The sequence below is a fragment of the Phyllobates terribilis genome, unplaced genomic scaffold, assembly GCF_046119375.1.
Source record: "Phyllobates terribilis strain yellow unplaced genomic scaffold, ASM4611937v1 Scaffold_4__5_contigs__length_816908805, whole genome shotgun sequence".
In the NCBI taxonomy this organism is placed as follows: Eukaryota; Metazoa; Chordata; class Amphibia; order Anura; family Dendrobatidae; genus Phyllobates; species Phyllobates terribilis.
Genome location: NW_027362764.1, coordinates 773180983 through 773325161, shown reverse-complemented (window position 1 = coordinate 773325161; position 144179 = coordinate 773180983).

Genomic DNA, 144179 nt, shown 5'->3' with positions numbered 1-144179 from the left:
AGGTGCTAACTACATGGCTCCCTCTAATGTTCCCGTACTTATCTCTCTTTATCACATTTTTTTTGTTTTTTTTACATAACATTGATGGATTGTTTTCATGTTGCCTTGCACAGTGGAGATGAGAACATTATTTTTTCCGAGATATTTTTCCGAACATTATGTATCTTCTAGTCAACTATTTGAGATATCAAACTAAACATATCGCTCTACGATGTCAAATGATAGGACTATTGATTTTTTTTTTCAATGACTATACCAAGAAAGGTGCACCATATTTAGAGATTAGTTCATGACCATTTATATTACTGGGAGGTTTACAAAAATCCCAAAGTCTTATTGGGAATCCCACCTACCCCAAGAACGGGAGTGCCAAGGAATACACTTGGTTTGTCACTCTCCACAAAACGGGTTCTTCTTTTTGGATGATCCCTACCTAGAAGGATCCATTAACAATAAGATGATTGCAGGGATCAGTTGTAATCTCTAAGGAAACCAGAAGGTGTTCAATTTTACTGCAGCAAATCAACAGAAGAAATGAAGCATTACACAACCTCCATTTATATTGTTGGGATGTTGGCGTAATGCAGAACAGGACAGGTTCTCCAGAGCATGAGATACTCCGCCAGAGTGGAGAGAGACTGCTTTGTGATAATCCCTTTTCTCCATTCCAAAAATCTGGTTTCTGGTTATGGCTGCAACTCTTCGACTCTTGGCTCCCAGCTGTGTCAGGCGTAAATGTGCGAATTTCCTGAAATTTGTTTTGAGTATATTTTATTTGGGTTGGATAAATTTGGTCTTAATCATTTTTATACTTTGTCTCCAGACCCTAAAAACTAATAAATGGAGGGGAGACGTGGAAAAAATAATACATGTCCTAGGCAGACATCTGTCCTAGACCACCATAGCTGATGCAGCTACCCAATCCTAGGAGCAGGTCTTTGGTTCTTCTGCTTCCTCCCTGGAGCTGAGGTCAGTGATGGGCCTCACGTGGTCAATGGGAGACTGACACAAATCATGATGTGCCTCGCACCCCCAACTTGACCATGTGAGGTCAAGCACTTACCCCTCAATGCCAGAAGAACCGAAAACTGGCGAGGAGGAGCAGGGAGTTGTGCTGGCGGAAGTGACAATTCAGAATTGAAACAAGCAAAATGTTGGCCAGCTGTCTGCCATTTTGCTGGGTTTGTTACCATTGTATCACAAAATATTTTTGGAAAATTATAAAAAAAAATTTATGGATTGATTGACTCATTTGTAACGTTAGGTTGTCATGGCACTCAGATTCTCCTAAATAATGTCTATCTGGCAAATTATTAAAAGGTGATTCCTTCCTCGTCATTACCCATCCTGTGTATGAAGAAATATCCTTTCCTTGGCTTCTGGTTCTGACCCTTGGCCCTCTCTATGACTTTCATATACAGATTGCTTTGCTGGTCATGTCCATATACTTCAGTTTTCTGCAGTGCTCCTGCTGTTTATGAGAGACTACACCAACCTGAAAATTCAGCCATACCTTATTGAGTAGGTTTATGGTGAAGAAGAGGCAGACTCCTTGACCTCCGCTAGGCAGCACCAATCTTATAACTGTTTAGAGAATGTCCTCTACACAGTAACACTTTGGAGAACTATGTTTAAGACACAGCTTTACTTTAATTATATTAGTTGTAATTATTAATTTTTCTTGGAGGGGTGCTGCAGGAAAACTGTACACTTACTTCCAAATTCCCCCTACAAGTTACTGATCTCTGAAGCTGTTGTAGGCACTCAATTTGTAACATCCCTGGCGGCGTGCTTGCATAGTGCACCACCTCCCACCATGCAAGACCGCAATCTTACCCATCAGTCCAGCCTGCAAACCTTGCTCCAGTCCATGTTGTGTGCATGTCTCTTGTCTAACTGCTTAGGGTGGCGGCCCGGTTACTTCCTGATTCTCATAGCTGCTGTGGGCGCACCCCTAATGCGTCTCCAGCCTATTGCTGTGAGTCACTGGATATTTAAACCCCCTCCACCCAGAAGGAGGTGCCTGAGCAACAATATCAGTGTGCTCCTTGCCTCTGAGTTGCCAGGTCTTGTCCTGTATCTTGTCTGTTTCTGCCACCCTGGGGGCTGCATACCCAGGCCTGTTATCTCTTACTTCTAGTCTGTTTCTGCCACCCTGGGGGCTGCATACCCAGGCCTGTTATCTCTGACTTCTAGTCTGTTTCTGCCACCCTGGGGGCTGTATACCCAGGCCCATTCCTGTATCTCGTTGCAGTATCAGTTCCTGTCCGAACTGTCTCCTAGTCTGTTACCTGTTTGTCTCTATGTCCGTACCCTCCATTTTCCTGCAGTGTCTGAACCTGCACCTAACTCCAGCTCGTTGTCTCTGTACTTCTGTTTGTGAGTTTTGTGTCCACTCGCTACTTCATTGTAAGTACCTTGTGTGTATCTGGTTCTGCTTGTCCCTTTTCCCTTCCTCCGCATCTGCCTCCTGTGTTCTAGCCATCTTCCTGTATTTTCCTATCTGTTCCATGTGAACAGAGCCCTGTCCTCTCTGCCTGCACTGTCAGCCCTGTTCCGCTCTGCTCTGCCTTGTCCACCGCTCCGGCGGTTCCTCTCTGCCCTGCCTTGTCCACCTCTCCGGCGGTTCCTCTCTGCTCTGCCTTGTCCACCGCACCTGCGGTTTCGCTCTGCTCTGCCTTGTCCAACCGCACCTGAGGTTCCGCTCTGCTCTGCCTTGTCCTCCACTCCAGCGGTTTCGCTTTACTCTGCTTGTCTACCGCATCTGCGGCTCTGTTCCTGTCTCTCAGTCTGTACTGGACCCTATCCAGCCTGTGCTCCAACCTGCTAGTACCTACCTGTTTACACTCCAGCCGTGCTTGCCAGTATCTCCCTGTCTACACTCCAGCCGTGCTTGCCAGTATCTCCCTGTCTGCACTCCAGCCGTGCTTGTCAGTACCCACCTGTCTGCATACCAGCCGTGCTTGCCAGTACCCACCTGTCTGCATACCAGCCGTACTTACCAGTACCCATCTGTCTGCATACCCGCCGTGCCTGCCAATACCCACCTGTCTGTTTGCCAGTCTAACCTGCCTGTTTCTGCATTCCCCGATGTGGGTCAACAGCTGTGACCGGGGTCTGACCTGGAGTAGCACCTGGTCCCTCTGCTCGGTTCCTCCCTGGTTCACGGAGTCGACTAAGCCGCCGTGCGACCTTGGTCAGACCGGGTTGATACTTAGTTACGCCCCTCCAGGCACTCCTCGGTTCATGGTCCAGTGGGATCACCAATCATGCTCACGCCAGTCAGTCCTGGCGTGTGCGTAACAGTTTGCTCAGGCCATGGTTCCCGTTGAGCCCCACTGCCCTTCGCTCTCAGAGACATATGAATCCTTGTCTGGCGAATAGGTGCACCACGAAAATTATTTTTAGCAAGCCAAGGCCCCGGCGATTTACGCACTGTAGCGTCGGCGTCCCTGCCTCCTGCTAGGCAGGGACGCTGTTCCCCTCACCTATCTGCTCCGTGCCCGGCGGCTTCCTCCCGCTCTACTTGCAGCGCCCGCTCTCTCCCGGTCACTGTGCTTAGGGTGCGCGCGCGCGCGCTCCCCCTCTCTTAAAGGGGCCGCGCGCGTCGCCCTAAGGAGTCCCCGGCCAATGGCCGGAGGATCCCTCCATATATAAGGCACCTCCTCCAAAATGGAGGTGCCCGAGCAATGTTGTTGCACTGTTCACTACTCTGCTTCAGCCCTCAGGTTCCGTTGCCTGTTACCTGCCTGTTACCTGCCAGTTACCTGCCAGTCTCCTGCCAGTTTGCTGCCTGATTCCTGCCTGTCATCCACTTTCCTGCTTACTAGCCTGAGGTCCGACGGTCTGCCTTCCGACACCTGTCAGTCTGTCTATGGACCAGCTTGCCCGCTCACCTGGGAGCGCTCACCTGCTACCTGTCTGTTAGCCTACCTGGAGGCTCCGCCGTCATGTGCTGTGACCACCTGCCAGTTACAGTTTGCTCGGGCCATGGAACCCGGTGGCACCCAAGCTCCCTCACTCTCGGACCTTTGTCATGAACTGTCCCGACAGAGGTCCCAACAGGAGTCCATCCTGGGTCACCTGCGGAATGTCAATACTCGCCTGAACACTTTGACTGCCCCACCAGCAACCACCGCTAGTGTCATGACTCGCAGCCCGGTTGCTCCGCTGCCCACCAATACCATAGTATCCTGCTCTGGAATCCGGCTTTCTGCAGCTCCTCGCTTCGGAGGCGACTCCGCTCAAGCTCGGGGCTTCATTAACCAGTGCACCCTGCACTTTGAACACCAGTCCCACCAGTTTAATTCCGACCGGGCCAAAGTAGCCTTCATCATGTCCCATCTCACGGGAGAGGCACTGGCTTGGCTAAATCCTCTATGGGAGAGAGGAGACCCTCTGGTGTCCGACCTGCCAGCCTTTCTCACGGCTTTCCGGAAGGTCTTCGACGAACCCGGACGGAAGACCTCATCCGCCTCATCTCTGCTACGCCTCCGTCAAGGGAGTCTCACCGTGGGCCAATATGCCATATGGTTCCGTACCCTTGCTTCGGAGCTGGCCTGGGATAACGACGCCCTGGTGTCCGTCTTCTGGGAGGGTCTGTCCGGCCGTATTAAAGATGAACTCGCCGGTCGGGACATTCCTACCACTATCGACGACTTGATTACACTTGCCACCCGGATTGACATCCGGTTCCAGGAGCGCGCTAGGGAGGTCACCCGTGAGAGGAGGATTCCACATCTAGTCCCTACCTTCCAGAGACCCGTCACTCCCTCTGTTACTCCCGAGGCACACTCACCGGAGCCTATGCAGGTCGACCAGACCAAGATGGTCAAGACCCGTCAAGACTTACGTCGTGCCGAGGGGAGCTGTTTCTACTGTGGCAGTAAGGAGCACCGGATCCGTTCCTGTCCTGAGAGGTCGGGAAACGCCTGTGTCTAGGATCGCTCAGAGAGGTCGCCTTAGACAAAAGTAAACCCTCTCCATCCCTGATGCTGTCTGTTTCTATCTCCTGCGGAGAGAACCACTGTTTTGAACTGGCTCAACTTGACTCTGGAGCTGCTGGAAATCTCATCTCTCAATCCCTGGTAGAAAAATACCACATTCCCACCAAACCTCTGGCCGTGCCTTTGTCTGTCGCCGCCGTGGATGGGGGTCTCTTACCACATCCCATCCAACTCATCACCGAATCTCTAACTCTACAGGTGGGAATGCTGCATTCTGAGAGCATCTCCTTTCATGTTCTGCCTGGACTCTCTCACGCACTATTGCTTGGCCTGCCTTGGCTCCAGAGACATGCACCCGTGCTTGACTGGCAGACCGGAGAGGTCCTTCGCTGGGGACAGGACTGCCATAAGACTTGTCTAGTTCCCGTTCGTCCTGCCCGTCCTTCTCCTACCCCAGCCAATCTGCCTGGTCTTCCGGTTCCCTATTGGTCTTATGCGGATGTCTTCAATAAAAAAGAGGCAGAGACTTTACCTCCTCAAAGACCATACGACTGCCCAATCGACCTGATGCCCGGCTCTACTCCTCCCCGTGGGCGAATCTACCCTTTGTCCGCTGCTGAAACCCGGTCCATGTCTGAATATATTGAGGAGAACCTGGCCCGGGGATTTATCCGGAAATCTACCTCCCCGGCGGGAGCAGGCTTCTTCTTTGTCAAAAAGAAGGACGGCTCACTCCGTCCATGTATAGACTATAGAGGCCTAAACCAGATTACTGTGAAGAATAAATACCCCCTTCCGCTTATTCCTGAATTATTTGACCGTCTGAGGGGGGCTAGAATCTTCACCAAACTGGATCTCCGTGGGGCGTATAACCTGGTCCGTATCTGTCAGGGGGATGAGTGGAAGATGGCATTCAATACCCGGGACGGCCACTATGAGTACCTTGTGATGCCCTTCGGTCTCTGTAACGCTCCTGCCGTCTTTCAAGAGTTGGTCAATGACATCTTCCGTGATCTTCTCTACTCCTGCGTGGTGGTGTACCTGGACGATATCTTGGTCTTCTCTCCTGATCTTCCTACTCACCGGAGGGACGTTCGTGAGATCCTGCTCAGGCTCAGGCAGAACCACCTCTACGCTAAATATGAGAAGTGCATCTTTGAGCAGACCTCTCTTCCATTTCTGGGCTACAGAATCTCTCAGACAGGTCTACAAATGGATCCTGAGAAACTGTCTGCCATCCAGAGAGGTTGAAGGCTATTCAGCGGTTCCTGGGCTTCGCCAACTATTACCGCCTGTTCATTCCGCACTTCTCTTCCCGGACCGCCCCTATCTCTGCTCTCACCCGTAAAGGTACGAACCCCAGAGAATGGCCGCCCGAAGCAGAGGAGGCATTTCTTTCCTTAAAACAGGCCTTCCTCTCCGCCTCGGTGCTGCATCGTCCGGACGGCAACAAACAATTCTTCCTAGAAGTTGACGCCTCCTCCTCCGGAGCTGGGGCGGTACTTACCCAAAAATCTTCTTCCGGAAGAAAGGTAACCTGCGGCTTTTTCTCCAAACTTTTCTCCTCTTCTGAGCGCAATTATTCTATAGGAGACCGAGAATTGTTGGCCATTAAGATGGCACTGGAGGAGTGGCGTTACCTGCTCGAGGGGGCTCTCCACCCGGTAATAATTTACACTGACCACAACAACTTGGCATATCTCCAGAGCGCCCAGAGACTTAACCCGCGCCAAGCCTGGTGGTCTTTGTTTTTTGCCCGCTTTGATTTCATTCTTCATTTTCGTCCGGCTGACAAAAACATCAAAGCTGACGCCCTGTCCCGATCCTTTCTGGTGTCTGATCTTGAGGAGGAGCCTAAACACATCATCGATCCCGCCAGAGTAATGCAGGTAGCCCCCGTGGGCTTAAATCGTCTCCCTCCCGGTAAGACGTTCGTAACGGAGTCCGATCGGGAGGAGATTCTACACTGGGGTCACTCGTCTAAGCTAGCTGGGCACGCCGGTCAGAAAAAGACCCTCCAGCTTATTACCCGGCACTACTGGTGGCCTACCCTCCACAAGGATGTAATTGACTTTGTTTCTGCCTGTGTGTCCTGCGCCCGCAACAAAGTTCCGAGACACCTGCCTGCCGGCCGCCTTCTTCCTCTGCCTGTGCCTGCTGCCCCGTGGCAACATATAGCTATGGACTTCATAACAGATCTCCCCGTCTCTGCCGGTTGTACGATCATTTGGGTGGTCGCTGACCGCTTTTCCAAAATGGCTCATTTTATTCCCCTGCCAGGCCTCCCGTCTGCTCCCAAGCTAGCTAAAGACTTTATCCGCCACATCTTCCGTCTCCATGGTCTGCCTCTCCACATCGTGTCGGATCGTGGGGTTCAGTTCACCTCACGCTTCTGGAGAGCCACATGTAAACTGCTCGACGTCACCCTGGACTTCTCCTCCGCTTACCACCCACAGTCCAATGGTCAAGTGGAGCGGATCAATCAGAATTTGACCAGTTACCTCCGGCACTTCGTTAATGCCCACCATTCAGACTGGGTGGATCTCCTACCATGGGCCGAGTTCTCTTACAACAATCACGAGAGCAAATCTTCCTCTAAATCCCCGTTTTTTGTAGTCTTCGGTCAGCATCCTCGGATCCCATTTCCTGTCTCCACCTCTGTGGACAACCCGGCCGCGGAATCTCTCGTTAGCAAATTTTCCTCCATTTGGGAGAGTACCCGATCCGCACTCCTTCAGTCGTCCGAGCGGATGAAGAGACATGCCGACAAAAAACGCCTGGATTCCCCACAATTTCGTCCCGGAGATAAAGTCTGGCTCTCATCCAAATATGTCCGGCTCAAGATTCCTTCCTATAAGTTAGGGCCTCGGTTCATCGGCCCACTGGAGGTTATCAAACAGATCAACCCGGTGGCCTATAAATTGAAACTCCCGGCCAACTTACGGATCCCTAACTCCTTCCATGTATCTCTTCTCAAACCCGTGGTACTTAACTCCTTTTCCAAGTCTACAGGTACGCCTCCTGCTCCGGTTTCTGCTGAAGACGAGTTTGAGGTAGAGAACATTCTGGCCACCAAAAGGGTAAGAGGAAAGACCTTTTTTCTAGTGGATTGGAAGGGGTTTGGTCCTGAGGAGAGAACATGGGAGCCCCGGGAGAACATCCATGCCCCTCTCATCCTTGCTAAATTTCTGTCTGGCCTAAAAAAGGGGGGGCCTAAAGGGGGGGGTACTGTAGCGTCGGCGTCCCTGCCTCCTCCTAGGCAGGGACGCTGTTCCCCTCACCTCTCTGCTCCGTGCCCGGCGGCTTCCTCCCGCTCTGCTTGCAGCGCCCGCTCTCCCCCGGTCACTGTGCTTAGGGCGCGCGCGCGCTCCCCCTCTCTTAAAGGGGCCGCGCGCGTCGCCCTAAGGAGTCCCCGGCCAATGGCCGGAGGATCCCTCCATATATAAAGCACCTCCTCCAAAATGGAGGTGCCCGAGCAATGTTGTTGCACTGTTCACTACTCTGCTTCAGCCCTCAGGTCCCGTTGCCTGTTACCTGCCAGTTACCTGCCAGTTACCTGCCAGTCTCCTGCCAGTTTGCTGCCTGATTCCTGCCTGTCATCCGCTTTCCTGCTTGCTAGCCAGAGGTCCGACGGTCTGCCTTCCGACACCTGTCAGTCTGTCTATGGACCAGCTTGCCCGCTCACCTGGGAGCGCTCACCTGCTACCTGTCTGTTAGCCTACCTGGAGGCTCCGCCGTCACGTGCTGTGACCACCTGCCAGTCCAGAGACTCTTGCCCGCTCACCTGGGAGCGCTCATCTGCTACCTGCCTGTTAGCCTACCTGGAGGCTCCGCCGTCACGTGCTGTGACCACCTGCCAGTCCAGAGACTCTTGCCCGCTCATCTGGGAGTGCTCATCTGCTACCCGCCTGTTAGCCTACCTGGAGGCTCCGCCGTCACATGCTGTGACCACCTGTTTACCCAGAGACTGTCCCGGTCACTTGCCGTGACCTCCTGCCCGTTTACCGAGAGACTGTTCCGGTCACTTGCCGTGACCTCCTGCCCGTTTACCCAGAGACTGTCCCGGTCACTTGCTGTGACCTCCTGCCCGTTTACCCAGAGACTGTCCCGGTCACTTGCCGTGACCTCCTGCCCGTTTACCCAGAGACTGTCCCGGTCACCTGCTGTGACTGCCTGCCTGTCTTCCCTGGTCGCCACCCGCTTCCTTACAAGGACCGCCCCCTTGTATAAGTTGCTCAGAGGTTCCGCCTCCCAGACCCGTTACATGCACCAGCCCAAATGGAGATATCAGCACTCGTTCCTGCGGAATCGCCACGGTACTATGGGGATCCAAAACGAAGCCGTGCGTTTGTGGAGCAATGCATGCTGCATTTCAAGTTCTATGCTCACTATTTTCCCACCGATCGGGTTAAAGTGGCATTTATGATGTCCTACCTAGCGGGTGATGCCTTGAAATGGATCACCCCCCTTTGGGAAGCATGGGATCCTATCGTCTTTGACCTGCAGGCCTTCCTGGTGGCCTTTCTAATGGTCTTCGATGACCCTAATCCTGAAGCCTCTGCTAAAGCTTCCCTTCCCAATATCCCGGAGCAGCCCCGATGGGTAATGTGTGTAGGTAGCCTACCAGTTCTCCAGCCTGAAGAGACTGCTGCCCACCCAGAATCCACACAGGATGACAATGCTCCACAGAATACTTCTCTTCCCAACCTCAAGAGGCAGTCCAGAAGTGCAAGGCGTAGAGGTAAACCATCACGCCAGGTTCTGTCCTCCCAAAGACCTCCTGTTCCCCAGCCTGTAAAGGCAGTTATCCGCACTGAATCCATGAAGGATGACTATGTTCGTCAGGCAAAGCAGAGGTCAAAACTCAGTCACAAAATCGGATTACGGTCCCGCTGCGGTTGTTTGGGACCCCCTGACGGTCTTTGTCCAGCGAAGGTTGGAGAATCCCAAGACATTAGGCCTGTAGGAGAGGCTGCCCTTGGCGTTAGTGTTTCCTCTCCACAGATGACCATGACTGTCTCCGTGGCAAGTGAAGGCCTCGGATTAACCGGAAGTTTCGGGCTTAAAGCCTTGAAGAGTCAGTGTTTGATTCCCGTCCATAAACTCCAGAAGCCGGTTTGGGCATTGTCAGCGGAAGGACGAGCCCTACTCAGAAACAGTCAAAATATGTCTTTACAAATTAAGCTCCAGATTGGAGCATTACACATGAAGAAGTTCACATTCCAGGTGCTGACTGGCTTAGCCACAGGTCGTCCAGAGCCAAGAGATCTAGTGCCCGCTCCAGTCTGGAGATCCTGCATGGTGTATCCTGGGGGTCTGCTAAGGTACAAGGGGTGTCCAGTCCCCATATCTTCAGGACAGTCAGCAGTTTCTTCTTCTTCACCAGATCTGCTAGTTGTTGACTCGCTATGCGCTGAAGTCTCCGAAGGAAGAGAAGCGGAGGCGATGTCCCCACACAGTCTCGACGATTGTACCAATGATCTGGCTTCAGGTACCGTCCCGCCTCACAGACATGTCATCTCTGAAACCAGATTGAAGATGGTCCCAAAGCAAGGACCCTCCGTCTCTAATAAATCTGGCCTTACGTCCATCAAGGCGGTGTTTACCCCCGAGTCTCTGCACCCCTCCAACCAGGCGGAGGACCTCCAGTGGTCTCCTGAATCCTCCGGGGTGCTACCTGATAACAAATGGAGAGAGACTTTCCTACACCCTGTACCTGGTACTTCACCCACTTCATCCAGTAAGCCTGGCAAAGTGTACTTTGAAGCAGTGATTACCCCCAAGTCTCTGCACCCCTCCAACCAGGAGGAGGACCTCCAGTTGTCTCCTGAATCCACCAAGGTGCTACCTGATAACAAATGGAGAGAGACTTTCCTGTGTGCTGTTCCTGGTACTTCACCCACTTCATCTGTTGCTGAGGATGGCTTGATAGGAGGAAGCATCCTAGTCACCAAGATGATGAGACCAGTTTCATTTCCTCCAGTGGACAGAAGAGGTAATCCTCTTGAAGAGAAGAATTGGCCTCTAAATTCTCTGCAGAAGACCCTTGCAGGCCTGAAGAAGAGGGGGCGTAAAGGGGGGGTACTGTAACATCCCTTGCGGCGTGCTTGCATAGTGCACCACCTCCTATCATGCAAGACCGCAATCTTACCCATCAGTCCAGCCAGCAAACCTTGCTCCAGTTCATCCTGTGTGCATGTCTCTTGTCTGACGGTTTAGGGTGGCTGCCCGGTTACTTCCTGATTCTTATAGCAGCTGTGGGCACACCCCTAATGCGTCTCCAGCCTATTGCTGTGAGTCACTGGATATTTAAACCCCCTCCACCCAGAAGGAGGTGCCTGAGAAACACTATCTATCAGTGTGCTCCTTGCCTCTGAGTTGCCAGGTCTTGTCCTATATCTTGTCTGATTCTGCCACCCTGGGGGCTGCATACCCAGGCCTGTTATCTCTTACTTCTAGTCTGTTTCTGCCACCCTGGGGGCTGCATACCCAGGCCTGTTATCTCTGGCTTCTAGTCTGCTTCTGCCACTCTGGGGGCTGTATACCCAGGCCTGTTATCTGTGACTTCTAGTCCATTTCTGCCACCCTGGGGCTGTATACCCAGGCTCGTTCCTGTATCTCGTTGCAGTATCAGTTCCTGTCTGAACTGTCTCCTAGCCTGTTACCTGTTTGTCTCTATGTCCATACCCTCCCTTTTCCTGCAGTGTCTGAACCTGCACCTAACTCCAACTCGTTGTCTCTGTACTTCTGTTTGTGAGTTTTGTGTCCACTGGCTACTTCATTGTAAGTACCTTGTGTGTATCTGGTTCTTCTTGTCCATTTTCCCTTCCTCCGTATCTACCTCTTGTGTTCTAGCCATCTTCCTGTATTTTCCTATCTATTCCATGTGAACAGAGCCCTGTCCTCTCTGGCTGCACTGTCAGCGCTGTTCCGCTCTGCTCTGCCTTGTCCACCGCTCCGGCGGTTCCTCTCTGCCCTGCCTTTTCCACCACTCCGGCGGTTTCACTCTGCTCTGCCTTGTCCCCCACACCTGCGGTTTTGTTCTGCTCTGCTTGCTCACCGCTCCAGCGGTTTCTCTCTGCTCTGCCTTGCCCACCACTCCGGCGGTTCCTCTCTGCTCTGCCTTGTCCACCGCACCTGTGGTTTCGCTCTGCTCTGCCTTTTCCACCGCTCCGGCAGTTCCTCTCTGCTCTGCCTTGCCCACCGCTCCGGCGGTTTCGCTCTGCTCTGCCTTGCCCACCGCACCTGCGGTTTCGGTCTGCTCTGCCTTGTCCACCGCTCCGGCGGTTCCTCTCTGCTCTGCCTTGTCCACCACTCCGGCGGTTTCGCTCTGCTCTGCCTTGTCCACCGCACCTGCGTTTTCGCTCCGCTCTGCTTGCTCACCGCACCTGCGGTTTCGCTCTGCTCTGCCTTGTCCACCGCACCTGCGGTTCCGCTCTGCTCTGCCTTGTCCTCCGCTCCAGCGGTTTCGCTTTACTCTGCTTGTCTACCGCATCTGCGGCTCTGTTCCTGTCTCCCAGTCTATACTGGACCCTATCCAGCCTGCACTCCAACCTGCTAGTACCTACCTGTTTGCACTCCAGCCGTGCTTGCCAGTATCTCCCTGTCTACACTCCAGCCGTGCTTGCCAGTATCTCCCTGTCTGCACTCCAGCCGTGCTTGCCAATACCCACCTGTCTGCCTACCAGCCGTGCTTGTCAGTACCCACCTGTCAGCATACCAGCCGTGCTTGCCAGTACCCACCTGTCTGCATACCAGCCGTGCTTACCAGTACCTACCTGTCTGCATACCCGCTGTACCTGCCAATACCCACCTGTCTGTATGCCATTCTAACCTGCCTGTTCCTGCATTCCCCGGTGTGGGTTAACAGCTGTGACCGGGGTCTGACCTGGAGTAGCACCTGGTCCCTTTGCTCGGTTCCTCCTTGGTTCACAGAGTCGACTGAGCCGCCGTGCGACCTTGGTTGGATCGGGTTGATACTTAGTTATGCCCCTCCAGGCACTCCTCGGTTCATGGTACAGTGGGATCACTAATCACGCTCACGCCAGTCAGTCCGGGCGTGAGCGTAACACAATTTTCTCCACCTTCTAAGGAGCAGTCTGTCCTCATTGGTCAGACCTCATCTGAAATACTGTGTCCAGTTCTGGGCACCACATTTTAAAAAAAGACATTGAAAAACTGGATCAAGTTTGGAGAAGAGCTACCAGGATGGTGAGCATACTACAAACTATGTCCTACGAGGAACGGTTAAAGCATCTGGGAATATTTAGCTTGGAAAAAAGAAGACTAAGACTTAGTAGCGGTGTACAAATATCTGACGGGATGTCACAGTGTAGAGGGATCATGCTTACTCTCATTTGCACATGGAAACACGAGAAGCAATGGAATAAAGCTGAAAGGCAAAAGATACAGATTGAAAATAATTAAATTGAATGTAATTATATTGGATGAAATTTTGAGGAAAATTTTTATGTCTTTTTGATACTTCAAAAAGTTTCACTGGGGATCCTGGAAGCAGCAACTATTTCCAGCACATTGTCAATATGGCCGAGTCAATTGGTGCCTTCATGTTGCTAGGTTGCATTGCGTCTATTGGCAGCAAAACCAAGAGTTGACATCCTCCCCTTTCTAAAGATGCTTAAAATCAGTGGAAATTTCCATCCATATGAGAGACTGAAGAAGCCAAGATGGTATTTATGTCGTTTTCAAAGGATCTACATGGTAATTAAGTATAATGGTGCAGCTGGTCAGGAAGTCACTTAACACTGTGAAGTCACTGGACCATTATTACAGTCTTTAACACTTACGAAGCCAACGTAGGGTTGACTCGTCTTACAGGATTACTGAACTGGGGAATCATCGTTCACGTAAATAGTTAATGGATACTGTATGTGTTAATAGTGCAAGTCACGCTGCGTGAAGACGGATTTAATCCTGACCCATTGCCAGAACTAAAAAAGGCAACAGGGCATTAAATATAGAGACGATTGACTTTGGTTCCTGTAAGATGTTGGGTTTGTAAAATATGGAAGTAAATGTAGGGAAGCAGCTTTATTGCTGATTCATAGCTCTAAGGTTTGTGCATGGAGACCATTCATAGTTTGGTGATACCCAATGGGTTCCACCATATAGTGCCTGCACACATCCACCAAAAAAATCCTTTATATGTCTCAATAGAAAATGGAGTCCAATAGACTTATATAGGCAGAAAGGCTTGACTCTGCACAACTTGGAGCTTGTATGGTGTCGTCACACTGTATGGACATTTGGAAACATGTATGAGAAGCCCAATCGACTCCATACTATGACTGTCATATAGTTGTAGTCTACTCAACTTCACACTACAGATCTGAAGCCTCCAGGAGACCCAAAAGACTCTGAGAATCTCTCCATAGGAAACATGAGGCATTTAAGGTATAGATACAAAATGGCCCAATAGACTTCTTTAGCTGCAGTGGATTGGCATTGTCCAACTTGGACCTTTGAACATGGCAATGAGAAGTCCATACAACTGTATACTACAGAACTGTAGATGTGCCTCAAGGAACTCGAAAAGATAAAACGCCCGTAAAAACGCTGAAAGCATGCAAGCCCCTATATACTTCACTGGGCACTGGCGTTATAAGTCTCAAAGCTTGAAATCGAGGAGCTTGTATGGCACAAGGAATCTCTTTGGCTAGTGGCAGTTGGAAATCCATGTGGTGTTGTCTGATGCATCTATGAATCTGGCAAAAAAAAAAAAAACCTCCGTAAGTAGTAAGAGTCCCATGATTTGATGCAAGATATCAAAGGTTTTCACAAAATAATGGTGCAAAGTAGACAAGCCTTGGGAAAGAGAAAAGTGCATAACTCATAGGAGGATGTGCCAAATGTAATCATGGGATTAGCCAAGTGTCTCCTCTAAATATTAGAACGGTCTCTTCAGAGAGGAAGAGGACTAGAACTCTAGTGCCACCTATTGGAAGAAACAATCCTAAAAGTCAATATCGACTCTCTAACGAGCCTTGTCACATGTCTTAGGATAAAAGCCAAACCAGGAATCTCAATTTGCAGACACTGTGTTTCAGGATACTGCCCCTCATCAATGCAATGTGTGAGATCTGGTTTGACTGGGTGAGAGGCATCTGACCGGGATCCAAGGGGTAACGTTTCTCCTTGTGGAGAGTGACATGTCAAGCCTAACATGCCAAGGTGAGGATACTTTTAAGCCATGCAATGCTCCTCTGGGAAATATGCAAGGCTCCTCTGGGAAATATGTAAATTGTTTCTTCAGAGAGGAAGAGGATTAGAACTCTAGTGCCACGTTGGCATGCCAGGCTTGACATGTCACTCTCTGCAAGGAGAAACATTACCCCTTGGATCCCGATCAGACGCCTCTCACCCAGCCAAACCAGAACTCACACTTTGCACTGACGAGGGGCAGTACCCCAAAACACAGTGTCTGCAAATTGAGATACCTGGTTTGGATATTATCCTAAGTCAGGTGATATAGGCTCGTTAGAGGGTCTAAATTGTTACTTTCAATAGGTGGCACTAGAGTTCTAGTCCTCTTCCTCTCTGAAGAGACAATTTGCATATTTCCCAGAGGAGCATTGCACGACATGTCACTCTCCACAAGGAGAAACATTACCCCTCTAAATATTAGAAACTTCAATAACCTACAATCTAAGGTCTATCCTAGTGCTCCAAATTTAGCAAATACTAATCATTTATAAGGTTGTGTTCACATGCAGCAGAGATGTCGCGGCTTTTAACACTAGCAGCCCTGTGCCGCTGGGGTCTGTGGGCTGTTTTCGTGCACAATCACTTGAAGGGAAACAGCTGAGTTTTGTTTCTACGGTATTCATTATGCTGTAAAAATGATCTTCTACCACGATCGTTCACGTCAGTACGATTGCAGCGATACCAAACTTGCGTAGTCTTTTATATTTTGATGGTTAAAAAAAAACTCACAACTTTGTAAAAAAAATTGATTTGTGGCCCCATTTTCTGAGATTTCTGAAATTCATAAATGATTTATTTTTTGGTTTATCGACCTACATAAGGCCTTGTTTCTGTGGAAAAAATGTAATTCTGGCATTTTGATCTTAACTGTTTATGGCATTTATGTTTATTTTATAGCTCTAACTTTTACTAACACAACAATACTTTATATGGTTATTTAATTTTTTTTTATTTGTTTAGCATTTAAAAGGATGATTCAAAAATTTTTTAACCTTTTTTAACTTTATTTTTTAGCCCCCTTAAAAGACTAGAACCTGCTTGTTCTACATACTTCAGTACCACAGTACCTCAATACATACTGCAAACGATGGTCTCCGATGAAGCCCAGCCCGTGGATGGGCTTCACAGAGTACCAAGATGGCACCCAGTGAAAGTGCTGCAGAGGATAAGATGGTGCAACCGATTGTATGCACCTTAAATTCCACTGTCAGAGATTGACAGCAGCATCTAAAGGGTTAACAGCAGTAATCGGAGCAAGCAGTTATTCGAGTCCCCCACCATGTGTGGAGCTCTATATGTCAGCGTCTGACTTGTGATGGACATGATAAGGGGTTAAAGAGGTTAACCAGGATTAGAAAACATGGCTGATTTCATGCAGAAATAGCGCCACACCAGTCTATAGGTTGCACCTGGTATTGCAGTTCTTTTTCATTTAGGTGAAAGGTAATGATCTGCAATGTCACACATAACCTGCGGACAGTGGAAGAGCTCTTTTGGAATCCAGGACAGCCTCTTAAAGTCCTTAAGTTAAAGGGATGGTAGATACAATCAGGGAATCGAGTATAGAGAAACCCATAGAAATTCTAACTAATGAATTTCCACAAAGTAAGCTTTCCAAGTGATTTAAATCAGGCCATTAAACTCTGGTTCTTGAGTTATGGCAGTAATAACCATAATTTGTTCTTTAATAGTACCTTACATCCTATCATCTCTATGCACTTCCAAGGCAAGCGGAATGCTATTATTACCTAATTGGTGCTCATTTAGCTCTCGTTTTATGCTAGTTCAGAAGTCGGAGGAGTGATTGATTGGGACAGAACACTACCCCTTGTGTCAGGTCTGTATGAACCGGGGTGATGGCGCTAAATATTCACTTTAATCTATAGGTCCTAACGCTATGAAATAATGAAATGATTTGTAGACGATCGCGGCTTCTACGTTGTGTCAAAGCTCATTTAATTATCATGCTCAGAAATTACATATTCAGGACTTAGATGCATGCTGTTTCCTACTCCTTCCATATACTAATTAGAAATGTGTGGATATTAATTGTAGAATTTTTTTCTCTGCAGATATTGGATTAACCATTTCTTGGCGTTTACGCACGTAGCGCTTTGTTCTGTTGGAGAACAGCTTGAGGAAAAACATGACATCTAGTTTGGTAATTGTTCCATTTTGCCTCCATTAAAGGGCCAACGACAAGGCTTTGACCCCCTGTGTCAGCCACAGTTGCCACCAGTCATCAAAAAGAAGAGATGAATGAATCTTTTAAAATTTGAATTTGACAGCTTTGCCAAACTTTTCCACAAACTTAGATTTGCAGTAAGGCACAGGTTCTCCAAATGTCCCGAAAACACATTTGTAGCACTCCAAAATCTCCTAGGACTGAATATAACCTCTTTCAAGCTCTAAACGCAAACACAGGCTTAGTAATGTCTAAGTCACCTTCACATACAGTGGGGAAAGTAAGTATTTGATACACTGCTGAATTAGCAAGTTTTCCCACCTACAAAGAATGGAGAGTTCTGTAATTTTTATCGTAGGTCACTTCACCCGTGAGAGACAGAATCTAAAAAAATCCAGAAAATCACATTGTATGATGTTTACATAATTAATTTACATTTTATTGCATGAAATAAGTATTTGATACAATAGAAAAACGGAACTTAATGTTTGGTTCAGAAACCTTTGTTTACGGAGGTCAGACGTTTCCTGCAGTTCTTGACCAGGAGGGAAGGAGGTTGTTGGCCAAAATCTCACGATATATGACCCCATCAATCACTTCAATACGGTGCAGTCGTCCTGTCCCTTTTGCTGAAAAGCACCCCAAAGTATGATGTTTCCCCCACCATGCTCCATGGTTGGGACAGCATTCTTGGGGTTGTACTCATCCTTCTTCTTCCTTCAAAGGATGAGTGGAGTTAATACCAAAAAGTTCTATTTGGCCTCATTTGACCACATGACCTTCTCTCATGCCTCTTCTGTATCATTCAGATGGTCATTGGTGAACTTCAAACGGGCCTGGACATGTGCTGGCGTGAGCAGGGGGACCTTACGTTCCCTGCAGGATTTTAATCCAAGACAGCGTATTGTGTTACTAATGGAAATGTTTGAGACTGTGGTCCCAGCTCTTTTCAGGTCATTGATCAGGTCCTCCCGTGTAGTTCTTGGCTGATTCCTGACCTTTCTCAGAATTATCCTTACCTCGCGAGGCAAGATCTTGCATGGAGCCCCAGATAGAGGAAGATTGACAGCCATCTGTGTGTTTCTTCTATTTTCTAATAATTGCCCCAACAGTTTTGCCTATTGTCCTGTAGCCCATCCCAGCCTTGTGCCGGTTTACAATTTTGTCCCCGGTGTCCTTAGACAGCTCTTTTGTCTTGACAATTGTGGAGAAGCTGGAGTGTGATTGATTGAGTGTGTGGACAGGTGTCTTTTATAGAGGTAACAAGTTCAAACAGGAGCAATTAATGCAGGTAATGAGTACAGAGTAGGAGGGCTTCTTAAAGAAAAACTAACAGGTCTGTGAGAGCCAGAATTCTTGCTGGTTGGTGGGTGATCAAATACTTATTTCATGCAATAAAATGCAATTTAATTATGTAAAAATCATACAATGTTATTTTTTTTTCTGGATACTTTTTAGATTCTGTCTCTCACAGGTGAAGTGTACCTACAATAAAAATTATAGACCTCTCCATTCTTTGTAGGTGGGAAAACTTGCAAAATTGGCAGTGTATCAAATACTTATTTTCCCCACTGTTTCTGTCTATAGGTTAATGGATAGTAACTATCCTTTACTGTTGTGCAGTCACACACTACCTATACAGTTTCTTCAGTGTTGTATGACTCACTATCTAGTTACCCAAAAAGGCTGCTGCATTCTCTGCTTTTGCTTTTATACTGGCTATGATAGTCTCTTCTAATTGGCTGTGCTATATTATGTAATGTGATATACAAAGCATTAAATTGAAGCCCGGATGGTCGCACCCAAGGTCATGTGAATCTTCTCTGGCTGATGAAATCCTCTACATTATGTAAAATAGTGTCTGACATTTGATATCAAATTGTTCAAATTTACTCGGTCCAACAAATTTCTAAAAACTCGACTAACTAGATTTGCAACATATTGATTCTCTCATTTCTAAAGATCTCCTATGCTGAGGTGCACGTCAAAATATCTTTCGAGATGAAGCAACCTATAATAGTGGATGTACTCTGATGGGTCATATAATGTGAGAACGGGACTATTCTAACAAATCAGGGGCGGTGAAGATTGTTGCCCATCAAAAATCATGGAATATCTCATCCGTAGGACCTACCTTTGAGATTGTTGTAGTCAAGATCAGATCCAGCCACAAACGTGCCAGAGGATTCTTCAGTGAGTCCAAGTTCTGGCAAAATAAATGTCATAAAATGTTTTGATAGTTGGCAACATCTCAACGTGACTTTGGGGTCAATTACTTTCTACTAGCTGTGGTGTACAGTTAAAGTCTCAATTGGGTCCCTCCATAGGCTCCTGGCTGCAACGACAACAACCCATTGTATACCTCTAACAGTATCCCGGGGGTCCAAAGGTGGAGAAAGAAGCACCCCTCTCTGTCTAACCAATTAAATACCATGGTCTCTGTCCACCACAGTGTCTACTTTGTTCTAATCAGAAAACCAAGCAATGTGAACTGAGGTCTAAGATGGTAGACATGCAAGAAATAGGAGCATGTTCACACCAGCGACAAGGTGACCCTAAATTAGGACGGTACCTATACTGTCTATATTAAAAACCTTACTGTATATCAAAGTTCAAGTAATGCATATAAAAGGGTAGACAAATAGGACCGGGTCCCAACTCCAGACCACCTAGGCCCGTGGTAAGCTACATATATACCAATCAGCTCAACAAAGGGCATGCCACACCCTTAAATTGCACAGAATGCAAACAAGTCAAAAAACCAGACAATGTGAACTGAGGTCTAAGATGGCAGACATACAAGAAACAGAGGCATGTTCACACTAGCAAAAAAGAAGCAAGACAAAAATATATCTCATATCCTACCATAATTATATATAAATGTAAAGCAAAGTTGCATAATAAATATAGGGTACTTAGTGAACTATTTTTGATCAAAAAAAGTATACAAGCCGTCCCACCAGCGGCAAGGTGACCCTAAATTGGGACGGTACCTATACTGCCTATATTAAAAACCTTACTGTATATCAAAGTTGAAGTAATGCATATAAAAGGGTAGACAAATAGGACCGGGTCCCAACTCCAGACCACCTAGGCCCGTGGTAAGCTACATATATACCAATCAGCTCAACAAAGGGGATGCCACACCCTTAAATTGCACAGAATGCAAACAAGACAAAAAACCAAGCAATGTGAACTGAGGTCTAAGATGGTAGACATGGTAGACTGGTGGGACGGCTTGTATACTTTTTTTGATCAAAAATAGTTCACTAAGTACCCTATATTTATTATGCAACTTTGCTTTACATTTATATATAATGATGGTAGGGTATGAGATATATTTTTTTGTCTTTTGTAGGTTTTGCTTCTTTTTGCTAGTGTGAACATGCTCCTATTTCTTGCATGTCTACCATCTTAGACCTCAGTTCACATTGCTTGGTTTTTTGTCTTGTTTGCATTCTGTGCAATTTAAGGGTGTGGCATCCCCTTTGTTGAGCTGATTAGTATATATGTAGCTTACCACGGGCCTAGGTGGTCTGGAGTTGGGACCCGGTCCTATTTGTCTACCCTTTTATATGCATTACTTCAACTTTGATATACAGTAAGGTTTTTAATATAGACAGTATAGGTACCGTCCCAATTTAGGGTCACCTTGCCGCTGGTGGGACGGCTTGTATACTTTTTTTGATCAAAAATAGTTCACTAAGTACCCTATATTTAATATGCAACTTTGCTTTACATTTATATATAATGATGGTAGGGTATGAGATATATTTTTTTGTCTTTTGTAGGTTTTGTTCTAATCAGGAATATCTCCAATCACAGTAGAACATGGCTGGCGCCCACCGAGTATGGAGCCTCTCTGAGCGTATGAGCTTGCTCCGTAAAACTGCTCCCGACTTCTGCTATACATATCATATATGGATGATGCTAGGAGAAGTGGGCAGACGCAAGGCAAGAAATGGGGCGTTTCTGCACTTGGTCACCCCAACTCTGGGGCCTCATAGTGGATTCCTAGTGAGCCAACAATGGTGATACACTGCTGGCTGCTATGGACTATTTTATGAGGAGATTGTTAAGCGGGCATCAGGTTCTAGGTGATGGCAGATTGAAAGAAGCCACTTTGCCTTGTTTAGAGTACAGAGGTCAGACAGAAACTGAACCTTTGTTCTGGGTGAAGGAAAACACAGTTATGACCCTTCTATTTGTTAACTGATGTATGTGTTGCAAGCGCCAGTAATCAACTACCACTTGACTTAACCTTGAGTAATAGGCTCAAAAATTGAGAGCAGCCATCAAGAATTGTCATCTTCCATTTGAGCAACAACTTGTAAAGAAATTTCAGGCCAACCAGAGCTCTTGGTCCTAAACTATACGCAATGATTAAGAGCTGTTCATACTTTGAAACACTTCAGTTTCCTTTTCTTATCGATGATCGTGGTGCTGGACAACTTCTAGGAATCAAAAACAACCAATACAATTATATACACACTAGATGGTGGCCCGATTCGAATGCATCGGGTATTCTAGAATAGGTATGCGGCCGACGGGGCGCAATTAGCAGAGCGGCGTTTAAATTTGGCGCCCAAATCGCTGATTGGTCGCGTTAGGCAACCGCGACCAATCAGGAAAGCGGTGTTTAAATTTGGCGGCAATATCGGTGATTGGTCGCGGGGCGAGCAGTGTTAGTGAGGACTGGAGAGCGTGTTTAAATTTGGCACCAAAATCGCTGATTAGTCGCGACCAATCAGCAGAGCGGTGTTTAAATTTGGCGCCAATACTGCTGATTGGTCGCGGCCGCAGACCGCGACCAATCAGCAGAGCAATACAGAGCGGGGTTTAAATTTGGCACCAAAATCGCTGATTGGTCGCCGGCCGCGACCAATCAGCAGAGCGGTGTTTAAATTTGGCGCCAAAATCGCTGATTGGTCGAGGCCGCCAGCCGCGACCAATCAGCGATTTTGGCGCAAAATTTAAACAACGCTCTGCTGATTGGTCGCGGCCGTCAGACGCGACTAATCAGCGACTTTGGGGCCAAATTTAAACCCCTCTCTGCATCGCTCTGCTGATTGGTCGCGGTCGCCGGCCTCGACCAATCAGCAGAGCGTTGTTTAAATTTGGCGCCAATCTCGCTGATTGGTCGCCGGCCGCGACCAATCAGCAGAGCGGTGTTTAAATTTGGCGGCAAAATCGCTGATTGGTCGCCGGCCGCGACCAATCAGCAGAGCGGTGTTTAAATTTGGCGCCAAAATCGCTGATTAGTCGCGGCTGACGGCCGCGACCAATCAGCAGAGCAGTGTTTAAATTTTGCGCCAATACTGCTGATTGATCTCGGCCAGAGACCGCGATCAATCAGCAGAGCGTTGTTTAAATTTGGCGCCAAGCTCGCTGATTGGTCGTGGCTGGCGTCCGCAACCAATTAGCACAGCAGTGTTTAAATGTAGCGGCAAGATCGGTGATTGGTCGCGGCCGCTATTTAAATGTGGCGCCCAAATCGGAGATTGGTCGTGGGCAGCGGCCGCGACCAATCAGCAGAGCGGTGTTTAACTTTAGCGCCAAGATCACTGATTGGTCGCGTGCGGAGAGCGCGACCAATCAGCGAATCGTATTGGTGAGGAGCGGGGAGCGGAATCGTATTAGTGAGGACCGGGGAGCGCCGCTGCCTGTGCGGCTACTTCCGCTGCGAGAACCCGGGAAATGAGCGACTGCTCGCAGTAGAAGTATCCCGACCCGCAGCGCCGCTCCCCGGTCTTCCCTTCGCACCCTAGCCGCTGATGTCCCCACAGTATCCGCATGGTGTTACAAAGGTCCGGACATTTGTGTTAAAAATCGCTGATTGGTCGCTGGCGCTGCCCGCGACCAATCACCGATTTGGGCGCCAAATTTAAATATCAGCCGCGACCAATCAGCACAGCGGTGTTTAAATCTGGAGCCAAGATCGGTGATTGGTCGTGTCCGATATTTAAATTTGGCGCCCAAATTTGGCGCACGAACTTTCATAAACTTAACAAACAATCCCCTTTTAAAAGCTGACTCCAGGGTACGGGCTCGGGAGCCGACCACCGCGACATCCCCTAGGCCAGGCAAAGGCCCGGGTACCGAGTCGTCCCCATCCCCCTGGGCTTGTCATCTTTCCTGGCGTCACGAGCAGGATCGCGTGCCCGCTGCAACGACGGAGTGTTATGCCCGTTGCCACCTGGTACTGTGCGCCTTTAATTAAAAACTGTGTATGTTAAACTGTGGTGAAGATTGCCGCCATTGTTGGGCCGCCGAGCGAGAAGAAGGGCGTAACCGCGCGAAACTGAGGGGCGTAACTGGAAAAGCGCGCGAAGCCCCGGACACGCCCCACGCCTCGACGTCAAACAAGGAAGCGCCAGGTCCTGGAAGGAGCGTCGCTGAACGCTCTGACGTAGGACGCAAGCGACGCCAGGTCCTGAAGACGACCGTCACCTGCGGAGCTGTGGCCTACCGGAAGAAAAGAAAATAAGGTAGGCCACGGTTCGCTAGGGGGGCGCCAGAATGTCCGAGGAACAGCATGACGCCGGAATACCGGTTAACGACCCTGATGTTCAACCTGCGCCCGACGCCGGGCAGGCCGAGGCGGCCGCTCCACCAGCAGTGCCTGTAACTCCTGTCATTCCCATAACTCTACCGTACATTCCTGGAGCAAAGTGGCTCCCCCAGTACAACGGCAAACCAGATACCCTGTCTGGATTCAAACGGAAGATATGTGGTATCTTAGACAAGTACTCTATGACAGGCAAGCAGAGGGCCTCTGTTGTATTAGGACAACTGACTGGTGCTGCAGAACGGGAAGTAGAAACATGGTCGGCCGCAGACCAGGAGTCAGTGTCCGCAATCTTTAAAAAGCTACAGACTGTCTTTGAGGATCATACTGAGGCCGACCTCCGGATGAGGTTCTACAACTGTTCTCAACAGCCGGAGGACAATGTTCAGGACTATGCCTGGCGTCTACAAGGGGCCCTGCGGGCTCTGAAACAGGTTAGTCTGACCAGCATAGAAAATGAAAACAAAATGCTGAAGGAACAGTTTGTCCGGGGACTGAGGTCTCCAGAGGAGAGCAGGACTGTGCGTTGGTGGTCCTTAGATCATCCAGATGCTACCTTTGACAATCTTAAGGACATGGCTATAAAAGGACTGCAGCCCCTGGAAACACATGCCATCCAATGTTACCAGGGTGGGGCTACCCCAGTGCCTGCTACACCCACCTTTTCCCCAGTGGCTGCTGAAGCCAAGGTTCCAGCAACGTCCCCTAGACAGCTGGACAGTCTGCGCTCTGAGGTGCGCCAGTTGAGCAAATCCCTGACCACTGTGCTGAGTGCTCTGCAGCTGCGGACGGAGCCCTGAGGAAGGAGGGAAAATCCTGTTAGCCGATAGCCCTGAGGATGTCCCCTGGATGCGAAGGAGGAGGAGGACAACACCACCCCCCTCTACGAGGATCAGTGACCAGCGCCATCCACAGAAGGACCCGACCTGCTGCCGCAAGACCGGACACACCGCCCAGAATTGTCCTTTACACGAGAAAACCCTGGGTCCGAGGGCCGACACCCAGGAGTAAACTCCCCAGGCCCATCAGACTGGTACAACAGGTTCGTCGGAGGAAGACCTTTCCTGTCCATTGTGCTGGACGGCATCCCGACGCACGCTCTGCTGGACACAGGATCTCAGGTAACCATAATGCCTGATGTCCTCTACAAGAGGTTTAGGTCCATGGATGACCTAGGTCCGCCAGCTCCAAATCTTTCTGTTTATGCCTCAAATGGACTCCCCCTTAACCTAATCGGGGTTAAGAACGTGACTGTAAAGGTGGGGAGAGTGGAGCTGAAGGACCAGGGACTAATTGTAGTAGAGACTAATCCTGATGATACCAATCCGTATATGGTACTAGGCACTAAAATTGTTGGTAACTGTTTGGGAGAAGTTGTGTTCTTGCTCCAACAGATAGCTGACACTGCCAGACCAGGACAGAGGAGGGCGCTGCAGAAGGAGATCCGAGTCCTGATGTACCAACAGCAAGTAAGGTTAACAGACGGTGAAATCGGTAATGTGCGGGTGATGGACCCAATACCCATTGTAATCCCTCCAATGAGTGAAATGCTTATCTGGTGTAGAGCTGCTATAGGTCTTAGAGGACAGAGCTACCAAGCAGTAGTAGAACCCCTTTGCTCCAAGCACAGACCCACGCTCTTAACCGCCAGAGGAGTGGTAGATGTACGCAATGGGAGGGTGCCCGTCCGACTTCTCAACTGTGGGGAAGATGAGGTCAGATTGCCACGTTATGCCACTGTTGCCAAATTACATAGTAACATAGTTACATAGTTTATAAGGCCGAAAAAAGTCAAGCGTCCATCCAGTTCAGCCTATTTCTTGTGCACTGCAGCTATTCCGCAGCGTTGATCCAGAGGAAGGCAAAAAAAAACCCATGCGGTATAGGCCAATTTACATCATTGAGGAAAAATTCACTTCCCGACTCCAATCTGGCAGTCAGATTAAATCCCTGGATTAATTAACTATCACTAAGCATAAGATGCAATTTTATTGTTCTCAAGAAAGGCATCCAGGCCTCTCTTGAACTCATTAAGTGAGTTGGACATCACCACTTCCTCTCCCAGAGAGTTCCAGAGTCTCACGGCTCTGACCGTAAAGATTCCCCTTCTATACTGGTGCAGGAACCTCCTATCCTCCTGACGCATAGTGTGCCTCCTCATCTTTGTCACCATCCTTGGTATAAACAGGTCATGGGAGAGATCTCTGTACTGCCCCCTGATGTATTTATACATGTTTATGAGGTCTCCCCTAAGCCTTCTCTTTTCCAACGTAAATAGGCCTAATTTTGACAACCTCTGTGGGTATTCTAGTCCCTCCATTCCCTTTATTACCTTAGTCGCCCTCCTTTGTACCCTCTCTAGCTCCAATATGTCTTTCCTGAGCACCGGAGCCCAGAACTGTGCACAATATTCTAAGTGCGGCCTTACCAGCGCTTTATATAGAGGAAGAACAATGTTCTCATCATATGCCCCTATTCCTCTTCTGATGCATGCCATGACTCTATTTGCCTTCGCAGCTGCTGCCTGACACTGGGCACTCCAATTTAATTTGCTGTTAACCAAGACGCCCAGGTCCTTCTCCATGTCAGATGTCCCCAACAGTTTCCCATTTAATATGTATGGGTGACTGCTGTTTTTCTTTCCCATGTACATGAGCTTACATTTATCGGCATTGAACCCCATTTGCCATTTTTTGGCCCAACTCCCCAAATTACATGCTGTAAATAACAACTGCATTCACAAGGCGGAGTCATTAACCTCACCAGACGAAGTGGAGGATGATGACCCTGCCACCCAGGTGGAAGATTGGTGTCAACAGCTCCATGTTGGGACAGACACTGCTTCTGCCCATCAGAAACAGGGTGTACACCAGGTGGTTCAAGAATACACGCAGGTGTTCAGTAAACTTCCACTTGACTTCGGGAGGATTAAGGGGGTTCAACACCATATCCCCACAGGTGACCATCCACCCATCAAAGAATGTTACAGGCCTATACCACCAGCACACTACCAGAAGGCTAACGAAATATTGCACGACATGAGAAAGGCGGGGGTAACAAGGGATAGTTGTAGTCCCTGGGCAGCTCCCCTAGTGCTAGTTAGGAAAAAGGACGGGAGCATGAGAATGTGTGTAGATTACCGACAAGTAAATCACATTACACATAAAGAGGCATACCCTTTACCACGCATAGAGGAGTCCCTAGCTGCCTTAAAGTCTGCAAATTACTTTTCCACCCTTGACCTCACTAGTGGGTACTGGAAAGTAGCTGTGGCTGAGGAGGATCGGGAGAAGACGGCCTTCACTACCCCGATGGGACTCTGCGAGTTCAACAGTATGCCGTTTGGACTCTGCAATGCCCCTGGAACATTCCAGAGATTGATGGAGTGCTGCCTGGGACACCGCAACTTCGAGACTATGTTACTTTACCTGGATGACGTGATTGTGTACTCCAGAACGTAAGAGGACCACTTGAAGCACCTGGCAGAGTTATTTGAGTCACTGTCCCGGTACGGGATGAAGCTGAAGCCCTCAAAGTGCCACCTGCTCAAGTGAAAGGTACAATACCTGGGGCACATTGTCAGTCCAGAAGGGGTAGCACCAGACCCGGAGAACGTCTCTGCCATCCAGAAGTGGCCGGAGCCAAAGAACCTCAAAGCAGTAATCATTCCAACACTCCAATTCTTCGAACAGCCAGAAAACCCTCCACAGCAAGTTGAACCTGTAAGTGCTGCAGAAGAGCCAGCTCAAGAAGTATCCCCGGACGAAGGATCCCCGGTAGGAGCAGAGCAAGAGGGCCCAGCCAATGGTGAACTTCCAGGCCCAGAGAGAGGTTAAGGCAGTTTTACAACTTAGTCACACGTAGAACTGGTAGGGTAACTGACAATACAGACTCTGTTACCACACAAATCACCGCACTACTCAGATCAACACGTAGCACGCGAGGTAAACCCCCTGTCAGATACACTGAGTAAAATAGTTAAACTTCTGACAAGTGTAGATAGTTACCCCTGGGGTATTGTGTTTTATTGTACTGAATTATTGTGTATTTTCATGCATATGTATATTACTTTGTGTTTTACTTAATCACTTCCTTTATTGTTTACCTAAGAACTCCGTGGCTGAGGACTATGTGCAGCCCAAAAACTATTTATTGTATATAATTGCGCTCCCTGGAGTGCCCCTTTTAGGTGACCTCAGAAGAAAAACCTGTCTGGAGTGGCTCTACTGGAGGTCCAACTCGGGCTCTTCATGCCCTGCAGCCACCCCAGGGCCTACGTTGAGGGTTTGGGACAGGTCCCTCAAACCACCAAGTACTCTACTTTGTGAGATGGACATCCTGTCTGGGAACCTCACCATAAGAGACTTGAAATCTGAGGACGCTTTGTATTCGTTTATATTTTTATGCAACGTTTAAGCTTGGTGCCATCCATAAAGGGAAGATTGTTCATGTTTCCTATTGTTGTTGTTTTAAAATGTACTTCAGCCCGGGAGTGCTGAGCTTTGCTAGGGGGGAATGTGACGCCCAGCCGCGCTTGGTATCACAGATCCTAGAAGAGTGCATTGATGGATTCCTCCACAAGAGGCCCCCATAAACATTCACACATCTCCACCTTCCACCTCAGACCAGCAGAGGGAGCCCGTTAGGGATATAAATAGGGAAGGTGGAGCTAGGTAGTTCAATCAGTCTAGTCAAGTCTAGTTTAGAGTACAGAGTGATTCAGCAGTTTCTCTGAAGAGTTACCTCAGAGGACAGAGCCTGTTCCAGCTCCTGCAGCTGCTATCCTGCAGTGGAGCTCATCCAGACTAAGACTCAGTTGTAGCTCAGAATAGTGAGCTTAAGGTGTCCCGGCGCCATAAGATCGGCGAAGCGCGGCAAGCTGCCGTTAGTGTGAGTAGCCTAGTGAGGGCCTGAGCGTGGCCGAAGATGAGTGGAAAGTTAGTAGCAGTGGGGGCAGAGGAGCTTACCCAGCTCACCCCGAAACATATACCGGATACCGGGTCCAAGCTTACCAGGATCTCTACGACCTAGTAAGGCATAACCAGAATTCCTGGAGAACTACAGGTCCCAGGTTCACCAGAGAGCTGATACGTAACAGAGCCAGGAGATACATAGGCCCCGTAAACAGGGAGCATGCACTCCAAGAGAAGGCCCTACCACAACGTTAGCCAGTGCAGGACAGAGATAAAGTTAGGCCTAGCTTCAGGCAGGTCAGAAACTTACTACGCAGAGGCAAGAAACAGGAGGCCCTACACCCGCTCATTGGGGAGGATCCTGATATGCACCCTTCACCCTACAGTGCTCCGGGACGTGCCTGAATTTCCATCAGTAAAAGGTACTGAAGTGACTACCGTGTCCGTCCCCGTTCTTGCTCTGACCCGGCTGGGTCTCGCCTGTCCTGCATCCCCCTCTCCGTACGCTGACCTGAGGCCTAGCTCCACCTGTGGGGAGCTATACCATCGAGCTGCCTTATCACCGGCCTCAGTGGACTGCTGCAGCGCTGGTGATTCTCACCAGAAACCACAGGTGGCGTCACGAACTTTCATAAACTTAACAAACAATCCCCTTTTAAAAGCTGACCCCAGGGTACGGGCCCGGGAGCCGACCACCGCGACATCCCCAAGGCCAGGCAAAGGCCCGGGTACCGAGTCGTCCCCATCCCCCTGGGCTTGTCACAGCTGTAATCTGACACCTCAGTGAGGGGACAGTTTATCAGTTTTTCAGAGTGAAAATGAAAAGGGAAATGATGTACTGGCTCATAAATGGAGAAAGAAGTATGTGCGTATGTATTGTAAATTGATGCTAAGTTTTTTTAAAAAACAACTGTGACCATATAAGTACAAATTAATAAGATTACAGCTACATATTGAAGTTTTAATAAGACAGAAGAAGAATCAACATTTTCAAAATGTGGTGCTGGAGAATGGATGTTATCAATACCATGGTTGCCAAGAAGAGCATTAAATGAATTTTGGAACAAATCAAGCCAGACATGTCACTCGAAGCAAGAATCACCAAGCTACGACTTGCCTACTTTGGACACATCATACAAAGAAAGCAATCACAGGAGAAGGTCATTATGGTCGAAAGAATAGAAGGAACAAGTAGAAGAGGAAGATGGTGGACTAATCTAGGCTTACACAAGATTGATATTCTTACAGAACATTCATCCATCAAGTCATCATTACTTGAGATTGAGCCAAAGGCTGTTAAATAGTAATAATTGAAGTCTTGAATGAGAAAAGTGAGCACAAACTCACAGACCTGTGCTACCGATTTCTAGTGCTGGATTCACAGTTACACAGCTCACCACTGCTGATACTTTTGAAAATGTGCTATAAAAAGACAGTAGAGCAGGAATCCCTCATGTCTATTTGTCCCGTGCATGAGAGACATCATATCAGCAAGTTTCCACCTTTTAGCTCGGAGACAACTGATTAGAAATAGATTATTTAGAGTGGTAAACTGGTGAAAAAGAAAGGCTACAAGTCATATAATGGCCAGAAATAGTGTACACACATGATAGCTTATTCCAAAAGTCACTGAATCAATAATAAAGTTATCCTGTAGATCCCAAATACACAAACTATTTGAAGTGCGCCCACCATATGACATCATCGCAAGTTTTCTTTTTTGCAAAAATTTTCCTGGTTTGGTATATAAGCTCCAAAACCTAGAAGCGAAGGAGTGGGGAATATTCATTAGTCATGAAGGCTTCCTCACAGATGGTAGCTGCACATTAACAGATGTTACAATTCAAAGGAGACCTCTAAGTCCATAAACAAGTCTTTATTTTGCTTTGTGGCTGTGTTATTTTTGGCCGCTCCAGAAAAGACATATCATCAACCCAATATTAACGTAACATGTTTTTTTTCTGTGCTAAGTGGAAGATTTAAGGGTTAAACATTCCATCTCCAAGGTATAATTATCCTTGCATGGCTTGGACGTCAGCTAATAAAATTGGCAGATTTGCTTCCAATTTGCATGGCTCGAGGCTACCGAGAAGTTCCCCAGTTTGTTTCAAGTAAAATATTCAGCAGCGAACCAGATGGAAGATGTGAGGTGTTCGCATTTTTTTTTTTTAATCTCGATGTTGTTTAATCCATGAACAAGCTCATACATGTTCAGACTCAATGGGAAATGTCAGGGCTCGCGTCAAGCCATCTACGGCATGACAGGGAGTCTGATATATCCTCCAATGTTGGGAAATTTTCAATTTGATACTTGCAAAAAAAATAGAAAAGTAAGAAACCTGGACAGTAATCAATCAAGCAGATTGCGGTGGTGAAAATTCAGGCCATCTGTTAAACGCTCCGTGCCAATGTAACAGCGATAATGAATTAAGGCAAAAGGTTCCACTTGTGGCTTTTATGTTTTTTTTTTGTTTTTTTTTACAATGTTCTGCTTTCATTCCGTAATGGATTGTTTCTCCAACAATGAGAAGGTACCAACGGAAAACAGAGCGAGAAAATGGAATAAATGATATTAACTCCTCCGGATCTAATGGGCAAGACATGATGATCTAGGCGCACTTCCCATCATTGGTGACCCTTAGATGGATCCCCTTCTTGCTCTTGATCTTGTTGATCCAGATAGTCATTGCATCATGTGGTCCAGAGGCAAAGCTGGAGGCATCTGCAGGGCATGAGATACCTGGGATGCAAACTGATAAGCCATATCATATTGAAGAGACATCATCATTTAATTCAACATTTTCTATTGCCAAAATATTTTCTACAGCATCAATATCAGCTCACCTGTAGGGTTTCCACTGCCAGAGCTGATTGGCTTCAATAACAAACTGGTTCACTAGAGATAGCTACATCGACAAAATGCATTTTTGGTGCTGCCTTCCGAAGACTGTTATTGAGTTGGCCCTTGCTATCCTCAGGTGTGGAGTCTAAGGAATCCTCGCATTCTTCACTTGTTCAACACCTCAGGGTAGTCATAGTCACTCATCCTTTATATGGGATTGGGATGTAGTTATCAGGCTCGAAGGATGCTAGTAAGTGATGTGTTCAATCTGGGTAAGTAGCAGCTGGTTGGCATCAAATCCAAGAATTGGTAGCAGAGCAGAAGGTAGGGTTGGGGACAAGACCAAAAGTTAGCATTCCATTCAAACCATAAGAAATCCACAAGAATAATTGGGAAAACTCTAAAAAACACTCTGGGTTGATAAAAAACCAAGGTCTCTGGATGAAGTTGTCAGACACGTGTCTGGGTTTCTGTCTTGCGGCTAGATCCTCACAGTGTAAGAGATTTGGCATCATGAGAAGGTGCGAGGGTGCTCAGACTAAAATATCTCTTAGTAGTTTCTTATATCATGTAATTAAATGTTTCATATATTCTATTGAGGAAACTATTGAGAAGTTTATCAATTTTTCAGGCTACAAATGTTTTCTTAAGTTCTCCAGAAACCAAAAAATTCAGAATTTGCATTTGTAAATTTATAAGACTCTTTATAAGACCAGGAAAGGAATTAAAAAACATAATAAAGGATAGTATTTTAGGACTCACCCCCCACCTGTCCTGTTACTACAGCACCCTGCATGGTCCTCTGGTCGCTTTGGATTTTTTGGTTTTGTTCTCTTATCTCTACTACTCTAATGATCTTTAGTCTTTTGTCATATGTGTTGCACCCTACAAGAAACCATCGTGAGGTCATAAAAAAGACCGAAGATGAGAGCAGACAAAGCCCAAAGTAAAAAAAAAGTAAAAAACTGAAGTTGAGTGGAACACCGAAGACGAGAATATCAAAGACCCAAAGATAACAGAAGACAAGGCAGGGGGTAGAATCGTTTAATATTTTATGACTATTTCCCGGTGCTCCATTTATGTCTGGAGAGACCACAGAGTATAATAAGCGGCAATCTTGGCACTTCTGATTCATTATGAATTTATGCGGACCAAATCAATTGTGCCCGAAACGTAAATCAGTACATTTCCTCATTTTTAGTTGAAATATACAGTAATGTGTGGAAAAAAATGTTGCAAAGTAAGAAGCATTAAAAAAAAGAATTGTTAATAGTTTATTTTCATCAATTAACAAAATGCAAAGTAAATGAACAAAAGAGAAATCTAAATCTCATCAATATTTGGTGACCGGACTTTACCTTCAAAACAACATAAATTTTTCTAGGTGCACTTGTACAAAGTCACAGATTTTGTAGGGTTATAGTTTGGTTTAAGAGTAACCAAACAGGAGGTAACAATCATAATTTTCATATATAGATTTAAACACAGTCATTACCTGAAACAGAAACAGCTGTGTAAGCTTAAAACTGGGTGAGGAACAGTCAGACTGCTACAAAGATGAGGTTGTGGAAGACAGTTCTATGTCTCAGGTCATACACCATGCCAAGACTGAGTACAGCAACAAGACACAAGGTAGTTATACTGAATCAGCAAGGTCTCTCCCAGGAAAAGAAAAAGATGTCAGAGCCGACTAGAGTTTCAAGATGTGCTGTATAAACTCTTTTGAAGAAGCACCAAGAAATGGGCAACGTTGAGGACCGTAGACGCATAGGTCAGCCAAGGAAACTTAGTGCAGCAGATGAAATACACATCATTTTTACTCCCCGTCAAAATGTTGAGCAGTGCCATCAGCTAAGAACTGGCAATAACCAGTGTGACCTAACTGCACCCTTCTTTGGATAAGTCTGGCCAGAAGTTGTCTTCATTAAAGAAATGCAGCCAAAAAGCCATGTCGTTGACATGATAAAAGGGCTCTGTGACTAAACTATGAATGAAAACGTAAGAAGTAGGGTGCAGAAAAATGGCAGCAGCCGCTCTGGAACGATGAGTCACAATGTGAAATATATGGCAGTAACAAAAGACCGTTTGTTAGTTCTGCTGCACGGCTCTGCTACATCCAAGTCTCCACTTCTTCAGTTCTGTTGTTCTGTTGCGCAGCTCTGCTACATCCAAGTCTGCACTTCTCCAGTTCACCTACAATTCCTGCACTTCTGCATGCTGACATATTCACGCTGCTGCACCAGCGCCACCTATCTGTGCTGCCTAAAACCTGCTCACCCTGACCGCTGGCTTTAGGAATGCACTTCACTAGGTGAGTCATAACATAGCATGTTCTTAAGTTATAAAGATCTTTCATTTTGACAGCTAATTAATAAATTGCACACAGTCCTGCTCAGCGTTATTGCCACCCATGAAGTTTAAGTACATAATGTGGAATATCTCCAGAAAAAAATGAAACAGGTGAAACAGTTTTTTTTGTATAGAGACTCGTATTAAATGCAAAAGAGCAAATGATAAAAATAATTTAAAACAAAAAACAATGGGAGGGAAAACTAGAAAAACCTAAAGCTTGCTGTGTCACTGGTATTGACACCCTTTACATGAATTTAGTATGGAAACACATTTTAACTCGCCTGTGGTAAATCACAAAAGAGATTCACCTGTGATTGATTGTTGGTGCCCATGTGACATGAATTATCCAATGAATGATGACTTCAATGTTTTAAAAAGCCACATGGTAGGCCTTGTTCCTTTGTCAGAATGGTGAAGACAAAGGAGCTGTCTGATGACATCAGAACTGCTATTAGCAAACACAAGACTTCCAAAGGTTATAATTCCATCTTCAAATACCTTGATATCTCAGTTTTAACAGTGCACAATGTTATTAAGAAGTTTGCCAAGCATGAAACCATCAAGAATCTCCCTGGACGTGGGGGAAAGAGGAAAATTGACAAGAGATGTGTTTGAAGGTTGGTGCAAATGGTGGAAAAAACACCATGTCAAATATCCAAAGACCTGAAGGGAACCTGGAACAGTCTGGGGTCATGGTTTCAACAAGTACCATATGCCGCACACTAAACCAAGCAGAGCTTTATGGGCGAAGGCCAAGGAAGAAACCATTGCTGAATAAAGACATGAAAAGGAATGCCTTTGCAAACCACAATCCTTCTGAGAAAATGTTCTGTGGACAGATTATACAAAAATAGAGCTTTTTGGCAATGCAAAGCAACAGTTTGTTTACAGATGGGGCAATGAAGCTTATAAGGAAAAGAACACCTTACCAACAGTTAAGCACGGTGGAGGATCCATAATGCTGTGGGGTTTCTTTGCTGCATCTGGCAGTGGAGGCCTTGACTGTATCACAGGAATCATGAAATCAGAGAATTATCAAGAGATTAAGAGATTTTAGAGCATAATGTCCTACCCAGTGTAAGAAAACTTGGTTTGAGATGAAGATCATGGGTCCTCCAGCAAGACAATGACCCAAAGAACACATCCAAAAGCAAAAGTACACAAGAATAGTTAAAAAAGAAAAATTGGACTGTTAAAATGGCCAGCAATGAGTCCTGACCTCAATCCCATTGAAAATTGTTGGGGTGAGCTGAAACCTGCCATTGGGAAAAAGAACTCTGCAAACATTCAAGAGCTTGAACAAACTGCAGAGGAAGAGTGGGAGAAAATTCCAGCTGAGAAGTGCAAGAAGCTTATAGATGGCTACAAGAAACATTTGGAGGCTGTCAGCAATTCCAAAGAGTGTGCAACCAAGTATTAATTAGGGGGGCCTTTATTGCTGCACATGCTGTTTATTCTGTTTCTTCTTTGAAATTGCAACATGGAAGTTGAAAAATAATGTTTTATTGTTGTATTACTTTGGACCACTAAGTAAAAAATCCTCAGGATATAACTTTGTTACATTTCCATTTATTTCTGAAGATATTGTACAGTCTATGAAAAAAATGAAGGGGTGCCTGCCAATGCCAATAATGGTGATCAGCACTGTATGTTCCCAAGGAGCATCACGAATAAGACTCCATGCACAAGTGATTTACTTAAGGAGAGCCAGTTCCACCCCAATGAATTAGGGCATATTATTTAACCAGCCAGATCCTGCTCTGTACTGATGAGGGGCAACTGCCACGAAACATCTGTCTACAGGTGCGTCTGTGGCTGATGCCAATGTCCCTGATTACGCTGCAAGGCTCATTAAAGGCTGATACATTGACTTATAGGGTTGATACAACTTCCAAGGGCTGTTATTAATGAGATAGTTATCTTTTTTATGAGAGAGTGTCAGGGTTTCACAGCGACGACACCGGGGAGATAACACAATATCTCACCGCCACCGGCACTCTGTCAAGATTTCATCAGGAATCCGCGAGCACACGATCCCGACTACTCACTACGTAGGTATCTGCAAGCGACCAGTGGGCGTATGGCGTCACACCTCTGGATTCCAACGCATGGAATATGTGTATACACCCCATACGGTTACTGCCAGCTTCACGATAGCCCAATTATTATTATTCGCTGCCACCACCGACCCAAAATAAAAATATAAAACAGGCCGGGTCAGATGCCTGCGATCTGGTAGCGTATATGGCTTCGGGGGAGGGAACAATTACAGAACAAAAGAAACAGAACTATTAAATTTAATATTTAATCCAAAAGGGAGGTGACGCGCCCCCTGGGCTGTGGGGTGCTCGGTAGCCGGGCCGGTCGGTGCTGGGGGATGTCACAGTGGCGGTGACCCAGGGCGGTCAATAAAAAGGGGATTATAGTTTTTATAGTTTAATGTTCGTGACGCCACCTGTGGTATGTGGCTATATAGAGCCGCCACTGCGGTACAGATCCTCTGGAGCTGATGCTGACGCAGCAGAGTTGGGACAGCTCTCCACAGGCAGAGCTTAGCTCCAGGGCAGGAAATGGTGATGTTATAGATGTTGCTGTGCAGTGTAATGCAGGGGATGGCGCAGATAATAACCAGTCCACAACTTAATGGCGGTTTCCTCTTATCTTTACTTGCGGTGGTTAGGCAGACCGGGGCACGGGTACTAGCTTGTATTAGAGGTCTGGGCGGCCTGGAAGCAAGTTGGGAATCCACCTCGCCAGGTGAAGTTGGAGGCCTTCTCTTTGTGCTAATCTCTTTGGCCGTGCTGCTTATAGCTGTGCTGTGGCCCTCGTCCCTGAGTAAAACGTCTTTGTGCTCACCCATATGGCAGGCAGCTCGGGCCTTCCTGGATTGTCGCTCCCACATGGTGGTGCTGGGCCCTATGTGCTGCTGAGTCTCCGGGCATCTGATGGGGCCAGGAGACCTGCAGACTTCTGCCCTCCGGTTTCTGCTGCTGGGTCTTCAGTGCCCCACAACCTCGGACTCCGGTGTCCGGTTCTTCCACGCTCCTCTCTAGGGTGAGCTGCCGTGCAGCTCCACTCCCCAGGTCTGTCCTGTCTTCAACTCCTCTCACTAACTCTAACTAACTCTGCCTCCAGATCCCAGTTGCTAAGGGGAGGAGCTCCCCTTGCTGGTCTGGAAGCAGGAAAGTGTTGCATGCTAGTATACCTGACTAGGGGACCCCTGCTTGCTTCCAGGCATGGCATCACCTCTTGTGAGAGAGGCAATGCCACTGTGGCAACCGGACCCCTGGGGTGCCACATTGGCAGTGTTCAGGAAAAATATACAAGATTTTACAAAAGGGGACAATTACAATCCAGAATATACAGTTCCACAAAATAATAAGGATTAAAGAAGAAACTTACTATAAAGATCGCTGAGACGATTCAATATAGCTGGAGGGGAGTTGTCCTATGACCATTCAGCGAACGCGACCCCTTGCTTATGATACATATACTCCCAGCAACGAGTACGGATCAATCGTCAGTTGGATCTTTTATGCCGAAGAGGGGACCATCCCACACACCCCTTGTGCTGACATCATGTGGGCTGAGCCCCACCCTTCATGTTTCTATTAAAAACTCTAAGTTTTTTGATAACTCCTCACTGGTTGATCATAGAGGCCCGAAAGTGATACCACTTTTTCCGTTATGAATTTACCTTTTCGTAGAAACTACACATGGCATAGTTGCGGTCTGCTATTTTGTTACTTTTGCGCCACAGCCTCCCGGAGAGGCTTACAGCGACGGGAAAATATCCATATTGTTTCCTTGCTGACCCTGTCACTAAAAATATAGGTCCCATTATTATCATAATTATGGAACTTACAATATTCTATATTTCATATCGGCTCCAGCCGTCTGCGAGACCTCTGTTAAATTCCCTTTAACGTTCTGGGAATAGAACTTCCTCAGCTACATGTAAATTGTCACAAGCCTGTGTCTAATTATCCCCTGCCTCGGCCATGGGGAAATACACTCACATTTTAAGTGGGTTGGTAGCACATCTCTTGTGTCAACATTTGCTTACAAGCCCCTTCTGCTGTGGGTGATAATTTGCAGAGAGATCGCACTTAAGATTGACAGCTCTTCTCTTGTGACAAATACTATAGGGGAGGTGTGAGAGGGGCTTCAGGGAGAAATTGTTAATATTTTCTTAATATCTCCATGACAGAGAGAGATCATTTTCATACTTTTTTTTTCCACGGAGCATTACTTGTAGGAAATAGTAGTAGGAAACCCAGCTCTGAAATAGCATGACGTTGGTGAGTGTAAGTGCCTCATATGCTCCCATGACCGGAATCAAGAGGGAATCTACCCATCATAGCCACGACCCCACTGAAATGGTGCATATTCGAAAAAAAGAAAAATCAGTTTTATGGTGATTATTAACCCTTCTGTGCCAAGACTCATTTTGATCAAGATCGCTATATTGTTACACCACATACAAGGAACACTGAATGTAGCTACACAAGTTAATGATCATAGTAGGACCCGCAAGTCGCCAAGTCCATGGGGAGTAGTGTGCTTGCTATATGGACCAATTTAGAATGGCAGACCATTTGGTAAGAAACATTACAAGAGGAGAACCACCGAATGATAGGTTCAAATCAGGTAAGAGACAAAGTAAATTCCATAAACAACCTTTATTGTGAAGCAATGGTTAAGTGGCACTACATGCACAAGCATGTCCGCACTGCAAAGCCATACATATCATACAAAAAATCATTGATGTTGCTAATGCATGACAGTCAATGTGCTGGACTAGGTACCAGAGAAGAATATGAAGGGAAAAGCAGGTAGATAGCCATGATGTATAATCATATGTTAATGACCTAAGAGCCAATGCATACAATACATATATACATATGCAGTAAATAATAATTAATGATTAATGTATACCGTATGCATAAGTGTTGGTATATTTATAGTAGATCCATAGCATCATACCCTATAAACAAGAGATGAATCAATACCTGCATAACTGGTCCAGCTGCATAAATGGCCCCATGAGGTACAGCCCCGACGCGCGTTTCGGACATACGTCCTTCGTCAGCGGGTAGCGTCCATATGAATCAGCAAGTTTAAAAATACTGGTGTGGCCAATAGGACAGTAGAAAATCGCCCAAACAATCAAAGCATGCACCGACCTACCACCCGGAAGGGGCCGGCACCAGGAAGTGCACTTCTACCGTCCTATTGGCCACACCAGTATTTTTAAACTTGCTGGTTCATGTAGCATACCTGGCGGCGTTCTTGCATAGGGCACCATCTCCCACTATGCAAGATCGCGGACTTGATCATCGGTCCAGTCTGCTGGCCTGGCTTCCCTCCATGCTGTCTGTTTGCCTCTGTTCTGGCTGCTTAGGGTGGCGGCCCGATTACTTTCTGCTTCTTGTAGCTGCTGCGGGCACACCCCTAATGCGTCCTCAGCCTATTGCTGTCCGTCACTGGATATTTAAACCAGCTTCACCTGGAAGCTGATGCCAGAGCAACGCTATCATTCAGTAGGCTCCTTGTCTCTGAATGTGCCAGGTCCTGTTCTGTCCTTGTCTGTTTTCACCACTCTGGGGTCTGTATTCCCAGACTAGCGCCTGTATCTCTTTCAGTAGCAGTTCCTGTCTGAACTGTATCCTAGCCTGTTCATCCCGCCTTCTAGGGGCCGCATACCTAGATCTGCTGTCTGTGTTTTCTTGCCTGTCTGTCCGCCTTCCTGGAGGCTGTGTTTACAGGCCAGTCTGAACACGCTCCTAGCCTGTTTGTTCTGCCTTTTCTGGGGGCCGCATACCCAGACTCGCTCCTGTATCTCGCTGCAGTGTCAGTTTCTGTCTGAACACTCAGTTCCTGTCTGAACACTCTCCTAGCCTGTTTCCTGTTTTTCTCTATGTCCGTACCTTCCCTTTTTCTGCAGAGTCTGAACCTGCACCTAACTCCTACTCGTTGTCGCTGTACTTCCGTTTGTGAGTTTAGAGTCCACTCGCTACTTCATTGCAAGTATCTGGTTCTGCCTTTCCCTTCCTGTCTGTTCCATGTGAACAGAGCCCTGTCCCCTCTGCTCTGCCTTGCTCACCGCTCCGGCGGTTCCTGCCTACTCTGCCTTGCTTACCGCTCCGGCGGTTCTTGCCTGCTCTGCCTTGCTCACCGCTCCGGCGGTTCTTGCCTGCTCTGCCTTGCTCACTGCTCCGGCGGTTCTTGCCTGCTCTGCCTTGCTCATCGCTCCGGCGGTTCTTGCCTGCTCTGCCTTGCTCATCGCTCCGGCGGTTCTTGCCTTCTCTGCCTTGCTCACTGCTCCGGCGGTTCTTGCCTGCTCTGCCTTGCTCACCGCTCCGGCGGTTCTTGCCTGCTCTGCCTTGCTCACCGCTCCAGGCGGTCTTGCTCTACCCTGCCTTTGCTCACTGCTCCAGGCGGTCTCGCTCTGCTCTGCCTTTGCTCACCGCTACAGGCGGCCTCACTCTGCTCTGCCTTTGCTCACCGCTCCAGGCGGTCTCGCTTTGCTCTGCCTTTGCTCACCGCTCCAGGCGGTCTCTCTCTGCCCTGCCTTTGCTTACCGCTCCAGGCGGTCTCGCTCTGCTCTTGTTCACCGCTCCGGCGGCCTCACTCTTCTCTGCTTGTCTACCGCATCTGCGGTTCTGTTCCTGAGTCCCTGTCTGTACTGGACCTTATCCAGTCTGTGCTCCAACCTGCTAGTGCCTCCCTGTCGGCACTCCAGCCGTGCTCGCCAGTACTCCCTGCCTGCATACCAGTCGTGCTTACCAGTGCCCGCCTGTCTGCATACCTGCCGTGCCTGCCTATACCCACCAGTCAGTGTGCCAGCCTAACCTGCCTGTTCCTGTATTCTCCGGTGTGGGTCAACAGCCGTATCCGGGGTCTGACCTGGAGTAGCACCTGGTCCCTCTTCTCGGTTCCTCCCTGGTGCACTGGCGTCGTTAGCCGTCGTGCGACCTTGGTCGGATCGGGTAGATACTTAGGTATGCCCCTCCAGGCACTCTCCGGTTCATGGTCCAGTGGGATCACTAAACACGCACACGCCAGTCAGTCCGGGCGTGTGCATAACAGTTCATATGGACGCTACCCCCTGACGAAGGACATGTGTCCAAAACATGCGTCGGGGCTGTGCCGCACGGTGACATTTATGCAGCTGATACGGATTTACTATAAATATACCAACACTTATGCATACGGTATACATTAATCATTAATTATTATTTACTGCATATGTACGTATATATGTATTGTATGCATTGGCTCTTAGGTCATTAACATATGATTATTAGTGTTGAGCGAGCACTAAAATGCTCGGGTGCTCGAAGCTCGGGCCGAGCTCGCCGTGATACTCGGGTGCTCGACCCGAGGAACGAGCCCAATGTTAGTCTATGAGAGACCCGAGCATTTTTGCGGCGGCACCCCCGGCAGTCTATAAAAAGCCTAAAAAGTGCCCAAAACGATAGTGACAGTGCTCAAATGACATGGGGACAGCATGGGCATCGCCCCAGGAAGCATTTCTGACCCCCAGGTCACTGCTGTCAACAACGTCGTCAGAGGTATTAAGCCACTTTTACGGGGTCACAATAAAACATTCAAAAACGAAACTGAAACGGTTTTCCTGTGAAATATGTTAAGGAACTTCCTTTCCAGGGTAAAGACTTGTGTATAAGGTAAAATAAATAACCAAAACCAAAAATACTCCTCCACACCTTGGGCTATGTTCACAAGTAGCATTTTGTATGCGTTTTTGCACTTTTGTATTGCTTTCAACCGTGACAAATGCATTCACCGGGAAATGTCATTTTAACATTTTACAATCTTATCTGGCCATGTGCTGTGTGACACATGCATACAGTGCTGAAAAGACATGGGAACAGCATGGGGAAGACCCCTGGAAACATCTCTGACACCCTGGTCACTGCCTAAAAGTGTGCCCATCAGAAGTCATCCTTTCCGCATCAGAAGATGCAGACTTGCAACTATCCCCGTGCAAGTCCTTGTCCCAGGGCAATGTTCAATTGTACCTCCCCCATTCCTTGCAATGCAAGTGCAAGTATGCAGCCTGCCACCCACCCACCCCCAGTCTGCAATACCATACTGCTAGCTTGCTTGCACTTGAAATGGGGCCTTTTAGTTTGGAGGAGGCCGAAGCTGGCCACTACCTCATGGCTGCTTCGGCAGCGAGGTATCTGTAAAGGGAAGTGTCCTAGGTTGTACATGTATATATGTATCTGCATGCTAGCCATGCTTGCAGATAAGTATACATGTATATATTGGCCCCCATCTCCTTATGTGTTTCAGTCTGTTTGCTGTTGTTGGGGGCAGGATCAACAAAATGTCCAGCCATGTACTAAAACAGGTTTTGCGAGTATGGTTGGACATGAACAAAGACCTTAGCCAGTGGGCGGGGAATAATACATTATTTTCCTGTGCTGGACTTAAAACCCCAGAGCACTCATGTGCTAGCCCTTTCTTTGGACTGTTGGAGAGATGGACATAACAACACATGGCTGAGTATCTCTCTTCCCTTGCAACTTCTTTACTTCCTAGCCCTACATACCCTGTACTAACCCTCCTAGATATTGATATTGTATATATAGGGAAAGTTAGTATAGTTGGGTGGGCCGCACGAGTGATTAGGAAACATGGGTGGAAAATAGGTAATTGGGAATTGTATATTGTTATTATTATTGTGTACTTTGTTAGTGGGATAAATAGTAGTATATTAACTGTAGACTTTTGTGTAATAAATACCTTTTATTAGCACACGGTTTTGTCTCAGTTGGTATATAGTTTAAGGCACAGATAACGTTAGTGGATATTAATTATTAATAGTAAAGTTTGATGTTAATAGTTAATATCGGACCTCAATAGAGGCGTAGGAGAGTTCCCCCATTAATAACTGATATTTTTAGAGGGAAACCTCGTCCTGTAACAATGGCGAGCCAGGCCCAACTGTTTATTTAGTTTCTCGTGTTTCACTCTGTGAAGACCTGTGTCCGTGAGCTGATCAGGCCGGAGGGACGTGGACAGAGATAGCATTGATACACGGTGAAGTGTTGTGCTATTCTCTGAGTTCGGTGCCCTGATAGTTCGGATGAGCGACACAGCTCTTCAGCCTGAGTGATACACAGTACAAAATCCACAACAAAAGAACCCAATCTTTTGTTTTCTTTTGAACTCGCCCTTTAACAATGGCGAGCCTGGCCCAACTGTTGTGATTTTTTTTTTGTGTTTTGCTCTGTGATTATTTGTGGTCATTGTTTGAGAACTGATCAGGCCAGGGGGACATGGACAGATTACATTGATACAGAGTGAACTGTTGTGTAATTCTGTGTGTTCAGAGCGCTGAAAGTTCAGACGAATGACACAGCTTTTCAGCATGAACTGTACACTGGACAAAATCTATAACAGAGAACCCAATCTTTTGTTTTCTTCTGATTTTTAACGTTTTTCTGTTTGCTTTACAATCTTTGAGCATTTGGGGTGATCTATACTAAGGCATTCTTCCAAAGAGGCATAGTCGTTCTCAAGAGAAAGTCCAGCTGGTTAGGGAAAGGCGTTCCGGAGGTAAAAGGACCTTTTTCAAGCAGCACAGAAGGGACAAGGAGGATGACCGTGATGGCTCCAGGAAGAGTGAGTATGGATTTATCCACCCTGAAATGTTTGGCAAAACACAGTAAATTTAACCCAATGCACCCCAGTACACCCAAATCTGCACTATTGCTGTGGTCTGCTCTATTGGAGCAAGCATGTGCTCATGATAGCATGTGTATAGCAGACGGTCTGTTTTGAATAAAACAAGCAAACGGCTCCACATGCTAGCAAAACTGATTTGTGTATATGAGGACTCATTGTGTAAGGAAGATCCCCCAAAGTTTCACTGCAAGTGTTGTGTAACAAATTTGCAGAGAGTTTGTGCCTTACAGACACAACTGGCAGAGAATAGTAAATGTGATATGGATAGAGATAAGCAGATCTGCATGCTTGAATCGCAACTGCTTGAGATGAAAAATCATTGTCTTGATATTGGTGTACAGCTGACTCAGTCTGGGGCTGAGATCATAGCTTTTAAGGACAAGGCAGCAGCTAGTGATGCCATAATCAATCAGTTGCGTGTTGATCTTGATACTAGATCCCAACTGATTAAAAATTTGCAAAATATCATCAATGATTTTTCAAACATGGTGCCGGCCTTCTCTTTGTCTCTGAGACCAAGGCCGGATTCTCTACCAATTGTGCCCTGTGCAGGGCAAAAAGGGGGAGTGATGGATCAAATATTTCATCAAATTTTGATCCAATCAATAAATGTAACGACAAGTGTAAAATAATGAGAAAATGCAAACGTAAAATTGTTAAAAGTGCATCCCTAGTGATGGAACAGTTTAAAATATCCAGACAAAAGGAAGTATGTTCTGTTAGGGGCCCTACATCAAGCATGGCATCCATTAGATGTTATGCCTGTGATGGCTCAGGTCATATTGCCAGGTACTGCAAATTGTCAGGTACAAGGAGAGAGAGGAAATATTGCTCTGTTAAATGTTTTAAATGTGGGCACTTTGGACACATTGCAAGGAATTGTCATTGCACAATTAATTGTGAGAAGTCCAGCATGGTGAACAGACATTTACAGAGACAAAATAGTATTTTCTCTCAGTCTCATGTGCCCCACCATATGCAGATGTGTCAAAATGGCCGACTACAAGCAAGGGATGAAAGGGTAACTTTTGCTCCCTAGTAAGGCCTTGATTTAACTCAATCAGCAGAGTTTCTAACAGACCTGTACTGTTCTTTATGTATACAGCTATTTTGTCTTATTAGTTTATTTTTACTGCTCTGTTGTTACTAGGTTTGTTCTTTTACAGTTTAAATATATCGTTAGACCTGTGAGTCTCTGGCAGGTGGCAGAAAGGCTTTATAGGGGTCTCAATGTGTATGCAATGTATAACAGGATTAGTTAGTATGCTGGTTGTTTTCTGTTTCTATCAGACCCCCTGTCAAGTAAATGAGGTTTATTTGCTGGTACTTTTATTTTTAGCTCCAGTTTTTCCATAGGATTCATAAGGTTAGGAGTAGCACAGATCGCAGGAAAGTTTTTCTTTTCATTTGGTAATAGAGCCACATCCGTGGATGAGCTGGTTTTGCTGCATGGACTAAGATAGGTAGAGAGGTGTGGACAGGTATATATTGTGCACGTAGGCCTTGAAGTTCAGTCGGATAATTTGTTAATGGTTTGTTTTTTTTGTTTTCTGTGCATTTTGGATTGAATAAAGCGTGTATTACGTGAGCTAAGACAGGCAGAGAAGCATGGACAGGTAACTGACGTACACGATGGAGTGTCGTGTTATACTGTGTGCTTAGACCTTGAAGTTTGGACGGATAACCTGGTTATGTTTAAATCTTGATGCAGGATACAACTTAAAACAGTGAACCTTAGTTTGACGTTTAGTTTTCCTAAGTGTATTAACATTTTCCCTTTGATAATAGAGCCATATCCACGAGTGAGCTGGTTTTTCGGCATGGACTAAGATAGGTAGAAAGGTGTGGATAGGTATATATTGTGCACCTAGGCCTTGAAGTTCCAGCTGGTTGTGGTTGCCTACATATATTAATCGGTAGTATGTGGCAACGGGGAGTACCAAACCCAAGGGTGGGTAGTTTCATGATGAGGCATGCGGCTGGCAAACTGGGATGTTACTCCAGAAATCCTGAATTAGTTCAAGCCAACTATACACGATGAGCCTTTGTCTCTGTGTAGTCTGTTTGAAGCTATGTATAGGAGAATAAATAGCTGCGAGGGCTGTGTGTTACTCTTTTGTATTGTGAAAAACTGGAAGGGGTGTCTGTATGGGAATCAGAAGCAATTGACTAGGAGCATACTAAAGAAAAATTGCATTCATTTTGTGGGGTTCAAGAGAGTCAAGGCATTACCTATGCAATAGGAACTTACTAGGCAGCTGAGGAAGGTTAACAGGGGGAGGTCACCCTAAAGGAACAGGAGTTTGATGGGACAGGGAAGATCAAAATAAGGAAGGTTATCCAGTGCCAGGATGTTGAATAACTGCAGCGGTAGAACTCCCAGGAGCGTATTGTTCCCTTAATCCCATTTTAGGTATCGATGTAGCAGAACATAGTGCTGAAGAACACCTATCACTCCTGAGAGAAGTCTTGACCTTCACCCAGATACCCCTGAGAGACTCCAGAAAGACCCCTCTTGTGTTTGTCACAGAGCTGAAACATCTCTTCTCATATTTCAGCCATGAGGAGGAGACTGTAATAAAGCCCCAAAGCTGCCTCTTCCGGTCATTGCCTCCTGGTCGTAATCTTATATATTGGACTGTTTCTGATTTGCAGGAGGATCAAAAGACTGTCTGCCCAACTGCACAGAAGTCAGGCTGAGCACCATGAGCTCAGCCAGAGACGGGGGTTAAGGACATAAGACAAAAACAGTCCTTTACCCCGAATCCAATATATATTGTGTATATATAATTTAATGTAAATTTGAGTTTTACTGTATACTGAAATTCCATATGTGTGCATATAGACACTTTAGGTGTAAGTGCAGAACTACCTGTGCATGGACATACTCAGTCCACAGTAAGTGTGTTCATGTAACGGTGTTCATGCATTTGCAGCTGGCAGTGAACTCCAATTGCACATAGGTCAATGATCTGCATGTGTTTTATGGATCAGTTAGAATACATGCTATTTTAGCTCAAGTCTCTATATGTATTCAAACCAAAAGCTTATTTTGGAATGGAATTTTAATGTGTGTTCTGTGTGAAAGGGGGAATAGAGTTAGGTTGTCTAGGGGCAGGCCCCCTCACTTTATAAGGTATTTGCCACTTCAACCCTTGCTATTGTGAAGTTCATAAGGGATGGATTGAATGTCTGTTAGAATCAGACGATGTTTCTTCCCGCAGTCTACTTAGGTATTGTGACATCACTCCCTACTCGAGAAATTCTGACCTGCCTAGTAAAGATCTGCGTAGCTATTCATGGAGGAACCACCTCAACGATCTTCTTTAATACAGGGGAAGAGCAAAGGCAAAGTTGTTCCTGAGCAAAGGCAAAGTCGTTCCTGAGCAAAGGCAAAGTCATTCCTGAGCAAAGGCAAAGTCGTTCATGAGCAAAGGCAAAGTCGTTCCTGAGCAAAGGAAAAGTCGTTCCTGAGCAAAGGCAAAGTCGTCCCTGAGCAAAGGCAAAGTCGTCCCTGAGCAAAGGCAAAGTTGTCCCTGAAGGAAGTCATGCCTCCGCTGAAAGAATGCTGTGAGGCCCAACTACAGACTGTGACACCCAGCAGTCTCATCACGCCAGACATACTCAAAATCCAGCGGAATCAAGCTGTCGGAGAGTAACGGAAAGTCTGGCAAGGTGAGGGGTGTACACGAGATGATGTTGGCCGACCTATGGACAGTGAGAGTGAAAGCCAGTCCAGAGTCTGACCAGTAGAATGATGGCTCTGGGATAGGCGGATACCTGAAGATTGCCAGAACCAAGGAAAGACTGAGACGAAAAAAAAAAGACTTTGATGACCAAAAAAAAAACTTAGATTAAAGACCAAGAAAGAAGCCAGGTGTTTTCTATGGATGGAGACGTTAGATTACGGTGAAAGGCAGGGAAGAACTGATGGCCACGTGGGTGATGTCTAAATACCTAAGTGCAGAATTAGACTTTATTCCATCCTGAACTGTTACCAGTTATTTGGGGTTTGAGTAGGCAAATAAATCTCAGTACAACTCTTCCCTCAAATTTCATTTTTGTGTTCTCGACAACAGGGGGATTGTAAAGGGAAGTGTCCTAGGTTGTACATGTATATATGTATCTGCATGCTAGCCATGCTTGCAGATAAGTATACATGTATATATTGGCCCCCATCTCCTTATGTGCTTCAGTCTGTTTGCTGCTGTTGGGGGCAGGATCAACAAAATGTCCAACCATGTACTAAAACAGGTTTTGCGAGCATGGTTGGACATGAACAAAGACCTTAGCCAGTGGGCGGGGAATAATACATCATTTTCCTGTGCTGAACTTAAAACCCCAGAACACTCATGTGCTAGCCCTTTCTTTGGACTGTTGGAGAGATGGACATAACAACATATAGCTGAGATCTCTCTTCCCTTGCAACTTCTTTACTTCCTAGCCCTACATACCCTGTACTAACCCTCCTAGATATTGATACTGTATATATAGGGAAAGTTAGTATAGTTGGGTGGGCCGCATGAGTGATTAGGAAACATGGGTGGAAAATAGGTAATTGGGAATTGTATATTGTTATTATTATTGTGAACTTTGTTAGTGGGATAAATAGTAGTATAATAACTGTAGACTTTTGTGTAATAAATACCTTTTATTAGCACACGGTTTTGTCTCAGCTGGTATATAGTATAAGGCACAGATAACGTTAGTGGATATTAATTATTAATAGTAAAGTTTGATGTTAATAGTTAATATCGGACCTCAATAGAGGCGTAGGAGAGTTCCCCCATTAATAACTGATATTTTTGGAGGGAAACCTCGTCCTGTAACAGTATCCATACTCAGTCCCCAGCCGCCCGGCGGCCAGGTGTCCATACTCGGTCCCCAGCCGCCCCGCGGCCGGGTGTCCACATACGCTCCCCAGCCGCCTGGGGGCAGCCAGGTGTAAAAAAAACGTCGCCAGCCGCCCCCATTTCTCCTTGGAACATATCCCCACACACTTTTGGACGAGCCCACCAGAGAACGAGACTACTCCGGTGGGCCCTGGCTTCTCCATCAGGGGAGTTGAGAGTGCCAAGGGGAGGAGCATGATGGTGATGATAGAAGTTAGCGTCTGCTTTGTCTTCTTGGAATGTATGTAGTAGCGGCTAGGCCTGAGGTGGTCAGCGTTTTGGCGCATACCCTACCTCCTCCAAAGATTGCTGGATGTTTTCCTGCTACTATCCCAGTTCTATGACTCCCGTTAAAACAAAGCTTCAGGTGATGAATGATGGATGAGGTGGTGGCAAAGGAGAAAGAGCAGGAGGAACAGGGACGATTCACATCAATATCAGGCCAGTCAACCACACATGTCTTCTAGGCTATGTTTCTGTACCAAAAGGAGAGGTTTGGCTACACAGTTAAAGGGCATACAGTGAGTGCAATGCCTACCAAAAATTTTGAGGCACTCCAATGCCCCTTGGAAGTGACATGGAGGTCAGAGGGCCTTAACTAAACCGTTTTTTCCATTTATAGCAACTGGGTCTCCTGTGCACTGTTGGCCTAAGCAGTGAATGGAAGGCTTTCCAAAAATTATGAGAAACTGCAATGCACCTTGAAACAGACATGGATTACAGCACACTAAAAACCTTCTACCCATTATTGGGGAGTGGGTCTCCCTTAGTGTTCGCCTATGCATTGAAAAGCAAAAGCTGACAAAAATTAGGAGGAAATACAATGCCCGTTGGAAGAATGGTGGAGGTCGCAGTGGAATAAAAAGAAAATATCAATGCCCCTTGGAAAAGTGGTCGAGGTCGCAGTAGCTTAACAAGACGGTTTTAATGCCCCTTGGAAGAGACATGGAGGTCGCAGTGGAATAAAAAGACAATATTAATGACCCTTGAAAATGTGGTGGAGGTCGCAGTAGCTTAACAAGACGGTTTTAATGCCACTGGGAAAAGTGATGGAGGTCGCAGTAGCTTAACAAGACGGTTGTAATGCCCCTTGGAAGAATGGTGGAGGTCGCAGTAGCTTAACAAGACGGTTTTAATGCCCCTTGGAGAAGTGGTGGAGGTCGCAGTAGCTTAACAAGACGGTTTTAATGCCCCTTGGAAGAGACGTGGAGGTCGCAGTGGAATAAAAAGACAATATCAATGCCGCTTGAAAATGTGGTGGAGGTCGCAGTAGCTTAACAAGACGGTTTTAATGCCCCTGGGATAAGTGGTGGAGGTTGCAGTAGCTTATCAAGACGGTTTTAATGCCCCTGGGAAAAGTGGTGGAGGTCGTAGTAGCTTAACAAGACGGTTTTAATGCCCGTTGGAAGAGTGGTCGAGGTCACAGTAGCTTAAAAAGACGGTTTAAATGCCCCTTGGAAGAGATGTGAAGGTCACAGTGGAATAAAAAGACAATATCAATGCCCCTTGGAAGAGTGGTGGAGGTCGCAGTAGCTTAACAAGATGGTTTTAATGCCCCTTGGAGAAGTGGTGGAGGTTGCAGTAGCTTAACAAGACGGTTTTAATGCCCCTTGGAAGAGACGTGTAGGTCGCAGTGGAATAAAAAGACAATATCAATTCCCCTGGGAAAAGTGGTGGAGGTCGCAGTAGCTTAGCAAGATGGTTTTAATGCCCCTTGGAAGAGACGTGGAGGTCGCAGTTAATCATAGAATCATAGAATCATAGAATGGTAGAGTTGGAAGGGACCTCCTGGGTCATCTGGTCCAACCCCCTGCTCAAAGCAGGATTCACTAGATCATCTCAGACAGATGTCTGTCCAGCCTCTGTTTGAAGACGTCCATTGAAGGGGAACTCACCACCTCTCGTGGCAGCCTGTTCCACTCATTAATCACCCTAACTGTCAAAAAGTTTTTTCTAATATCTAATCTGTGTCTCCTCCCATTTAGTTTCATCCCATTGCTTCTAGTCTTTCCTTGTGCAAATGAGAATAAAGATGATCCTTCTACAATGTGACAGCCCTTGACATATTTGTAGACAGCTATTATTGTTATTGCTTAACAATACGGTTTTAATGCCCCTTGGAAGAGACGTGGAGTTTGCAGTAGCTTAACAATACGGTTTAAATGCCCCTTGGAAGAGCCATGCAGTAAAAACATTATTCCCATTATTGGGGAGTGGGTCTCCCATAGTCTTTGCCTATGTCTTCCAAGCAAAAGCTGCCAAAATTTAGGACGGAGAAACTTGCAATGCTGGCAAACAAGAGCCATGCAGTAGAGCATATTAAAAACATTATTCCCATTATTGGGGAGTGGGTCTCCCATAGTCTTTGCCTATGCCTTCCAAGTAAAAGCTGCCAAAAATTAGGACGGAGGAACTTGCAATGCTGGCAACACGGACCAAGGTCACCCTGGTGGTATAGTGTTGGTGGAGGCTGAGGATAAGGAGAAGAGCAAAATACAGCCAAAATGAGGAATCGTATACCCATGTGTGGTTGTGAAGCGGTGCATGGGAATACACCTCCCGAAATAACACAGTGGATTTGACTTTATGTTACTCTGCTGTCATTTGGTGGTGATGAGAAGTCTGGCCCAATCCAGTCCTTGTTCATTTTGATAAGGGTCAGCTTGTCAGCATTGTCAGTTGACAGGCGAGTGTGCTTATCTGTTATAATTCCCCCAGCAGCACTAAAAACACGCTCCGATAACACGCTACCGTCAGGACAGGCCAGGACCTCCAAGGCGTACAGAGCGAGTTCATTCCAAGTGTCCAGCTTGGATACCCAATAATCAAAAATGTACAGAGGAATCACGGAGGACGCTGGTACAGTCGGCAAGGTACTCCCTCACCATCTTTTGAAACTTTTCACTCCTTGTGAGAGTACCCCGCGCCTCAGGGCCTGTAAGCTGGGCGGGTCTCAGAAAACTGTCCCAGAATGTTGATAGTGTTCCCCTGCCTCTGCTGGATTGGAGTTGCGTCTCTCTCGCCTGTACGCCTTGGTTGGGCAACGAACTGTGACCTCTGCCACTAGCGTGTTGAAATGGGAATTTTTTTTAACAGATCTGCAGCAAGGGCCTTCTGGTACTGGCCCATTTTTGTAGACCTCTCCACCTCAGGAATAAGAGAGTGAAAGTTCTCCTTGTAGCGGGGGTCTAAAAGTGTTACCAACCAGTAATGACTGTCACCCAACATTTTTACAACGCAAGGGTCACAGTTAAGGCAGCGTCACATAAAGTCAGCCATGCGTGCCAGACTGGTAGCGGGCAAGACTTCCGTGTCCTCACCAAGATGACGACTGACCATGCTCTCTTCCTCCTCCTCCTCCTCCCCCCTGTCCTCAGGCCACCCACGCTGAACCGATGATATGACAGTTGTACAGGTACTACCGTCTACAGCACATGATACCAGCTCCTGTTCTTCCTCCTCCTCCTCCTCTCCCTCATTGTCCCCCAATGCACGTTGGGATGAGATGAGGCTGGGCTGTGTGTATTCGCCCGCTATGGCTTCTTGATCCATCTCATCATACTCTGGCTGCAATGCCTTCTTTTTAATTCTCTGCATAGAGCATTGCAAAAGACAGATAAGTGGGATGCTGATGCTAATGATGGCGTCATCGCCACTCACCATCTTGGTGGACTCCTCAAAGTTTGTCAGGATGGTACATATGTCAGACATCCAGGTTCACTCCTGAGGTCTTATGTGTGGAGTCTGACCTGAATATCGAAATCCTTGTTGCAGCTGGTACTCCACAACTGCTCTCTTCTGCTCACAAATCCTTTGCAACATGTGGAGGGTAGAGTTCCAATGTGTGGGGACATCACACACCAGTCGGTGTGCCGGAAGCTGCAAACGCTGCTGCAACACAGCAAGGTCAGCGGAAGCTGTAGCCGACTTGCAAAAATGAGCTGACAGGCGGCGTACTTTGACGAGCAGATCTGGCAACTCGGGGTACGATTTAAGAAACCGCTGAACCACGAGGTTAAGCACATGAGCCAGGCATGGTACGTGTGTGATCTCGCCTCGCCTCAGAGTCGCCACCAGGTTACGGCCATTGTCACACACGACCATGCCTGTGACGCGCCCCTGGGCCTGCTGTGTCGTGCGGCATCGCGCGCACGGGGGCTTACCCGGAGCCGGATCAGATGGGGGTAGTAGTCTCGTGGCGGTAATCCGGTCCGTGCCCAGGGTGTCAAACTAAGTGTGTGGCAGTCTTGGTAGATGTTGTTTCTGTGTCGACTACGCCACCCGTTGATTTGCGGTCACAAGGCCGCCGCTGCAGAACAGTCCGCTGAGGCCGGTAGTATGGGTGCAGCGATGGTGGTATAACCCCCAACGGGAGGGGTATGGCCTCAGGGCAGCTGGTGCGGATGATGGGGGTAGTGATAGTGCAGAAAGGAGAGTCAGAGACGTGAGATGCAGTTTCAGGGTTTTTACTCACAGGTGTTCCTTCAGTCACTCTGGCCTTGAGTGACCACCCGAGCCGTGCTGCATCCACCAGGTGCTGGACTCGGCCAACCCCCAGGCAGTTCCGGAGCGTGGTCCTGAGCTTCCCTCTCTCTCTCTTTCTCCTGGCCGTCCCCACCAGGGATCCACCTTTGTCCGGTTCCCTTGGGCCTTCTATGGTAAAACCTTCTCTGGCTTTCCTGACCCTACTCTTGGTGTACCTTCCTGGTGGATGTGGTGAGGGTCGTGGCAAAGCTTGCCCACGACCTCCGGTTCCTGGTTAAGGGTTACTTTTGCCTCCGCCAGCTTGGGATCCGGTGCCCTCTTCTGCCAACCCTTCACCCTTTTTAGCTCACTCGTGGGATCTCAGGGTTCCCTCTTGGTCTTATGCCTCTGGGCCTTTCTTCCTCTTCCTCTCTGCTTCAGGCCTGGCCCTGGAGCTGGGCCCAGCCGGAGCCACAGCTCCCTGTCAGCCCTCCTGGCTGAACTCCTCCTCAGCACTCTCCTGACAGACTGACCCTATCTCTAGATGGTGCCCACCATATATACTCCCTCTATGTGTGAGCCCAGGTGACCAGCACCCAATGGGCTCCTATCTCTATGCCCAGAGCCCCTCCCCTATCTGCCCCTACACTACTGGGATGTTCCACCCCCCCTCCCACTCCAGCCAGGGACAGACGCTGTCGTACCTGCACATCTACTTGGTGGGAGTACCGTAGTTCTGTCCCCCGGAAATGGGATGTATGTAGTGCATGCAGCCTACTGAGCTCAGTCCCACACTCCATCCTTACCCGGGAGTGGAATACCACACCTCTGGTTTGAGGTGCAATACCGCTGTAGCAGCCGAGCCCTCAGGGTGCTACACCTGGATGTAGGTTCAGCGGTCTCAGCCACAGATCTGCCTGCTCTTTCACAGCTGTCCACAACTCACAAGCAGTGTGAGGTTTATCACCTAAGCTTATGAGTTTCAGTTTTCACAGCCTGTTGCCGCTTGGCTGAGGCAGTACTGCAGTGCTTCCAGCTTGTAACTGATGTGGTGATATCTGAGATGGAGGCTGAACATGAGGAGGAGGAGGAGGATGATGCGCAGGAGCTGTACACTGTGGGGGCAACTCTGACTGACATAGGGCCCGCAATTCTCGGTGTGGGGAGGACGTGTTTACCCAGTGTGCCATCAGGGAGATGTACCATCCCTGGCCACAAGCACTTGTCCACGTGTCCGTTGTCAGGTGGACTCTCCCAGTAACTGAGGGCACGGCAGATGTTTTGGGACACGTGCGTGTGTAGTGCGGGGATGGCACACCAGGCAAAATAATGTCGGCTGGGGACCGAGTACCGAGGGACGGCCACCGCCATAAGGTTGCGGAAGGATTCCGTCTCCACCAGCCTAAAAGGCAGCATTTCCAACGCAAGCAGTCATGAAATGTGCAAATTTAGGACTGTGGCCTGTGGGGTGTTGGCTGCGAATTTGCGCTTTCGTTCAAAGCTCTGGGATATGGACAATTGAATGCTGCGGTGGGACGTGGACGTGGACATTGATGCTGTTTCTTGAGAAACTGCCATAACAAGTGAAGACTGAGAGGAGGGGGCATCTTTGCATGCAGTATGGACAGGGGATTGCCTTGCACGCACAACAGGGGGTTCTATTACACGCACAACAGCGGAAGAAGCAGTGGTGACACCCGCTGACACTGGTCGTGGACCCTGGGGTTCGCCCCACAAAGTCGGGTGCTTTGCTGCCATGTGCCTGATCATGCTGGTGGTGGTCAGGCTGGTAGTTTTGTCACCCCTGCTGATGCTGGCATGGCAGGTTGTACAAATGGCCTTTTTGGGGTCATCAGTAGAGTCTTTAAAAAAATTCCAGACTCTGGAAGACCTACCGGTTGTACTGGCAACGTCCCTTGCGTTGGTGTTACGGTGAACTGTTGCCCGCCTTCTGTGTGTGGCCACCACACTGCTTCTTCCTGCCTGTTGGGGTACTCTGCCTCCCTCCCCCCTGTGTGCTGCTGGCCTTGCTCTGCGTGTCCTCCTGCCACGTTGGGTCAGTTACTAGATCATCCACCACCTCCTCCTCTTCCACTTGCGCCCCACGATCCTCCTCACTTCGTGGCAATTGTGTCTCGTCATCGTCCACCTCTTGTGACAAACTGCCAGTGTCGACTTCCTGTGGCCGTGGCTGTTCAAATATTTGGGCATCACTACATCGGATCTCCTCTTCCACCACTTCAAGCGGAGCAGGCGAGGAGCACAAATATGGAAATGGACCAGTGAACAGCTCTTCAGAGTGTCCAGGGTGAGAAGAAGTATGCGGTCGAGACTCACAGCTACTAAAATCTGACCGTGTGGAAGACAGACCGGAGGTGGTGGTGCCCAGGTAACTGGAAGTATTATCTGCTATCCTATTAATAACCTGTTCACACTGATCAGTTCGCAATACTGGTGTTGCAGTGTGCTTCCCTAGTAATTCGGTCAAGAAGTGGGAGCGAGAAGATGTGGCTGTTGGTTGTGGCAAATTTTCACCTTGGCCACGTCCCCATCCTCTACACGCACCATCACCAGAACGTCCAGTTCCACGTCCCTTGCCACGCGCCTTGCCCATTGTAAATTAAGTAAAATAGCTTACACTCGCAATATCAATGGAAAAGGGGTAATAAAAAGGAGATTAGAACCGTGCAAGAGGAAAACCACATGTCTATTTCTCTGGCCTACACCAGAATCTTTTAAACAAATATATTTGTGACTGAACAGACAGAGAGACACTATTTTTATTTTTTTTACGTAAAACTGGCCAAAAGCTGGATAATACATTGATTTGAACCGTGGAACTGCAAAACCACAGTTTTAATTTACTGGCGTATACCAGACTTTTTTAATAGATATATTTGGGGCTGAACAGTCAGAGACACACTCAAACTGTTTTTTTTTATGTAAAAAAGGCCCAAAAGTGGATAATACAGAGATTTGAACCGTGGAACTGCAAAACCACAGTTATAGTTTTGTGCCGTACACCAGAACCTTTCAAACAGATATATTTGTGTCTGAACAATCAGGGAGACACTATTACTGTTTTTCTTTACGGAAAAAATACCAAAAGCTGGATAATACAGAGATTTGAACAGTGGAACTGCAAAACCACAGTTATATTTTTCTGGCCTACACCAGACTCTTTTAAACAGATATATTGGTGTCTGACCAGTCAGGGAGACACTATTACTGGGATTTTTACGGCAAAAAATGCCAAAAACAGGATAATACAGAGATTTGACCCATGGTACTGCAAAACCACAGTTATATTTTTCTGGCCTACACCAGACTCTTTTAAACAGATATATTGGTGTCTGACCAGTCAGGGAGACACTATTACGGTTTTTTTTTCGGCAAAAAATGCCAAAAACAGGATAATACAGAGATTTGACCCGTGGAATTGCAAAACCACAGTTATATTTTTCTGGCCTACACCAGACTCTTTTAAACACATATATTGGTGTCTGACCAGTCAGGGAGACACTATTAATTTTTTTTTTACGGCAAAAAATGGCAAAAACAGGATAATACAGAGATTTGACCCATGGAACTGCAAAACCACAGTTATATTTTTCTGGCCTGCACCAGACTCTTTTAAACAGATATATTGGTGTCTGACCAGTCAGGGAGACACTATTACTGTTTTTTTTTACGGCAAAAAATGCCAAAAACAGGATAATACAGAGATTTGACCCATGGAACTGCAAAACCACAGTTATATTTTTCTGGCCTACACCAGACTCTTTTAAACAGATATATTGGTGTCTGACCAGTCAGGGAGACACTATTACGGGTTTTTTTTCGGCAAAAAATGCCAAAAACAGGATAATACAGAGATTTGACCCGTGGAATTGCAAAACCACAGTTATATTTTTCTGGCCTACACCAGACTCTTTTAAACACATATATTGGTGTCTGACCAGTCAGGGAGACACTATTAATTTTTTTTTTACGGCAAAAAATGGCAAAAACAGGATAATACAGAGATTTGACCCATGGAACTGCAAAACCACAGTTATATTTTTCTGGCCTACACCAGACTCTTTTAAACAGATATATTGGAGTCTGACCAGTCAGGGAGACACTATTACTGTTTTTTTTTACGGCAAAAAATGCCAAAAACAGGATAATACAGAGATTTGACCCATGGAACTGCAAAACCACAGTTATATTTTTCTGGCCTACACCAGACTCTTTTAAACAGCTATATTGGTGTCTGACCAGTCAGGGAGACACTATTACGTTTTTTTTACGGCAAAAAATGCCAAAAACAGGATAATGCAGAGATTTGACCTGTGGAACTGCAAAACCACAGTTATATTTTTCTGGCCTACACCAGACTCTTTTAAACAGATATATTGGTGTCTAAACAGTCACAGACACACTCAATTTTATTTTTTTTTGGGGGGGGGGATAACAAAAGGTTAATAAGACGGGTATTTGTACTGTCTGACTGAGGAAAAGAAAAATACAGGATTTAGATGAAAAAAAAATAATAATTTTCCTGGCCCCTGAGACCGGGGTGCTAAGTCTAGTAATTTGACCAACAGGAGCACACAGGACTGTAATGCAGCGTTTGCTGGTATAACCACTGCGTCTCCTATACAGCCTGCCTGCCTGCCTGATATCTGGGATGGATATTAGTCCTGAGGACTGTTTGTTTGATTTGGCAGGCTTTAGAGACCCTACACTAACTCTTTCGGAGTATATATCTCTCCCTAGCTCAGCAGCACTGACCCTACACTGGCTGATCCGAGTGACTGTGTCCAAGATGGCGGCGCCCGGTTTTAAATACTCGAGGTGACGCTGTGCGGCCAGCCAATCACTGTAATGCCCACAAACAACATTGCTGCGGCATTACAGTGACTGGCTGGCAATCCCTGCATGTTCATTGGCTCTGTAAAGAGCGCCAAACATGCAGGGCGGAGACCCGAGCTCCCGCCCGAGTAACCCGGAAATGCTCGGTGCTCGCCGAACATCCCGAGTAGTGAGATGCTCGGGCGAGTACCGAGCAGTGTCGAGCATGCTCGCTCAACACTAATGATTATACATCATGGCTATCTACCTGCTTTTCCCTTCATATTCTTCTCTGGTACCTAGTCCAGCACATTGACTGTCATGCATTAGCAACATCAATGATTTTTTGTATGATATGTATGGCTTTGCAGTGCGGACATGCTTGTGCATGTAGTGCCACTTAACCATTGCTTCACAATAAAGGTTGTTTATGGAATTTACTTTGTCTCTTACCTGATTTGGACCTATCATTCGGTGGTTCTCCTCTTGACATTGTTACACCACAGCATAGTGCAAGTGAATGGGGCCGCATTGTGACCCACAACTGTCCTTGACAAGCAAATTGCAAAAAAGCCAGAGCCCTTTGGAATTTTTGCAAGTTGCTTGTGTGGCGCCCCGAGGGCTCGGCCGCTACAGGGGTATTGCACCTCTGCCAGAGGTGTGGTATTCCACTCCCGGGTAAGGATGGAGTATGGACCAGGGCTCAGTTAGCTGCATACAGCACACACACCCCATTTCCGAGGGACAGCTCAACGGTGCTCCCACTAGACAGAAGTGCAGGCACGACCGACTATGTCCCTGTCTGGAGTGGGGAGGGGGGTGGAACAACCAGTGCTGTAGGGGCAGATAGGGGTTGGTTCCTGAGCGTAGGAAGGAGCTTATTGGTTGCTGGTCACCTGGGCTCATGGTCAGAGGGAGGTATAAAAGGTGGGCACCATCTTAGTTCTGGGTCAGTTCAGCCAGAGGAGAAGACAGGGAGTAAAGGCTCTGTAGGAGCTCTACTCCAGGAGGGCCTAGTGAGAGGCCGAGGAGGAGGTGAAGGGGAGCTGAGATTCTGGCTCATCTCAGCTCCAAGAGAAAGGAACAGAGAGGAACAGAAACAGAAAGGAACTGCAAAGAAAGAGAGAGAGAAACGGAAGGGCTCAGGAACAAGAAGGTGGAAGGGACCCTAAGAACCCACGAGAATCCAGGGTGCAGGGTCAGGCAGATTAAGGGTACCGGATCCCAAGTTGGTGGAGGAGAAACAACCCTCAGCCAAAGACCGGTCGTCGTGATCATCTATTGGTGCGACACCTCATCAAACCTGCTAGGAAGGCACCATATAGGACAGCGGAGGACGGGGCCCACGTTTAACCGCACAAGTCCGCGGCAGCTGGACAAAAGTGGGTCACTGGTGAGGCAGGCCAGAGAAAGGATTAAAGGGGGTCCTGTGCCATGCTCCTGAACTGCTTGGGAGTTGACCGAGCCCCACACCTGGTGGACGCAGCACGGCTCGGGCGGTCACTACTGACAGAAGTGACCCGGAACAAATGAACTGTGAGTAAAGACCCTGGACTGTAACTTGTTGTCTGTGTGCTCCTTCGCGCCTCCAGCACTATCAGCACCGAGACCCGCACTACCATCACTCCCAACATCCACTACACTGCCCTGGGGCTGCACTCTTCCCGTGGGGAGTCACATCACCTCAGCTGCACCCATCATCAGCCCCAGCGGACTGCCTTGCAGCGGCGGTTCCTAATAACCGCAATCTACGGGTGGCGTAGTCGGACATTATTTGAAGCACGTAACGGACTACCATTGGCCTGACCACCCTGAGCCGCGGGACCGGGCCGCCACTACTACTACCCCCATCGTTCCCCTATCGCCCGGATCCGCGTGCCCCACGGCACAGGGGGCGAGTCACTTGCTGCCATTGCGGTACCTTCAGGGTCACAATGTGACCCCATTCACTTGCACTATACTGTGATGTAACAGAAACATACATCGCGCTTTGGTTACACAACCTGCGTTGTGGCCAAAGTCACCTTGTAGCCCATCTAAAGGGGATGAAGGGTAAGTAATGGAGACTCCCAGGGTCCATTCAAGGATTTTAGGGCTTTTCAATTATTACTCGTTGCAAGGGCAAACATAGATGCCATATCAGCTGTCTGTGTTTTTATTATATACAGGTACAGTGGGGAAAAAAAGTATTTAGTCAGCCACCAATTGTGCAAGTTCTCCCACTTAAAAAGATGAGCGAGGCCTGTAATTGACATCATAGGTCGACCTCAACTATGAGAGACAAAATGAGAAAACAAATCCTGAAAATCACATTGTCTGATTTGGAAAGATTTTTTTTTTCAAATTTTGGCAAAGAATAAGTATTTGGTCAACTACAAAAGTTCATCTCAATACTTTGTTATATATCCTTTATTGGCAATGACAGAGGTCAAATGTTTTCTGTAAGTCTTCACAAGGTTGGCACACACTGTTGCTGGTCTGTTGGCCCATTCCTCCATGCAGATCTCCTCTAGAGCAGTGATGTTTTGGGGCTGTCGCTGGATAACACGGACTTTCAACTCCCTCCAAAGGTTTTCTATAGGGTTTAGATCTGGAGACTGGCTAGGACACTCCAGGACCTTGAAATGCTTCTTACGAAGCCACTCCTTCGTTGCCCTGGCAGTGTGCTTGGGATCATTGTCATGCTGAAAGACCCAGCCACGTTTCATCCTCAATGCACTTGCTGATGGAAGGAGGTTTGCACTCAAAATCTCACGGTACATGGCCCCATTCATTCTTCTATGTACATGGATCAGTCGTCGTGGTTCCTTGGCAGAGAAGCAGCCCCAAACCATGATGTTGCCACCCCCATGCTTCACAGTAGGTATGGTGTTCTTTGGATGCAACTCAGCATTCTTTCTCCTCCAAATAAGACGAGTTGTGTTTCCACCAAACAGTTCTACTTTGGTTTCATCTGACCATATGACATTCTCCCAATACTCTTCTGAATCATCCAAATGCTCTCTAGCAAACTTCACACGGGTCCGGACATGTAATGGCTTAAGCAGGGGGACACTTCTGGCACTGCAGGATCCGAGTCCCTGGCGGAGTAGTGTGTTACTGATGGTAGCCTGTGTAACGTTGGTCCCAGGTCTCTGCAGGTCATTCACTAGGTCCCCCCGTGTGGTTCTGGGATTTTTGCTCACTGTTCTTGAGATCATTTTGACCCCACGGGGTGAGATCTTGTGTGGAGCCCCAGATCGAAGGAGATTATCAGTGGTCTTGTATGTCTTCCATTTTCTAATTATTGCTCCCGCAGTTGATTTCTTCACACCAAGCTGCTTGCCTATTGCAGATTCAGTCTTCCCAGCCTGGTGCAGGGCTACAATTTTATTTCTGATGTCCTTCGACAGCTCTTTGGTCTTCACCATAGTGGAGTTTGGAGTGTGACTGTTTGAGGTTGCAGACAAGTGTCTTTTATACTGATAACAAGTTCAGACAGGTGCCAGTACTACAGGTAATGAGTGGAGGACAGAGGAGCCTCTTCAAGATGAAGTTACAGGTCTGTGAGAGCCAGAAATCTTGCTTGTTTGTAATTGATCAAATACTTATTTTCCATCAAAATTTGAAAAAAAAAATATTTCCAAATCAGACAATGTGATTTTCAGGATTTGTTTTGTCTCTCATAGTTGAGGTCTACCTATGATGTCAATTACAGGCCTCTCTCATCTTTTTAAGTGGGAGAACTTGCACAATTGGTGGCTGACTAAATACTTTTTTTCCCCACTGTATAGGAGAACCTTTTTAAGTATATTTATTTATTTAGAATAAATAGAATAAAAAACATAAAAAAACACAATAACTGATAAAAACAAATGTCTTTGTTCTTATATTTCAGGTGAAAAAATATAAAAAAAAAAGTAAAAAAAAAATAATAATTTAAAAGCATACAACTACATAATGTAGAAATATTTAGCATCCCCATTGCCAGAACGATCTATGCAAAAAAAAAAAAAATCATAACTGATAATTGCTAAAAAGTTAAAAAAAAATAAAAAGTAGGGTGTTTTTTTTTTTCTTGAATTTTTCACATATTTTAAAGTCCATAAAAATGATAATGCCCTATAACAAGAACTTACACAGGAATGTCACAGGGTAAAAAAAATAACAACACATTTTTACAGTAGAAAGAGGAAAAAAAAGTATTTTAAGAATTTCTTCTCCGCTTCATTTATCAAAGAGAAGAGTAAAGGTTAACTCCCATTATTATTGCAGATTGGTCTTTTTCATCATATCCTGCTCTTTAATAAATCAGCCGCTGTCCAGAAAAATATGCTCCGTTATTGATTGCGAATTATCTGCATTCCTGAGCATCACTTGTAAGAGACAAGAATCTCAAGTAGATGCCCGCAGCTGGAGCGCAAGACGCACGGATCAGGGGGATAAGAGCCATCCAAGAGGCTGGAGGATGTCAGGAGGAGAATGCTGATTTATGGCAGACGCTGCGCCAACTTGTCCTCATCATCTAAAGGGTTTCACAAATCAGAGCAAGTCTGGAAAAAGTCCACGGCGGACTTCTAGAAACACAACCTCACGTGTCAAAGTCAACTGCCAAGTCTTCGTTGACTTCTTCTTATCGATACGTAGTTTGGGGTCATGTATGATTTTTAAAGTCACTTTTTTGGAGTGAGTTCATTTTTTTTTTGTTACTAAGCTTACGAACTTTGGGCAAGTTTGTAAATTTATGGTGAATTTGGTGAATTTTTACGTGGATTGAAATATAAACCGGCAGACGGTCAGACCATCAGACAGAAGAGAAGGCAGGTTTATTATGGCCAAAGTGAAAGAAAGCAATATCAGAAAGAAAGAAGATTTTTATTTTTGCACAAACTAATAAAATATAACATTTTCTTTACACTAAACTTAAAGTAAAAAATAAAAACTAGAATTGCTGTTTGTATGTCACATGGTATAATGGGGGGGGGGGGGGATTTATTAAGCTAAATGCGCCCGAATTCTAACTTGCACCATATTTATTAGGAGTTTTAGACACTTTGAGCTCCATTTATCATTTGCAGTATAATTTTAGCTATTTTTCATTTTCGGTCTTGTTGACAGTTTTTTGGATCAAGTTCTTCAATATCATTGGCGCTCGACGTTCATGAATTTTAAAATTAAGCAAAATTTGTGTTGGAAAATCCAGGCATACAAAAAAAAAAAATAACTCCGGGAGGCTGGAAGACTAGAATACATTTGTGCAGAAATTTTGCAACTTTTTAAAACAGTTTCAATTGATTAGTCAAAAACACCTGGAAAACAAAAATTGTGAAAACACACAAAAAAAAACAAACATATAAAGTAGGCTACAGTAAAGACGTAAATTAAATGAAGAATTTGGCGTAAATCGATAGCAGGCGGAAAACACTAAAAAAATAGAAAAAAAAAAAAGCACAAATATATTTCAGAATATTATTCATAATAGTTTAAAAAAATAAAGATTTTCAAACATAAGACAAATGTTACTACAGGAATCTTCTCTAGCCAACTCACTTATGCCATCCATCCAGTGAAGTAGAACTGCACAAAAATATTGCGACTTTTTATAAACCTTTCAGAGAATGTCTGTGAACACCCACAAAAAAAAAGAACTGTGCAAAAAAGTCGTAAGTGATTCGATATAATTTGGGTAAAAAGAATATTCACTGGACCCCAGTAACTTTTTATGAGTGCCATTTTTCAAACAAGTGGCTTTACTAAGGTGGATTTACTAACCCCGTTCCGTATTTAGACAGTGTAAACTTAGACTAGAGAGTCCTAAACTGCTGCTGATCATAAACTTTGACACTTTTCTCTAAGTTTATACCACCTTTTAGTTGACTTCCTTTATGGAATCTTTTGTCTCAAAATTTGGTGCACTTTTTCACATTTTGAGCCACACTCCTTCATCAATGCTGCACCCCCTTTATGCAATCAAATGGGGTCTCCTAATGGGGGAAACTCTCCTGTTCTCATACCAGGGCTGGGCTATGATCCCCATCTCCATCTCCTCTCTTGCATGTCAGTTTACCATGGCAAGGTCACTTCTCGATGCCTGCTCAGGTGGATGCACTTCGCCTGAGTTTTCAGGTATTTCATTGCATGCCGGCTACCACATGTGTAGATTAAGTGCACCTCCTGACAAACTCTTCCGTGCTGTCTGCACAATCAGCTCTAGTATATCAAAGTGCACACTTGGTTCTGTAACATTAAGGTAAACATAACTATACTGTTCCAAAGTGTCTGCACACTTGGCTCTGCTGTATCAATGCGCCTGTCCACAAAATCGACCCTGCTATTCCAAGGTGCTGTCCCATATTTAAAGCTCCACTTTTCCACATGCAGTCTAGCTTATTCAGATCCACTTAATCTTACCTGCTATATCTCAGCTTTCTGGTGCACAGTATAGTAAATTTGTTGTGTCCTGTCATAACTGCTTTTGTTGAAACCCTTTTTAGAAAAGTGTCATGGCCAGTACAAAGGGCAAAAACATCCAGCTCCTTCCAATCCTTATGTTTCGCATCTGCATCGGCTCGGCAGGGCTTCATCAACTTCTCCTATGGCCGCTGCCCTCTGCTGTGCTCCACATCAAGTTTTGCAAGTGGCCCAGCGTGCTCCCATGTGACCATCGTTTTAGGCCATTATAAGGCTCAACATGACACACACAGTCTTAGTATTAAGACTCTTGTTCTGTTTGTTTGACTGTGCACCACTACCTACTTCCCTGAGTCCTGTCTGCCTGCGGTCTCCGGTGCTTTAAGCCCTTACTCTATATCTGCTTCCCTGTGTCCTGTCTGCCTGCTGCCTCCCGTCCTTTAAGCTCTTGCTACATAACTGCTTCACTGTGTCATATCTGCTGTGGTCACCGATGCTTCAAGTCCTTGCTCCATAAATGCTTCCCTGTGTCCTGTCTGCCTGCTGCCTCCCATTCTTTAAGCTCTTGCTCCATAGCTGCTTCCCTGTGTCCTGTCTGCCTGCGGTCTCTGGTGCTTCAAGTCCTTGCTCCATAAATGCTTCCCTGTGTCCTGTCTGCCTGCGGTCTCCAGTGCTTCAAGTCCTTGCTCCATACCTGCTTACCTGTGTCCTGTCTGCCTGCGGTCTCCAGTGCTTCAAATCCTTGCTCCATACCTGCTTCCCTGTGTCCTGTCTGCCTGTGGTCTCTGGTGCTTCAAGTCCTTGCTCCATACCTGCTTCCCTGTGTCCTGTCTGCCTGTGGTCTCTGGTGCTTCAAATCCTTGCTCCATAAATGCTTCCCTGTGTCCTGTCTGCCTGCTGCCTCCCGTCCTTTAAGCTCTTGCTCCATAACTGCTTCACTGTGTCATATCTGCTGCGGTCTCCGGTGCTTCAAGTCCTTGCTCCATACCTGCTTCCCTGTGTCCTGTCTGCCTGTGGTCTCTGGTGCTTCAAGTCCTTGCTCCATACCTGCTTCCCTGTGTCCTGTCTGCCTGTGGTCTCTGGTGCTTCAAGTCCTTGCTCCATAAATGCTTCCCTGTGTCCTGTCTGCCTGTGGCCTCCAGTCTTTTAAGCCATTGCTCCATACCTGCTTCACTGTGTCCTTTTTAAGCCCAGCCTCCAACACTTTTTTAAAAAGAGCTTAGAGGTGGCATGGGAACCGATTTATTCCTTATATTAAACCATAAATTACAAAAAAAATGATCTTTCCTTTTCAATATTTTTTTTTATTTAATTTGTTAAACATCATTTTTTTGAAGATTAATCTCATAGTCAGGCTCTAATTTATTTCATTTTACAATATTTAACATTAAAATTTCAAAACCAAGAAATAAAAGTGGTGGAATGATGGAAATTCCAAGATGGGGACGTTACTGGTCTGCAAATGATGACAAAAAGGAAACAAAATTTTCAAGACATCTGGATTTATTCTGTCCGGAGGATGAGGCCCATGCACTTATAGCCTTGGCTGGCATCACTGAGATTATTAATGGTTATCTACTGGATGGAGACAAGTCTGAAGACACTGCAGCCATGGCGGCACATTTAGGCCATGCAGGCGGCTCACAGTAGCATGAGTAACATACTGCCTGGAGTGGTCTTGTTGAAAAATGGCTCCTGGGACACTTTGGAGAAATGGCCGCACCACTGGTTCCATCACCAAATCAATGTGACGCAGAAATTGTTATTGTACCTGGAATGAAGACTATCGCACATTCTAACTGCTATACAAAAGTGCTTGTCTCCCTACACGACTCTACTGTTCCACGTTGCTGTCTGCACAGTTGTCTATGCTGCATCAAGGTGTATCTTTGCAAACACAGAGACTCTGATTCTTTATTACCTTTGCGCCTGTTTTTTTTTTGTATAATTTTGTGCCTTTTTTTTTGCACTCAAATCATTATTTTATTTGCTCCTTTTTTAAGTCTATGTGCTTGCTGCCTGTTTTTTTTTTGTTTTCTGGTTAGTGAGCAGAATTTAATGATTCCAGATTTTTTCAGCTGATTAATCAATAGCGAATTGTTAAAAGTCCCAAAATTTGGAGCAACTTTACTCCAGCCACCCCCTGGTGTAGTTTCATGCTTGTTTATCAAAAATTGTATTGCAACTTTTTTCCTCAAATACTGTAGTCTAAAAAAAAAATGGATAATTACAGAAAAGAAGCCCTTTTTTTTACTTTGCGCCGAATTCAAGAACCGAGTGCGACATTTTGATGAATTTGGCGCAATAAATATCAGCGAATATCAAGACAAAAAAAAGAAAAGTGACTTAAAAAATAAAACGCAAATAATGAATCGGGGCCATCGTTTTATTTATTAATTTTACAGTTTAAGGCCTCATTCAGACGTCCAATTTTCTCACGTACGAGAAAAAAAAGGATCCATTATTTTGATCAGACTTTGATCAGAGTTCGGTCTGAGTATCATCAGTTTCTGCTGTCCATATAAAAAAAAAAGTTTCTCCGCCGTATCCTTTCTGACGGTCTGGGAAAATCCGAACGCACTGTGGTCCGATTTTTTCACTCACCCATAGACTTGCATTGCCGATTTTTAATTCGACCCCAGATCAAAATCATACATGCCTCTGTGATTTTCTGCGGAACGCTCTGTCCGCGAAATGTCATGGCCATATGAACGGCACCATAGACCATCAGAGGTACGGCTGCTATCCTGAGAACCACAGATAACACTCACAAGAAAATCAGATTTCTGAAAGAGTCCTTAGTGTGATTAAAAAGAAAATCACCTTTCTATATTTTTAATAACACTTAAATAAAAAAAATGTGAAATTTACTTAGTTTCTGTAAGGAGTTTGGATTTTGGATTTGGATAGTTGTGATTTTAAAAACTTCTTTTATGTAATTTCTATTAGTTTTGTTTTCCTTTTTCATAATTTTTTACATAAAATGGTAACTTTTGTTTTCCTAAAGATCAGATAAATCTTATGGCGTGCAATATATGCATATCACACCCCAGTTGTCCCATAGGATTCCATAGGATTTTTTTGGCGGTCATTATTAATATCATCTCTATGTCTTAAGAAGAATCAATTATAGGTTTCACCCCCTGCTTAAAGGGGTCGGTGTTGTCCGGTCAGAATATATTGATGACCTTTCTTTAGGATAAACCTTGAAAGCTTTAAAATTAACTAGTCAACCCCTCAGACTCATTTACTCTTATGGAACATCCCAATGTTTCCATAATTCCGCATCGCACTGATAAAATTGTTCCCAATTTTTTGTCTTAATCACCTAGTTTCTCAGTAGTCCGCATCTCTCCTGACCGTCCATTGATTATGATGGACTGAGATGAACCTTGATTTATACTGGGACACCTCTGAGACCTAAATTGCCCTTGGACAATAACATTTCGAATATCGTTGACCTTTGATGAAATGGTCTTTGGTTTGGAATCACTGACATGTCTACTCTTATCTTTCATCATGGTTAAGTTTGAGCTGCCCAATCGTAAACTTTGAGGAAGCGAATATGTCCTAACTGATGACAAATTAACCAATACATTGTCCTGCGTCAAATTAATATCTTCATGAAGTTTTGGAAGTTTGTTCTCCCTTATTTTGAACTTCTTCAATGGATTGCTCTTGGTGGGACATTGAGGTAGGTCGGTAACGTTGTGATGTGAGGGCTTGCACTCATTCAGGTAAACACTTTCCGTCATTGTTGTGATTTTTTTCAATTGTGCCTCTTTTACTTTGGCTGGAAGGTCTAATGGAGCCAATTTTAATGGTCGCTTTGGTTGGAAATGGTCAATATTTTGGGAATCGGCTGATGAATGTTTTAACGAATTGAGATTGTTACAAAAACTCCCAACAGTAATCAGCTCATTTTTGATTGCAGCAATTTCTTGACTTGAGTTCACTATTTTGTTCTTTGGTAACCTTCTCTCTTTTTTTAGAGTACGTTTTAGTGAGCCGATCCTGGTATTTTTGGCCAAGGTTGGATAATTGTCGATGACCGGGATTTTTTCATTCTTTCCATCACTAGGCTCTAGGCTTTCCATATTCGGTGACAGCTTTAAGAGAAGAAAATATTATCAAAGTACTGACAAAATACCATAAAAAGATAGGTAGATAGATAGATAGATAGATAGATCAATAGAAAGATAGCGGGGAGATTCACACTCTCATTTAGGCATTAGGTAACGTTCACACAGGCAATTCGGGTCTAAACGTGCAGTTTTATTGCTTTCATAAAAATCCAAGAGATACAAAACCAAAAACAGCCTCTTCTGGGCACAAAGTATCACAGCTAATAAACAGTTCATTCAGCAGGCACACATGTCCGTATGGACTCAACTGAACAGATTATAGTCCTCTCCATCTCAGTTTCTGCTGAGACTGCCAACATTAGGGTCCTTTTTTGTCCTCCCAGACACAATAAGGTGATATATACAGTCTGTTTTCCAGGACCAAACTTTATTCAAATAAGAGGCACAATCCCAAAAGTCTCGGTATCACCTTCAGCCTGAGCTCCAGCAGCTTCCAGCATCAAACAGAAGTATTCCACTCCATGCACAGTTCACACTGAACAGGCTGCAGCTTCCACATGGATCTCTGCAGCTCCAACACACAGACTGCTCAGCTTTCCTAGCTGACCTGTGCAGTCTGTATTCAGAGAGAGACTTCGGCTTGTCTCTCTCCGAGCTACAGCTCACATGTTGGCTGGTCTCTCGCAGGCTTCTACACAGTCCATTTTGCTCATCATTCAGCAGACTGACGCAAGGTGAACACATTTCCTGGTTCTTAGTCAAAGCTAGTCAGGTGCACCTAATCAAGATCTGCAGTGCTAGGATTTAACCCAGTCCTACATGGCTTTTCTACAATAGATAGATAGATAGCCACCTGAGATACCAGAGGGAGACACAAAAATTCCTTGTGATGATAGAACAGAGATGCACATGAGATACACTAGTACTACATTGGGAAAACACCAAAAGTGCACAGGGGATGCACGACAGAGACAGTACACCAAGGATATTCTAGGACTACATCAGCGATACACCTGTATACACCTGGGATACTCAGGAAAACATGAGGAGACTCCACAGAGACACCAGGGATACTCTGAGAAAACATCAGGGATACAGCTGTGGTACACATGGAATACTCCAGAGGCCCCCAGAAATATACTGGGGATACACCAGAGATAATTAACACAGCAAAAAAGGGGCAGCAGTATTTACCTGCTCAGGTCACAGAACTATTGCACTAAACCCATATAATAAAGATGGCAGCAACACAGGTGCACAATACTCACAACCTGCCATTTCATGAAGGAGGCGATTGCTTAGAATTAAAATTACCTTGTTGGCCTTGTAAACTTGGGTGTCTGTCCTCATGGGGTGCACTTATATAATGCTGGCCAGCTGCCTAATTTAATAGTATGGACGTCATTAATAAGCTGTAAGCTGGATACTGTGCACTACCTGTGTATGACCAGCGCCCTATACAAGCCTTTGTTTGCTATTTTAATACTAGGCAATCGCCCCTTCCATGAATTGGTAGGTTGTGAGTGATTGTCTCATCGGTATTTTGCACCTTTGTTGCCGCCATCTTTATTATATGGGTTTAGTGCAAGAGTTCTGAGACCTGGACTGGTAAACACTGCTGCCCCTTTTTTGTCATGTTAATTCTTGAATTTTTGGGGGAATTTTCATTCCTCTTTTTGCAGCTTTGCTTATAATTTTTATACACCAAAGATACTCCAGTCATACACTATGGATACCTCTGTAAATCACTGAGTACACGCCAGAGGAACACGGGAATAACACAAGTGCTACAGCAGGGAAACAGCGGAGATACAGCAGAGATACACTAGGGATACACCTGGGAAACAGCAGAGATACAGCAGAGATACACTAGGGAAACAGCAGAGATACACTAGGGATACACCTGGGAAACAGCAGAGATACAGCAGAGATACACTAGGGATACACCTGGGAAACAGCAGAGATACAGCAGAGATACACTAGGGAAACAGCAGAGATACACTAGGGATACAGCAGGAAAACAGCAGAGATACACTAGGGATACAGAAGAGATACACTAGGGATACACCTGGGAAACAGCAGAGATACACTAGGGATACAGAAGAGATACACTAGGGATACACCTGGGAAACAGCAGAGATACACTAGGGATACAGAAGAGATACACTAGGGATACACCTGGGAAACAGCAGAGATACAGCAGAGATACACTAGGGAAACAGCAGAGATACACGAGGGATACACCTGGGAAACAGCAGAGATACAGCAGAGATACACTAGGGAAACAGCAGAGATACACTAGGGATACAGAAGGAAAACAGCAGAGATACACTAGGGATACAGAAGAGATACACTAGGGATACACCTGGAAAACAGCAGAGATACAGCAGAGCTACACTAGGGAAACAGCAGAGATACACTAGGGATACAGAAGGAAAACAGCAGAGATACACTAGGGATACAGAAGAGATACACTAGGGATACACCTGGAAACAACAGAGATACAGCAGAGATACACTAGGGAAACAGCAGAGATACACTAGCGATACACCTGGAAAACAGCAGAGATACAGCAGAGATACACTAGGGAAACAGCAGAGATACACTAGGGATTCAGAAGGAAAACAGCAGAGATACACTAGGGATACAGAAGAGATACACTAGGGATACACCTGGGAAACAGCAGAGATACACTAGGGATATATGGCGCCCCTGAAGGTTCAGTCGTCACAGAGGTACTGCATCTCACCCAGAGGTGTGGTATCCCACTCTCAGGTAAGGAGGGAGTACTGCCCAGGACCCAACCACCTGCCTCCAACACTACACCCTTCCAGACCAGCAGGCAGGGCAAGATGCATGGCTTATGCTGAGCTCTGTCCCTGGTTGGAAGTGGGGGGGAACTGAGAGAGGGGGAACCATGTAGTGGGTGTGGGTGGAGGAAGCAGTACAGGGCAGCACTTTAGTAGGAGTATAAAAAGGGGAACCATCTTGAGGGAGATAGATCAGTCTGCGAGGAGAAAGAGTGGGAGCAGGGGCTCTGTAGGAGCTCTGCTCAGAAGAGAGGAAAGAGAAGCGTTATGTACTCCTGAAACGCCTGGGAGTTTGCTGAACCCCTGCCTTGGTAAACACAGGACGGCGTGGGAGGTTACTCTAGTACTGGTAACCTGGAGTCCAACAACTGTGAGTAAATCTGAAGACTGCACCCCACTGTATCCTAGAATTATTAATTGCACCATCACCTGCATTACACTGCACAGCAACATCAACCTCATCAAATCATCCCTACACCGCCCTGGAGCTAAGCTCTGCCTGTGGAAAGCAGAACCAACTCTGCTGCATCATCATCAGCCCCAGAGGATCTGCCCCACAGCGGCGGCCCCATATAGCCGCATACCACAGGTGACGAATATTATCTATAAAAACTATAATCCCCTTTTCACTTTATTCCCCTTTTAGTGACCGCCCTGGGTCACGGACCGGGTCACTGTCACTGTGACATCCCCCAGCATCGACCGGCCCGGCACCGAGTACCCCACGGCCCAGGGGGCGCGTCAGATACAGCAGGAAAACAGCAGAGATACACTAGGGATACACAAGGGATACATCAGAGATACACTAGGGATACAGCAGGGAAACAGCAGAGATACCCTAGGGATACACAAGGGATACATCAGAGATACACTAGGGATACAGCAGAGATACACTAGGGATACACAAGGGATACATCAGAGATAAACTAGGGATACAACAGAGAAACAGCAGAGATACACTAGGGATACAGCAGAGATACACTAGGGATACAGCAGGGAAACAGCAGAGATACACTAGGGATACAGCAGGGAAACAGCAGAGATACACTAGGGATACAGCAGGGATACATCAGAGATACACTAAGGATACAGCATGAAAACAGCAGAGATACACTAGGGATACAGCAGGGATTCATCAGAGATACACTAGGGATACAGCAGAGATACACTAGGGATACAGCAGGGAAACATCAGAGATACACTAGGGATACAGCAGGGAAACAGCAGAGATACACTAGGGATACAGCAGGGAAACAGCAGAGATACACTAGGGATACAGCAGGAAAAAAGCAGAGATACACTAGGGATACAGCAGGGATACATCAGAGATACACTAGGGATACAGCAGGGAAACAGCAGAGATACACTAGGGATACACAAGGGATGCATCAGAGATACACTAGGGATACAGCAGGAAAACAGCAGAGATACACTAGGGATACAGCAGGGATACATCAGAGATACACAAGGGATACATCAGAGATACACTAGGGATACAGCAGGGAAACAGCAGAGATACACTAGGGATACAGCAGGGAAACAGCAGAGATACACTAGGGATGCACAAGGGATACATCAGAGATACACTAGGGATACAGCAGGGAAACAGCAGAGATACACTAGGGATGCACAAGGGATACATCAGAGATACACTAGGGATGCAGCAGGAAAACAGCAGACATACACTAGGGATACACAAGGGATACATCAGAGATACACTAGGGATACAGCAGAGATACACTAGGGATACAGCAGGGAAACAGAGATACACTAGGGATACAGCAGGGAAACAGCAGAGATACACTAGGGATACACAAGGGATACATCAGAGATACACTAGGGATACAGCAGAGATACACTAGGGATACAGCAGGGAAACAGCAGAGATATACTAGGGATACAGCAGAGATACACTAGGGATACACAAGGGATGCATCAGAGATACACTAGGGATACAGCAGGGAAACAGCAGAGATACACTAGGGATACACAAGGGATACAGAAGAGATACAGCAGAGATACAGCAGAGAGACACTAGGGATAAAGCAGAAATACAGCAGAGATAAACTATAAATAAAGCAGGGATACATTAGGAACACAGCAGAGAAACACTGGGGATACACAAGGGATACAACAGAGATACACGAGGGACACATCAGGGATATAGCAGATATAGCCTGGAGATACTGTAGACATATTTGGAGGATATAAAGGAAAGACACCAGTGATACAACAGAAGTATACCGGAGATACACCAAGGATATACTGGGAACACAGAGATATACTGGGGTTACACCAAATGTGAGACAGAAGAGCAGCGGAGACGCCATGACCACTCACAGGATGAGCTGCTGTGTCTCTGGTCGTCCTCCTGGAGGATTTCAAGTGCGTCGGGTAAATGGTTATCAGTGATTTGGGCTCATCTTGCTGCTCAGTGTAAGACTCTTCTGTTCCTTGTGAGGATGGAGCACAGGACAGAGTCTCCTCTCTGAGGCAGATTAAGGAGCCACAGATTAAGGTCAGAATTAGAAGTATTTATGGTTCGACTTAGTGAAAGGAAAGACGATACAAATCTAAGTGACAACTCGATGACATAAGGGCAACAATGAGCCGATCACCTTGGACGGAAGTGTGTAATCCTGTAATCTACCTAACTATGGATTAAAGAAGAATTTTACTGTTTTTTACCACTTGATCTTACAGATGTGGCCTCTGATCATATAGATGGGGCCTCTGATCATACTGATGTGGCCTCTGATCATACAGATGTGGCCTCTGATCATACAGATGTGGCCTCTGATCATACTGATGTGGCCTCTAATCATACACATGTGGCCTCTGATAATACACATGTGGTCTCTGATCATACAGATGTGGCCTCTGATCGTACAGATGTGGCCTCTGATCATACAGATGTGTCCTCTGATCATACTGATGTGGCCTCTGATCATACAGATATGGCCTCTGATCATACTGATGTGGGCTCTGATTATACAGATGTGGCCTCTGATCATATAGATGTGGCCTCTGATAATACTCATGTGGCCTCTGATCATACACATGTGGCCTCTGATCATACAGATGTGGCCTCTGATCATAAACATGTGGCCTCTGATAATACAGATGTGGCCTCTGATCATACACATGTGGCCTCTGATAATACTCATGTGGCCTCTGATCATACACATGTGGCCTCTGATCATACAGATGTGGCCTCTGATCATACACATGTGGACTCTGATAATACACATGTGGCTTCTAATCATACTCATGTGGCTTCTCATCATACACATGTGGCCTGTGATCATACTCATGTGACCTCTGATCATACTGATGTGGCCTCTGATCATTCTCATGTGGCCTCTGATGATACTCATGTGGCCTCTGATCATACAGATGTGGCATCTGATGATACACATGTGGCCTCTGATCATACATATGTGGCCTCTGATCATACATATGTGGCCTCTGATAATACTCATGTGGCCTTTGATCATACAGATGAGGCCTCTAATCATACTCATGTGGCCTCTGATCATACTGATGTGGCCTCTGATCATACAGATGTGGCCTCTGATCATACACATGTGGCCTCTGATCATACACATATGGCCTCTGATCATACAGATATGGCCTCTGATCAAACAGATGTGGCCTCTGATCATACAGATGTGGCCTCTGATCATACAGATGTGGCCTCTGATCTTACTCTTGTGACCTCTGATCATACAGATGTGGCCTCTGATCATACTCATGTGACCTCTGATCATACTGATGTGGCCTCTGATGTGGCCTCTGATCATACACATGTGGCCTCTGATCATACAGATGAGGCCTCTGATCATACAGATGTGGCCTCCAATCATACACATGCGGACACTGATCATACACATGTGGCCTCCAAACATACACATGTGGCCTCCGATCATACAAATGTGGCCTCCGATCATACAGATGTGGCCTCCGATCATACTGATGTGGCCTCCTATCATACAGATGTGGCCTATCATACAGATGTGGCCTCTGATCATACTCATGTGGCCTCTGATCATACTCATGTGGCCTCTGATCATACACATGTGGTCTCCAATCATACACATGTGGCCTCTGATCATACTGATATGGCCTCTGATCATACACATGTGGCCTCTGATCATACTGATATGGCCTCTGATCATACTCATGTGGCTCTGATCATACTCATGTGGCCTCTGATCATACACATGTGGCCTCTGATCATACTCATGTGGCCTCTGATCATACTCATGTGGCCTCTGATCATACAGATGAGGCCTCTGATCATACAGATGTGGCCTCCAATCATACACATGCGGACACTGATCATACACATGTGGCCTCCAAACATACACATGTGGCCTCCGATCATACAAATGTGGCCTCCGATCATACAGATGTGGCCTCCGATCATACTGATGTGGCCTCCTATCATACAGATGTGGCCTATCATACAGATGTGGCCTCTGATCATACTCATGTGGCCTCTGATCATACTCATGTGGCCTCTGATCATACACATGTGGTCTCCAATCATACACATGTGGCCTCTGATCATACTGATATGGCCTCTGATCATACACATGTGGCCTCTGATCATACTGATATGGCCTCTGATCATACTCATGTGGCCTCTGATCATACTCATGTGGCCTCTGATCATACACATGTGGCCTCTGATCATACTCATGTGGCCTCTGATCATACTCATGTGGCCTCTGATCATACTCATGTGGCCTCTGATCATACACATGTGGTCTCCGATCATACACATGTGGCCTCTGATCATACTGATATGGCCTCTTATCATACTGATGTGGCCTCTGATCATACACATGTGGCCTCTGATTATACACATGTGGCCTCTGATCATACACATGTGGCTTCTGATCCTACAGATGTGGCCTCTGATCATACTGATGTGGCCTCTGATCATACTCATGTGGCCTCTTATCATACTGATGTGGCCTGTGATCATACACATGTGGCCTCTGATCATACTCATGTGGCCTCTGATCATACTGATGTGGCCTCTGATCATACTGATGTGGCCTCTGATCATACTGTCGTGGCCTCTGATCATACTGATGTGGCCTCTGATCATACACATGTGGTCTCCGATCATACACATGTGGCCTCTGATCATACTGATATGGCCTCTGATCATTCTGATGTGGCCGCTGATCATACAGATGTGGCCTCTGATCATACTCATGTGGCCTCTGATCATACTGATGTGGCCTCTGATCATACACATGTGGCCTCTGATCATACTCATGTGGCCTCTGATCATACTGATGTGGCATCTGATCATACTGATGTGGCCTCTGATCATACAGATGTAGCCTCTGATCATACAGATGAGGCCTCTGATCATTCTGATGTGGCCTCTGATCATACTCATGTGGCCTCTGATCATACTGATGTGGCCTCTGATCATACTGATGTGGTCTCTGATCATACAGATTTGGCCTCTGATGATACAGATGTGGCCTCTGATCATACTGATGTGGCCTCTGATCATACACATGTGGCCTCTGATCATACTGATGTGGCCTCTGATCATACACATGTGGTCTCTGATCATACTGATTTGGCCTCTGATGATACAGATGTGGCCTCTGATCATACTGATGTGGCCTCTGATCATACACCTGTGGCCTCTGATCATACTGATGTGGCCTCTGATCATACACATGTGGCCTCTGATCATACTGATGTGGCCTCTGATCATACACATGTGGTCTCTGATCATACACATGTGGCCTCTGATCATACTGATGTGGCCTCTGATCATACACATGTGGCCTCTGATCATACTGATGTTGCCTCTGATCATACACATGTGGCCTCTGATCATACTGATTTGGCCTCTGATGATACTGATGTGGCCTCTGATCATACTGATGTGGCCTCTGATCATACACCTGTGGCCTCTGATCATATTGATGTGGCCTCTGATTATACACATGTGGTCTCTGATCATACTGATGTGGCCTCTGATCATACACCTGTGGCCTCTGATCATATTGATGTGGCCTCTGATTATACACATGTGGCCTCTGATCATACTGATGTGGCCTCTGATCATACACATGTGGTCTCTGATCATACACATTTGGCCTCTGATCATACAGATGTGGGCTCTGATCATACTGATGAGGCCTCTGATCATACTGATGTGGCCTCTGATCATACTGATGTGGCCTCTGATCATTCAGATGTGGTCTCTGATCATACAGATGTGGCCTGTGATCATACAGATGTGGCCTCTGATCATACTGATGTGGCCTTTGATCATACTGGTGTTCAGGGGCGGACTGGCCCACTGGAGGATCGGGAAAACCCCCGGTGGGCCCCGGGTCCCGATGGCCATGCCCCCAAGCCTCGCCCCCCTAACCCCCTTGGGCTTTGTACAGAGAACAGAGGGCACCCCCTGTGCGCTAATCATTTCGGCAGCACTGCCGATATGATTAGTGATTTGCCCTCTGCAGCGGCAAAGCAGTGAGAGTGATCTCCCTGCTCTGCCTGCTGCCGCAGTGCTCCTCTGCCTCCTCTGCGCAGTGCGACACTGCCGGCGCGTGCGCAGGAAGTCAGTGTCAGGGAGATGATGTCATCGCCCTGGGACTGCTTCCTGGGCACGCTGTGGAGGACAGACCCGGCATCGCCCCAGGCAGCGGCTGCAGGCCTGCAGCTCATCTCGACGCATCAGTATGAAAAGCAGGGGCCGGGGTTACTGGGAGGACCCCTGGCCGAGGCTGGCTGTAAATACTACTGAGCAATGGGCATGATTATCATCATGCCCTTTGCCCAGCATGTCCTGCTGCCAGCCTCTGGTTACTGGTACTATGCCTAGCAGCATGTACTACCACCAGTGGCTGGCAGGACATGCTGGGTGGGCATGATAGTACCACGTAAGCTGGCAGGACATACTAGGCATGAATCATGCCTGCCTAGTATGTCTTGCCAGCCTCTGTGGTACTATCATGCCCACCTGGCATGTCCTGCCAGCCACTGGTGGTGTTGTGGTACTATCATGCTAGTACTACTATCACCAGTGGCTGGCTGGCAGGACATGCTGGGCATGATAGTACCACAGAGGTTGGCAAGACATACTAGGCAGGCATGATTCATGCCTAGTATGTCCTGCCAGCCTCTGTGGTACTATCATGCCCAGCATGTCCTGTCAGCCTTTGTGATACTAACATGCCCAGCATGTCCTGTCAGCCTCTGTGGTACTATCATGCCCAGCATGTCCTGTCAGCCTCTGTGGTACTATCATGCCCAGCATGTCCTGTCAGCCTCTGTGGTACTATCATGATCAGCATGTCCTGTCAGCCTCTGTGGTACTATCATGCCCAGCATGTCCTGTCAGCCTCTGTGGTACTACCATGCCCAGCATGTCCTGTCAGCCTCTGTGGTACTATCATGCCCAGCATGTCCTGTCAGCCTCTGTGGTACTATCATGCCCAGCATGTCCTGTCAGCCTCTGTGGTACTATCATGCCCAGCATGTCCTGTCAGCCTCTGTGGTACTATCATGCCCAGCATGTCCTGTCAGCCTCTGTGGTACTATCATGCCCAGCATGTCCTGCCAGCCACTGGTGGTACCATCATGCATGCCCATTGCTCATTTTGTTTTTTATTAAAGATGGAGTCCCTACATGTGTTTTGTGTTTTATTTTTATTAAAAAAAAATTCTCTGTGTTGTGGTTTTTTTTTCTGTTTACTAGAAATTCATGGTGGCCATGTCTAGTTTGGCGTGACGCCATGAATTTCAGGCTTAGTGCCAGCTGATAATACAAAGCTGGTACTAACCCCATTATTACCCAGCGTGCCAACCCCACCAGGGCCATTAGAAGAGCCGCATAAAGCGCCTGGAAATGGCGCTGCGATGAATGCGCCAATTCCAGGGGTGGCTGCGGGCTGCCGTTTTCAGCGTGGGGGGCCCAGAATGCTTGGGCCTTACCATGCTGAGAATCCCAGCCCCCAGCTGCCTGGTTTTACCTGGCTGGCGATCAAAATATGGCAGGAGCCCACGCATTTTTTTTTTATTATTATTTTTTTTAAATAATTTTTAAAAAAATTGGGCTTTCCTGACTTTTGATCAGCAGCCAAGGTAAAGCCAGGCAGCTAGAGGTGGCAGCCCGTAGCTGTCTGCTTTATCTGCTATGAGAATCAAAAATTCTGCGGAGCGCTATGTCATTTTTTTATATATATACTTCTATATGTGTGACAGTCCCAACAGCTAATCACAGACGCTGACACAGAGCATGGGTGTCTGTGATTGGCTGCTTGAGTAACCTGAAGGCAGCCCATACATAGTACCATACTAGAATATATGGGCTAATTGTACATTACTTGAACGCCAATCACAGACGCCCATCCTCTTTGACAGCATCTGCGATTGGCTGTTGGGTCTGTCACATATAGAAGTGTGAAAAGAAATTTTTAAAAACGATTTTTGATTCTCACCGCAGATAAAGCAGACAGCTACGTACTGCCACCCCCAGCTGCCTGGCTTTACCTTGGCTGGCGATTCAAAGACAGAGAAGCCGAATATTTGTTTTAAACTTATTTAACTTTTTTTTTTTTTTTAAATGCGTTGGCTCCCGCCATATGTTGATCGCCAGCCAGATAAAACAAGGCAGCTGGGGGCTGGGAGTCGCAGCATGGTAAGGCCCAAGTGTTTTTGGCCCCCCACATTGAAAATCGCAGCCCGCAGCCACCCCTGAAAATGGCGCATTCATCATGGCACCATTTCCAGGTGCTTTACCCGGCTCTTCCAGCGGCCCTGGTGGTGAGTGGCACCCTGGGTAATAATAGAGTTAGTACCAGGCCAGCTTTGTATTATCAGCTGGTACTAAGCCCGAAATTCATGGTGTCATGCTAAATTAGACATAGCCACCATGAATTTCTAGTAAACAGAAAAAAAAAAAAAAGACAATTTTTTTTTTATTAAAAATAAAACACATTTAGGGACTCCATCTTTAATAAAGAAAAATCCTCACTCCAACGTAATCCATAGGTCTTCTGTCTTCAGCTCTGCTACATCTTTGCCATCAGACAAATATGTCTGCTGACAGAGATGAGCAGGCACAGAATGACACTGGAGCACTGTTACTGTGTAGGGCAGTGCTATGTTGCTTTTTTTGTCATTTCATGCAGTGTAGAAATCTTGGGAAAAGTGTGGATTGTGCTCTGGAAGTGATCAGTTATAGCTAACTATGTTATTTTCTGCAGAGATAAGTCCTGCATAGAAGATGTGATATATCGATCCGTGCCAGATAAAGAACTTCACCTAGAGACATCACTGTTGAGTATGTGTATTACCTATACACACACACTGACACTATATACAGAGCTCCTGTGTGTAATGTCACTGGAGATCACTGTATTACCTATACACACACATTGACACTATATACAGAGCTCCTGTGTGTAATGTCACTGGTGATCACTGTATTACCTGTATACTATATACAGAGCGAGCTCCTGTGTGTAATGTCACTGGTGATCACTGTATTACCTATACACACACTGACACTATATACAGAGCTCCTGTGTGTAATGTCACTGGTGATCACTGTATTACCTATACACACACACTGACACTATATATAGAGCTCCTGTGTATAATGTCACTGGTGATCACTGTATTACCTGTACACTATATACTATATACACAGCTCCTGTGTATAATGTCACTGGTGATCACTGTATTACCTATACACACACACTGACACTATATACAGAGCTCCTGTGTATAATGTCACTGGTGATCCCTGTATTACCTGTACAGTATATACAGAGCTCCTGTGTATAATGTCACTGGTGATCACTGTGTTACCTGTACAGTATATACAGAGCTCCTGTGTATAATGTCACTGGTGATCTGTATTACCTATACACACACACTGACACTATATACAGAGCTCCTGTGTATAATGTCACTGGTGATCCCTGTATTACCTGTACACTGACACTATATACAGAGCTCCTGTGTATAATGTCACTGGTGATCACTGTATTGCCTATACACACACACTGACACTATATACAGAGTTCCTGTGTGTAATGTCACTGGTGATCACTGTATTACCTGTACACTATACACCATATACAGAGCTCCTGTGTGTAATGTCACTGGTGATCACTGTATTACCTGTACACTATATACAGAGCTCCTGTGTGTAATGTCACTAGTGATCACTGTATTACCTGTACACTATACACTATATACAGAGCTCCTGTGTGTAATGTCACTGGTAATCACTGCATTACCTATACACACACACTGACACTATATACAGAGCTCCTGTGTATAATGTCACTGGTGATCACTGTATTACCTGTACACTATATACAGAGCTCCTGTGTATAATATCACTGGTGATCACTGTATTACCTATACACAGACACTGACACTATATACAGAGCTCCTGTGTATAATGTCACTGGTGATCACTGTATTACCTGTACACTATACACTATATACAGAGCTCCTGTGTGTAATGTCACTGGTGATCACTGTATTACCTGTACACTATATACAGAGCTCCTGTGTGTAATGTCACTGGTGAGTCCCTGTATTACCTGTACACTATACACTATATACAGAGCTCCTGTGTGTAATGTCACTGGTGATCACTGTATTACCTGTACACTGACATTATACACAGAGCTCCTGTGTATAATGTCACTGGTGATCACTGTATTACCTGTACACTATACACTATATACAGAGCTCCTGTGTGTAATGTCACTGGTGATCATTATATTACCTATACACACACACTGACACTATATACAGAGCTCCTGTGTATAATGTCACTGGTGATCCCTGTATTACCTCTACACTGACACTATACACAGAGCTCCTGTGTGTAATGTCACTGGTGATCACTGTATTACCTATACACACACACTGACACTATATACAGAGCTCCTGTGTATAATGTCACTGATAATCTCTACATTATCTGTACACTGACTCTATATACAGAGCTTTTTTACATTTTCATTATCAGTCACTATCTGGTGCCATTATGTGCCATGGTCATGGCGTGGCGGTATTTGTTCCTTGTATGTGGTATTATTTGGACAGTCACTATGTGGTGGTAATATGTGGTCTTCTCATGGTGTGGCAGTATATATACCTTGTACTTGGTAGTATTTGATCACTATGTGGTGGTATGTGTTCTGGTCATGGTGTGGCGGTATTTCTCTCTTCTATGTGGTATTATTAGTCTAGGGATAGTTGTCAGTCATTTGTTTTTTCGGATATTAAGAATGGGAACTTTCTTTATTTGCAATACATATTAAATACTTGGATGTTTAACCTCTCCCTGTGTTGTGACTACTACACAGCAGCAGAGATGCACGTCAGCTCAAGATGCAAAAAATAAGCCGTCACACAGCCCCAGATCCAAAAAAATGAGAACACTACGGTGCGCAGAACATGGCGTGAAAAGTGTGATTTTTTTTTTTTAAACTTATGAATTTGTTTTCACCACTTAGATACCAGTAAAGGTATACATGTTTGGTATCTACAAACTCGTACTGACCCGAGGCATCACCTTGTCACGTCAGTTTTTCCATATAGTGAACATGGTGACTAAAACACCCAATAAACAAACGTGTAATTGCTCTTTTTTTGCAATTTTACTGCACTTGGAATTTTTGTTGCCATTTCCCTGTACACTATATTGTAAAATAAATGATTGCATCTGAAAGTACAACTCGTCCCGCAAAAAAACTGTCTTTCCTGCTGCTACAGACTTTTATATGACTACAATTTACATTCTGCTGCTTATGCAAACATTTTTGCAGTTTACAAGACGCTTCTTACACTTGCTTGCACCCAGGTTTCATGTGAAAGAGTGTTCTCAAAGCTGAAAATTGTAAAAAATCGTCTGAGAGCTTCGATTGGACAGGAGCTTTTAGAGTCCCTCCTTCTGTTGAACATTGAGTATGACATTTCAAGGAACTTAGACTATGATGACATTATTAATACATATGCAATGTCATATTCTGTTCTGAAAAAAAAACGTTTGTAATTTTGCTGCTGAATGACTGTTAGTGTGAGTTTATTTGTTGTTTTGAGCCTTTCACTAACAATTGAATGGTATTGTATTATAGAGGAGAGGAAAACGTGCAATACAAACTTCCAAAATGCTTACAGAATTCTTTTACTTTTTCCAGCGGCCAAGTTTGGTGCTGCTACAATGATGCCGGCTGCTGGGATGCCAGATAGATGCAGGTTCAATTTGTGGCACTTATACTTTAAGAGAATGTACAGTACCTTGAAAGTATTTATTCTTATTGTTCTGTTATGGCACTTTATCACACATTGGTGTGAATAAGATAACAGTATTCCTCTTTCCCAGGAGTGTTTCTTTAGTTTGTTATTTATTCATTATATTGGTTATTTCTTCGTTAATAAAGTTGATTCATTTTGAAAGAGTTTGTGGACTTATGTTATTCCTATATACGGTAACTGCATGGTGCTGGTGGGCCCCAAGATTGATTTTTTCCTGGTGGGCCCCAGGTACTCCAGTCCGGCGCTGCTGGTGTACCCTCTCATCATACTGATGTGGCCTCTAATCATACACATGTGGCCTCTGATCATACAGATGTGGCCTCTGATCATACTGATGTGGCCTCTGATCATACACATGTGGCCTCTGATCATACTGATGTGGCCTCTGATCATACTGATGTGGCCTCTGATCATACTGATGTGGCCTCTAATCATACACATGTGGCCTCTGATCATACTGATGTGGCCTCTGATCATACACATGTGGCCTCTGATCATACTGACGTGGCCTCTGATCATACTGATGTGGCCTCTGATCATACTGATGTGGCCTCTGATCATACTGATGTGGCCTCTGATCATACACATGTGGCCTCTGATCATACTGATGTGGCCTCTGATCATACTGATGTGGCCTCTGATCATACTGATGTGGCCTCTGATCATACACATGTGGCCTCTGATCATACTGATGTGGCCTCTGATCATACAGATGTGGCCTCTGATCATACACATGTGGCCTCTGATCATACTGATGTGGCCTCTGATCATACAGATGTGGCCTCTGATCATACACATGTGGCCTCTGATCATACTGATGTGGCCTCTGATCATACACATGTGGCCTCTGATCATACCGATGTGGCCTCTGATCATACAGATGTGGCTTCTGATCATACACATGTGGCCTCTGATCATAGTGATGTGGCCTCTGATCATACACATGTGGCCTCTGATCATACTGATGTGGCCTCTGATCATATCATAATGATGTGGCCTCTGATCATACTGATGTGGCCTCTGATCATACAGATGTGGCCTCTGATCATACTGATGTGGCCTCTGATCATACACATGTGGCCTCTGATCATACTGATGTAGCCTCTGATCATACTGATGTGGCCTCTGATCATACTGATGTGGCTTCTGATCATACTGATGGGGCCTATAATCATACTAATGTGGCCTCTGATCATACACATGTGGCCTCTGATCATACTGATGTGGCCTCTGATCATACTGATGTGGCCTCTGATCATACACATGTGGTCTCTGATCATACAGATGTGGCCTCTGATCATACAGATGTGGCCTCTAATCATACACATGTGGCCTCTGATCATACTGATGTGGCCTCTAATCATACACATGTGGCCTCTGATCATACTGATGTGGCCTCTGATCATACACATGTGGCCTCTGATCATACTGATGTGGCCTCTGATCATACTGATGTGGCCTCTGATCATACACATGTGGCCTCTGATCATACTGATGTGGCCTCTGATCATACAGATGTGGCCTCTGATCATACACATGTGGCCTCTGATCATACTGATGTGGCCTCTGATCATACACATGTGGCCTCTGATCATACTGATGTGGCCTCTGATAATACAGATGTGGCTTCTGATCATACACATGTGGCCTCTGATCATACTGATGTGGCCTCTGATCATACACATGTGGCCTCTGATCATACTGATGTGGCCTCTAATCATATTGATATGACCTCTGATCATACACATGTGGCCTCTGATCATACACATGTGGCCTCTGATCATACTGATGTGGCCTCTGATCATACAGATGTGGCCTCTGATCATACTGATGTGGCCTCTGATCATACTGATGTGGCCTCTGATCATAATGATGTGGCATCTGATCATACAGATGTGGCCTCTGATCATACTGATGTGGCCTCTGATCATACAGATGTGGCCTCTGATCATACTGATGTGGCCTCTGATCATACACATGTGGCCTCTGATCATACTGATGTGGCCTCTGATCATACTGATGTGGCCTCTGATCATACTGATGTGGCTTCTGATCATACTGATGTGGCCTATAATCATACTAATGTGGCCTCTGATCATACACATGTGGCCTCTGATCATACTGATGTGGCCGCTGATCATACACATGTGGTCTCTGATCATACAGATGTGGCCTCTGCTCATACAGATGTGGCCTCTGATCATACAGATGTGGACACTGATCATACTGATGTGGCCTCTGATCATACTGACGTGGCCTCTGATCATACTGATGTGGCCTCTGATCATACTGATGTGGCCTCTGATCATACAGATGTGGCCTCTGATCATACAGTTGTACCCTCTGATCATACAGATGTGGCCTCTGATCATACACATGTGGCCTCTGATCATACTGATGTGGCCTCTGATCATACTGATGTGGCCTCTCATCATACACATGTGGCCTCTGATCATACTGATGTGGCCTCTGACCATACAGATGTGGCCTCTGATCATACACATGTGGCCTCTGATCATACAGATGTGGCCTCTGATCATACAGATGTGGCCTCTGATCATACTGATGTGGCTTCTGATCATACACATGTGGCCTCTGATCATACACATGTGGCCTCTGATCATACTTATGTGGCCTCTGATCATACACATGTGGCCTCTGATCATACTAATGTGGCCTCTGATCATACACATGTGGCCTCTGATCATACACATCTGGCCTCTGATCATACTGATGTGGCCTCTGATCATACTGATGTGGCCTCTGATCATACACATGTGGCTTCTGATCATACTGATGTGGCCTCTGATCATACACATGTGGCCTCTGATCATACTGATGTGGCCTCTGATCATACTGATGTGGCCTCTAATCATACTGATGTGACCACTGATCATACACATGTGGCCTCTGATCATACTGATGTGGCCTCTGATCACACAGATGTGGCCTCTGATCATACTGATGTGGCCTCTGATCATACTGATGTGGCCTCTGATCATACAGATGTGGCCTCTGATGATACACATGTGGCCTCTGATCATACTGATGTGGCCTCTGATCATACTGATGTGGCCTCTGATCATACTGATGTGGCCTCTGATCATACACATGTGGCCTCTGATCATACTGATGTGGCCTCTGATCATACACATGTGGCCTCTGATCATACACATGTGGCCTCTGATCATACTAATGTGGCCTATGATAATACTGATGTGGCCTATGATCATACTGGTGTGGCCTCTGATCATACTGATGTGGCCTCCGATCATACTGATGTGGCCTCTGATCATACAGATGTGGCCTCTGATCATACTGATGTGGCCTCTGATCGTACTGATGTGGCCTCTGATCATACACATGTGGCCTCTGATCATACTGATGTGGCCTCTGATCATACTGATGTTGCCTCTGATCATACTGATGTGGCCTCTGATCATACTGATGTGGCCTCTGATCATACACATGTGGCCTCTGATCTTACTGATGTGGCCTCTGATCATACACATGTGGCCTCTGATCATACTGATGTGGCCTCTGATCATACAGATGTGGCCCTTGATCATACTGATGTGGCCTCTGATCATACACATGTGGCCTCAGATCATACTGATGTGGCCTCTGATCATACTTATGTGGCCTCTGATCATACTGATGTGGCCTCTGATCATACAGATGTACCCTCTGATCATACTGTCGTGGCCTCTGATCATACTGATGTGGCCTCTGATCATAGAGATGTGGCCTCTGATCATACTGATGTGGCCTCTGATCATACAGATGTGGCCTCTGATCATATACATGTGGCCTCTGATCATACTGATGTGGCCTCTGATCATACTGATGTGGCCTCTGATCATAGAGATGTGGCCTCTGATCATACACATGTGGCCTCTGATCATACTGATGTAGCCTCTGATCATACTGATGTGGACTCTGATCATACTGTTGTGGCCTCTCATCATACACATTTGGCCTCTCATCATACTGATGTGGCCTCTGATCATACAGATGTGGCCTCTGATCATACTGATGTGGCCTCTGATCATACTGATGTGGCCTCTCATCATAAACATGTGGCCTCTGATCATACTGATGTGGCCTCTGATCATACGGATGTGGCCTCTGATCATACACATGTGGCCTCTGACCATACTGATGTGGCCTCTGATTATACACATGTGGCCTCTGATCATACTGATGTAGCCTCTGATCATACCCATGTGGCCTCTGATCATACTTATGTAGCCTCTGATCATACTTATGTGGCCTCTGATCATACTGATGTGGCCTCTGATCATACTGATGTGGCCTCTGATCATACACATGTGGCCACTGATCATAATGATGTGGCCTCTGATCATACACATGTGGCCTCTGATGATACACATCTGTCCTCTGATCATACTGATGTGGCCTCTGATCATACTGATGTGGCCTCTGATCATACTGATGTGGCTTCTGATCATACTGATGTGGCCTCTGATCATACTGATGTGGCCTCTGATCATACACATGTGGCCTCTTATCATACTGATGTGGCCTCTAATCATACTGATGTGACCTCTGATCATACACATGTGGCCTCTGATCATACTGATGTGGCCTCTGATCATAGAGATGTGGCCTCTGATCATAATGATGTGGCCTCTGATCATACTGATGTGGCCTCTGATCATACACATGTGGCCTCTGATCATACTGATGTGGCCTCTGATCATACAGATGTGGCCTCTGATCATACTGATGTGGCCTCTGATCATACTGATGTGGCGTCTGATCATACACATGTGGCCTCTGATCATACTGATGTGGCCTCTGATCATACTGATGTGGCCTCTGATCATAATGATGTGGCCTCTGATCATACACATGTGGCCTCTGATCATACTGATGTGGCCTCTGATCATACTGATGTGGTCTCTGATCATACTCATGTGGCCTCTGATCATACTGATGTGGCCTCTGATCATACAGATGAGGCCCCTGATCATACTGATGTGGCCTCTGATCATACACATGTGGCCTCTGATCATACTTATGTGGCCTCTGATCATACTGATGTGGCATCTGATCATACAGATGTACCCTCTGATCATACTGTCGTGGCCTCTGATCATACTGATGTGGCCTCTGATCATACAGATGAGGCCCCTGATCATACTGATGTGGCCTCTGATCATACACATGTGGCCTCTGATCATACTGATGTGGCCTCTGATCATACTTATGTGGCCTCTGATCATACTGATGTGGCCTCTGATCATACAGATGTACCCTCTGATCATACTGTCGTGGCCTCTGATCATACTGATGTGGCCTCTGATCATACAGATGTGGCCTCTGATCATACTGATGTGACCTCTGATCATACAGATGTACCCTCTGATCATACTGATGTGGCCTCTGATCATATTGACGTGGCCTCTGATCATCTATATGTGGCCTCTGATCATACTGATGTGGCCTCTGATCATACTGATGTTGCCTCTGATCATACACATGCGTCCTCTGATCATACCGATGTGGCCTCTGATCATACTGATGGGCCTCTGATCATACACATGTGGACTCTGATCATACTGATGTGGCCTCTAATCATACTGATGCGGCCTCTGATCATACACATGTGGCCTCTGATCATACTGATGTGGCCTCTGATCATACACATGTGGCCTCTGATCATACTGATGTGGCCTCTGATCATACACATGTGGCCTCTGATGATACACATCTGGCCTCTGATCATACTGATGTGGCCTCTGATCATACTGATGTTGCCTCTGATCATACACATGTGGCTTCTGATCATACTGATGCGGCCTCTGATCATACTGATGTGGCCTCTGATCATACACATGTGGCCTCTGATCATACTGATGTGGCCTCTAATCATACTGATGTGACCTCTGATCATACACATGTGGCCTCTGATCATACTGATGTGGCCTCTGATCATACAGATGTGGCCTCTGATCATACTGATGTGGCCTCTGATCATACTCATGTGGCCTCTGATCATACTGATATGGCCTCTGATCATACACATGTGGCCTCTGATCATACTGGTGTGGCCTCTGATCATACACATGTGGCCTCTGATCATACTGATGTGGCCTCTGATCATACTGATGTGGCCTCTGATCATACACATGTGGCCTCTGATCATACTGATGTGGCCTCTGATCATACACATGTGGCCTCTGATCATACTGATGTGGGCTCTGATCATACACATGTGGCCTCTGATGATACACATCTGGCCTCTGATCATACTGATGTGGCCTCTGATCATACACATGTGGCCTCTGATCATACTGATGTGGCCTCTGATCATACTGATGTGGCCTCTAATCGTAAACATGTGGCTTCTGATCATACTGATGTGGCCTCTGATCATACTGATGTGGCCTCTGATCATACACATGTGGCCTCTGATCATACTGATGTGGCTTCTAATCATACTGATGTGACCTCTGATCATACACATGTGGCCTCTGATCATACTGATGTGGCCTCTGATCATACAGATGTGGCCTCTGATCATACTGCTGTGGCCTCTGATCATACACATGTGGCCTCTGATCATACTGATGTGGCCTCTGATCATACTGATGTGGCCCCTGATCATACACATGTGGCCTCTGATCATACTGATGTGGCCTCTGATCTTACAGATGTGGCCTCTGATCATACTGATGTGGCCTCTGATCATACTGGTGTGGCCTCTGATCATACTGATGTGGCCTCTCATCATAAACATGTGGCCTCTGATCATACTGATGTGGCCTCTGATCATACGGATGTGGCCTCTGATCATACACATGTGGCCTCTGACCATACTGATGTGGCCTCTGATCATACACATGTGGCCTCTGATCATACCGATGTAGCCTCTGAACATACTTATGTGGCCTCTGATCATACTGATGTGGCCTCTGATCATACACATGTGGCCTCTGATCATACTGATGTGGCCTCTGATCATACACATGTGGCCACTGATCATAATGATGTGGCCTCTGATCATACACATGTGGCCTCTGATGATACACATCTGGCCTCTGATCATACTGATGTGGCCTCTGATCATACTGATGTGGCCTCTGATCATACTGATGTGGCTTCTGATCATACTGATGTGGCCTCTGATCATACTGATGTGGCCTCTGATCATACACATGTGGCCTCTGATCATATTGATGTGGCCTCTAATCATACTGATGTGACCTCTGATCATACACATGTGGCCTCTGATCATACTGATGTGGCCTCTGATCATAGAGATGTGGCCTCTGATCATACTGATGTGGCCTCTGATCATACTGATGTGGCCTCTGATCATACACATGTGGCCTCTGATCATACTAATGTGGCCTATGATCATACTGATGTGGCCTCTGATCATACACATGTGGCCTCTGATCATACTGATGTGGCCTCTGATCATACAGATGTGGCCTCTGATCATACTGATGTGGCCTCTGATCATACTGATGTGGCGTCTGATCATACACATGTGGCCTCTGATCATACTGATGTGGCCTCTGATCATACTGATGTGGCCTCTGATCATACTGATGTGGCCTCTGATCATAATGATGTGGCCTCTGATCATAGACATGTGGCCTCTGATCATACTGATGTGGCCTCTGATCATACTGATGTGACCTCTGATCATACACATGTGGCCTCTGATCATACTTATGTGGCCTCTGATCATACTAATGTGGCCTCTGATCATACAGATGTACCCTCTGATCATACTGTCGTGTCCTCTGATCATACTGATGTGGCCTCTGATCATACAGATGAGGCCCTGATCATACTGATGTAACCTCTGATCATACACATGTGGCCTCTGATCATACTGATGTGGCCTCTGATCATACTTATGTGGCCTCTGATCATACTGATGTGGCCTCTGATCATAATGATGTACCCTCTGTTCATACTGTCGTGGCCTCTGATCATACTGATGTGGCCTCTGATCATACAGATGTGGCCTCTGATCATACTGGTGTGGCCTCTGATCATACAGATGTACCCTCTGATCATACTGATGTGGCCTCTGATCATATTGACGTGGCCTCTGATCATCTATATTTGGCCTCTGATCATACTGATGTGGCCTCTGATCATACAGATGTGGCCTCTGATCATACTGGTGTGGCCTCTGATCATACAGATGTACCCTCTGATCATACTGATGTGGCCTCTGATCATACTGATGTGGCCTCTGATCATACACATGCGTCCTCTGATCATACCGATGTGACCTCTGATCATACTGATGTGGCCTCTGATCATACACATGTGGCCTCTGATCATACTGATGTGGTCTCTGATCATACACATGTGGCCTCTGATCATACTGATGTTGCCTCTGATCATACAGATGTGGCCTCTGATCATACCCATGTGGCCTCTGATCATACTGATGTGGCCTCTGATCATACACATGTGGCCTCTGATCATACTGATGTGGCCGTTGATCATACAGATATGGCCTCTGATCATACTGATGTGGCCTCTGATCATACAGATGTGGCCTCTGATCATACTGATGTGGCCTCTGATCATACACATGTTGCCTCTGATCATGCTGATGTGGCCTCTGATCATACTGATGTGGCCGCTGATCATACAGATGTGGCCTCTGATAATACACATGTGGCCTCTGATCATACACATGTGGCCTCTGATCATACTGATGTGTACTCTGATCATACTGATGTGGCCTCTGATCATACACATGTGGCCTCTGATCATACTGATGTGGCCTCTGATCATACACATGTGGCCTCTGATCATACTGATGTGGCCTCTGATCATACACATGTGGCCTCTGATCTTACTGATGTGGCCTCTGATCATACAGATTTACCCTCTGTTCATACTGTCGTGGCCTCTGATCATACTGATGTGGCCTCTGATCATACAGATGTGGCCTCTGATCATACTGGTGTGGCCTCTGATCATACAGATGTACCCTCTGATCATACTGATGTGGCCTCTGATCATATTGACGTGGCCTCTGATCATCTATATTTGGCCTCTGATCATACTGATGTGGCCTCTGATCATACTGATGTGGCCTCTGATCATACACATGCGTCCTCTGATCATACCGATGTGACCTCTGATCATACTGATGTGGCCTCTGATCATACACATGTGGCCTCTGATCATACTGATGTGGTCTCTGATCATACACATGTGGCCTCTGATCATACTGATGTTGCCTCTGATCATACAGATGTGGCCTCTGATCATACACATGTGGCCTCTGATCATACTGATGTGGCCTCTGATCATACACATGTGGCCTCTGATCATACTGATGTGGCCGCTGATCATACAGATATGGCCTTTGATCATACTGATGTGGCCTCTGATCATACAGATGTGGCCTCTGATCATACTGATGTGGCCTCTGATCATACACATGTTGCCTCTGATCATGCTGATGTGGCCTCTGATCATACTGATGTGGCCGCTGATCATACAGATGTGGCCTCTGATAATACACATGTGGCCTCTGATCATACACATGTGGCCTCTGATCATACTGATGTGGACTCTGGTCATACTGATGTGGCCTCTGATCATACACATGTGGCCTCTGATCATACTGATGTGGCCTCTGATCATACACATGTGGCCTCTGATCATACTGATGTGGCCTCTGATCATACACATGTGGCCTCTGATCTTACTGATGTGGCCTCTGATCATACAGATGTGGCCTCTGATCATACTGATGTGGCCTCTGATCATACACATGTGGCCTCTTATCTTACTGATGTGGCCTCTGACCATACAGATGTGGCCTCTGTTCATACTGATGTGGCCTCTGATAATACTGATGTGGCCTCTGATCATACTGATGTGGCCTCTGATCATACAGATGTGGCCTCTGATCATACACATGTGGCCTCTGACCATACTGATGTGGCCTCTAATCATACACATGTGGCCTCTGATCATACTGATGTAGCCTCTGATCATACATATGTGGCCTCTGATCATAATTATGTGTCCTCTGATCATACTTATGTGGCCTCTGATCATACTGATGTGGCCTCTGATCATACACATGTGGCCTCTGATCATACTGATGTGGACTCTGATCATATAAATGTGGCCACTGATCATAATGATGTGGCCTCTGATCATACACATGTGGCCTCTGATGATACACATCTGGCCTCTGATCATACTGATGTGGCCTCTGATCATACTGATGTGGCCTCTGATCATACTGATGTGGCTTCTGATCATACTGATGTGGCCTCTGATCATACTGATGTGGCCTCTGATCATACACATGTGGCCTCTGATCATACTGATGTGGCCTCTAATCATACTGATGTGACCTCTGATCATACACATGTGGCCTCTGATCATACTGATGTGGCCTCTGATCATAGAGATGTGGCCTCTGATCATACTGATGTGGCCTCTGATCATACTGATGTGGCCTCTGATCATACTGATGTGGCCTCTGATCATACACATGTGGCCTCTGATCATACTAATGTGGCCTATGATCATACTGATGTGGCCTCTGATCATACACATGTGGCCTCTGATCATACTGATGTGGCCTCTGATCATAATGATGTGGCCTCTGATCATACACATGTGGCCTCTGATCATAGAGATGTGGCCTCTGATCATACACATGTGACCTCTGATCATACTGATGTGGCCTCTGATCATACAGCTGAGGCCCCTGATCATACTGATGTGGCCTCTGATCATACTGATGTGGCCTCTGATCATACACATGTGGCCTCTGATCATACTGATGTGGCCTCTAATCATACTGATGTGACCTCTGATCATACACATGTGGCCTCTGATCATACTGATGTGGCCTCTGATCATACTGATGTGGCCTCTGATCATAGAGATGTGGCCTCTGATCATAATGATGTGGCCTCTGATCATACTGATGTGGCCTCTGATCATACACATGTGGCCTCTGATCATACTAATGTGGCCTATGATCATACTGATGTGGCCTCTGATCATACACATGTGGCCTCTGATCATACTGATGTGGCCTCTGATCATACAGATGTGGCCTCTGATCATACTGATGTGGCCTCTGATCATACTGATGTGGCGTCTGATCATACACATGTGGCCTCTGATCATACTGATGTGGCCTCTGATCATACTGATGTGGCCTCTGATCATAATGATGTGGCCTCTGATCATACACATGTGGCCTCTGATCATACTGATGTGGCCTCTGATCATACAGATGAGGCCCCTGATCATACTGATGTGGCCTCTGATCATACACATGTGGCCTCTGATCATACTGATGTGGCATCTGATCATACAGATGTACCCTCTGATCATACTGTCGTGGCCTCTGATCATACTGATGTGGCCTCTGATCATACAGATGAGGCCCCTGATCATACTGATGTGGCCTCTGATCATACACATGTGGCCTCTGATCATACTGATGTGGCCTCTGATCATACTTATGTGGCCTCTGATCATACTGATGTGGCCTCTGATCATACAGATGTACCCTCTGATCATACTGTCGTGGCCTCTGATCATACTGATGTGGCCTCTGATCATACAGATGTGGCCTCTGATCATACTGATGTGACCTCTGATCATACAGATGTACCCTCTGATCATACTGATGTGGCCTCTGATCATATTGACGTGGCCTCTGATCATCTATATGTGGCCTCTGATCATACTGATGTGGCCTCTGATCATACTGATGTTGCCTCTGATCATACACATGCGTCCTCTGATCATACCGATGTGGCCTCTGATCATACTGATGGGCCTCTGATCATACACATGTGGACTCTGATCATACTGATGTGGCCTCTGATCATACTGATGCGGCCTCTGATCATACACATGTGGCCTCTGATCATACTGATGTGGCCTCTGATCATACACATGTGGCCTCTGATCATACTGATGTGGCCTCTGATCATACACATGTGGCCTCTGATGATACACATCTGGCCTCTGGTCATACTGATGTGGCCTCTGATCATACACAAGTGGCTTCTGATCATACTGATGTTGCCTCTGATCATACACAAGTGGCTTCTGATCATACTGATGCGGCCTCTGATCATACTGATGTGGCCTCTGATCATACACATGTGGCCTCTGATCATACTGATGTGGCCTCTAATCATACTGATGTGGCCTCTGATCATACAGATGTGGCCTCTGATCATACTGATGTGGCCTCTGATCATACTCATGTGGCCTCTGATCATACTGATATGGCCTCTGATCATACACATGTGGCCTCTGATCATACTGGTGTGGCCTCTGATCATACACATGTGGCCTCTGATCATACTGATGTGGCCTCTGATCATACTGATGTGGCCTCTGATCATACACATGTGGCCTCTGATCATACTGATGTGGCCTCTGATCATACACATGTGGCCTCTGATCATACTGATGTGGGCTCTGATCATACACATGTGGCCTCTGATGATACACATCTGGCCTCTGATCATACTTATGTGGCCTCTGATCATACACATGTGGCCTCTGATCATACTGATGTGGCCTCTGATCATACTGATGTGGCCTCTAATCATAAACATGTGGCTTCTGATCATACTGATGTGGCCTCTGATCATACTGATGTGACCTCTGATCATACACATGTGGCCTCTGATCATACTGATGTGGCCTCTGATCATACAGATGTGGCCTCTGATCATACTGCTGTGGCCTCTGATCATACACATGTGGCCTCTGATCATACTGATGTGGCCTCTGATCATACTGATGTGGCCCCTGATCATACACATGTGGCCTCTGATCATACTGATGTGGCCTCTGATCTTACAGATGTGGCCTCTGATCATACTGATGTGGCCTCTGATCATACTGGTGTGGCCTCTGATCATACTGATGTGGCCTCTCATCATAAACATGTGGCCTCTGATCATACTGATGTGGCCTCTGATCATACGGATGTGGCCTCTGATCATACACATGTGGCCTCTGACCATACTGATGTGGCCTCTGATCATACACATGTGGCCTCTGATCATACCGATGTAGCCTCTGATCATACCCATGTGGCCTCTGATCATACTTATGTAGCCTCTGATCATACTTATGTGGCCTCTGATCATACTGATGTGGCCTCTGATCATACACATGTGGCCTCTGATCATACTGATGTGGCCTCTGATCATACACATGTGGCCACTGATCATAATGATGTGGCCTCTGATCATACACATGTGGCCTCTGATGATACACATCTGGCCTCTGATCATACTGATGTGGCCTCTGATCATACTGATGTGGCCTCTGATCATACTGATGTGGCTTCTGATCATACTGATGTGGCCTCTGATCATACTGATGTGGCCTCTGATCATACACATGTGGCCTCTGATCATATTGATGTGGCCTCTAATCATACTCATGTGACCTCTGATCATACACATGTGGCCTCTGATCATACTGATGTGGCCTCTGATCATAGAGATGTGGCCTCTGATCATACTGATGTGGCCTCTGATCATACTGATGTGGCCTCTGATCATACACATGTGGCCTCTGATCATACTAATGTGGCCTATGATCATACTGATGTGGCCTCTGATCATACACATGTGGCCTCTGATCATACTGATGTGGCCTCTGATCATACAGATGTGGCCTCTGATCATACTGATGTGGCCTCTGATCATACTGATGTGGCGTCTGATCATACACATGTGGCCTCTGATCATACTGATGTGGCCTCTGATCATACTGATGTGGCCTCTGATCATACTGATGTGGCCTCTGATCATAATGATGTGGCCCCTGATCATAGACATGTGGCCTCTGATCATACTGATGTGGCCTCTGATCATACTGATGTGACCTCTGATCATACACATGTGGCCTCTGATCATACTTATGTGGCCTCTGATCATACTAATGTGGCCTCTGATCATACCGATGTACCCTCTGATCATACTGTCGTGTCCTCTGATCATACTGATGTGGCCTCTGATCATACAGATGAGGCCCCTGATCATACTGATGTAACCTCTGATCATACACATGTGGCCTCTGATCATACTGATGTGGCCTCTGATCATACTTATGTGGCCTCTGATCATACTGATGTGGCCTCTGATCATAATGATGTACCCTCTGTTCATACTGTCGTGGCCTCTGATCATACTGATGTGGCCTCTGATCATACAGATGTGGCCTCTGATCATACTGGTGTGGCCTCTGATCATACATATGTACCCTCTGATCATACTGATGTGGCCTCTGATCATATTGACGTGGCCTCTGATCATCTATATTTGGCCTCTGATCATACTGATGTGGCCTCTGATCATACTGATGTGGCCTCTGATCATACACATGCGTCCTCTGATCATACCGATGTGACCTCTGATCATACTGATGTGGCCTCTGATCATACACATGTGGCCTCTGATCATACTGATGTGGTCTCTGATCATACACATGTGGCCTCTGATCATACTGATGTTGCCTCTGATCATACAGATGTGGCCTCTGATCATACACATGTGGCCTCTGATCATACTGATGTGGCCTCTGATCATACACATGTGGCCTCTGATCATACTGATGTGGCCGCTGATCATACAGATATGGCCTCTGATCATACTGATGTGGCCTCTGATCATACAGATGTGGCCTCTGATCATACTGATGTTGCCTCTGATCATGCTGATGTGGCCTCTGATCATACTGATGTGGCCGCTGATCATACAGATGTGGCCTCTGATAATACACATGTGGCCTCTGATCATACACATGTGGCCTCTGATCATACTGATGTGGACTCTGATCATACTGATGTGGCCTCTGATCATACACATGTGGCCTCTGATCATACTGATGTGGCCTCTGATCATACACATGTGGCCTCTGATCATACTGATGTGGCCTCTGATCATACACATGTGGCCTCTGATCTTACTGATGTGGCCTCTGATCATACAGATGTACCCTCTGTTCATACTGTCGTGGCCTCTGATCATACTGATGTGGCCTCTGATCATACAGATGTGGCCTCTGATCATACTGGTGTGGCCTCTGATCATACAGATGTACCCTCTGATCATACTGATGTGGCCTCTGATCATATTGACGTGGCCTCTGATCATCTATATTTGGCCTCTGATCATACTGATGTGGCCTCTGATCATACTGATGTGGCCTCTGATCATACACATGCGTCCTCTGATCATACCGATGTGACCTCTGATCATACTGATGTGGCCTCTGATCATACACATGTGGCCTCTGATCATACTGATGTGGTCTCTGATCATACACATGTGGCCTCTGATCATACTGATGTTGCCTCTGATCATACAGATGTGGCCTCTGATCATACACATGTGGCCTCTGATCATACTGATGTGACCTCTGATCATACACATGTGGCCTCTGATCATACTGATGTGGCCTCTGATCATACACATGTGGCCTCTGATCTTACTGATGTGGCCTCTGATCATACAGATGTACCCTCTGATCATACTGTCGTGGCCTCTGATCATACTGATGTGTCCTCTGATCATACTGATGTGGCCTCTGATCATACTGATGTGGCCTCTGATCATACAGATGTGGCCTCTGATCATACACATGCGTCCTCTGATTATACCGATGTGGCCTCTGATCATATTGACGTGGCCTCTGATCATACTGATGTGGCCTCTGATCATACAGATGTGGCCTCTGATCATACACATGCGTCCTCTGATCATACAGATGTGGCCTCTGATCATACTGATGTGGCCTCTGATCATAATGATGTGGCCTCTGATCATACAGATGAGGCCCCTGATCATACTGATGTGGCCTCTGATCATACACATGTGGCCTCTGATCATACTGATGTGGCCTCTGATCATACTTATGTGGCCTCTGATCATACTGATGTGGCCTCTGATCATACAGATGTGGCCTCTGATCATACACATGCGTCCTCTGATCATACTGATGTGGCCTCTGATCATATTGACGTGGCCTCTGATCATATATATGTGGCCTCTGATCATACTGATGTGGCCTCTGATCATACTGATGTGGCCTCTGATCATACACATGCGTCCTCTGATCATACCGATGTGGCCTCTGATCATACTGATGTGGCCTTTGATCATACACATGTGGCCTCTGATCATACTGATGTGGCCTCTGATCATACACATGTGGCCTCTGATCATACACATGTGGCCTCTGATCATACAGATGTGGCCTCTGATCATACACATGTGGCCTCTGATCATACTGATGTGGCCTCTGATCATACACATGTGGCCTCTGATCATACTGATGTGGCCGCTGATCATACAGATGTGGCCTCTGATCATACTGATGTGGCCTCTGATCATACAGATGTGGCCTCTGATCATACTGATGTGGCCTCTGATCATACACATGGGGCCTCTGATCATGCTGATGTGGCCTCTGATCATACTGATGTGGCCGCTGATCATACAGATGTGGCCTCTGATAATACACATGTGGCCTCTGATCATACACATGTGGCCTCTGATCATACTGATGTGGCCTCTGATCATACACATGTGGCCTCTGATCATACTGATGTGGCCTCTGATCATACAGATGTGGCCTCTGATCATACACATGTGGCCTCTGATCATACTGATGTGGCCTCTGATCATACACATGTGGCCTCTGATCATACTGATGTGGCCCCTGATCATACACATGTGGCCTCTGATCTTACTGATGTGGCCTCTGATCATACAGGTGTGGCCTCTGATCATACTGATGTGGACTCTGATCATACAAATGTGGCCTCTGATCTTACTGATGTGGCCTCTGATCATACACATGTTGCCTCTGATCATACTGTTGTGGCCTCTCATCATACTGATGTGGCCTCTGATCATACACATGTGGCCTCTGATCATACTGATGTAGCCTCTGATCATACCCATGTGGCCTCTGATCATACTTATGTGGCCTCTGATCATACTTATGTGGCCTCTGATCATACACATGTGGCCTCTGATCATACTGATGTGGACTCTGATCATACACATGTGGCCACTGATCATAATGATGTGGCCTCTGATCATATACACGTGGCCTCTGATGATACACATCTGGCCTCTGATCATACTGATGTGGCCTCTGGTCATACTGATGTGGCCTCTGATCATACTGATGTGGCTTCTGATCATACTGATGTGGCCTCTGATCATACTGATGTGGCCTCTGATCATACTGTCGTGGCCTCTGATCATACTGATGTGGCCTCTAATCATACTGATTTGACCTCAAATCATACACATGTGGCCTCTGATCATACTGATGTGGCCTCTGATCATAGAGATGTGGCCTCTAATCATGATCATACTGATGTGGCCTTTGATCATACTGATGTGGCCTCTGATCATACAGATGTGGCCTCTGATCACACTAATGTGGCCTATGATCATACTGATGTGGCCTCTGATCATACACATGTGGCCTCTGATCATACTGATGTGGCGTCTGATCATACACATGTGACCTCTGATCATACTGATGTGGCCTCTGATCATAGAGATGTGGCCTCTGATCATACACATGTGACCTCTGATCATACAGATGTGGCCTCTGATCACACACATGTGGCCTCTGATCATACTGATGTGGCCTCTGATCATACTTATGTGGCCTCTGATCATACTGATGTGGCCTCTGATCATACAGATGTACCCTCTGATCATACTGTCGTGGCCTCTGATCATACTGATGTGGCCTCTGATCATACAGATGTGGCCTCTGATCATACTGATGTGGCCTCTGATCATACAGATGTGGCCTCTGATCATACACATGCGTCCTCTGATCATACCGATGTTGCCTCTGATCATATTGACGTGGCCTCTGATCATACTGATGTGGCCTCTGATCATACAGATGTGGCCTCTGATCATACACATGCGTCCTCTGATCATACAGATGTGGCCTCTGATCATACTGATGTGGCCTCTGATCATAATGATGTGGCCTCTGATCATACACATGTGGCCTCTGATCATACTGATGTGGCCTCTGATCATACACATGTGGCCTCTGATCATACTGATGTGGCCTCTGATCATACAGATGAGGCCCCTGATCATACTGATGTGGCCTCTGATCATACTTATGTGGCCTCTGATCATACTGATGTGGCCTCTGATCATACAGATGTACCCTCTGATCATACTGTCGTAGCCTCTGATCATACTGATGTGGCCTCTGATCATACAGATGTGGCGTCTGATCATACAGATGTGGCCTCTGATCATACAGATGTGGCCTCTGGTCATACACATGCGTCCTCTGATCATACTGATGTGGCCTTTGATCATATTGACGTGGCCTCTGATCATATATATGTGGCCTCTGATCATACTGATGTGGCCTCTGATCATACTGATGTGGCCTCTGATCATACACATGCGTCCTCTGATCATACCGATGTGGCCTCTGATCATACTGATGTGGCCTCTGATCATACTGTTGTGGCCTCTGATCATACTGATGTGGCCTCTGATCAAACACATGTGGCCTCTGATCATACTGATGTGGCCTCTGATCATACAGATGTGGCCTCTGATCATACACATGTGGCCTCTGATCATACTGATGTGGCCTCTGATCATACACATGTGGCCTCTGATCATACTGATGTGGCCGTTGATCATACAGATGTGGCCTCTGATCATATTGATGTGGCCTCTGATCATACAGATGTGGCCTCTGATCATACTGATGTGGCCTCTGATCATACACATGTGGCCTCTGATCATACTGATGTGGCCGCTGATCATACAGATGTGGCCTCTGATAATACACATGTGGCCTCTGATCATACACATGTGGCCTCTGATCATACTGATGTGGCCTCTGATCATTCACATGTGGCCTCTGATCATACTGATGTAGCCTCTGATCATACAGATGTGGCCTCTGATCATACACATGTGGCCTCTGATCATACTGATGTGGCCTCTGATCATACACATGTGGCCTCTGATCATACTGATGTGGCCTCTGATCATACACATGTGGCCTCTGATCTTACTGATGTGGCCTCTGATCATACAGATGTTGCCTCTGATCATACTGATGTGGCCTCTGATCATACACATGTGGCCTCTGATCTTACTGATGTGGCCTCTGATCATACACATGTGGCCTCTGATCATACTGTTGTGGCCTCTCATCATACTGATGTGGCCTCTGATCATACACATGTGGCCGCTGATCATACTGATGTAGCCTCTGATCATACTGTTGTGGCCTCTGATCATACTTATGTGGCCTCTGATCATACTTATGTGGCCTCTGATCATACTGATGTGGCCTCTGATCATACACGTGTGGCCTCTGATCATACTGATGTGGACTCTGATCATACACATGTGGCCACTGATCATAATGATGTGGCCTCTGATCATACACATGTGGCCTCTGATCATACCCATGTGGCCTCTGATCATACTGATGTGGCCTCTGATCATACTGATGTGGCCTCTGATCATACTGATGTGGCTTCTGATCATACTGATGTGGCCTCTGATCATACTGATGTGGCCTCTGATCATACACATGTGGCCTCTGATCATACTGATGTGGCCTCTAATCATACTGATTTGACCTCTGATCATACACATGTGGCCTCTGATCATACTGATGTGGCCTCTGATCATAGAGATGTGGCCTCTAATCATTCTGATGTGGCCTCTGATCATACTGATGTGGCCTCTGATCATACTGATGTGGCCTCTGATCATACACATGTGGCCTCTGATCATACTGATGTGGCCTCTGATCATACTGATGTGGCCTCTGATCATACTTATGTGGCGTCTGATCATGCACATGTGGCCTCTGATCATACTGATGTGGCCTCTGATCATACTGATGTGGCCTCTGATCATACTGATGTGGCCTCTGATCATAATGATGTGGCCTCTGATCATACACATGTGGCCTCTGATCATAGAGATGTGGCCTCTGATCATACACATGTGACCTCTGATCATAGTGATGTGGCCTCTGATCATACTTATGTGGCCTCTGATCATACTGATGTGGCCTCTGATCATACTTATGTGGCCTCTGATCATACTGATGTGGCCTCTGATCATACAGATGTGGCCTCTGATCATACTGATGTGGCCTCTGATCATACACATGCGTCCTCTGATCATACCGATGTTGCCTCTGATCATATTGACATGGCCTCTGATCATACTGATGTGGCCTCTGATCATACAGATGTGGCCTCTGATCATACACATGCGTCCTCTGATCATACTGATGTGGCCTCTGATCATACTGATGTGGCCTCTGATCACAATCATGTGGCCTCTGATCAAACACATGTGGCCTCTGATCATACTGATGTGGCCTCTGATCATACACATGTGGCCTCTGATCATACTGATGTGGCCTCTGATCATACAGATGAGGCCCCTGATCATACTGATGTGGCCTCTGATCATACACATGTGGCCTCTGATCATACTGATGTGGCCTCTGATCATACTTATGTGGCCTCTGATCATACTGATGTGGCCTCTGATCATACAGATGTACCCTCTGATCATACTGTCGTAGCCTCTGATCATACTGATGTGGCCTCTGATCATACAGATGTGGCCTCTGATCATACTGATTTGGCCTCTGATCATACAGATGTGGCCTCTGATCATACACATGCGTCCTCTGATCATACTGATGTGGCCTCTGATCATATTGACGTGGCCTCTGATCATATATATGTGGCCTCTGATCATACTGATGTGGCCTCTGATCATACACATGCGTCCTCTGATCATATCGATGTGGCCTCTGATCATACTTATGTGGCCTCTGATCATACACATGTGGCCTCTGATCATACTGATGTGGCCTCTGATCATACACATGTGGCCTCTGATCATACTGATGTGGCCTCTGATCATACAGATGTGGCCTCTGATCATACACATTTGGCCTCTGATCATACTGATGTGGCCTCTGATCATACACATGTGGCCTCTGATCATACTGATGTGGCCGCTGATCATACAGAAGTGGCCTCTGATCATACTGATGTGGCCTCTGATCATACAGATGTGGCCTCTGATCATACTGATGTGGCCTCTGATCATACACATGTGGCCTCTGATCATACTGATGTGGCCTCTGATCATACTGATGTGGCCGCTGATCATACAGATGTGGCCTCTGATAATACACATGTGGCCTCTGATCATACACATGTGGCCTCTGATCATACTGATGTGGCCTCTGATCATACACATGTGGCCTCTGATCATACTGATGTGGCCTCTGATCATACAGATGTGGCCTCTGATCATACTGATGTGTCCTCTGATCATACACATGTGGCCTCTGATCATACTGATGTGGCCTCTGATCATACACATGTGGCCTCTGATCTTACTGATGTGGCCTCTGATCATACAGATGTGGCCTCTGATCATACTGATGTGGCCTCTGATCATACACATGTGGCCTCTGACCTTACTGACGTGGCCTCTGATCATACACATGTGGCCTCTGATCATACTGTTGTGGCCTCTCATCATACTGATGTGGCCTCTGATCATACACATGTGTCCTCTGATCATACTTATGTGTCCTCTGATCATACACATGTGGCCTCTGATCATACTGATGTGTGCTCTGATCATACACATGTGGCCTCTGATCATACAGATGTACCCTCTGATCATACTGACGTGGCCTCTGATCATACTGATGTGGCCTCTGATCATACACATGTGGCCTCTGATCATACTGATGTGGCCTCTAATCATACTGATGTGACCTCTGATCATACACATGTGGCCTCTGATCATACTGATGTGGCCTCTGATCATACTGATGTGGCCTCTGATCATACTAATGTGGCCTCTGATCATACTGATGTGACCTCTGATCATACACATGTGGCCTCTGATCATACTGATGTGGCCTCTGATCATACTGATGTGGCCTCTGATCATACAGATGTACCCTCTGATCATACTGACGTGGCCTCTGATCATACTGTTGTGGCCTCTGATCATACTGATGTGGCCTCTTATCATACACATGTGGCCTCTGATCATACTGATGTGGCCTCTGATCATACTGATGTGGCCTCTGATCATACTAATCTGGCCTCTGATCATACTGATGTGGCCTCTGATCATACAGATGTGGCCTCTAATCATACACATGTGGCCTCTGATCATACTGATGTGGCCTCTGATCATACTGATGTGGCCTCTGATCTTACTGATGTGGCCTCTGATCATACTGATGTTGCCTCTGATCATACTGATGTGGCCTCTGATCATACACATGTGGCCTCTGATCATACTGATGTGGCCTCTGATCATACACATGTGGCCTCTGATCATACACATGTGGCCTCTGATCATACTGATGTGGCCTCTGATCATACTGATGTGGTATCTGATCATACTGATGTGGCCTCTAATCATACACATGTGGCCTCTGATCATACTGATGTGGCCTCTGATCATACACATGTGGCCTCTGATCATACTGATGTGGCCTCTGATCATACTGATGTGGCCTCTGATCATACAGATGTGGCCTCTGATCATACTGATGTGGCCTCTGATCACACTGATGTGGCCTCTGATCATACTGATGTGGCCTCTGATCATACTGATGTGGCCTCTGATCATACAGATGTACCCTCTGATCATACTGTCGTGGCCTCTGATCATACTGATGTGGCCTCTGATCATACTGATGTGGCCTCTGATCATACAGATGTACCCTCTGATCATACTGATGTGGCCTCTGATCATATATATGCGGCCTCTGACCATACTGATGTGGCCTCTGATCATATATATGTGGCCTCTGATCATACTGATGTGGCCTCTGATCATTCACATGCGTCCTCTGATCATACCGATGTGGCCTCTGATCATACTGATGTGGCCTCTGATCATACAGATGTACCCTCTGATCATACTGTCGTGGCCTCTGATCATACTGACGTGGCCTCTGATCATACACATGTGGCCTCTGATCATACTGTTGTGGCCTCTCATCATACTGATGTGGCCTCTGATCATACACATGTGTCCTCTGATCATACTTATGTGTCCTCTGATCATACACATGTGGCCTCTGATCATACTGATGTGTCCTCTGATCATACACATGTGGCCTCTGATCATACAGCTGTACCCTCTGATCATACTGACGTGGCCTCTGATCATACTGATGTGGCCTCTGATCATACACATGTGGCCTCTGATCATACTGATGTGGCCTCTAATCATACTGATGTGACCTCTGATCATACACATGTGGCCTCTGATCATACTGATGTGGCCTCTGATCATACTGATGTGGCCTCTGATCATACTAATGTGGCCTCTGATCATACTGATGTGACCTCTGATCATACACATGTGGCCTCTGATCATACTGATGTGGCCTCTGATCATACTGATGTGGCCTCTGATCATACAGATGTACCCTCTGATCATACTGACGTGGCCTCTGATCATACTGTTGTGGCCTCTGATCATACTGATGTGGCCTCTTATCATACACATGTGGCCTCTGATCATACTGATGTGGCCTCTGATCATACTGATGTGGCCTCTGATCATACTAATCTGGCCTCTGATCATACTGATGTGGCCTCTGATCATACAGATGTGGCCTCTAATCATACACATGTGGCCTCTGATCATACTGATGTGGCCTCTGATCATACTGATGTGGCCTCTGATCTTACTGATGTGGCCTCTGATCATACTGATGTTGCCTCTGATCATACTGATGTGGCCTCTGATCATACACATGTGGCCTCTGATCATACTGATGTGGCCTCTGATCATACACATGTGGCCTCTGATCATACACATGTGGCCTCTGATCATACTGATGTGGCCTCTGATCATACTGATGTGGTATCTGATCATACTGATGTGGCCTCTAATCATACACATGTGGCCTCTGATCATACTGATGTGGCCTCTGATCATACACATGTGGCCTCTGATCATACTGATGTGGCCTCTGATCATACTGATGTGGCCTCTGATCATACAGATGTGGCCTCTGATCATACTGATGTGGCCTCTGATCACACTGATGTGGCCTCTGATCATACTGATGTGGCCTCTGATCATACTGATGTGGCCTCTGATCATACAGATGTACCCTCTGATCATACTGTCGTGGCCTCTGATCATACTGATGTGGCCTCTGATCATACAGATGTGGCCTCTGATCATACTGATGTGGCCTCTGATCATACAGATGTACCCTCTGATCATACTGATGTGGCCTCTGATCATATATATGCGGCCTCTGACCATACTGATGTGGCCTCTGATCATATATATGTGGCCTCTGATCATACTGATGTGGCCTCTGATCATTCACATGCGTCCTCTGATCATACCGATGTGGCCTCTGATCATACTGATGTGGCCTCTGATCATACAGATGTACCCTCTGATCATACTGTCGTGGCCTCTGATCATACTGATGTGGCCTCTGATCTTACAGATGTGGCCTCTGATCATACTGATGTGGCCTCTGATCATACACATGTGGCCTTTGATCATACAGATGTGGCCTCTGATCATACTCATGTGACCTCTGATCATACAGTTGTACCCTCTGATCATACTGATGTGGCCTCTGATCATACAGATGTACCCTCTGATCATACAGATGTGGCCTCTGATCATACAGATGTGGCCTCTGATCATACACATGTGGCCTCTGATCATACTGATGTGGCCTCTGATCATACTGATGTGGCCTCTGATCATACACATGTGGCCTCTGATCATACTGATGTGGCCTCTGATCATACAGATGTGGCCTCTGATCATACAGATGTGGCCTCTGATCACACTGATGTGGCCTCTGATCATACAGATGTGGCATCTGATCATACTCATGTGGCCTCTGATCTTACTGATGTGGCCTCTGATCATACACATGTGGCCTCTGATCATACTGATGTGGCCTCTGATCATACACATGTGGCCTCTGATCTTACTGATGTGGCCTCTGATCATACAGATGTTGCCTCTGATCATACTGATGTGGCCTCTGATCATACACATGTGGCCTCTGATCTTACTGATGTGGCCTCTGATCATACACATGTGGCCTCTGATCATACTGTTGTGGCCTCTCATCATACTGATGTGGCCTCTGATCATACACATGTGGCCGCTGATCATACTGATGTAGCCTCTGATCATACCCATGTGGCCTCTGATCATACTTATGTGGCCTCTGATCATACTTATGTGGCCTCTGATCATACTGATGTGGCCTCTGATCATACACGTGTGGCCTCTGATCATACTGATGTGGACTCTGATCATACACATGTGGCCACTGATCATAATGATGTGGCCTCTGATCATACACATGTGGCCTCTGATCATACCCATGTGGCCTCTGATCATACTGATGTGGCCTCTGATCATACTGATGTGGCCTCTGATCATACTGATGTGGCTTCTGATCATACTGATGTGGCCTCTGATCATACTGATGTGGCCTCTGATCATACACATGTGGCCTCTGATCATACTGATGTGGCCTCTAATCATACTGATTTGACCTCTGATCATACACATGTGGCCTCTGATCATACTGATGTGGCCTCTGATCATAGAGATGTGGCCTCTAATCATTCTGATGTGGCCTCTGATCATACTGATGTGGCCTCTGATCATACTGATGTGGCCTCTGATCAAACACATGTGGCCTCTGATCATACTAATGTGGCCTATGATCATACTGATGTGGCCTCTGATCATACACATGTGGCCTCTGATCATACTGATGTGGCCTCTGATCATACAGATGTGGCCTCTGATCATACTGATGTGGCCTCTGATCATACTTATGTGGCGTCTGATCATGCACATGTGGCCTCTGATCATACTGATGTGGCCTCTGATCATACTGATGTGGCCTCTGATCATACTGATGTGGCCTCTGATCATAATGATGTGGCCTCTGATCATACACATGTGGCCTCTGATCATACACATGTGGCCTCTGATCATACACATGTGACCTCTGATCATAGTGATGTGGCCTCTGATAATACAAATGTGGCCTCTGATCATACTGATGTGGCCTCTGATCATACTTATGTGGCCTCTGATCATACTGATGTGGCCTCTGATCATACAGATGTGGCCTCTGATCATACTGATGTGGCCTCTGATCATACAGATGTGGCCTCTGATCATACACATGCGTCCTCTGATCATACCGATGTTGCCTCTGATCATATTGACATGGCCTCTGATCATACTGATGTGGCCTCTGATCATATAGATGTGGCCTCTGATCATACACATGCGTCCTCTGATCATACAGATGTGGCCTCTGATCATACTGATGTGGCCTCTGATCATAATCATGTGGCCTCTGATCATACACATGTGGCCTCTGATCATACTGATGTGGCCTCTGATCATACACATGTGGCCTCTGATCATACTGATGTGGCCTCTGATCATACAGATGAGGCCCCTGATCATACTGATGTGGCCTCTGATCATACACATGTGGCCTCTGATCATACTGATGTGGCCTCTGATCATACTTATGTGGCCTCTGATCATACTGATGTGGCCTCTGATCATACAGATGTACCCTCTGATCATACTGTCGTAGCCTCTGATCATACTGATGTGGCCTCTGATCATACAGATGTGGCCTCTGATCATACTGATTTGGCCTCTGATCATACAGATGTGGCCTCTGATCATACACATGCGTCCTCTGATCATACTGATGTGGCCTCTGATCATATTGACGTGGCCTCTGATCATATATATGTGGCCTCTGATCATACTGATGTGGCCTCTGATCATACACATGCGTCCTCTGATCATACCGATGTGGCCTCTGATCATACTTATGTGGCCTCTGATCATACACATGTGGCCTCTGATCATACTGATGTGGCCTCTGATCATACACATGTGGCCTCTGATCATACTGATGTGGCCTCTGATCATACAGATGTGGCCTCTGATCATACACATTTGGCCTCTGATCATACTGATGTGGCCTCTGATCATACACATGTGGCCTCTGATCATACTGATGTGGCCGCTGATCATACAGATGTGGCCTCTGATCATACTGATGTGGCCTCTGATCATACAGATGTGGCCTCTGATCATACTGATGTGGCCTCTGATCATACACATGTGGCCTCTGATCATACTGATGTGGCCTCTGATCATACTGATGTGGCCGCTGATCATACAGATGTGGCCTCTGATAATACACATGTGGCCTCTGATCATACACATGTGGCCTCTGATCATACTGATGTGGCCTCTGATCATACACATGTGGCCTCTGATCATACTGATGTGGCCTCTGATCATACAGATGTGGCCTCTGATCATACTGATGTGTCCTCTGATCATACACATGTGGCCTCTGATCATACTGATGTGGCCTCTGATCATACACATGTGGCCTCTGATCTTACTGATGTGGCCTCTGATCATACAGATGTGGCCTCTGATCATACTGATGTGGCCTCTGATCATACACATGTGGCCTCTGACCTTACTGACGTGGCCTCTGATCATACACATGTGGCCTCTGATCATACTGTTGTTGCCTCTCATCATACTGATGTGGCCTCTGATCATACACATGTGTCATCTGATCATACTGATGTGGCCTCTGATCATACACATGTGGCATCTAATCATACACATGTGGCCTCTGATCATACAGATGTACCCTCTGATCATACTGACGTGGCCTCTGATCATACTGATGTGGCCTCTGATCATACACATGTGGCCTCTGATCATACTGATGTGGCCTCTTATCATACTGATGTGACCTCTGATCATACACATGTGGCCTCTGATCATACTGATGTGGCCTCTGATCATACTGATGTGGCCTCTGATCATACTAATGTGGCCTCTGATCATACTGATGTGGCCTCTGATCATACTGATGTGGCCTCTGATCATACAGATGTACCCTCTGATCATACTGACATGGCCTCTGATCATACTGTTGTGGCCTCTGATCATACTGATGTGGCCTCTTATCATACACATGTGGCCTCTGATCATACTGATGTGGCCTCTGATCATACTGATGTGGCCTCTGATCATACAGATGTGGCCTCTAATCATACACATGTGGCCTCTGATCATACTGATGTGGCCTCTGATCATACTGATGTGGCCTCTGATCTTACTGATGTGGCCTCTGATCATACTGATGTTGCCTCTGATCATACTGATGTGGCCTCTGATCATACACATGTGGCCTCTGATCATACTGATGTGGCCTCTGATCATACACATGTGGCCTCTGATCATACACATGTGGCCTCTGATCATACTGATGTGGCCTCTGATCATACTGATGTGGCCTCTGATCATACTGATGTGGCCTCTGATCTTACTGATGTGGCCTCTGATCATACTGATGTTGCCTCTGATCATACTGATGTGGCCTCTGATCATACACATGTGGCCTCTGATCATACACATGTTGCCTCTGATCATACTGATGTGGCCTCTGATCATACTGATGTGGCCTCTGATCTTACTGATGTGGCCTCTGATCATACTGATGTTGCTCTGATCATACTGATGTGGCCTCTAATCATACACATGTGGCCTCTGATCATACTGATGTGGCCTCTGATCATACACATGTGGCCTCTGATCATACTGATGTGGCCTCTGATCATACTGATGTGGCCTCTGATCATACAGATGTGGCCTCTGATCATACTGATGTGGCCTCTGATCACACTGATGTGGCCTCTGATCATACTGATGTAGCCTCTGATCATACTGATGTGGCCTCTGATCATACAGATGTACCCTCTGATCATACTGTCGTGGCCTCTGATCATACTGATGTGGCCTCTGATCATACAGATGTGGCCTCTGATCATACTGATGTGGCCTCTGATCATACTGATGTGGCCTCTGATCATATATATGCGGCCTCTGACCATACTGATGTGGCCTCTGATCATATATATGTGGCCTCTGATCATACTGATGTGGCCTCTGATCATTCACATGCGTCCTCTGATCATACCGATGTGGCCTCTGATCATACTGATGTGGCCTCTGATCATACTGATGTGGCCTCTGATCATATATATGCGGCCTCTGACCATACTGATGTGGCCTCTGATCATATATATGTGGCCTCTGATCATACTGATGTGGCCACTGATCATTCACATGCGTCCTCTGATCATACCGATGTGGCCTCTGATCATACTGATGTGGCCTCTGATCATACAGATGTACCCTCTGATCATACTGTCGTGGCCTCTGATCATACTGATGTGGCCTCTGATCATACAGATGTGGCCTCTGATCATACTGATGTGGCCTCTGATCATACACATGTGGCCTCTGATCATACTGATGTGTCCTCTGATCAAACTGATGTGGCTTCTGATCATACAGATGTGGCCTCTGATCATACTCATGTGACCTCTGATCATACAGTTGTACCCTCTGATCATACTGATGTGGCCTCTGATCATACAGATGTACCCTCTGATCATACAGATGTGGCCTCTGATCATACAGATGTGGCCTCTGATCATACACATGTGGCCTCTGATCATACTGATGTGGCCTCTGATCATACTGATGTGGCCTCTGATCATACACATGTGGCCTCTGATCATACTGATGTGGCCTCTGATCATACAGATGTGGCCTCTGATCATACAGATGTGGCCTCTGATCACACTGATGTGGCCTCTGATCATACACATGTGGCCTCTGATCATACTGATGTGGCCTCTGATCATACTGATGTGGCCTCTCATCATACACATGTGGCCTCTGATCATACACATGTGGCTTCTGATCATACTGATGTGGCCTCTGATCATACACATGTGGCCTCTGATCATACTGATGTGGCCTCTGATCATACAGATGAGCCCACTGATCATACTGATGTGGCCTCTGATCATACACATGTGGCCTCTGATCATACTGATGTGGCCTCTGATCATACTTATGTGGCCTCTGATCATACTGATGTGGCCTCTGATCATACAGATGTACCCTCTGATCATACTGTCGTGGCCTCTGATCATACTGATGTGGCCTCTGATCATACAGATGTGGCCTCTGATCATACTGATGTGGCCTCTGATCATACAGATGTACCCTCTGATCATACTGATGTGGCCTCTGATCATATATATGTGGCCTCTGACCATACTGATGTGGCCTCTGATCATATATATGTGGCCTCTGATCATACTGATGTGGCCTCTGATCATTCACATGCGTCCTCTGATCATACCGATGTGGCCTCTGATCATACTGATGTGGCCTCTGATCATACTGATGTGGCCTCTGATCATACTGATGTACCCTCTGATCATACTGTCGTGGCCTCTGATCATACTGATGTGGCCTCTGATCAAACAGATGTGGCCTCTGATCATCCTGATGTGGCCTCTGATCATACACATGTGGCCTCTGATCATACTGATGTGGCCTCTGATTATACACATGTGGCCTCTGATCATACACACGTGGCCTCTGATCATACTGATGTGGCCTCTGATCATACTGATGTGGTATCTGATCATACTGATGTGGCCTCTAATCATACACATGTGGCCTCTGATCATACTGATGTGGCCTCTGATCATACACATGTGGCCTCTGATCATACTGATGTGGCCTCTGATCATACTGATGTGGCCTCTGATCATACAGATGTGGCCTCTGATCATACTGATGTGGCCTCTGATCACACTGAAGTGGCCTCTGATCATACTGATGTGGCCTCTGATCATACTGATGTGGCCTCTGATCATACAGATGTACCCTCTGATCATACTGACGTGGCCTCTGATCATACTGATGTGGCCTCTGATCATACTGATGTGGCCTCTGATCATACTGATGTGGCCTCTGATCACACTGATGTGGCCTCTGATCATACTGATGTGGCCTCTGATCATACAGATGTGGCCTCTGATCATACTGATGTGGCCTCTGATCACACTGATGTGGCCTCTGATCATACTGATGTGGCCTCTGATCATACTGATGTGGCCTCTGATCATACTGATGTGGCCTCTGATCATACACATGTGGTCTCTGATCATACAGATGTGGCCTCTGATCATACAGATGTGGCCTCTAATCATACACATGTGGCCTCTGATCATACTGATGTGGCCTCTGATCATACTGATGTGGCCTCTGATCGTACTGATGTGGCCTCTAATCATTCTGATGTTGCCTCTGATCATACTGATGTGGCCTCTGATCATACACATGTGGCCTCTGATCATACTGATGTGGCCTCTGATCAAACACATGTGGCCTCTGATCATACTGATGTGGCCTCTGATAATGCAGATGTGGCCTCTGATCATACTGATGTGTCCTCTGATCAAACTGATGTGGCCTCTGATTATACAGATGTGGCCTCTGATCATACTCATGTGACCTCTGATCATACAGATGTACCCTCTGATCATACTGATGTGGCCTCTGATCATACAGATGTACCATCTGATCATACAGATGTGGCCTCTGATCATACAGATGTGGCCTCTGATCATACACATGTGGCCTCTGATCATACTGATGTGGCCTCTGATCATACACATGTGGCCTCTGATCATACTGATGTGGCCTCTGATCATACAGATGTGGCCTCTGATCACACTGATGTGGCCTCTGATCATACAGATGTGGCCTCTGATCATACTCATGTGGCCTCTGATCATACTGATGTGGCCTCTGATCATACTGATGTGGCCTCTCATCATACACATGTGGCCTCTGATCATACACATGTGGCTTCTGATCATACTGATGTGGCCTCTGATCATACACATGTGGCCTCTGATCATACTGATGTGGCCTCTGATCATACAGATGAGCCCACTGATCATACTGATGTGGCCTCTGATCAAACACATGTGGCCTCTGATCATACTGATGTGGCCTCTGATCATACTTATGTGGCCTCTGATCATACTGATGTGGCCTCTGATCATACAGATGTACCCTCTGATCATACTGTCGAGGCCTCTGATCATACTGATGTGGCCTCTGATCATACAGATGTGGCCTCTGATCATACTGATGTGGCCTCTGATCATACAGATGTACCCTCTGATCATACTGATGTGGCCTCTGATCATATATATGTGGCCTCTGATCATACTGATGTGGCCTCTGATCATATATATGTGGCCTCTGATCATACTGATGTGGCCTCTGATCATTCACATGCGTCCTCTGATCATACCGATGTGGCCTCTGATCATACTGATGTGGCCTCTGATCATACAGATGTACCCTCTGATCATACTGTCGTGGCCTCTGATCATACTGATGTGGCCTCTGATCATACAGATGTGGCCTCTGATCATACTGATGTGGCCTCTGACCATACAGATGTACCCTCTGATCATATTGACGTGGCCTCTGATCATATATATGTGGCCTCTGATCATACTGATGTGGCCTCTGATCATACTGATGTGGCCTCTGATCATACACATGCATCCTCTGATCATACCGATGTGGCCTCTGATCATACTGATGTGGCCTCTGATCATACACATGTGGCCTCTGATCATACTGATGTGGCCTCTGATCATACAGATGTGGCCTCTGATCATACACATGTGGCCTCGGATCATACTGATGTGGCCTCTGATCATACACATGTGGCCTCTGATCATACTGATGTGGCCTCTGATCATACAGATGTGGCCTCTGATCATACACATGTGGCCTCTAATCATACTGATGTGGCCTCTGATCATACACATGTGGCCTCTGATCATACTGATGTGGCCTCTGATCATACACATGTGGCCTCTGATCATACTGATGTGGCCTCTGATCATACACATGTGGCCTCTGATCATACTGATGTGGCCTCTGATCATACACATGTGGCCTCTGATCTTACTGATGTGGCCTCTGATCATACACATGTGGCCTCTGATCATACTGTTGTGGCCTCTCATCATACTGATGTGGCCTCTGATCATACACATGTGTCCTCTGATCATTCTTATGTGGCCTCTGATCATACACATGTGGCCTCTGATCATACTGATGTGGCCTCTGATCATACACATGTGGCATCTAATCATACACATGTGGCCTCTGATCATACTGATGTGGCCTCTGATCATACAGATGTACCCTCTGATCATACTGACGTGGCCTCTGATCATACTGATGTGGCCTCTGATCATACACATGTGGCCTCTGATCATACTGATGTGGCCTCTAATCATACTGATGTGACCTCTGATCATACACATGTGGCCTCTGATCATACTGATGTGGCCTCTGATCATACTGATGTGGCCTCTGATCATACTAATGTGGCCTCTGATCATACTGATGTGGCCTCTGATCATACTGATGTGGCCTCTGATCATACTGATGTGGCCTCTGATCATACAGATGTACCCTCTGATCATACTGTCGTGGCCTCTGATCATACTGATGTGGCCTCTGATCATACAGATGTGGCCTCTGATCATACTGATGTGGCCTCTGATCATACTGATGTGGCCTCTGATCATACTGATGTGGCCTCTGATCATACAGATGTACCCTCTGATCATACTGTCGTGGCCTCTGATCATACTGATGTGGCCTCTGATCATACAGATGTGGCCTCTGATCATACTGATGTGGCCTCTGACCATACAGATGTACCCTCTGATCATATTGACGTGGCCTCTGATCATATATATGTGGCCTCTGATCATACTGATGTGGCCTCTGATCATACTGATGTGGCCTCTGATCATACACATGCATCCTCTGATCATACCGATGTGGCCTCTGATCATACTGATGTGGCCTCTGATCATACACATGTGGCCTCTGATCATACTGATGTGGCCTCTGATCATACACATGTGGCCTCTGATCATAATGATGTGGCCTCTGATCATACAGATGTGGCCTCTGATCATACACATGTGGCCTCGGATCATACTGATGTGGCCTCTGATCATACACATGTGGCCTCTGATCATACTGATGTGGCCTCTGATCATACTGATGTGGCCTCTGATCATACACATGTGGCCTCTAATCATACTGATGTGGCCTCTGATCATACACATGTGGCCTCTGATCATACTGATGTGGCCTCTGATCATACACATGTGGCCTCTGATCATACTGATGTGGCCTCTGATCATACACATGTGGCCTCTGATCATACTGATGTGGCCTCTGATCATACACATGTGGCCTCTGATCTTACTGATGTGGCCTCTGATCATACACATGTGGCCTCTGATCATACTGTTGTGGCCTCTCATCATACTGATGTGGCCTCTGATCATACACATGTGGCCACTGATCATACTGATGTGGCATCTGATCATACACATGTGGCCTCTGATCATACTGATGTGGCCTCTGATCATACTGTTGTGGCCTCTCATCATACTGATGTGGCCTCTGATCATACACATGTGTCCTCTGATCATTCTTATGTGGCCTCTGATCATACACATGTGGCCTCTGATCATACTGATGTGGCCTCTGATCATACACATGTGGCATCTAATCATACACATGTGGCCTCTGATCATACTGATGTGGCCTCTGATCATACAGATGTACCCTCTGATCATACTGACGTGGCCTCTGATCATACTGATGTGGCCTCTGATCATACACATGTGGCCTCTGATCATACTGATGTGGCCTCTAATCATACTGATGTGACCTCTGATCATACACATGTGGCCTCTGATCATACTGATGTGGCCTCTGATCATACTGATGTGGCCTCTGATCATACTAATGTGGCCTCTGATCATACTGATGTGGCCTCTGATCATACTGATGTGGCCTCTGATCATACTGATGTGGCCTCTGATCATACAGATGTACCCTCTGATCATACTGATGTGGCCTCTGATCATACTGGTGTGGCCTCTGATCATACACATGTGGCCTCTGATCATACTGATGTGGCCTCTTTTCATACACATGTGGCCTCTGATCATACTGATGTGGCCTCTGATCATACTGATGTGGCCTCTGATCATACTAATCTGGCCTCTGATCATACTGATGTGGCCTCTGATCATACAGATGTGGCCTCTAATCATACACATGTGACCTCTGATCATACTGATGTGGCCTCTGATCATACTGATGTGGCCTCTGATCTTACTGATGTGGCCTCTGATCATACTGATGTTGCCTCTGATCATACTGATGTGGCCTCTGATCATACACATGTGGCCTCTGATCATACTGATGTGGCCTCTGATCATACACATGTGGCCTCTGATCATACACATGTGGCCTCTGATCATACTGATGTGGCCTCTGATCATACTGATGTGGCATCTGATCATACTGATGTGGCCTCTAATCATACACATGTGGCCTCTGATCATACTGATGTGGCCTCTGATCATACACATGTGGCCTCTGATCATACTGATGTGGCCTCTGATCATACTGATGTGGCCTCTGATCATACAGATGTGGCCTCTGATCATACTGATGTGGCCTCTGATCACACTGATGTGGCCTCTGATCATACTGATGTGGCCTCTGATCATACTGATGTGGCCTCTGATCATACAGATGTACCCTCTGATCATACTGTCGTGGCCTCTGATCATACTGATGTGGCCTCTGATCATACAGATGTGGCCTCTGATCATACTGATGTGGCCTCTGATCACACTGATGTGGCCTCTGATCATACTGATGTGGCCTCTGATCATACAGATGTGGCCTCTGATCATACTGATGTGGCCTCTGATCACACTGATGTGGCCTCTGATCACACTGATGTGGCCTCTGATCATACTGATGTGGCCTCTGATCATACTGATGTGGCCTCTGATCATACACATGTGGTCTCTGATCATACAGATGTGGCCTCTGATCATACAGATGTGGCCTCTAATCATACACATGTGGCCTCTGATCATACTGATGTGGCCTCTGATCATACAGATGTGGCCTCTGATCATACACATGTGGCCTCTGATCATACTGATGTGGCCTCTGATCATACTGATGTGGCCTCTGATCATACACATGTGGCCTCTGATCATACTGATGTGACCTCTGATCATACAGATGTGGCCTCTGATCATACAGATGTGGCCTCTGATCACACTGATGTGGCCTCTGATCATACAGATGTGGCCTCTGATCATACTGATGTGGCCTCTGATCATACTGATGTGGCCTCTGATCATACTGATGTGGCCTCTCATCATACACATGTGGCCTCTGATCATACACATGTGGCTTCTGATCATACTGATGTGGCCTCTGATCATACACATGTGGCCTCTGATCATACTGATGTGGCCTCTGATCATACTTATGTGGCCTCTGATCATACTGATGTGACCTCTGATCATACAGATGTACCCTCTGGTCATACTGTCGTGGCCTCTGATCATACTGATGTGGCCTCTGATCATACAGATGTGGCCTCTGATCATACTGATGTGGCCTCTGATCATACAGATGTACCCTCTGATCATACTGATGTGGCCTCTGATCATATATATGTGGCCTCTGATCATAATGATGTGGCCTCTGATCATACAGATGTGGCCTCTGATCATACACATGTGGCCTCTGATCATACTGATGTGGCCTCTGATCATACACATGTGGCCTCTGATCTTACCGATGTGGCCACTGATCATACAGATGTGGCCTCTGATCATACTGATGTGGCCTCTGATCATACAGATGTGGCCTCTGATCATACTGATATGGGCTCTGATCATACACATGCGGCCTCTGATCATACTGATGTGGCCTCTGATCATACTGATGTGGCCGCTGATCATACAGATGTGGCCTCTGATAATACACATGTGGACTCTGATCATACACATGTGGCCTCTGATCATACTGATGTGGCCTCTGATCATACACATGTGGCCTCTGATCATACTGATGTGGCCTCTGATCATACAGATGTGGCCTCTGATCATACACATGTGGCCTCTAATCATACTGATGTGGCCTCTGATCATACACATGTGGCCACTGATCATACTGATGTGGCCTCTGATCATACACATGTGGCCTCTGATCATACTGATGTGGCCTCTGATCATACACATGTGGCCTCTGATCTTACTGATGTGGCCTCTGATCATACACATGTGGCCTCTGATCATACTGTTGTGGCCTCTCATCATACTGATATGGCCTCTGATCATGCACATGTGGCTTCTGATCATACTGATGTGGCCTCTGATCATACACATGTGGCCGCTGATCATACTGATGTGGCCTCTGATCATACACATGTGGCCTCTAATCATACACATGTGGCCTCTGATCATACTGATGTGGCCACTGATCATACAGATGTACCCTCTGATCATACTGACATGGCCTCTGATCATACTGATGTGGCCTCTGATCATACACATGTGGCCTCTGATCATACTGATGTGGCCTCTAATCATACTGATGTGACCTCTGATCATACACATGTGGCCTCTGATCATACTGATGTGGCCTCTGATCATACTGATGTGGCCTCTGATCATACTAATGTGGCCTCTGATCATACTGATGTGGCCTCTGATCATACTGATGTGGCCTCTGATCATACTGATGTGGCCTCTGATCATACAGATGTACCCTCTGATCATACTGACGTGGCCTCTGATCATACTGGTGTGGCCTCTGATCATACTGATGTGGCCTCTGATCATACACATGTGGCCTCTGATCATACTGATGTGGCCTCTAATCATACTGATGTGACCTCTGATCATACACATGTGGCCTCTGATCATACTGATGTGGCCTCTGATCATACTGATGTGGCCTCTGATCATACTGATGTGGCCTCTGATCATACAGATGTACCCTCTGATCATACTGACGTGGCCTCTGATCATACTGGTGTGGCCTCTGATCATACACATGTGGCCTCTGATCATACTGATGTGGCCTCTTATCATACACATGTGGCCTCTGATCATACTGATGTGGCCTCTGATCATACTGATGTGGCCTCTGATCATACTAATCTGGCCTCTGATCATACTGATGTGGCCTCTGATCATACAGATGTGGCCTCTAATCATACACATGTGGCCTCTGATCATACTGATGTGGCCTCTGATCATACTGATGTGGCCTCTGATCTTACTGATGTGGCCTCTGATCATACTGATGTTGCCTCTGTTCATACTGATGTGGCCTCTGATCATACACATGTGGCCTCTGATCATACTGATGTGGCCTCTGATCATACACATGTGGCCTCTGATCATACACATGTGGCCTCTGATCATATTGATATGGCCTCTGATAATACTGATGTGGCATCTGATCATACTGATGTGGCCTCTAATCATACACATGTGGCCTCTGATCATACTGATGTGGCCTCTGATCATACACATGTGGCCTCTGATCATACTGATGTGGCCTCTGATCATAATGATGTGGCCTCTGATCATACAGATGTGGCCTCTGATCATACTGATGTGGCCTCTGATCATACACATGTGGCCTCTGATCATACTGATGTGGCCTCTGATCATACACATGTGGCCTCTGATCTTACTGATGTGGCCTCTGATCATACACATGTGGCCTCTGATCATACTGTTGTGGCCTCTCATCATACTGATATGGCCTCTGATCATGCACATGTGGCCTCTGATCATACTGATGTGGCCTCTGATCATACACATGTGGCCGCTGATCATACTGATGTGGCCTCTGATCATACACATGTGGCCTCTAATCATACACATGTGGCCTCTGATCATACTGATGTGGCCACTGATCATACAGATGTACCCTCTGATCATACTGACATGGCCTCTGATCATACTGATGTGGCCTCTGATCATACACATGTGGCCTCTGATCATACTGATGTGGCCTCTAATCATACTGATGTGACCTCTGATCATACACATGTGGCCTCTGATCATACTGATGTGGCCTCTGATCATACTGATGTGGCCTCTGATCATACTAATGTGGCCTCTGATCATACTGATGTGGCCTCTGATCATACTGATGTGGCCTCTGATCATACTGATGTGGCCTCTGATCATACAGATGTACCCTCTGATCATACTGACGTGGCCTCTGATCATACTGGTGTGGCCTCTGATCATACTGATGTGGCCTCTGATCATACACATGTGGCCTCTGATCATACTGATGTGGCCTCTAATCATACTGATGTGACCTCTGATCATACACATGTGGCCTCTGATCATACTGATGTGGCCTCTGATCATACTGATGTGGCCTCTGATCTTACTAATCTGGCCTCTGATAATACTGATGTGGCCTCTGGTCATACAGATGTGGCCTCTGATCATACTGATGTGTCCTCTGATCAAACTGATGTGGCCTCTGATCATACACATGTGGCCTCTGATCATACTCATGTGACCTCTGATCATACAGATGTACCCTCTGATCATACTGATGTGGCCTCTGATCATACAGATGTACCATCTGATCATACAGATGTGGCCTCTGATCATACAGATGTGGCCTCTGATCATACACATGTGGCCTCTGATCATACTGATGTGGCCTCTGATCATACTGATGTGGCCTCTGATCATACACATGTGGCCTCTGATCATACTGATGTGGCCTCTGATCATACAGATGTGGCCTCTGATCACACTGATGTGGCCTCTGATCATACAGATGTGGCCTCTAATCATACACATGTGGCCTCTGATCATACTGATGTGGCCTCTGATCATACTGATGTGGCCTCTGATCATACTAATGTGGCCTCTGATCATACTGATGTGGCCTCTGATCATACTGATGTGGCCTCTGATCATACTGATGTGGCCTCTGATCATACAGATGTACCCTCTGATCATACTGACGAGGCCTCTGATCATACTGGTGTGGCCTCTGATCATACTGATGTGGCCTCTGATCATACACATGTGGCCTCTGATCATACTGATGTGGCCTCTAATCATACTGATGTGACCTCTGATCATACACATGTGGCCTCTGATCATACTGATGTGGCCTCTGATCATACTGGTGTGGCCTCTGATCTTACTAATCTGGCCTCTGATCATACTGATGTGGCCTCTGGTCATACAGATGTGGCCTCTGATCATACTGATGTGTCCTCTGATCAAACTGATGTGGCCTCTGATCATACACATGTGGCCTCTGATCATACTCATGTGACCTCTGATCATACAGATGTACCCTCTGATCATACTGATGTGGCCTCTGATCATACAGATGTACCATCTGATCATACAGATGTGGCCTCTGATCATACAGATGTGGCCTCTGATCATACACATGTGGCCTCTGATCATACTGATGTGGCCTCTGATCATACTGATGTGGCCTCTGATCATACACATGTGGCCTCTGATCATACTGATGTGGCCTCTGATCATACAGATGTGCCCTCTGATCACACTGATGTGGCCTCTGATCATACAGATGTGGCCTCTGATCATACTCATGTGGCCTCTGATCATACTGATGTGGCCTCTGATCATACTGATGTGGCCTCTCATCATACACATGTGGCCTCTGATCATACACATGTGGCTTCTGATCATACTGATGTGGCCTCTGATCATACACATGTGGCCTCTGATCATACTGATGTGGCCTCTGATCATACAGATGAGCCCACTGATCATACTGATGTGGCCTCTGATCAAACACATGTGGCCTCTGATCATACTGATGTGGCCTCTGATCATACTTATGTGGCCTCTGATCATACTGATGTGGCCTCTGATCATACAGATGTACCCTCTGATCATACTGTCGTGGCCTCTGATCATACTGATGTGGCCTCTGATCATACAGATGTGGCCTCTGATCATACTGATGTGGCCTCTGATCATACAGATGTACCCTCTGATCATACTGATGTGGCCTCTGATCATACTGATGTGGCCTCTGATCATATATATGTGGCCTCTGATCATACTGATGTGGCCTCTGATCATATATATGTGGCCTCTGATCATACTGATGTGGCCTCTGATCATTCACATGCGTCCTCTGATCATACCGATGTGGCCTCTGATCATACTGATGTGGCCTCTGATCATACAGATGTACCCTCTGATCATACTGTCGTGGCCTCTGATCATACTGATGTGGCCTCTGATCATACAGATGTGGCCTCTGATCATACTGATGTGGCCTCTGATCATACAGATGTACCCTCTGATCATATTGACGTGGCCTCTGATCATATATATGTGGCCTCTGATCATACTGATGTGGCCTCTGATCATACTGATGTGGCCTCTGATCATACACATGCGTCCTCTGATCATACCGATGTGGCCTCTGATCATACTGATGTGGCCTCTGATCATACACATGTGGCCTCTGATCATACTGATGTGGCCTCTGATCATACACATGTGGCCTCTGATCATAATGTTGTGGCCTCTGATCATACAGATGTGGCCTCTGATCATACTGATGTGGCCTCTGATCATACACATGCAGCCTCTGATCATACTGATGTGGCCTCTGATCATACTGATGTGGCCGCTGATCATACAGATGTGGCCTCTGATAATACACATGTGGCCTCTGATCATACACATGTGGCCTCTGATCATACTGATGTGGCCTCTGATCATACACATGTGGCCTCTGATCATACTGATGTGGCCTCTGATCATACAGATGTGGCCTCTAATCATACACATGTGGCCTCTAATCATACTGATGTGGCCTCTGATCATACACATGTGGCCTCTGATCATACTGATGTGGCCTCTGATCATACACATGTGGCCTCTGATCATACTGATGTGGCCTCTGATCATACACATGTGGCCTCTGATCATACTGATGTGGCCTCTGATCATACACATGTGGCCTCTGATCTTACTGATGTGGCCTCTGATCATACACATGTGGCCTCTGATCATACTGTTGTGGCCTCTCATCATACTGATGTGGCCTCTGATCATACACATGTGGCCACTGATCATACTGATGTGGCATCTGATCATACTGATGTGGCCTCTGATCATACTGTTGTGGCCTCTCATCATACTGATGTGGCCTCTGATCATACACATGTGGCGTCTGATCATACACATGTGGCGTCTGATCATACACATGTGGCATCTAATCATACACATGTGGCCTCTGATCATACTGATGTGGCCTCTGATCACACAGATGTACCCTCTGATCATACTGACGTGGCCTCTGATCATACTGATGTGGCCTCTGATCATACTGATGTGGCCTCTGATCATACACATGTGGCCTCTGACCATACTGATGTGGCCTCTGATCATACACATGTGGCCTCTGATCATACTGATGTGGCCTCTGATCATACACATGTGGTCTCTGATCATACACATGTGGCCTCTGATCATACTGATGTGGCCTCTAATCATACTGATGTGACCTCTGATCATACACATGTGGCCTCTGATCATACTGATGTGGCCTCTGATCATACTGATGTGGCCTCTGATCATACTGATGTGGCCTCTGATCATACAGATGTACCCTCTGATCATACTGACGTGGCCTCTGATCATACTGGTGTGGCCTCTGATCATACACATGTGGCCTCTGATCATACTGATGTGGCCTCTTATCATACACATGTGGCCTCTGATCATACTGATGTGGCCTCTGATCATACTGATGTGGCCTCTGATCATACTAATCTGGCCTCTGATCATACTGATGTGGCCTCTGATCATACAGATGTGGCCTCTAATCATACACATGTGGCCTCTGATCATACTGATGTGGCCTCTGATCATACTGATGTGGCCTCTGATCTTACTGATGTGGCCTCTGATCATACTGATGTTGCCTCTGTTCATACTGATGTGGCCTCTGATCATACACATGTGGCCTCTGATCATACTGATGTGGCCTCTGATCATACACATGTGGCCTCTGATCATACACATGTGGCCTCTGATCATATTGATATGGCCTCTGATAATACTGATGTGGCATCTGATCATACTGATGTGGCCTCTAATCATACACATGTGGCCTCTGATCATACTGATGTGGCCTCTGATCATACACATGTGGCCTCTGATCATACTGATGTGGCCTCTGATCATAATGATGTGGCCTCTGATCATACAGATGTGGCCTCTGATCATACTGATGTGGCCTCTGATCACACTGATGTGGCCTCTGATCATACTGATGTGGCCTCTGATCATACTGATGTGGCCTCTGATCATACAGATGTACCCTCTGACCATACTGACGTGGCCTCTGATCATACTGATGTGGCCTCTGATCATACTGATGTGGCCTCTGATCATACTGATGTGGCCTCTGATCACACTGATGTGGCCTCTGATCATACTGATGTGGCCTCTGATCATACAGATGTGGCCTCTGATCATACTGATTTGGCCTCTGATCACACTGATGTGGCCTCTGATCATACTGATGTGGCCTCTGATCATACTGATGTGGCCTCTGATCATACGGATGTGGCCTCTGATCATACTGATGTGGCCTCTGATCATACACATGTGGTCTCTGATCATACAGATGTGGCCTCTGATTATACAGATGTGGCCTCTAATCATACACATGTGGCCTCTGATCATACTGATGTGGCCTCTGATCATACAGATGTGGCCTCTGATCATACACATGTGGCCTCTGATCATACTGATGTGGCCTCTGATCATACTGATGTGGCCTCTGATCATACACATGTGCCCTCTGATCATACTGATGTGGCCTCTGATCATACAGATGTGGCCTCTGATCATACAGATGTGGCCTCTGATCACACTGATGTGGCCTCTGAACATACAGATGTGGCCTCTGATCATACTGATGTGGCCTCTGATCATACTGATGTGGCCTCTGATCATACTGATGTGGCCTCTCATCATACACATGTGGCCTCTGATCATACACATGTGGCTTCTGATCATACTGATGTGGCCTCTGATCATACACATGTGGCCTCTGATCATACTGATGTGGCCTCTGATCATACAGATGAGCCCACTGATCATACTGATGTGGCCTCTGATCATACACATGTGGCCTCTGATCATACTTATGTGGCCTCTGATCATACTTATGTGGCCTCTGATCATACTGATGTGACCTCTGATCATACAGATCTACCCTCTGGTCATACTGTCGTGGCCTCTGATCATACTGATGTGGCCTCTGATCATACAGATGTGGCCTCTGATCATACTGATGTGGCCTCTGATCATACAGATGTACCCTCTGAACATACTGATGTGGCCTCTGATCATATATATGTGGCCTCTGATCATACTGATGTGGCCTCTGATCATATATATGTGGCCTCTGATCATACTGATGTGGCCTCTGATCATACTGATGTGGTCTCTGATCATACAGATGTGGCCTCTGATCATACTGATGTGGCCTCTGATCATACAGATGTACCCTCTGATCATATTGACGTGGCCTCTGATCATATATATGTGGCCTCTGATCATACTGATGTGGCCTCTGATCATACTGATGTGCCCTCTGATCATACACATGCGTCCTCTGATCATACCGATGTGGCCTCTGATCATACTGATGTGGCCTCTGATCATACACATGTGGCCTCTGATCATACTGATGTGGCCTCTGATCATACAGATGTACCCTCTGATCATTCTGACGTGGCCTCTGATCATACTGGTGTGGCCTCTGATCATACACATGTGGCCTCTGATCATACTGATGTGGCCTCTTATCATACACATGTGGCCTCTGATCATACTGATGTGGCCTCTGATCATACTGATGTGGCCTCTGATCATACTAATCTGGCCTCTGATCATACTGATGTGGCCTCTGATCATACAGATGTGGCCTCTAATCATACACATGTGGCCTCTGATCATACTGATGTGGCCTCTGATCATACTGATGTGGCCTCTGATCTTACTGATGTGGCCTCTCATCATACTGATGTTGCCTCTGATCATACTGATGTGGCCTCTGATCATACACATGTGGCCTCTGATCATACTGATGTGGCCTCTGATCATACACATGTGGCCTCTGATCATACACATTTGGCCTCTGATCATACTGATATGGCCTCTGATCATACTGATGTGGCATCTGATCATACTGATGTGGCCTCTAATCATACACATGTGGCCTCTGATCATACTGATGTGGCCTCTGATCATACACATGTGGCCTCTGATCATACTGATGTGGCCTCTGATCATACTGATGTGGCCTCTGATCATACAGATGTGGCCTCTGATCATACTGATGTGGCCTCTGATCACACTGATGTGGCCTCTGATCATACTGATGTGGCCTCTGATCATACTGATGTGGCCTCTGATCATACAGATGTACCCTCTGATCATACTGACGTGGCCTCTGATCATACTGATGTGGCCTCTGATCATACTGATGTGGCCTCTGATCATACTGATGTGGCCTCTGATCACACTGATGTGGCCTCTGATCATACTGATGTGGCCTCTGATCATACAGATGTGGCCTCTGATCATACTGATGTGGCCTCTGATCACACTGATGTGGCCTCTGATCATACTGATGTGGCCTCTGATCATACTGATGTGGCCTCTGATCATACTGATGTGGTCTCTGATCATACACATGTGGTCTCTGATCATACAGATGTGGCCTCTGATTATACAGATGTGGCCTCTAATCATACACATGTGGCCTCTGATCATACTGATGTGGCCTCTGATCATACAGATGTGGCCTCTGATCATACACATGTGGCCTCTGATCATACTGATGAGGCCTCTGATCATACTGATGTGGCCTCTGATCATACACATGTGGCCTCTGATCATACTGATGTGGCCTCTGATCATACAGATGTGGCCTCTGATCATACAGATGTGGCCTCTGATCACACTGATGTGGCCTCTGATCATACAGATGTGGCCTCTGATCATACTGATGTGGCCTCTGATCATACTGATGTGGCCTCTCATCATACACATGTGGCCTCTGATCATACACATGTGGCTTCTGATCATACTGATGTGGCCTCTGATCATACACATGTGGCCTCTGATCATACTGATGTGGCCTCTGATCATACAGATGAGCCCACTGATCATACTGATGTGGCCTCTGATCATACACATGTGGCCTCTGATCATACTGATGTGGCCTCTGATCATACTTATGTGGCCTCTGATCATACTGATGTGACCTCTGATCATACAGATGTACCCTCTGGTCATACTGTCGTGGCCTCTGATCATACTGATGTGGCCTCTGATCATACAGATGTGGCCTCTGATCATACTGATGTGGCCTCTGATCATACAGATGTACCCTCTGATCATACTGATGTGGCCTCTGATCATATATATGTGGCCTCTGATCATACTGATGTGGCCTCTGATCATATATATGTGGCCTCTGATCATACTGATGTGGCCTCTGATCATACTGATGTGGTCTCTGATCATACAGATGTGGCCTCTGATCATACTGATGTGGCCTCTGATCATACAGATGTACCCTCTGATCATATTGACGTGGCCTCTGATCATATATATGTGGCCTCTGATCATACTGATGTGGCCTCTGATCATACTGATGTGGCCTCTGATCATACACATGCGTCCTCTGATCATACCGATGTGGCCTCTGATCATACTGATGTGGCCTCTGATCATACACATGTGGCCTCAGATCATACTGATGTGGCCTCTGATCATACACATGTGGCCTCTGATCATAATGATGTGGCCTCTGATCATACAGATGTGGCCTCTGATCATACACATGTGGCCTCTGATCATACTGATGTGGCCTCTGATCATACACATGTGGCCTCTGATCTTACTGATGTGGCCACTGATCATACAGATGTGGCCTCTGATCATACTGATGTGGCCTCTGATCATACAGATGTGGCCTCTGATCATACTGATATGGGCTCTGATCATACACATGCGGCCTCTGATCATACTGATGTGGCCTCTGATCATACTGATGTGGCCGCTGATCATACAGATGTGGCCTCTGATAATACACATGTGGACTCTGATCATACACATGTGGCCTCTGATCATACTGATGTGGCCTCTGATCATACACATGTGGCCTCTGATCATACTGATGTGGCCTCTGATCATACAGATGTGGCCTCTGATCATACACATGTGGCCTCTAATCATACTGATGTGGCCTCTGATCATACACATGTGGCCACTGATCATACTGATGTGGCCTCTGATCATACACATGTGGCCTCTGATCATACTGATGTGGCCTCTGATCATACACATGTGGCCTCTGATCTTACTGATGTGGCCTCTGATCATACACATGTGGCCTCTGATCATACTGTTGTGGCCTCTCATCATACTGATATGGCCTCTGATCATGCACATGTGGCCTCTGATCATACTGATGTGGCCTCTGATCATACACATGTGGCCGCTGATCATACTGATGTGGCCTCTGATCATACACATGTGGCCTCTAATCATACACATGTGGCCTCTGATCATACTGATGTGGCCACTGATCATACAGATGTACCCTCTGATCATACTGACATGGCCTCTGATCATACTGATGTGGCCTCTGATCATACACATGTGGCCTCTGATCATACTGATGTGGCCTCTGATCATACTAATGTGGCCTCTGATCATACTGATGTGGCCTCTGATCATACTGATGTGGCCTCTGATCATACTGATGTGGCCTCTGATCATACAGATGTACCCTCTGATCATACTGACGTGGCCTCTGATCATACTGGTGTGGCCTCTGATCATACTGATGTGGCCTCTGATCATACACATGTGGCCTCTGATCATACTGATGTGGCCTCTAATCATACTGATGTGACCTCTGATCATACACATGTGGCCTCTGATCATACTGATGTGGCCTCTGATCATACTGATGTGGCCTCTGATCTTGCTAATCTGGCCTCTGATCATACTGATGTGGCCTCTGGTCATACAGATGTGGCCTCTGATCATACAGATTTGGCCTCTAATCATACACATGTGGCCTCTGATCATACTGATGTGGCCTCTGATCATACTGATGTGGCCTCTGATCTTACTGATGTGGCCTCTGATCATACTGATGTTGCCTCTGATCATACTGATGTGGCCTCTGATCATACACATGTGGCCTCTGATCATACTGATGTGGCCTCTGATCATACACATGTGGCCTCTGATCATACACATGTGGCCTCTGATCATACTGATGTGGCCTCTGATCATACTGATGTGGCCTCTGATCATACTGATGTGGCCTCTAATCATACACATGTGGCCTCTGATCATACTGATGTGGCCTCTGATCATACACATGTGGCCTCTGATCATACTGATGTGGCCTCTGATCATACAGATGTGGCCTCGGATCATACTGATGTGGCCTCTGATCACACTGATGTGGCCTCTGATCATACTGATGTGGCCTCTGATCATAGTGATGTGGCCTCTGATCATACAGATGTGGCCTCTGATCATACTGATGTGGCCTCTGATCAAACTGATGTGGCCTCTGATCATACAGATGTGGCCTCTGATCATAGTGATGTGGCCTCTGATCATACAGATGTGGCCTCTGATCATAGTGATGTGGCCTCTGATCATACTGATGTGGCCTCTGATCATACAGATGTACCCTCTGATCATACAGATGTGGCCTCTGATCATACAGATGTGGCCTCTGATCATACACATGTGGCCTCTGATCACACTGATGTGGCCTCTGATCATACACATGTGGCCTCTGATCATACTGATGTGGCCTCTGATCATACAGATGTGGCCTCTGATCATACTGATGTGGCCTCTGATCACACTGATGTGGCCTCTGATCATACTGATGTGGCCTCTGATCATACTGATGTGGCCTCTGATTATACAGATGTACCCTCTGATCATACTGACGTGGCCTCTGATCATACTGATGTGGCCACTGATCATACTGATGTGGCCTATGATCATACTGATGTGGCCTCGGATCATACAGATGTGGCCTCTGATCATACTGATGTGGCATCTGATCACACTGATGTGGCCTCTGATCATACTGATGTGGCCTCTGATCATACTGATGTGGCCTCTGATCATACTGACGTGGCCTCTGATCATACTGATGTGGCCTCTGATCATACTGATGTGGCCTCTGATCATACAGATGTGGCCTCTGATCATACACATGTGGCCTCTGATCACACTGATGTGGCCTCTGATCACACTGATGTGGCCTCTGATCATACTGATGTGGCCTCTGATCATACACATGTGGTCTCTGATCATACAGATGTGGCCTCTGATCATACAGATGTGGCCTCTAATCATACACATGTGGCCTCTGATCATACTGATGTGGCCTCTGATCATACTGATGTGGCCTCTGATCGTACTGATGTGGCCTCTGATCATTCTGATGTTGCCTCTGATCACACTGATGTGGCCTCTGATCATACACATGTGGCCTCTGATCATACTGATGTGGCCTCTGATCATACACATGTGGCCTCTGATCATACTGATGTGGCCTCTGATCATAAACATGTGGTCTCTGATCATACAGATGTGGCCTCTGATCATACAGATGTGGCCTCTAATCATACACATGTGGCCTCTGATCATACTGATGTGGCCTCTGATCATACTGATGTGGCCTCTGATCGTAATGATGTGGCCTCTGATCATTCTGATGTTGCCTCTGATCATACTGTTGTGGCCTCTGATCAAACTGATGTGGCCTCTGATCATTCTGATGTTGCCTCTGATGATACAGATGTGGCCTCTGATCATACTGTTGTGGCCTCTGATCAAACTGATGTGGCCTCTGATCATACAGATGTGGCCTCTGATCATAGTGATGTGGCCTCTGATCATACAGATGTACACTCTGATCATACATTTGTGGCCTCTGATCATACAGATGTACCCTCTGATCATACAGATGTGGCCTCTGATCATACAGATGTGGCCTCTGATCATAGTGATGTGGCCTCTGATCATACAGATGTACAATCTGATCATACATTTGTGGCCTCTGATCATACAGATGTACCCTCTGATCATACAGATGTGGCCTCTGATCATACAGATGTGGCCTCTGATCATAGTGATGTGGCCTCTGATCATACAGATGTGGCCTCTGATCATACAGATGTACCTTCTGATCATACTGATGTGGCCTCTGATCATGCAGATGTGGCCTCTGATCATACTGTTGTGGCCTCTGATCAACCTGATGTGGCCTCTGATCATACAGATGTGGCCTCTGATCATAGTGATGTGGCCTCTGATCATACAGATGTACACTCTGATCATACATTTGTGGCCTCTGATCATACAGATGTACCCTCTGATCATACAGATGTGGCCTCTGATCATACAGATGTGGCCTCTGATCATACTGATGTGGCATCTGATCATACTGATGTGGCCTCTGATCATACACATGTGGCCTCTGATCATACAGATGTGGCCTCTGATCATACAGATGTGGCCTCTGATCATACTGATGTGGCCTCTGATCATACTGATGTGGCCTCTCATCATACACATGTGGCCTCTGATCATACCGATGTGGCCTCTGATCATACAGATGTGGCCTCTGATCTTACACATGTGGTCTCTGATCATACTGATGTGGCCTCTGATCATACACATGTGGCCTCTGATCATACTGATGTAGCCTCTGATCATACCCATGTGGCCTCTGATCATGCTTATGTGGCCTCTGATCATACTTATATGGCCTCTGATCATACTTATGTGGCCTCTGATCATACTGATGTGGCCTCTGATCATACACATGTGGCCTCTGATCATACTGATGTGGCCTCTGATCATACACATGTGGCCACTGATCATAATGATGTGGCCTCTGATCATACACATGTGACCTCTGATCATACACATGTGGCCTCTGATCATACGGATGTGGCCTCTGATCATACAGATGTGGCCTCTGTTCACACTGATGTGGCCTCTGATCATACTGATGTGGCCTCTGATCATACAGATGTGGCCTCTGATCATACACATGTGGCCTCTGATCATACACATGTGGCCTCTGATCATACACATGTGGCCTCTGATCATACTGATGTGGCCTCTGATCATACAGATGTGGCCTCTGATCATACTGATGTGGCCTCTGATCATACTGATGTGGCCTCTGATCATACACATGTGGCCTCTGATCATACTGATGTGGCCTCTGATCATACTGATGTGGCCTCTGATCATACACATGTGGCCTCTGATCATACACATGTGGCCTCTGATCATACTGATGTGGCCTCTGATCATACACATGTGGCCTCTGATCATACTGATGTGGCCTCTGATCATACAGATGAGGCCCCTGATCATACTGATGTGGCCTCTGATCATACACATGTGGCCTCTGATCATACTGATGTGGCCTCTGATCATATGTATGTGGCCTCTGATCATACTGATGTGGCCTCTGATCATACAGATGTACACTCTGATCATACTGTCGTGGCCTCTGATCATACTGATGTGGCCTCTGATCATACAGATGTGGCCTCTGATCATACTCATGTGGCGTCTGATCTTAAAGATGTACCCTCTGATCATACTGATATGGCCTCTGATCATATTGACATGGCCTCTGATCATATATATGTGGCCTCTGATCATACTGATGTGGCCTCTGATCATACTGATGTGGCCTCTGATCATACACATGCATCCTCTGATCATACCGCTGTGGCCTCTGATCATACTGATGTGGCCTCTGATCATACACATGTGGCTTCTGATCATACTGATGTGGCCTCTGATCATACACATGTGGCCTCTGATCATACTGATGTGGCCTCTGATCATACGCATGTGGCCTCTGATCACAAACATGTGGCCTCTGATCATACTGATGTGGCCTCTGATCATACACATGTGGCCTCTGATCATACTGATGTGGCCTCTGATCATACACATGTGGCTTCTGATCATACTGATGTGGCCTCTGATCATACAGATGTGGCCTCTGATCATACACATGTGGCCTCTGATCATACTGATGTGTCCTCTGATCATACACATGTGTCCTCTGATCATACACATGTGGCCTCTGATCATACTGATGTGGCCTCTGATCATACAGATGTGGCCTCTGATCATACTGATGTGGCCTCTGATCATACACATGTGGCCTCTGATCTTACTGATGTGGCCTCTTATCATACACATGTGGCCTCTGATCATACTGTTGTGGCCTCTCATCATACTGATGTGGCCTCTGATCATACACATGTGGCCTCTGATCAAACTGATGTGGCCTCTGATCATACACATGTGGCCTCTGATCATACTGATGTGGCCTCTGATCATACACATGTGGCCTCTTATCATACTGATGTGGCCTTTGATCATACACATGTGGCCTCTGATCATACACATGTGGCCTCTGATCATACTGATGTGGCCTCTGATCATACACATGTGGCCTCTGATCATACTGATGTGGCCTCTGATCATACAGATGTGGCCTCTGATCATACACATGTGGCCTCTGATCATACTGATGTGGCCTCTGATCATACACATGTGGCCTCTGATCATACACATGTGGCCTCTGATCATACTGATGTGGCCTCTGATCATACAGATGTGGCCTCTGATCATACTGATGTGTTATCTGATCATACACATGTGGCCTCTGATCTTACTGATGTGGCCTCTGATCATACACATGTGGCCTCTGATCATACTGTTGTGGCCTCTCAACATACTGATGTGGCCTCTGATCATACACTTGTGGCCTCTGATCATACTGATGTGGCCTCTGATCATACACATGTGGCCTCTGATCATACAGATGTGGCATCTGATCATACACATGTGGCCTCTGATCATACTGATGTGGCCTCTGATCATACACATGTGGCCTCTGATCATACACATGTGGCCTCTGATCATACTGATGTGGCCTCTGATCATACACATGTGGCCTCTGATCATACTGATGTGGCCTCTGATCATACACATGTGGCCTCTGATCTTACTGATGTGGCCTCTGATCATACACATGTGGCCTCTGATCATACTGTTGTGGCCTCTCATCATACTGATGTGGCCTCTGATCATACACATGTAGCCTCTGATCATACTGATGTGACCTCTGATCATACATATGTGGCCTCTGATCATACTGATGTGGCCTCTGATCATACACATGTGGCCTCTGATCATACTGATGTGGCCTCTGATCATACACATGTGGCGTCTTATCATGCACATGTGGCCTCTGATCATACTGATGTGGCCTCTGATCATACTGATGTGGCATCTGATCATACTGATGTGGCCTCTAATCATACACATGTGGCCTCTGATCATACTGATGTGGCCTCTGATCACACACATTTGGCCTCTGATCATACAGATGTGGCCTCTTATCATACAGATGTGGCCTCTGATCATACTAATGTGGCCTCTGATCACGCTGATGTGGCCTCTGATCATACAGATGTGGCCTCTGATCATACAGATGTACCCTCTGATCATACTGACGTGGCCTCTGATCATACTGATGTGGCCTCTGATCATACTGATGTGGCCTCTGATCATACACATGTGGTCTCTGATCATACAGATGTGGCCTCTCATCATACTGATGTGGCCTCTGATCATACACATGTGGTCTCTGATCAAACTGATGTGGCCTCTGATCATACACATGTGGCCTCTGATCATACTGATGTGGCCTCTGATCATACACATGTGGCCTCTTATCATACTGATGTGGCCTTTGATCATACACATGTGGCCTCTGATCATACACATGTGGCCTCTGATCATACTGATGTGGCCTCTGATCATACACATGTGGCCTCTGATCATACTGATGTGGCCTCTGATCATACAGATGTGGCCTCTGATCATACACATGTGGCCTCTGATCATACTGATGTGGCCTCTGATCATACACATGTGGCATCTGATCATACACATGTGGCCTCTGATCATACTGATGTGGCCTCTGATCATACAGATGTGGCCTCTGATCATACTGATGTGGCATCTGATCATACACATGTGGCCTCTGATCTTACTGATGTGGCCTCTGATCATACACATGTGGCCTCTGGTCATACTGTTGTGGCCTCTCATCATACTGATGTGGCCTCTGATCATACACATGTGGCCTCTGATCGTAATGATGTGGCCTCTGATCATTCTGATGTTGCCTCTGATCATACTGTTGTGGCCTCTGATCAAACTGATGTGGCCTCTGATCATTCTGATGTTGCCTCTGATCATACAGATGTGGCCTCTGATCATACTGTTGTGGCCTCTGATCAAACTGATGTGGCCTCTGATCATACAGATGTGGCCTCTGATCATAGTGATGTGGCCTCTGATCATACAGATGTACACTCTGATCATACATTTGTGGCCTCTGATCATACAGATGTACCCTCTGATCATACAGATGTGGCCTCTGATCATACAGATGTGGCCTCTGATCATACTGATGTGGCATCTGATCATACTGATGTGGCCTCTGATCATACACATGTGGCCTCTGATCATACAGATGTACAATCTGATCATACATTTGTGGCCTCTGATCATACAGATGTACCCTCTGATCATACAGATGTGGCCTCTGATCATACAGATGTGGCCTCTGATCATAGTGATGTGGCCTCTGATCATACAGATGTGGCCTCTGATCATACAGATGTACCTTCTGATCATACTGATGTGGCCTCTGATCATGCAGATGTGGCCTCTGATCATACTGTTGTGGCCTCTGATCAAACTGATGTGGCCTCTGATCATACAGATGTGGCCTCTGATCATAGTGATGTGGCCTCTGATCATACAGATGTACACTCTGATCATACATTTGTGGCCTCTGATCATACAGATGTACCCTCTGATCATACAGATGTGGCCTCTGATCATACAGATGTGGCCTCTGATCATACTGATGTGGCATCTGATCATACTGATGTGGCCTCTGATCATACACATGTGGCCTCTGATCATACTGATGTGGCCTCTGATCATACAGATGTGGCCTCTGATCATACTGATGTGGCCTCTGATCATACTGATGTGGCCTCTCATCATACACATGTGGCCTCTGATCATACCGATGTGGCCTCTGATCATACAGATGTGGCCTCTGATCTTACACATGTGGTCTCTGATCATACTGATGTGGCCTCTGATCATACACATGTGGCCTCTGATCATACTGATGTAGCCTCTGATCATACCCATGTGGCCTCTGATCATGCTTATGTGGCCTCTGATCATACTTATGTGGCCTCTGATCATACTTATGTGGCCTCTGATCATACTGATGTGGCCTCTGATCATACACATGTGGCCTCTGATCATACTGATGTGGCCTCTGATCATACACATGTGGCCACTGATCATAATGATGTGGCCTCTGATCATACACATGTGACCTCTGATCATACACATGTGGCCTCTGATCATACGGATGTGGCCTCTGATCATACAGATGTGGCCTCTGTTCACACTGATGTGGCCTCTGATCATACTGATGTGGCCTCTGATCATACTGATGTGGCCTCTGATCATACACATGTGGCCTCTGATCATACACATGTGGCCTCTGATCATACTAATGTGGCCTATGATCATACTGATGTGGCCTCTGATCATACACATGTGGCCTCTGATCATACTGATGTGGCCTCTGATCATACAGATGTGGCCTCTGATCATACTGATGTGGCCTCTGATCATACTGATGTGGCCTCTGATCATACACATGTGGCCTCTGATCATACTGATGTGGCCTCTGATCATACTGATGTGGCCTCTGATCATACACATGTGGCCTCTGATCATACACATGTGGCCTCTGATCATACTGATGTGGCCTCTGATCATACACATGTGGCCTCTGATCATACTGATGTGGCCTCTGATCATACAGATGAGGCCCCTGATCATACTGATGTGGCCTCTGATCATACACATGTGGCCTCTGATCATACTGATGTGGCCTCTGATCATATGTATGTGGCCTCTGATCATACTGATGTGGCCTCTGATCATACAGATGTACACTCTGATCATACTGTCGTGGCCTCTGATCATACTGATGTGGCCTCTGATCATACAGATGTGGCCTCTGATCATACTCATGTGGCGTCTGATCTTAAAGATGTACCCTCTGATCATACTGATATGGCCTCTGATCATATTGACATGGCCTCTGATCATATATATGTGGCCTCTGATCATACTGATGTGGCCTCTGATCATACTGATGTGGCCTCTGATCATACACATGCATCCTCTGATCATACCGCTGTGGCCTCTGATCATACTGATGTGGCCTCTGATCATACACATGTGGCTTCTGATCATACTGATGTGGCCTCTGATCATACACATGTGGCCTCTGATCATACTGATGTGGCCTCTGATCATACGCATGTGGCCTCTGATCACAAACATGTGGCCTCTGATCATACTGATGTGGCCTCTGATCATACACATGTGGCCTCTGATCATACTGATGTGGCCTCTGATCATACACATGTGGCTTCTGATCATACTGATGTGGCCTCTGATCATACAGATGTGGCCTCTGATCATACACATGTGGCCTCTGATCATACTGATGTGTCCTCTGATCATACACATGTGGCCTCTGATCATACACATGTGGCCTCTGATCATACTGATGTGGCCTCTGATCATACAGATGTGGCCTCTGATCATACTGATGTGGCCTCTGATCATACACATGTGGCCTCTGATCTTACTGATGTGGCCTCTTATCATACACATGTGGCCTCTGATCATACTGTTGTGGCCTCTCATCATACTGATGTGGCCTCTGATCATACACATGTGGCCTCTGATCAAACTGATGTGGCCTCTGATCATACACATGTGGCCTCTGATCATACTGATGTGGCCTCTGATCATACACATGTGGCCTCTTATCATACTGATGTGGCCTTTGATCATACACATGTGGCCTCTGATCATACACATGTGGCCTCTGATCATACTGATGTGGCCTCTGATCATACACATGTGGCCTCTGATCATACTGATGTGGCCTCTGATCATACAGATGTGGCCTCTGATCATACACATGTGGCCTCTGATCATACTGATGTGGCCTCTGATCATACACATGTGGCCTCTGATCATACACATGTGGCCTCTGATCATACTGATGTGGCCTCTGATCATACAGATGTGGCCTCTGATCATACTGATGTGTTATCTGATCATACACATGTGGCCTCTGATCTTACTGATGTGGCCTCTGATCATACACATGTGGCCTCTGATCATACTGTTGTGGCCTCTCAACATACTGATGTGGCCTCTGATCATACACATGTCGCCTCTGATCATACTGATGTGGCCTCTGACCATACACATGTGGCCTCTGATCATACTGATGTGGCCTCTGATCATACACTTGTGGCCTCTGATCATACTGATGTGGCCTCTGATCATACACATGTGGCCTCTGATCATACAGATGTGGCCTCTGATCATACTGATGTGGCTTCTGATCATACAGATGTGGCATCTGATCATACACATGTGGCCTCTGATCATACTGATGTGGCCTCTGATCATACACATGTGGCCTCTGATCATACACATGTGGCCTCTGATCATACTGATGTGGCCTCTGATCATACACATGTGGCCTCTGATCATACTGATGTGGCCTCTGATCATACACATGTGGCCTCTGATCTTACTGATGTGGCCTCTGATCATACACATGTGGCCTCTGATCATACTGTTGTGGCCTCTCATCATACTGATGTGGCCTCTGATCACACACATGTAGCCTCTGATCATACTGATGTGACCTCTGATCATACATATGTGGCCTCTGATCATACTGATGTGGCCTCTGATCATACACATGTGGCCTCTGATCATACTGATGTGGCCTCTGATCATACACATGTGGCGTCTTATCATGCACATGTGGCCTCTGATCATACTGATGTGGCCTCTGATCATACTGATGTGGCATCTGATCATACTGATGTGGCCTCTAATCATACACATGTGGCCTCTGATCATACTGATGTGGCCTCTGATCACACACATTTGGCCTCTGATCATACAGATGTGGCCTCTTATCATACAGATGTGGCCTCTGATCATACTGACGTGGCCTCTGATCACGCTGATGTGGCCTCTGATCATACTGATGTGGCCTCTGATCATACAGATGTACCCTCTGATCATACTGACGTGGCCTCTGATCATACTGATGTGGCCTCTGATCATACTGATGTGGCCTCTGATCATACACATGTGGTCTCTGATCATACAGATGTGGCCTCTCATCATACTGATGTGGCCTCTGATCATACACATGTGGTCTCTGATCAAACTGATGTGGCCTCTGATCATACACATGTGGCCTCTGATCATACTGATGTGGCCTCTGATCATACACATGTGGCCTCTTATCATACTGATGTGGCCTTTGATCATACACATGTGGCCTCTGATCATACACATGTGGCCTCTGATCATACTGATGTGGCCTCTGATCATACACATGTGGCCTCTGATCATACTGATGTGGCCTCTGATCATACAGATGTGGCCTCTGATCATACACATGTGGCCTCTGATCATACTGATGTGGCCTCTGATCATACACATGTGGCATGTGATCATACACATGTGGCCTCTGATCATACTGATGTGGCCTCTGATCATACAGATGTGGCCTCTGATCATACTGATGTGGCATCTGATCATACACATGTGGCCTCTGATCTTACTGATGTGGCCTCTGATCATACACATGTGGCCTCTGGTCATACTGTTGTGGCCTCTCATCATACTGATGTGGCCTCTGATCATACACATGTGGCCTCTGATCATACTGATGTGGCCTCTGATCATACACATGTGGCCTCTGATCATACTGATGTGGCCTCTGATCAATCACATGTGGCCTCTGATCATACTGTTGTGGCCTCTGATCATACACATGTGGCCTCTGATCATACAGATGTACCCTCTGATCATACTGTTTTGTCCTCTGATCATACTGATGTGGCCTCTGATCATACTGATGTGGCCTCTGATCATACACATGTGGCCTCTGATCATACTGATGTGGCCTCTGATCATACTGATGTGGCCTCTGATCATACACATGTGGCCTCTGATTATACTGATGTGGCCTCTGATCATACTGATGTGGCCTCTGATCATACACATGTGGCCTCTGATCACACACATGTGGCCTCTGATCATACTGATGTGGCCTCTGATCATACACATGTGGCCTCTGATCATACTGATGTGGCCTCTTATAATACACATGTGGCCTCTGATCATACACATGTGGCCTCTGATCATACTGATGTGGCCTCTGATCATACACATGTGGCCTCTGATCATACTGATGTGGCCTCTGATCATACAGATGTGGCCTCTGATCATACACATGTGGCCTCTGATCATACTGATGTGGCCTCTGATCATACACATGTGGCCTCTGATCATACACATGTGGCCTCTGATCATACTGATGTGGCCTCTGATCATACAGATGTGGCCTCTGATCATACTGATGTGGCCTCTGATCATACACATGTGGCCTCTGATCATACTGATGTGGCCTCTGATCATAAACATGTGGCCTCTGATCATACTGATGTGGCCTCTGATCATACACATGTGGCCTCTGATCATACTGATGTGGCCTCTGATCATACACATGTGGCCTCTGATCATACTGATGTGGCCTCTGATTATACTGATGTGGCCTCTGATCATACTGATGTGGCATCTGATCATACTGATGTGACCTCTAATCATACACATGTGGCCTCTGATCATACTGATGTGGCCTCTGATCATACACATGTGGCCTCTGATCATACTCATGTGGCCTCTGATCATACATATGTGGCCTCTGATCATACTGATGTGGCCTCTGATCATACAGATGTGGCATCTGATCATACACATGTGGCCTCTGATCATACTGATGTGGCCTCTGATCATACACATGTGGCCTCTGATCATACACATGTGGCCTCTGATCATACTGATGTGTCCTCTGATCATACTGATGTGGCCTCTGATCATACAGATGTGGCATCTGATCATACACATGTGGCCTCTGATCATACTGATGTGGCCTCTGATCATACACATGTGGCCTCTGATCATACACATGTGGCCTCTGATCATACTGATGTGGCCTCTGATCATACACATGTGGCCTCTGATCATACACATGTGGCCTCTGAACATACTGATGTGGCCTCTGATCATACACATGTGGCCTCTGATCTTACTGATGTGGCCTCTGATCATACACATGTGGCCTCTGATCATACTGTTGTGGCCTCTCATCATACTGATGTGGCCTCTGATCATACACATGTGGCCTCTGATCATACTGATGTGGCCTCTGATCATACTGATGTG